At 47.3% G+C, this 121,211-nt stretch overlaps 5 protein-coding genes across 18 annotated transcripts in view; 2 read left to right on the top strand and 3 right to left on the bottom strand.

Moving 5' to 3' along the window:
* The window catches only part of LOC144328363 (methylenetetrahydrofolate reductase (NADPH)-like), a 16,511-nt gene extending 1,062 nt beyond the window's left edge, over positions 1-15,449 (top strand). The window contains exons 2-5 of one of the 2 annotated variants that reach the window (XM_077931110.1): positions 2,463-2,645; positions 5,026-5,127; positions 12,406-12,525; positions 14,598-15,449. In XM_077931110.1, the coding sequence (XP_077787236.1) occupies positions 2,463-2,645; positions 5,026-5,127; positions 12,406-12,525; positions 14,598-14,795 (603 nt within the window). In that variant the 3' untranslated portion in view covers positions 14,796-15,449. The remainder of the gene's footprint in view (positions 1-2,462; positions 2,646-5,025; positions 5,128-12,405; positions 12,526-14,597) is intronic. The other variant, XM_077931111.1, reaches the window with a different exon arrangement.
* Positions 5,680-56,660, bottom strand: LOC114602807 (uncharacterized). 7 transcript variants are annotated; one of them, XM_028741466.2, is made up of 18 exons: positions 56,421-56,658; positions 55,280-55,432; positions 49,287-51,025; positions 48,228-48,259; positions 46,658-46,877; positions 42,609-42,778; positions 41,537-41,634; positions 40,453-40,639; positions 38,863-39,044; positions 36,739-36,895; positions 36,028-36,241; positions 33,076-33,359; positions 31,488-31,740; positions 28,570-28,678; positions 27,194-27,425; positions 25,132-25,267; positions 21,430-21,540; positions 20,019-20,332 (listed from the first exon to the last, which is right to left on the bottom strand). In XM_028741466.2, exons 2-18 carry the CDS (start codon positions 55,338-55,340, stop codon positions 20,273-20,275), a joined length of 4,245 nt encoding a protein of 1,414 aa, XP_028597299.2. In that variant the 5' UTR covers positions 55,341-55,432; positions 56,421-56,658; the 3' UTR covers positions 20,019-20,272. The 7 variants fall into 7 exon arrangements, with proteins under 7 accessions (XP_077787233.1, XP_028597299.2, XP_028597298.2 ...); XM_028741465.2 differs by having other exon boundaries at positions 55,280-55,391; positions 56,421-56,657; XM_028741469.2 differs by having other exon boundaries at positions 40,453-40,636; positions 55,280-55,391; positions 56,421-56,657.
* A 1,337-nt stretch (positions 56,661-57,997) lies between these two features.
* Positions 57,998-78,743, bottom strand: AGTRAP (angiotensin II receptor associated protein). 2 transcript variants are annotated; one of them, XM_077931102.1, is made up of 5 exons: positions 78,585-78,742; positions 65,659-65,693; positions 65,078-65,189; positions 63,497-63,695; positions 57,998-58,867 (listed from the first exon to the last, which is right to left on the bottom strand). In XM_077931102.1, the coding sequence occupies exons 1-5, from the start codon at positions 78,609-78,611 to the stop codon at positions 58,743-58,745; spliced, it is 498 nt and encodes a 165-aa protein (XP_077787228.1). In that variant the 5' UTR covers positions 78,612-78,742; the 3' UTR covers positions 57,998-58,742. The 2 variants fall into 2 exon arrangements, with proteins under 2 accessions (XP_077787228.1, XP_077787229.1); XM_077931103.1 differs by lacking the exon at positions 57,998-58,867 and adding an exon at positions 62,493-63,276 and having other exon boundaries at positions 78,585-78,743.
* Positions 78,744-83,987: 5,244 nt separating this feature from the next.
* Positions 83,988-108,490, bottom strand: DRAXIN (dorsal inhibitory axon guidance protein). 2 transcript variants are annotated; one of them, XM_028741482.2, is made up of 7 exons: positions 107,790-108,490; positions 94,401-94,753; positions 90,918-91,400; positions 90,059-90,358; positions 88,319-88,402; positions 87,047-87,136; positions 83,988-85,419 (listed from the first exon to the last, which is right to left on the bottom strand). In XM_028741482.2, exons 3-7 carry the CDS (start codon positions 91,381-91,383, stop codon positions 85,307-85,309), a joined length of 1,053 nt encoding a protein of 350 aa, XP_028597315.2. In that variant the 5' UTR covers positions 91,384-91,400; positions 94,401-94,753; positions 107,790-108,490; the 3' UTR covers positions 83,988-85,306. The 2 variants fall into 2 exon arrangements, with proteins under 2 accessions (XP_028597315.2, XP_028597314.2); XM_028741481.2 differs by lacking the exon at positions 94,401-94,753 and having other exon boundaries at positions 107,790-108,489.
* Positions 108,491-110,227: 1,737 nt separating this feature from the next.
* MAD2L2 (mitotic arrest deficient 2 like 2) lies at positions 110,228-121,002 on the top strand. Of its 5 annotated transcripts, none has more exons than XM_028741483.2 (9): positions 110,229-110,386; positions 111,419-111,512; positions 111,841-111,959; positions 112,845-112,916; positions 113,134-113,234; positions 114,996-115,090; positions 117,285-117,358; positions 118,286-118,378; positions 120,474-121,002. In XM_028741483.2, the coding sequence occupies exons 2-9, from the start codon at positions 111,473-111,475 to the stop codon at positions 120,513-120,515; spliced, it is 636 nt and encodes a 211-aa protein (XP_028597316.1). In that variant the 5' UTR covers positions 110,229-110,386; positions 111,419-111,472; the 3' UTR covers positions 120,516-121,002. The 5 variants fall into 5 exon arrangements, with proteins under 5 accessions (XP_077787225.1, XP_028597316.1, XP_028597317.1 ...); XM_028741484.2 differs by lacking the exon at positions 110,229-110,386 and adding an exon at positions 110,393-110,557; XM_028741485.2 differs by lacking the exon at positions 110,229-110,386 and adding an exon at positions 110,552-110,685.
* Positions 121,003-121,211: the final 209 nt, after the last annotated feature.

The following is a 121,211-nucleotide window of genomic DNA, read 5'->3' as shown; positions in this document are numbered from 1 at the left end:
AAAGTACTGGAGCCTCAGCTTCACGATCTGTCCTTCCAGTGAGTACTCAGGGCTGATTTCCTTCAGAATGGATGCGTTTGATCTTCTTGCAGTCCATGGGACTCTCAAGAGTCTTCTCCAGCACCATAATTCAAAAGCATCAATTCTTCGGCGATCAGCCTTCTTTATGGTCCAGCTCTCACTTCCATACATCACTACTGGGAAAACCATGGCTTTAACAGTGGTACCTCGGGTTAAGTACTTAATTCGTTCTGGATGTCCGTTCTTAACCTGAAACTGTTCTCAACCTGAAGCACCAATTTAGCTAATGGGGCCTCCTGCTGCTGCCGCGCCACTGCTGCACAATTTCTGTTCTCATCCTGAAGCAAAGTTCTTAACCCGAGGTACTATTTCTGGGTTAGCGGAGTCTGTAACCTGAAGTGTATGTAACCTGAAGCGTCTGTAACCTGAGGTACCACTGTATTACATCCCTCAAAACTTATTTACACTGTTGAATTTATTTTAATGCTGTCAACGTTTTCAAGTGTACACAATACCACCGCCCCCATATATTCAATAAACATTTTCCAATCTTCTTTAAATGTGTGTTTTTCTTGTTCTCTTATTCTATACGTTAGGTCTGCAAGCTGCGCGTATTCCATCAGTTTTAAACTTGAACTGATAAAATATTTTAAAAACTTCCCTCTACAGGGCTGCCTTCGGATGTCTTCCAAAGGTCGCGTAGTTACTTATCTCCTTGGCTTGGGGGAGAGGGTCGCATAACTCCATACCCTCCAACATTTCTCTGATGAAAATTTTGTTGTTTAGTCGTGTCTGACTCTTCGTGACCCCATGGACCAGAGCACGCCAAGCACTCCTGTCCTCCACTGCCTCCTGCAGTTTGGTCAAACTCATTCTGGTAGCTTTGAGAACACTGTCCCAACCATCTTGTCCTCTGTCATCCCCTTCTCCTTGTGCCCTCCATCTTTCCCAACATCAGGGTCTTTTCCAGGAAGTCTTCTCTTCTCATGAGGTGGCCAAAGTATTGGAGTCTCAGCTTCACGATCTGTTCTTCCAGTGAGTACTCAGGGCTGATTTCCTTCAGAATGGATGTGTTTGATCTTCTTGCAGTCCATGGGACTCTCAAGAGTCTCCTCCAGCACCATAATTCAGAAGCATCAGTTCTTCAGTAATCAGCCTTCTTCTGATGAAAATAGGGACTCTCTAAAAGGGGGACATTCTGGAATCAAATCAGAAACCAGGGCGGCTTCTGTAGATCCATAAATGCCCCTGGAAAATAGGGACACTTGGATGGTCTTGTTTCAGGCATTGCTTTCTGCTCCTCGGCTGTGATTTGTAGGAACCAACTGCTTTATACCAAGTCTGAACTTTGGTCCCATCTAGCTCAGTATTGCCTACACTGACTGGCAGCAATGGCTCTCCTAGTCCCAGCCCTACCTGGAGATGCCAGGAATTGAACCCAGGGCCCTTATGGATGCTGAGCAGGCCCTTCTCTACTGCTGAACTGCAGCCCCACAGTAAAAGGTGCTTGAAGGAACTTTGAAAATGTCAAGGAGATGAGTAACTAGACACCTGAAGGCAGCCCCGTATGGAGAAGCTTTTTAATGTTTTATTTTGTCCTCTTTTGTGTGCCTCCTCCTCGAGAGGTCCAGAGGGTGGCAACACGAGAACAGGGCCTTCTCTGCAGTGGCTCCCCGTCTATGGAATGCTCTCCCCAGGGAAGTTCGCCTGGCGCCTTCATTACACACCTTTAGGTGCCAGGCAAAAAAGTTCCTTTTAAACCAGGCCTTTGGTTGATTTGATTTACATCCTATGCCCTTTTAAAAGGTGTGGGGTTTTTGTTTTTTGGAGGGGAGGACTATTGGGTGGTTGTTTTTATTTTTAATTTTGTGGTTTTATATCTTGATTTTTTTCTGTGAATCGCCCTGAGACCCCTGGGTATAGGGCGGTATATAAATTCAATAAATAATAATAATGCTTTTAATATATGTTGGAAGCTGCTCAGAGTGGCTGGGGCAACACAGTCAGATGGGCAGAGTACAGTGGTACCTCGGGTTACAGACGCTTCAGGTTACGGACGCTTCAGGTTACAGACTCCGCTAACCCAGAAATAGTACCTCAGGTTAAGAACTTTGCTTCAGGAGGAGAACAGAAATCGCACGGAGGCAGTGGGAGTCCCCATTAGCTAAAGTGGTACCTCAGGTTAAGAACAGTTTCAGGTTAAGAACGGACCTCCAGAACAAATTAAGTACTTAACCTGAGGTATCACTGTACAAATAAATTATTGTTGTGGTTAACACATGTGTGTGTCTGCTTGAGGTATAACAGGGGGAAGGAATTTTAAAATTTAAGGGGATTTGGAAACATGGGAGAAAGCTGTGCATTTGTGTGCACACCCAACCTGCCCTCTCCCCTTTCCAAAATATTGATAGTTTTTTTCTCTCTCCCCCCCCCCCCCATAGGTGACCTGCCTGCCTTGGAACGATGAACCTCTGGCGCCCGAGACCAACCTTATGAAAGAAGAGCTGGCCAAGGTGAACAGGAGAGGGATCCTGACCATCAATTCCCAGCCGAACATCAACGGCAAGCCCTCCACCGACCCGATTGTGGGCTGGGGTCCCGACGGAGGCTACGTCTTCCAAAAGGTAACATGGCTGGGGACATTATGCTCTTCTCTGCTTCCCTTCCATCTCTCAGTCCAAGCAGTTCTGTCCTCTTGCATAAGATCAATTTTTGTGTGAAAGGAAGAACCACACTGCCTTTCGTGGCAAAGCTTTAGGCACTTCCAGGGGTCAGGCTGGATGACCTCTGGGGTCCCTTCCACTCCACAGTTCTGCGATTCCAAGTCGTGTGCTATGGCAAATTAGGAAGATAGATTTGTTTGACATGTTTATAGGCTGCTGTTCAGGGTCCGGTTTCAGAAAATGCTATACATCGCTCAGTAGGGATAGGAACACAGGAAGTTAGTTGTCTTTTAACATGAAGTCATATACAGTGGTACCTTGGTTCTCAAACACCTTGGTTCTCAAACACCGAAAACTTGGAAGTGTTCAGGCAGCTAGTCCTAGTCTTTATAACCCTGTACCTTCTTCCAGAAGGCAGAAGCTAAAAGAGATCATTTCCGGGTAGCGCACTATCCTGCGCTATCTCTGCCGCTTTCTTATGGCACCTGGAAGAATAGAATTGATCCAAGGTGGGAAGAGTGCACCCAGTTATTCTCCCCGCAGTCTTTACAACCCTGGACAGCATTGTTTTTCGCCTGACCGTGCAGCTCCCAAACCACACACACAGACCATAATACACTCTCCACAGTGCAATGGTAAAATGCCATCAACAGGTCCTTTCAACCCTTCTCTTTAGACACAGGAACATAGGAAACTGTGTTCTGCTTAGTCAAGCCATTGCTCTGTCCAGCTCGGTCTCATCCATACGGACTGGTAGCAGCTCTCTGACGTTTCAGACCAGACTCTCTCCCAGGCAGACCTGGAAATGCGGAGGGTTCAACCTGGTCCCCGAGGCCTTCTGCATGCCAGGCAGGTGTTCTGCCACTGGGCTGTGGCTCGTCCCCTCGTCCTTTAGCTTGAAAAGTTGATCTGTAGCTGTAACTTGGCCCAAGCAATTCTCAAGTGGCAGGGCGTAGCCAAGGCCGGCTAAATCAAAGAAGGCTGGCCGCTCAGTGCCGGCAGGTGTCAGAAGCAGTAGAGGGAAAGAAAGATTCCCTGCCTCAGAAATATTGAAGTGTGGGGACAGGGCGGGGTGTGTGTGTGACAAGCCCCTTAGAATGAGCGAGTATATAGTGGGGGGAGCTGTGACCCTCAGCGCCAGCTGGCTACAAAGCAAGCGGTGGGGTCATTAAGCAATGCTAGCAGGGGGCTAGCAGATCTGCCACTTGCGAGACAAAAGGATGCAGGGCTGCAGATTTCAAAAGCTCTCATTATGAGCCCATGGGGCGCTGTGTCACCGGCCCCCATTAAACGGGGACCTCCCCTGCGAAATTGCTCCCCTCCCAGTGAGCCCCCAGAGCACTTGTATTATTTGTCTTGCTTTTGAAAGCAGCCTCTTGATCTTCGCCACACACCCCTTTCCCCCCCTTTTTAAAACTCTGACCACAATATCCAGGTTTTGGATCAACCTCTTCAATTTATTATTATTTTTTGGTACCGTCTCCCTTCTCTCTTAATCCAAATAAGATTAAGGTCAAGTGAGACTTTTGCTCAGTGCCCCAAAGCTAATCCCAATGTGAACTGGGGGGTGGGGTGGGGAGGAGGGTCTTTTTCTTCAGAGAGGCAACTGGCGTTGCTGTTTCTAAGCTGCTCTGCTCCACATGGTAGCAGAAACACTGAAGTAGAGCAAAATTGATTTAACACAATCACAGACCAATAAAGGGACAGCCAAGCAGTACTATTGTAATAGTAAAATTTAAGGTCTTATATATATAAGAAATGTTCATAAATGTACCAACCAAGCACATACATAGATCAGCACAGGAAGACCGACCTGAAACCATTTTGACTCCCAAACTGACCAAATGTTTTCTCTGCAAGGAGGGAGGGGGTGAGGGAGCCTTCCCATTGTCTCAGGAATTGGGTAATCACCATCTCAAAGGAATGGCCAGACTACCAGGAAAGGCAATCAGATAAGGCATTATCAGATAAGCTGGCAAACAGGAAAAACAACAGCATTCAAATTTCTGTTGTAGACCGCCTTTTCTGTGATGTAGGTATGATGTATGTAGTCTTGAGTGACAGGGCAGGGAATTTAAAATGTCTATATAAGGCCTTGCGCACCATTGTTCTGGGTTCCCTATTAGGGACTTTGTCTTCTTTCCATCTCTGGGCCAGTAAGAACCGGGTGGCTGTCGTCGCATACATAAAAAGTATTTTCTGCTCCCTGGGAATATCGGCACCTACAATTCCTAATAGAAAAACCTCTGCTCCCCCCCCCCCCCAAGTTAATTTAAACATTTAAATTGTGCCATTGCTGGGATTCTTTGGTGTCAAGATCTCCTCTCTCGACTCCTTCCAGGCTTACCTGGAGTTCTTCACCTCCAGCGAGAACGTCAGAGCCCTCCAAACAGTGTTGAAGAACTACGGCCAGCGAGTGAATTACCACATTGTCAATGTCAAGGTGCGTCCTTCCTCAGTGCCAGATTACCAAACAGACAGACTGGGCACTGGCCTACGAGCCTAGGGGCCCCTCAACAACGGATCAAAATGATATTGATTTGATCTTGAAAGAAAATTGGGAGATTCTAACTGCCTAGGAGCCTCCACAGGGTTTAATCCGACACTGGTCCTTCCAGTAGGCTGGCAGTGAAGACGTTTCCGTGGAAACTTGGGATGCTTGGACTGAGAGCGGATGTGGGGAGCAAACCCTCTGCTTGTGATCTCTGGAGAATATTTTGAGAACTGTTCAGCCTCTGCTAGGACAATTGGCATTGGCTTCATGGCTCCTCCTTGTGGCCCAGTTTCAATGCCTCCTGTTTAGCCAGAGAATCTGATCAGCTGAGCATATCGTTCCCTGGAGGAGTTTTCTGGATGCAGGGAGGAATAATAATAATAATAATAATAATAATAATAATAAATAATTAATAATAATAAATTTATTATTTATACGCCACCCATCTGGCTGGGTTTCCCCAGCCACTCCGGGCAGCTTCCAACAGAACACTACAATAACCTATTAAACATTAAAAGCTTCCCTAAACAGGGCTGCCTTCAGATGTCTTCTAAAAGTTTGGTAGTTTTTTTTCTCTTTGACATCTGGCGGGAGGGCGTTCCACAGGGCAGGCGCCACTACCGAGAAGGCCCTCTGCCTGGTTCCCTGTAACTTGGCTTCTCATTGCAAGGGAACCGCCAGAAGGCCCTTGGCGCTGGACCTCAGTGTCCAGGCAGAACAATGGAGGTGGAGATGCTCCTTCAGGTATACTGGACCCATGCCTGTTCAGTTGGGCCTGAGATCTGTAAAAAAGAAAAAGAAAAAAGGTAAAGGACCCGTGGATGGTTAAGTCCAGTCGAAGGCGACTATGGGGTTGCGGAGCTCATCTCGCTTTCAGGCTGAGGGAGCCGGTATTTGTCCGCAGACAGATTTCCGGGTCATGTGGCCTGCAGGACTAAACCGCTATTGGCGCAACGGGACACTGTGACGGAAACCAGAGCGCACAGAAACGCCGTTTACCTTCCCACCGCAGCAGTACCTCTTTATCTACTTGCACTAGGGTGCTTTCGAACTGCTAGGTTGGCAGGAGCTGGGTCCAAGCAACGGGAGCTCACCCCGTGGTGGGGATTCGAACCGCTGACCTTCTGATCGGCAAGCCCAAGAGGCTCAATGGTTTAGACCACAGGGCCACCCGTGTCCTGAGATCTGTACAGGCCTGGACTTCCGGTCGGTGCCAGCGCTTAATGGCGGTCCTACCTCCGGGCTCCGGAGAAGGACTGCTCCGCAAGTTCGGGTCTTACCCGCTACGGCGAGCGGGGGACCCCTAAAATCCCAGGCGCTGAAGCCTGAGAACAAGGAGACTCGGTGGGCACCTTTGCGCCCCCCGGTACTGTGAAAGAGCCTTTTTAAAGGCTCCGGAGCGGCATCGGGAGTGAGCGCGGTGCTGAGAGTCGCAACCCAGCCTGCGGAGTGAAGCCGCGTCGCCATCAGCGGAGAGCGCCGATTCCTTCCTGAAAAGAAAATACGGACTGGATTCCCGTGAGTAAGAAGGGAAAAAATTAGGAACCTTTAAAATTGGAAAATTTGGCTGAAAACGGGAGGGCATAAAATAAGGAAGTCTGCCCCCCCCCGGACTGCAGAAATTTAAAGCAACGAAAGATCTCGCTGCAGTTATAAGAAACTTAGTTGCGAACTGTCAACCCTGAGCTGTCAAAAGTATCTCTTCCCTCCCGATTGGCAGGAGAAGAGGGAAAAAAAGACAGTCTTGTGAAGATACTTTTAATCTAAAGGGAAACAAAGTTTTTCACTACCCTGATCCCCGGGGACGATCTGCCAGGACTTAACACCGGGAAAACTGTTCTTTAAAATAATTTTGAATTGGATATAGACTATACATTAAATGGTCAAAAAGTTTTAAGACTTTTAAGATTTGAATGGGACTCTGTTACTGATATTGGACTATCTAATTTAAACTGGAGAAAAAGTTTTACAACTTTAATGGCGGACTTGAGATTTCTTACATCCGGCTTTCTGTTTCTTTGTTGTCTCCAACTTGGAAACTTTTAATTGCTCCCTCTTGAGGGCCAAGAGGGAAAAACTGCAAAGTAACTGACTAACAGTGGGATTTTCCATTGCAAGTTTTTCCTGTGAGAACGGCCTTGGGATATGAGTGGCACGGCAGAGGAGATAAGAACTAGATCTAAAGCTAAACTAACACAAAAGAAAAGAGGTTCAGTCTCTGGCAACACAGTGCCTCCACCGGACAGTGCGACAGCAGCATCAATGGAATCTATGACACAGGCACTGCTTAAAATAAATCAATCCCTAGAGGCCTTAACAAAGCAATCCACAGAAAATTCAAAGAAATTGACAGAACTCACAGCAAGATTGGACTTGAACACCACATCAGTGGCGACAAATACAGAATCTATAAATAGACTGATTCAGGAATCTTCAGAAACGAGGAAAATTGCAGAGAGTGCGAAATCTGTTGCAGGGGAGACACAGGAAAGACTTGTGCCGATTGAGAAAAAGGTGAATGAGCATGAAGCGGCCCTCTCCTTACTGGAATTACAACGGAAAGAACGGAATCTGAAATTAAGACAGGTTCCAGAGAACGAAGAGGACAATCTGACGGAATTTCTCACAGAGGCAATTCTGGAAAATTGGCAAGGAGATCTGGAGGAAGACGAAGTAGAGATAACAACTGCTTTCAGACTTGGTAGAAAGCAAAGCAAGAAGTCAAGGGATTGTCTGATCACCTTCAGAACCAAAGAGGAAAGAGACAAGATACTGAACCTCCATTATCAAAAAGCTTTGGTGATTGGAAACATTCAAGTTCAAATCTTTAAGGACATCCCTAAATACATCTTGGAAGTGAGGACTTTTTACAGAGACCTTGCCAATTTGCTGAGGAAGAACTTTATACCCTTCAGGTGGGAATTTCCACAGGGGTTGTCCTTCAACTACAAAGGGAAGAAAGTAAGAATAAGAACAGTACAGGAAAAAGAGCACTTTTTGGAGAGAAACCTAGAGGACCTACAGAAAGGGACGGTGGACCCGGCAAAAGAAGGACATGGATTAACACCAGAAGGACGAGGGCTAACGGACATCGCAAATCTATCATTTGGACTACCACAACCGCCAACTGAAGAGGAAGAAAAGCTTGGAGCAGTCGGAGGGTCAAACATCTAACAAACAAAATGTCTCTGCAACTTCTTAGCTGGAATTGCAACGGTTTGAACCATCCCAGAAAAAACGACAAGTTTTTCACATCTTGAAAAGGGAACAACTGGATCTGATATGTCTACAGGAAACTCATATAACCAGAGCACACAGGAAATTGTTGGTGAACAAAAGATTAGGACAAGAATTTATATCTTCTGATAAAGTAAAAAAGAGAGGAGTAGTGATTTATGCAAAAGAAAAATTGGACCCAAAAATGAAATTTAAGGATGAAGAAGGAAGATATCTGGCAATTGAAGTACAGATCCAAGGGGAAAAATATTTGATAATTGGAATATATGCGCCAAATGATGGGAAGGCAGAATTTTTTAAGAAGTTGCATGAGACTTTACTAGACTATCTCGACTGCAAAATAATAATGATGGGGGACATGAACGGAGTGGTTTCTACAAACATGGATAAGGCACAAAGACAGACAATATCTAAAGAAGGAAGACTACCAAAGACTTTCTTCGAGATGACGGAAAATATGGACTTGATTGACATCTGGAGAACAAGGAACCCTCTCGAGAGAGAGGGAACTTTTTTCTCGGAATCTAAAATGACATGGACAAGAATTGACCAAATCTGGGTATCTAGTGTGATGGCTACAAAGATTAAGAAAGTAGAAATCTGCCCAAAAACCTGCTCCGACCATAATGCTGTAAAGATGGAAATGAAAATGACAACAACTGGATCCTTTAGATGGAGAATGAATGACTCCTTATTTAGAGATGAACAATTTTGTAAAAAGGCCCTAAAGACATTGAAAGATTACTTTGAGATAAATCTGAGAACAGAAGTTGAAAAAAGGACAATTTGGGACGCGAGTAAAGCCGTGATGAGAGGCTTCCTGATACAACAGAATTCAATCAAGAGGAAAAAGCAAAATGAAAGGAAAGAAAGAATTTTAGAAAAAATGAAGGAAGGAGAAAAGAAACTGAGGTCAAAACCAAAGTCTCAAGAAATTTTGAGAGAGATAAAATATTACCAGACGCAATACATGGAATTGACAAATCAAGAGATAGAATGGAAAATCAAACAAATGAGACAAAGGACTTTTGAGTCAGCAGACAAATGTGGGAAGCTCCTTGCATGGCAATTGAAAAAGAGGCAAAAATTGAATACAGTCACTTGTTTGGAGATAGAGGGAAAGAATATCCATAAGCCAAATGAGATAAGTAATTGTTTCCAAAGCTTTTTTAGGAAATTATACACACAAGGGCCAGTGAATGAACAAGAAATAGATGAATTCCTTAAAAATCACGGACTGCCTAAAATTTCAGAACAGGGTAAGCTGACTTTGAATGAGAAAATAACAGAACAAGAAATAGAGGAGGCCATTCAAAAGGCACAACTGGGAAAGTCTCCAGGACCAGATGGACTGACGGCCAGATATTATAAAGCTTTGAGAGAATGTTTAGTACAACCATTGAAAGAAGTCTGCAACGAAATACTGGAGGGGAAAAAGGCACCTGAAACGTGGAAAGAGGCTTTTATCTCACTTATACCAAAGACTGAGACTGAAAAGACTCAGGTTAAGAACTACCGCCCGATATCATTACTAAATGTGGATTACAAAATTTTTGCAGACATTTTAGCAAAAAGACTGAAGAAAGTATTGATAGGTGAGATTCATAAGGATCAAACTGGCTTTCTCCCGGGAAGACACATGTCTGATAATGTGAGGAACATAATAGACATTGTGGAATTGCTGGAAATGAACATTAATAGAAAAGCGGTCTTGATTTTTGTGGACGCGGAGAAAGCTTTTGACAATATTTGCTGGAGTTTTATGAAAAAGAATCTCCAAGGGATGGGGGTAGGCCAAGGTTTTGAAAATGGTATAGGTGCAATATATTCTGAGCAGAAGGCAAAGCTAATTGTGAATAATGTGGTAACGGAAGAGATAGCTATAGAGAAAGGAACACGACAGGGATGCCCTATTTCCCCTCTACTTTTTATACTGGTCCTGGAGGTCTTGTTAAATATGATAAGAAAGGACCAGTTGGTCAAAGGAATTCAGGTCGGAGTGAGAGAGTATAAACTAAGGGCATTTGCAGATGACCTAGTTTTGACTCTGCAGCAGCCAAACACTAGTACAAAAAGAGTTTTAGAACTGATTGAGGTATTTGGTCAAGTTGCAGGATTTAAATTGAACAAACAAAAAACTAAAGTCTTGGAGAAAAATCTAACAAATGAAGAAAAAGAGACATTCCAGAATGAAACAGGTTTGGAGATAGCAAAAAAAGTGAAGTACTTGGGGGTGAATTTGACAGCGAAAAATGTGAATCTTTTTAAAGACAATTATGATAAATGTTGGACAGAAGTTAAGAAAGATCTAGACATATGGTCAAGGCTGAAACTTTCCTTGTTAGGCAGAATTGCTGTTATCAAAATGAATGTATTGCCTAGAATGTTATTTTTGTTTCAGACATTACAAATAATAGACAAGATGGACTGTTTCAAGAGGTGGCAGAAAGACATATCAAAGTTTGTTTGGCAGGGCAAAAAGCCAAGAATAAAATTTAAGACATTAACAGATGCAAAAGATAGAGGGGGTTTTGCCCTGCCGGACTTAAGACTTTACTATGAATCAGCAGCGTTTTGCTGGTTGAAAGACTGGCTGCTCCTCGAGAATACAGACATTTTGGATCTTGAAGGATTTGATAACAGATTTGGTTGGCATGCATATATATGGTATGACAAGGTAAAATTGCATAAAGGTTTTAAGAACCATATGGTGAGGAAAGCTTTGTTTAATGTTTGGATAAGGTATAAAGATCTGTTTGAAAGTAGAACCCCCAGGTGGTTGTCACCAATGGAAGCAAAAGAGGTGAAAAAATTGAATATGGGTTCTAATTGGCCTAAATATTCTGAAATTATAGAACAAGATGGTGAAACTGAAGTTAAAGGTGAGAGATTGGTTACATTATCGACAGATAAATGAAGTATTCAAACAGGACAGAAAGAAAGGCTTCCAAGTGGAGAAGTCAAAGCTAGAAACAGAACTGCTAGAACCCAATACTAAAAACTTGTCAAGAATGTACAACTTGCTGTTGAAATGGAATACTCAAGATGAAATGGTGAAATCCAGTATGATCAAATGGGCACAGGATATTGGGCATGACATTGAGCTTGCTGACTGGGAGCAGTTATGGACCACTGGTGTTAAATTTACGGTATGTAATGCCTTAAGAGAAAACATTATGAAAATGATCTACAGGTGGTACATGACTCCTGCTAAGTTAGCAAAGATCTATCATTTGCCCAACAATAAGTGTTGGAAGTGTAATGAAACGGAGGGAACCTTCTATCACCTTTGGTGGACCTGCCCGAAGATTAAGGCCTTCTGGGAAATGATCTATAATGAAATAAAAAAAGTTCTGAAGAGAACCTTTGTTAAAAAACCAGAAGCCTTTCTCTTGGGCATGGTGGGCCAAGTGGTGTCAAAGAAGGATAGGACATTTTTTATGTACGCCACTACAGCAGCAAGAATTCTTCTAGCAAAGTATTGGAAGACGCAAGATCTACCCACGTTGGAAGAATGGCAGGCGAAGGTGATTGACTATATGGGACTGGCGGAGATGACTGGCAGAATTCGAGACCGGGGGAAAGAGGCGGTGGATGAAGATTGGAACAAATTCAAAGTTTATCTTAAAAACTGCTGTAAATTGGAAAATTAGGGGCTCAGAGTAATAAGAGATAAAGAACTACAGTTGTATTAATAACTAATAGAAGTTAAATTTATGAAATATAATCAAGTTTATTAAGAAAGGGTTGCTGAAAAATCTTGGAACTAGAATGCAGAAAAGGGGTGGTACGGGGAAGTCGATTTTGTGTTTGTTTATGTTTATGTTTTTGCATTGTTACTTTTTTATTTATGGAAAACTAATAAAAATTCATTATAAAAAAAAAAGAGATCTGTACAGGCCTGGCAGCAAGCTAACAGGTGTATACAAAACCGTGGTGCAGCTGTTTCCCTCTCTTCCTTCTAAACAACCTCCTGTTTCCCGTCGGTAGGGTGAGAACATCACCAACGCGCATGAAATGCAACCCAATGCTGTAACGTGGGGCATCTTCCCCGGCAGAGAGATCATTCAGGCGACGGTTGTAGACCCGGTTAGCTTCATGTACTGGAAGGTAAGAGGGTTATTCTTCCCTGCCCTGCCCCAAACACCCAGGAAACTCTTAGCCTGTTGGTACAGATCTGGGGCTTTGGTAAATTTCCATGGAAAATGTATGTGAACAGAAGTACAAGGTGCCAATTACTATTCCCTAGAACTTGTGGTACCGGGGTACCTCTGCTCCTCTAATAACAACTTGGGGGTAGAACCCCCACTTTTGCCTGCACAGGTTCAGTGAACTCATAGGTCTGTATCAAGTCATAAGAACATAAGAACCCGCTGGATCAGAGCAGTGGCCCATCGATGATGATGGTGGTGGTGGATAGGCAAACTAAGGCTCGGGGGCCAGATCCGGCCCAATTCCCTTCTAAATCCGGCCCATGGATGGTCCAGGAATCAGTGTGTTTTTACATGAGTAGAATGTGTCCTTTTCTTTAAAATGCATCTAGGTTATTTGTGGGGCATAGAAATTCGTTCATTCCCCCTAAAAAAATATAGTCCAGCCCCCCAAAAAAGTTTCAGGGACAGTAGACCGGCCCCCTGCTGAAAAAGTTTGCTGACCCCTGATAATGATGATTGATTGATTGATTGATTGAGTGAGTGAGTGAGTGTATATACCGCCCTATACCCGGAGGTCTCAGGGTGGTTCACAGACAAATATAATCAGAATAAAAACAACAACCCAATAATACCCTACTCAGAAAAGAGCCACATTTTAAAAGGGTATAGGATAAGGTTACCAGACGTCCCCGTTTTCCTGTGGACAGTCCCTAGATTCACAAATCAGTCCCCTGACAAAATCGTATCATTCCTATTGAAATTGAAAAGTGTCCCCAGATTCATTGAAAAAAATCTGGTAACCTTAGTATAGGATATTAAACAGATCAGCCAAAGGCCTGGTTAAAAAGGAACATTTTTGCCTGGCACTGGAAGGTGTGTAATGAAGGCGCCAGGCGAACCTCCCTGGGGAGAGCATTCCACAGACGGGGAGCCACTGCAGAGAAGGCCCCGTTCTCGTGTTGCCACCCTCTGGACCTTTCAAGGAGGAGGCGCACAAAGGAGAGCCTCAGAAGATGACCTCAGGGTCAGGGTAGGTTCATAGGGTCACATCTAGTCACATTGGCTAAGCAGGTGCCTTTTCTGAATGCTAAGGGCCATAGCTCAGGGGTAGAGCATATGCTTTGGATGCAGGAGGGGCTCAGGTTCATTTCTCAGCACCTCCAGGTAGAGCTGGCAAATGTCCCTGTTTATGCAACACTGGAGAGCTGCTGCCAGTTAGTAGAGGCAGTGCTGAGCGTGACAGACCAAATAGTCTGGCTCTGTCTAAGGCAGCTTCTTCTGCCTGTAGCTCAGCGCAAGGGGATCTGCTTTGCACGCAGAATGCCCCGAGTTCAGTCTCTGGCATCTCCGGGGAGAACTGGGGGAGAACCCAGCCTGAAACCCTGGAGAGCCACTGCTGGCCAGAGCAGGCAACACTGAGCGAGTTGCGCCGATAAGTCTGAGTCTGCATAATGCAGCCTCTTCCAGACGCTCATTCCCTGAGATCATCCTCCGAGACCCTCCTTCGTGTGCCTCCTCCTTGAGAGGTCTGGAGGGTCGCAACACGAGAACGGGGCCTTTACTGCAGTGGCTCCCCATCCATGGAATGCTCTCCCCAGGCAAGTTCGCCTGGTGCCTTCATTTAAAAAAAAAAAAATTATTTATTTTTCATTTTTGTTCATTACATACACCTCAAATTCTCAAAGACTTCCCCCAACTTTTTTTGGTTTGTTTCTATTTTTACCCACTTTGCTATAATTATCCACCTTTAGGTGCCAAGCAGAAACGTTCCTTTTTAGTGCAGGCCTTTGGTTGATCCGATTTGCATCCTAGGCCCTTTTAAAATGTTTTTGTTTTTTATTATGTGTTTTGTGATTTTATTCTGTGGACCACCCTGAGACCCCCGGGTATAGGGCGGTATATAAATTATAAATTCAATAAATAATAATAATAATAATTCGTTTCCCATAGTTCCTCCTGCACTCCCACCCCCACCTCAAATTGTTTTTAAGTGTGACCTGCTTCTCTCTCTCTGCCCCCCTCGGACAGGATGAGGCCTTTGCCCTGTGGATTGAGCAGTGGGCCAAGCTGTACGAAGAGGAGTCCCCCTCTCGCATGATCCTCCAGTACATGCACGACAACTATTACCTGGTCAACTTGGTGGACAACGACTTCCCCCTGGACAGCTGCCTCTGGCAGGTCTTGGAAGACGTGCACACGCTCTTGAACTGTCCGGCGGAACCTTGAAAGTTGAGAAAAGGCACGCAGCCTCCCAGATTTGGCTGGCAGCATAGTCAAAAACCTTAGGGATGCGAGGTTGGAACCACAGTGGCCCAGACACTCCTCTAGGGGGCGCCGTTGGCTGAATTTCCCCCCATTGCCTTCAAAGCGGGAGGCCGGTTAAGACAGGCACATCTCCCTTCTGATCCAAAAGACTCTGAGGATGTTTTCGAGCCCTTCTTGGGTTATTACAATCCCTTTTCCCCTTATACTAATGGCAGCTAGAAATCCTTATCCCCACCCCAACCCCAAATCTCTGTCTGGCCCACCCCCATGTTTCTGGGTTGCACTCTAAAAAAGAAAGCTTTCAGCTGCTGCTTCAGTGCGCACCCTCTGATCAATGGGACTGATGGCTTCACAAGCCTCTAGTTCAGAACGGGAGTTGCAGAAAATCAGGATGAGCACAGCCGCCTGCGACGCAACTGCCCTCCTCTGGGGAGCCGCAGTGTGTGGCCGGCTATTTATTTTGTTTTTATTTTATTTTATTATATAGTCGCAGGATCGTGGTCTTCTTCCTGCGTCTTCTCGTTTTCTCTTGGGGGGAGGGGGAAGTATTTAAAATGCTTGTAAAGGGAAGGAGAGAAGTGAAATCGAAATGAAATAAAATGTAGTTGATGCCTACGTTGACTTGCCTTTTAAAAAAGAACGAGAGGAAGAGCTTGGGACTTACTAGGGACTCACGTTGTAGCAGTGTGGCTGGGCACAGCATAGTGAATGCAGGGAGTTATGGTAACGTGGTCCCCCCAAAAAAATCACCCATGGCTGGTGTCCATTGGGACTTGTGGGGCAGAAACACATGGGCGCCGGGCGCCATTTTGAATCAAGATGGCGGAACAAAGCATGACACCGGCATGACTCTACCCATTTGGGGGCATAGTTTCTTGTGATATTGTTGCCAAACTCTACATTAGGGGTTCCTGGAGGGAGTGGGGGCACACTTTTTTAAGCTGTTGGAAAGCTGGGCACCATTCTGCAACAAGATGGTGGACAGAAGAATCACTTTTGCATGGCTTAGGCCTGTTCGGGGGCACAGGTTCAGCGGCATCTTGAGATAATACAAGAGTTCCTGAGGATTGACGTCAATGTTTGGGTGCCTTTTTGAACCAACATGCCAGATGGAAGCGTGACTTCAGCACGACTTTGCCTGATTTTTGGGGTGGCTGGTCCAAACTCACAAATGATGCTATCCGTTTATAAACACATCTCTTTTTGTTTGTTTTTTAAAAATTCCAAGCACTTCGTGCTAGTCTGTAATAATCCGTTTTGAGGCTTAGGGTATATAAACTTCATGAAATATAAATAAAATAAGAAGGGCTATAAACTTTTTTTAAAAAAAATGTTTTATTTTCAGTTTTTAAACATTCTTATACATTCACATCATTTTCAATTTCTACACTTCTGTGATCGCTTAGATCCCTTGGACTCTGCCCCCCCCCCATCTAATTACATTTTTCTAATCCATTTTTTACCTTTTTTTATAAAAAAAGGTAAAGAATCCCTGACAGTTAAGTCCAGTCGCAGACGACTCGGGGGTTGCGATGCTCATCTCGCTTTACTGGCCGAGGGAGCCGATCTTTGTCCGCAGACAGTTTTTCCGGGTCATGTGGCCAGCATGACTAAGCAGCTTCTGGCGAAACCAGAGCAGCACACGGAAATGCCGTTTACCTTCCCGCCGGAGCGGTACCTATTTATCTACTTGCACTTTTGGGTGTGCTTTCGAACCACTAGGTTGGCAGGAGCTGGGACCAAACAACGGGAGCTCACCCCGTGGTGGGAATTCGAACCACCGACCTGATCGGCAAGCCCAAAAGGCTCAGTGGTTTAGACCACAGCACCACCCGCCTTAGCTTGGCTATAAACTTTTTCTTTCAACCTGAATGGAAGCCGAAAGTCTCAGCGCCCTCAAAATACGTGATGTCTGTTACATTGCATTATTGAGTATTAACCCAAATTTTGCACAATCCTTTGTCTTCCAGGTGCAGTCTCCCTCTGGCCCCTCTTTTAAGGTCCTTTTGGGATTTGTCCACCTTTCTGGTCCGGTATAGAGCGAGCATGAATTTATCTGGTACTTTTCCTTTCTCCTTCTGCTCAGTATCTCTCCCCACTTGAACCCTAGAGTCCAGGAGCAAACGGCTGATGACACAAGTTAATCCCAACCCGATCGATTACAGGCGGCAGCTAATGAGACGAGAAGCATGTCCCTGAAGACGTAGAAGGAAGCTTCACTTTTTGGGGGTGGCGAAGGCTCAGCTGTTCCCAGCAGGCTCCTTCATCATCAGCCTAATCAGCGGAAAAAGGAACCCAGGGGTGTGAGGAAGAGGAGGCGGAGAGGTCGCCTGCCTATCCCAGCATTTAATGAAGAGGTGATGGATGTCACAAAGAGAAGGGAGTTGGGGGTGAGGATTTCCAGCTGAGAGGCAGGCCCTGCAAAAAGTACACACATACACCCACCATCTCCCTTTGTGCTTGCTGCAGGCCGGGACGGCTTCCTGCTAAATGGAGAAAAGCAGCAAGCAGGCCTTAAGCGAGAGGTTGGTGCATGTGTGAGAGAGATAAAGTCTCGTTTTGTTCGATGCCGAGTTCTTTTCCAAGGCTGTGTGGGGACATGGCTGGCGCTGTGGTCTAAACCACTGAGCCCCTTGGGCTTGCCAAGCGGAAGGTTGGCGGTTTGAATCCCCACGACGGGGTGAGCTCCCATTGCTCTCTCCCAGCTCCTGCCAACCTAGCAGTTCGAAAGCATGCCAGTGCAAGTAGATAAATAGGTACAGCTCCAGCAGGAAGATAAATGGCATTTCCGTGCGCTCTGGCTTCTGTCATGGTGTCTGGTGCACCACAAGCGGTTTAGTCCTATCATTCTTGTGAAAATCAATTGATGTGAATTTTCCCTAATAGATGCAAGTTGTTTTTGCAAAGCAGTTCTCCCTAGAATAATGCATTCTCATGTGCTACTTTGACCAAAACACATGCATTTTTATGCACAGTTTACCTAGATATAATTTAATTCTGTAGGCATTGCTTGGCTGGAGACTTGCATTGCAAAATTGGGGAAAGTGCACATTTCAAATATGGCGGGGGGCTTGTATTTTGCTTCATGTAATAATTAATACTTTATCTAGACCCCAACCATGTGGCTGGGTTTCCCCAGCCACCCTGGGCAGCTATTGTTTATGTATTGTATCAAGTAGGGATGCGGGTGGCGCTGTGGTCTAAACCACTGAGCCTCTTGGCTTGCCGATCGGAAGGTTGGCGGTTCGAATCCCTGTGACGGGTGAGCTCCTGTTCCTCTGTCCCTGCTCCTGCCAACCCAACAGTTCAAAAGCACGCCAGCGCAAGTAGATAAATAGGTACCGCTCCGGCGGGAAGGTAAACGGCGGTTCCGTGCACTCTGGTTTCCATCACGGTGTCCTGTTGCACCAGAAGCAGTTTATCTTGTGCTGTATTCACCACCCTCTGTAGGCTCCTCCTATCAGTTGATGTCAAACCAGCGTACCACACCATGTTGCAGTATGAAAGGACAATCAAATGTTGATTGACATCGTTCTTTCGCAATGCACTGAGGAGATGGAGTCTCCGTTGGGCCTTCTTAACCAGCTGGGTTATATTGATTTTCCAAGTAAGGTCTTCACTGAGATAAACTCCCAGGAATTTAAAGGAAGAGACTCTCTCCATACAGCCCTCCCCAATGTACAGCGGGGCTAGTTCTCTCTTCCTCCGAAAGTCCAACACTATCTCCTTTGTCTTGCTTAAGACCACATCCTTCCTCTAGTTCCCAGTGACCGGCATTGAGAAGCATGACTGACTGCCTTTGACCGTGGAAGCAAAGCATTGCCAGAATGGTGGTTAAGTCATCAATAGCTTTCTCCTCCATGTACCTGTCTGGTCCTCTCTTAAAGCCATCCAAGTTGGTGGCCGTCACTGCCTCCTGTGGCAGTGAGTTCCAGAGTTTAACGGTTCCACAGCTGTGTGAAAAAGCATTTCTTTATCTCTGCCCTGACTCTTCCCACATTCAGCTTCGCTAGATGACCATGATGTTGTGAGAGGAGGAGAAAAACCTCTTTCCACCTCCTCCGAACTGTGCATCGTTTTATAAGCTTCTATCAATGTGGCCTCTCTTCCTCACTTTTCCTCTGAACAAAAAAGTCCCAAAAGCTACCCCAAAAGAATCCCCAAAACAGAAGTTTACCCCACATGCAACTATAATTCCTTGCACCCTTAAACTACTGTTCCCAGAATTTTTTGGGTGAAGCCCATGCTTTAAATGTAGGCTGCCATCACAGCCATGGGTTAAGTATTTAGGTGTATGGGCAACAGCAAACAATATAAATTTGTTTAAAGATAATTATTTGAAAACCTGGGAAGATATTGTTGTTGTTTAGTCATGTCTGACTCTTTGTGACCCCATGGACCAGAACACGCCAGGCACTCCTGTCTTCCACTGCCTCCCGCAGCTTGGTCAAACTCATGTTCATAGCTTCAAGAACACTGTCCAACCATCTCGTCCTCTGTCGTCCCCTTCTCCTTGTGCCCTCCATCTTTCCCAACATCAGGGTCTTTTCGGGAAGATATTAAATTTGCAAATTTGGAGCAGAATGGATCTTTCACTACTAGGTAGAGTGTCGACTATAAAGATAACTGTATTGCCAAGAATGTTATTCTGTTTCAATTGATTCTGGTGATTGGCTAGACAGGTTGTTTCAACACATGGCTAAAAGGTATTTCTAAATATATTTGGCAAGGGAAAAAACCGAGAATAAAATATAAAAGATTGATAGATGCAAAAGAAAGAGGTTTTTCCCTGCCAGATATGAGACTATACTATGAGGCATCCTGTCATTGTTGGTTGAAGGAATGGATGACATTAGAGAATTCACATTCTAGACTTAGAAGGTCATGACAATATTTTTGATTGGCATAATTATTTATGGTATGAAAAGGTGAAAGTTCATAAAGGATTTACAAAGGCCTGACAAAGTAGGGATGCACCGGGTGGCTCTGGGCATCATGTCCTCGGTTTGCTACCTATAAAATGGGCACAGGAGTGCAGGGGAGACAAACAGCATTGAATTCCAGCCATCGAGAGAGGGGAATGCGCTTTAATGTATAGCAGCCTATGACTCAGTTGCCCAGCTGTGATTTGAAGGCAAGCCGATTGGCACAGTTCCTTTGCAAGGAAGGAAGAAAAAAAAGACATTGAGGCTGCTAGTGTTTATTGAGCAATAAAAAATTGACAAGTGCTCATTCCACCAGAGAGAGAAGAGATTTGTGATGGGAAGCTCATGCTTCCTATAAAGGTTCTGGGCTTTTCCAAGTGGTAATCTTTTAGGCTGGAGAATGTTCAGTTGCCAAGGCTTTTGCAGGCAAAATGTGGGTGGAAAGCTGCCGTTTCCTTTTGCCTGCAGACTCGCTCGCTGCCCCGGAAATCTTAAAAAACATGTTTAGGCCTGTTAGAAGTCACCTCTGCCCTCTGAACGGGAGGCCGTCAGCTGCCGCCACCTTCCAAAAGCCTGAGGGGGAAAGAGGATGGAAAGGGTCAGAGATAGCAGGTACTCTCACTGCGGAGTTTGGGGAAAGCAGCTGACTGTGACCCCAATAGGGGCCCACATTCCAAGCCCTATTGTCAAATATGCTCCACTGAGACACAAACAGGTGATCCTTTTCTTTCCTCTTGGCCAGCTAGATGGGACAAAATAGCCTGACCTCGTGGAATAAGTTTTTCTTAACATTTCTGTTAACACTTCCCTGCTTTGGTATCTAGAAATTGAAACACTAAAATTGCCCCAGCTTGAATAATGGGGTCTTTCTCTGCGTCCGATTTACATTTATATGCTGCCTGATTGTTTAGCTGTGATTAATAGCAATATTTATACCCCGCCCATGTTGGCTGGGTCCCTTCCAGGATGCTAGGATTTTAAGACTCAAAGCGGTTTACAAAAAGAATACAAGGGAATTTTCAAACAATTCTTTGCAACGGTCAAAAAATAAACGATAAGCTAAACCAGGGTTTCCCAAACTTTGGTTTTCAACTATTTTTGGACTACAACTCCCATCGTCCCTAGCTAGCAGGACCAGTGGCCATGGATGATGGGAATGGTAGTCCAACAACAGCTGAAAACACAAATTTGGGAAACCCTGAGCTAAACGGATTAAAACACACATCAACATTCTGCATATCTGGGTAGGCCTGCCTAAGCAAAAATGTCAATAGGCAGGGAGTTCCATAGTATATGTATACAAGGCTGAAAAAGAACTGTGCTTCTGTCCAAGTCACCGAATGGCAAGAGTCTGGGCCCAGAACAGTGACTCACTACAGAGATGCAACAGCCAACCTCCAGGGGGGATTGCTTTGGGAGCTAACGGAAGACTCCTTGGCAGAGACAGGAAGAGAATCAGCCAAAACCATAGTGGGATGCAATGTTGGAGGAGCGTCGTGAAGCATGCAGAGGCACAGCGGGCAACCTCTTCTGAGGGAAGTTGTGCTTTAGGTGCCTGGGAGGGAAGCTTTTGCTTGCTGGACTCCTGTCCCGCAGCACACCACCGGTGGTTTTTGGGTGAAACCCTAGCACTCCCCCAGCGCCCAGTTTGGGAAATCGCTGGCCCTTACCTGCTCAAGAAGCTGCCTCTCTTCGCCCGCCAGGAAACGCTCAGCCACCCAGCTCTGCAGGCAGCGCCGCCTCCAGACTGCCCAGCTCCACTGCGCCAGCCTCTGCCTCACCTGTGGGGAGATTTCAGAAGGGGCTTGGACTCCACAGCAATGGGGCCTTGGAGTCCAAGGCATCTTGCAGCCGGCCTCCCCAAGATGGATCCCAATCTTTCTTCTTCCCAGCTCTTCTTGCTCAAAAAATCTTTTCTCCTGCAACCTCAAACACACAGCCCATCTTGGCAGCATCTGTCAAAAGGATTCCTCTGGGATGGCCCCATCAACTCCTTTTGTTGTATTAACAAGATTCACTCTTTGTTAGGCCAGCCAGGGTTTTTTGCCTAAGCTAGCCTAGGGATGCGGGTGGCGCTGTGGGTTAAACCACAGAGCCCAGGACTTGCTGATCAGAAGGTCGGCGGTTGCTCAGTCCCTGCTCCTGCCAACCTAGCAGTTTGAAAGCACCTCAAAGTGCAAGTAGATAAATAGGTACTGCTCCGGCAGGAAGGTCAACGGCGTTTCTGTGCACTGCTCTGGTTCGCCAGAAGTGGCTTAGTCATACTGGCCACATGACCCGGAAGCTGTACACCGGCTCCCTCGGCCAATAAACCGAGATGAGCGCTGCAAACCCAGAGTCGGCCACAACTGGACCTAATGGTCAGGGGTCCCTTTACCTTTACCTAGCCTAGGGATTCCCTGTCCGGCACAGCTCTGCAGTTTGTACTTTCATCATCCACATCCCAATTAAATCAAAACCCTACCATTTATCAATTTCTAGAGTTTGGGCTCCATGATCACTGCAGATGGTGACAGCAACCACGAAATTAAAAGATGCCTGCTTCTTGGGAGAAAAGGAATGACAAACCTAGACAGCATCTTAAAAAGTAGAGACATCACCTTGCCAACAAAGGTCCATATAGTTAAAGCCATGGTTTCCCCAGTAGTGATGTATGGAAGTGAAAGCTGGACTATAAAGAAGGCTGATCGCCGAAGAATTGATGCTTTTGAATTATGGTGCTGGAGGAGACTCTTGAGAGTCCCATGGACTGCAAGAAGATCAAACCTCTCCATTCTGAAGGAAATGAGCCCTGAGTGCTCACTGGAAGGACAGATCCTGAAGCTAAGGCTCCAGTACTTTGGGCACCTCATGAGAAGAGAAGACTCCTCGGAAAAAGACCCTGATGTTGGGAAAGATGGAGGGCACAAGGAGAAGGGGAAGACAGAGGACGAGTTGGTTGGATAGTGTTCTCGAAGCTACCAGCATGAGTTTGGCCAAACTGCGGGAAGCAGTGGAAGACAGGAGTGCCTGGCATGCTCTGGTCCATGGGGTCACGAAGAGGCGGACACGACTAAACAACTAAACAACAAGAACAACAACAACAGAGTTTGGTGGTGGTGGCGGGAATCCTCCCCAAATCTATAACAATACTTAAGGCTTGGGGACGTTGGTCCTGCAGGCCAGATGTGGGAAGATGGACTCGCCTTCTAGTCCATCCCTCCCCAAAGCCACCCCCTTTGCACCCTCCTCAGGTGATGTTGCCTGACTGCAAATGTGTTCTCAAACTCTGATCGTGCCCCTCAGTTGCCTGGATGGAGCTTAGAGGGGTGTGTAAGGCAGAAAACAGCCTACTGTTCAGAGGTAAAATTATATATTCATTGCTCTGGCACCCAGCCCCATGGAAGGGAATGTAGCCCCAGGGCTGGGAAAGGTTAATCTGTAAACAGTGTTCAAAACTCAAATATCCTTTATTAGGCATAGCAAACCACACATTATCAAACAGACACCGTAAACAAATTGTGCAAAATAAGAGCTCAGCATAACAAGGTTTGTCCCAATCAGATCTTTAACTCCAGAGAAAATCAATTTGCATAAATAATACAAGACAACACTACCACATCACCGATCAATTAAGAAGCACTAAATCTCTTTATAATGGCCCAGTCTTTACATGGACAGCACTCAAAAATTCAGCCACTATTAAAGTAATTTGATCATTCCTGTCCGAAAGCAGGTCCTGAACTGTTGGTAGCATAGAAATCAGCCTATTGAGTTGTAAGGCCTCTAATAATTATCTTCTGGCATAAATGCCAAAATCACAAGAAAAGAAAATATGCTCCAAAGTATCAGGTTCCTAATGACAGCAGCCATGAAATTAAGAGACGCCTGCTTCTCGGGAGGAAAGCAATGACAAACCCAGACAGCATCTTAAAAAGCAGAGACATCACCTTGCCAACAAAGGTCCATATAGTTAAAGCTATGGTTTTCCCAGTAGTGATGTACAGAAGTGAGAGCTGGACCATCAAAAAGGCTGATCGCCGAAGAATTAATGCTTTTGAATTATGGTGCTGGAGGAGACTCTTGAGAGTCCCATGGACTGCAAGAAGATCAAACCTCTCCATTCTGAAGGAAATCAGCCCTGAGTGCTCACTGGAAGGACAGATCCTGAAGCTGAGGCTCCAATACTTTGGCCACCTCATGAGAAGAGAAGACTCCCTGGAAAAGACCCTGATGTTGGGAAAGATGGAGGGCACAAGGAGAAGGGGACGACAGAGGACGAGATGGTTGGATAGTGTCTTCGAAGCTACAAACATGAGTCTGACCAAACTGCGGGAGACAGTGGAAGACAGGAGTGCCTTGGCGTGCTCTGGCCCATGGGGTCACGAAGAGTCGGACACAACTAAACGACTAAACAACAACAACATCCGGTTCCTGTTTACTACATTTGCAGAGATGCTCTGATTCTGGGAGAGCTAAATATCTTCCTCTCACTATCATCGAGGGAAACATATTAAATCTGGCTGTAAACAGAGATTTGCCAGGGGCATTTTGCAACCGAGTGAAGGTGCCCGAGCGCCAGGATAGTGCCCGATGTCGCCTCCATCTGGAGGTGTATGCCTAGGGGTCCCCAAATCTTGCCTGTTTTCACACAGCAGCAACACATCCTGTAGAATTCTATCTGCGATATTTTATCCGAACAAATTTCAGGAACCAAAAAAAAAGCACTCAATAACACAACTTTCGAGCTGCCTGCTCAAAAAAGGCTACTGGGCATTCCGTTTCGGCCACTAACCCTGGTTTAAGGAGCCTAGCTTATATATCTGAGTTTCTAACTCTGTTGCCGACTCCCAGCACATAAGCTGCAATGACTGCTCAGCGGACAGCAGATGTTGTATAACCTTCCCACGAAAAGAATAATCTTCCCATCTGAACGCAACCCTGGGCCTAAAAAAATAATAGTGCTAATTACTTTTCCACCATAAGAAAGAGGCTGCAGGTGCTTATAAACACCTCACCTGCATCGTCGCAGCAAGTATTGACAACAAAGGCAAACCAGTATTACCTGCGCCCATTCTACAGATGGAAACCTGGAGAAAGGCAGTGGGGGGAATGATTTGCTGTGTGGTGGTGGGGGGGGGGGAGGCAGAGATTTGGACTGGGAGACAGCAGCCCAGCTCGTTATCCTGACCACTGCACCACCCATGATTTATCAAGCTTCTTATATCCCTTATGGACTAGAAACTTAAAAACAGTGGGTTTTTAAAAACAACAACAACACACCACTGAGGTTCCTTTTACTGCAGATTGCTTCCCAGGAACAGAGTGGAGGTTGAACAAAAGCGACAGGGTTATTCACTTCATCCTGCCTTGAGTTTCTCATACACACTCACCAAAGCTTGCACTGCCAGCTCTGTCTGGCAGCTGTCCTTCCAAACCACCCATGCCCTTGCCAGGCGCCACTTCTCCTTTCTGTGCTGGAACCGGCGCAGGAGGACGTGGTGTCTCCACCGTGCCAAATACTTCCTCCTGCAGCAGAGAGGGAAACAGCTTATTCTCAACATTTATAACTGTGTATTATTATTCCATAACCTATATTTTCTATCAATCCGTATTATCCATGGTTACATTACAATTGAGATTAAAATCCTGCAAATGTTTCCATCTGCTTGCAGGCGGTCTCCTAAATAACTTATACATTTTTCCCATTCTTTTTTTAAAGTTTTTGTCCTCTTGGTTCCTGAGTTTTCCAGTCAGTTTTGCCATCTCGGCATAGTCCATCAGCTTAGCTTGCCGTTCCTCTCTGGTAGGGACTTTGTCTTCTTTCCATCTCTAGGCTAGTATCATCTGAGTGGCTGTTGTCACGTACATAAAAAGTCTTTTCTGATCTTTTAGGATGTAGGGACCTATTATTCCTAATAAAAAGGCTTCTGTTTTTTTAACAAAGGTAATAATTTTAAAAGTTTTTTTCCCATTTCATTATATATCATCTCCCAGAAAGCTTTTACCTTACACGTCCCCCACATATGATAAAAGGTACCTTCTTTTCCTTTACATTTCCAGCAGGTACAGTGGTGCCCCGCAAGACGAATGCCTCGCAAGACAGAAAACCCGCTAGACGAAAGGGTTTTCCGTTTTGGAGGTGCTTCGCAAAACGAATTTCCTATGGGCTTGCTTCGCAAGACGAAAATGTCTTGTGAGTTCCTGCAGGGTTCCCCCCCCCCCTTTTTCCCAAGCCACTAAGCCGCTTATCAGTTAAGCCGCTAATCCGCTAAACAGCTGATCGCTAAGCCGCTTATCAGCTGATCCGCTAAGCCGCTTAGCAGCTGATACGCTAATCCACTTATCAGCTGATCCGCTAAGCCGCTTATCAGCTGATCCGCTAAGCCCGCTAAATCGCTAATAGCGCTAATCCGCTAATGGGCTTGCTTCGCAAGACGAAAAAACCGCAAGACGAAGAGACTCGCGGAACGGATTCTTTTCGTCTTGCGAGGCAACACTGTATTTGTACCTGTTCTAAACATTTTTGCTAACTTACTAGGAGTCAAACACCACCAGTACATCATTTTCATATAATTTTCTTTCAGCGTACAACAACATGCCGTGAATTTCAGGGTGCCAGAATTCATATATCAACCCAGCCTTGCAGATCTAAATGTCCATTTCCTCCAGCCTCTCAGCAGCGGGAGGCTAGCAGCCTGCGTTTCCATGATCCTAGTCCTCATGGTTCTGAACCAAGGGCAGGTCCATCTGGCCCAGTATTGTGTACACCAGTTGGCAGCAGCTCTTAAGAATTTCAGATTGGGAGATGCCAGGAATCAAACCTGTGACCTTCGGTATGCAAGGCAGGAAATTTTCCACTTTGCTAGAGTTCTTTCTCCACTGAGGCCAGCACAGAAACGAGGGCCTTCTGGCAGTTCCCTCACTACGAGAAGCAGAGGTTACAGGGAACCAGGCAGAGGGCCTTCTTGGTGGTGGCGCCCACCTTGTGGAACGCCCTCCTGTCAGATGTTAAGGAAATAAACACCTACCTGACTTTTAGAAGACATCTGAAGGCAGCCCTGTTTAGGGAAGTTTTTAATGTTTGATGTTTTATTGTATTTTTAATATTTTGTTGGAAGCTGCCCAGAGTGGCTGGGGAAACCCAGCCAGATGGGCAGGGTATAAATAAAAATTTTTTTATTATTTTTATTTTTCTTCTCCTTCTTCAGATCAGATGGAAACCAAAGGAGCAGGTGAGGGAGGAGTGGCAAGATCCCTTCCACCTCCCCTGCCTGCTTACTCACCTGCACAGAAATTCCTGATCACCCCTGGCGACCAGGCAAGATTTCAAATGCGAGGCTACGTTGACCCAGCTGAGGGGCGCGCTCTCTCTCTCTCTCTCTCTCTCTCTCTCTCTCTCTCTCTCTCTCCTGCCTCTTTGCACACTACAGACTTGACAGCTCACAGCCTTACCCAAGCCACCTCCTGCCCACCGCGGATGGGGTTGTTTCGGGCCTTGTCTCCTGGTTCCACCCATGTATGCTGACTTGTCCTACTGCCTCCGGATGCATGGGGGTCAGCTGTGGCCCCAGGGTTTTGCTTTGGCATCTATAGAGCGTCAGCCAGATGCGGAAAGAGCTGGAGGTCAGCCTGGAACGGATGGCTAAGCCTGGCCAAGGAGCCTCATCGCTCGTCCACCTGCACCCTTAAAAGAGGAGAAACCAGGTTAATGCACAATGGATGAGCCGGGTTCAGCCGGTGAAAGGGTGGCGGAAACAGAGGGGCGGGGAGAGAGGATGCCCTGCCCACTTTCTGCCCTGCCCCTGCTCACCGCTGACATAAATTCAAAGTGCTGGTTTTGAGCTATAAAGCCTTAAACGGCACAGGACCATAATACCTCAAGGTATCGCCTCTTTCCATATGAACTTACCTGAACCCTGAGATCATCCTCTTAGGCCCTCCTTCGTGTGCCTCCTTGAGAGGTTTGGAGGGTGGCAACACGAGAACGGGGCCTTCTCTGCAGTGGCTCCCCATCTGTGGAAGTTCGCCTGGCGAACTGTTTCCTGTTCTGGCTCCTTAATAAAACTACTAACTGAAAGCTAGCTGATGTAGCCCTGTCTCTCTCCCTCTGATCTGCGCCGAACTGTGCTACATGTCAATACTCCCAGGGGGGTCACATTTCCTTTTGCACTTTTTTTTTTTTGCAAATAAGTTTTTATTATTTTTCCAAAATTCCCCAAATAATAGCCAACTTCTAACAATATCAATTATTAATTTGCAAATAAGTTTTTATTATTTTTCCAATATTCCCCCAATAGTCAAATTCTAACAATATCAATTGTCATCATGATGATTTTACAAATAAGCTTTTATTTTCCCCAAATTCCCCCAATAACAGCCAAATTATGACAATATCTATTATTAGTAATAATATGCAAACAAGTCCCCCCCCCAAAAAATTCCCCCAATAATAGCCAAATTATAACAATATCATTAATTTTTTTTTGGGGGGGTCCCATTTCCTGCCCACAGTTGCTTGGATAAGCAGCAAAAGCAGGCAGAGCAGGAAATCCCAATTTTTAATTTCCCACGGCATGCTAGTTTCCACAGAGACTTGCACGCTCTCCTCTAGCCCTGTCCTCCCTCTGGGCAGGTAGGAGGCAGGCCCAAAATTTAAGGACCTGTTTCCAGCCAAACAAAAAAACCTCAAGGAAGGACACAAAGGGAGGTAGGCTGGGAATGTCTGAGAGAGGCCCAAAGGGCCGCATTTGGCATTGCCCCAGCGACAAAAAAACTTTCTGTGCACCTGCAAATTCCCCAAGAAAACAACAGACGGGGGAGTTCCTTACTGCTTGGCCAAAGAAGGGGCGCTTTCAGGAATTTCCGGGCTCCGATGAAGCCGCTCTGCCGCCGGACACACTGGCGGAAGGTGGCCGCTCTTGTCCAGTAGTTGCTGGCCTAGAAAGAAGGAAGGGATAAAGCCAAACTTGTTCTCCTTCCAAGAAAACAGGGTTAGGATCAGGGTGGATTTGATTTACCGTATTTTTCACTCTATAAGACGCACCAGACCACAAGACGCACCTAGTTTTTGGAGGAGGAAAACAAGAAAAAAATATTCTGAATCTCAGAAGCCAGAACAGCAAGAGGGATCGCTGCGCAGTGAAAGCAGCAATCCCTCTTGCTGTTCTGGCTTCTGGGATAGCAGCGCAGCCTGCATTCGCTCCATAAGATGCACACACATTTCCCCTTACTTTTTGGGAGGGGAAAAGTGAGTCTTATACAGCAAAAAATATGGTAAATCATATCAATTTAAATCACGATTTAAATCACTAGTCAGTAAGACTTGATTTAAATCACTAGTCAGTAAGACTTGATTTAAATAATTTTTTTTACAGAAAGACTCGTTCTTGCTGGTATAATCTTAATATTTACAACCAGATGAAGGTTTCATTTTTGGAAGAATAAATTTTCAGAGTAGCTTTTAAAGTTATATCAAAAATTACTGATTTGGTTACACTATTAGAAATACATAGACAGATAATTATGAAATTCTTGTAAGGTTTAATAAGTTATGGTAATATTTGGACAGCTTTTCTGCTGTACTGTGTTGGAAGGAGAAAAACAACCATTTCCTTAATAACAATTTAAACAATTTATTTAACTAAAACAATAACATTATAGCATATGTATCCATGTTTGTTAACTGATGTGGTTAAACGGTTTCTTTAAATAAAAAAACTCCAACTGAGTTGTGGCACACATGAAAAACTTTAATGTAACTTAAATAGAAAACTATCTTTAGAAATATTTTTCCTCCAAAAGCATTTTATTTTAAAAATCAGATTTAAATTTTAAAAACTCTGATTTTTTTGCTTAATTTTTTTTTAAATTGTTGATTTTTATCCACCCTGGTTAGAATCCACCCCGGGGTCAAGAGGTCATGGCAGGATTTGCACAGGGAGCCAAATCGGCAGAGGCTCTCTGGGATTTTGGGCCCGGGGTCTTCCCCATCCCTGTCACAAGATGCTGCAGGAGATGGAAGAAAGAACCTTCTGCATGCCAAGCAGGGTCCCTGCCCCTGAGCTTCCTAGGGGATAAACTCTCTATCGGAAACATCGTTGCCTCCAGCTGTGGCTCTGCTCTCCTTCCACAGCTGGAAACTGATAGCGGGGAGAGGGCTTTTGTGCTCAGATCCCGCTTGACTACTGCAACACGCTCTACGTGGAGCTACCTTTGAAAGTGACCTGAAAACTACAACTACAGTGGTACCTCGGGTTACATATGCTTCAGGTTACATATGCTTCAGGTTACAGACTCCGCTAACGCAGAAATAGTACCTCGGGTTAAGAACTTTTCTTCAGGATGAGGACAGAAATCGTGCTCCGGCGGCAGCGGGAGGCCCCATTAGCTAAAGTGGTGCTTCAGGTTAAGAACAGTTTCAGGTTAAGAACGGACCTCAGGAACGAATTACGTACTTAACCTGAGGTACAACTGTAATCCAGAATGCGGCGGCTAGACTGGTGACTGGGAGCGGCCGCTAAGAGCATATAATAACGGTCTTGAAAGACCTACGTGGGATTGCTATGAGGAATTATGGAAAATGAAGCACGCCATGCTGTCAGCGATAATAAGAATAAGAAGAATAATAATAAGAATAATAACAGCAAGAGAAATGGGCAGTAGAGAAAATGGGGCAGACATGCAGAGGCTTGTGGGATTTAATCAGAAATTATTGTCAATGACTCAAGCCCAGTCAAGCAATGCTTTCATCTCTCACTTGGACTACTGCAATGCACTCTACGTGGGGCTACCTTTGAAGGTGACCCAGAAACTACAACTAATCCAGAATGCGGCAGCTAGACTGGTGACTGGGGGCGGCCGCCGAGACCATATAACACCGGTCTTGAAAGACCTACATTGGCTCCCTGTATGTTTCCGAGCACAATTCAAAGTGTTGGTGCTGACCTTTAAAGCCCTAAACGGCCTCGGCCCAGCATACCTGAAGGAGCATCTCCACCTCCATCTTTCTCCCCGGATACTGAGGTCCAGCGCCGAGGGCCTTCTGGAGGCTCCCTCACTGCGAGAAGTGAGGCTACAGGGAACCAGGCAGAGGGCCTTCTTGGTAGTGGTGCCTGCCCTGTGGAACGCCCTCCCATCAGATGTGTAGTGTACACAACTAGCTGACTTTTAGAAGACATCTGAAGGCAGCCCTATTTAGGGAAGTTTTTAATGTCTGATGTTTTATTGCATTTTTAGTATTCTGTTGGAAGCCGCCCAGAGTGGCTTGGGAAACCCAGTCAGATGGGTGGGGTATAAATAATATATTACAGTGGTACCTCAGGTTAAGAACTTAATTCATTCCGGAGGTCCGTTCTTAACCTGAAACCATTCTTAACCTGAAGCACCACTTTAGCTAATGGGGCCTCCCGCTGCTGCCGCGCGATTTCTGTTCTCATCCTGAAGCAAAGTTCTTAACCTGAAGCACTATTTCTGGGTTAGCGGAGTCTGTAACCTACAGCATCTGTAACCTGAAGCGCATGTAACCTGAAGCGTGTGTAACCCGAGGTACCACTGTATTATTATTATTATTATTATTATTATTATTATTATTATTATTATTCCCATAAGGGGCATCTGGTCATTCACTGCGGGAACAGGATGCTAGGCGAGATGGGCCTCATCCAGCAGGCTCCTCTTACGTTCTTGTTCAAGCCCTGGAACCCCAGATAGCAGCCACCTGCGAAACTCACCACCACCCCCAGCTCACCTGGCTGACGGAGCTAAAACGCAGAGCCCAGGACCCCCTGATCGCTTTCCTCCATCGCCACATCGCCCCGTACCCCGCCAGTCTCCGCCGTGGGCGTCCGTCTTTCCGTCGCCGCTCAGCTCTCTGGAACTCCGCCTTCCACCTCCCGAAGTAGGACGCCAGAAGACGCTGCCCCCTGGCACTCTCCAAGCATGCTAGAGTCGTGCGCCATGAAGGAAAACGGGTGGCTGCTGCGGACCAGGAAGTGAAGGCCCTGGTGAATTTCATATAGAAAAAGGGATGAAAGAGCCTATCCACTTCCATTCTCCGTCTTCCCAATCTTAACTATCCACATCTGTAATTTAAACAGGCCATCAACAACCGAGTGTAAATTTCTCCTTACAAGTGCATTTTTTGCAATTTTGCCCATTTTTTAATACAAAGCAATGTTCCCTAATGTTGTTGGAAGTTTAGATGCAACTCAGGGGTTTGCATGGGGCTTAAGCAGATAGAGTGAGAGACCTCCAGATTCCCAGACTATCCCTTTACCTTCAACCTCTATGCTGACTACTCTCTATCCTTTGAAGTTTTGACTGATACATTTTACGTCGCTCCCTGTCTAAATTTCTTCCTCCCCTCTCACCCTTCCTCCGGACCTCAATGTACTTCTGGGTGGTTTCTTGGTTTCTCCAACTAGACAGCTAGGACTACAGAACTTTCCCCCGTAAACAATGTACAGTGGTATCTCGGAAGTCAAACAGAATCCGTTCCGGAAGTCCGTTCAACTTCCAAAACGTTCAGAAACCAAGGCGCGGCTTCTAATTGGCTGCAGGAAGCTCCTGCAGCCAATCAGAAGCCCCGTCAGACATTTGGCTTCCAAAGAACGTTCACAAACCGGAACACTCACTTTTGGGATTGTGGCGTTCGGGAGCCAAAATGTTTGACTCGCAAGGCGTTCGGGATCCAAGGTACGACTGTACTTCCCTAAGCAAACACAAATTTCTGTATTTTATACCGAGTCTCAGCCTGAATGCCTTCCAATAAACGGAATCCCTGCTTGCTCAAAGCAAGGATTCAGCTCACTAAAGGTGATTTCTGCGGTTGAATGCAAAATCTATACATTAACAAATATAATACATCTTTGGATGCCTTTTTTTAAAAAAAACTAATAAATGCATTTTAATGCGTTTCTCTAGCCCGACATCTGCATTTCTTTTACATTGCAAAATTCAGAGAAAGGCAAATGTCACAGGAAGGCTGGATTTTGATCCCCGTATCGTTTGAAAAATTGTTAATTAGGTAGATTCGCCTTCAAAGGTGAGCAGTATCAGATTTCGCCCCCATCCTTCATTGCCCAAGACCAGGGGTCAGTAAGGTTTACCTCGCCTGGGCTGGTCCACTCCAGCGGAGATTCCTCCCTGGGCCAGATCATGGACGCACATGTGATTTCCGGTGTCTGCACAGATTGGATTTCCGGTGCTGCGGAAGTGAGTCCCTGCGTTGTGCTGCTTTAGTGCAGCACACGGGGACTCGCCGAGCGGGCGGCTCGGTGGCCAGTTAACCGACCCCCATGGGCCTTAGGTTGCTGACCCCTGCGCAAGACTCTTACCTGGAGAGGAGAGCCCGCTTGCGGTGTTGTTCTGCCTTCAGGTTTTGCACAGTCCTGGCCGACCAAAACGCAAAGCATTTCGCCAGCAGCTGCCTCCGATTCTGGGTGTGGCCATAACCCAGAGGGAACGGCGCTTGCATGTTGAGAGCTGTGGCAGCGAGATCTTGTGAGGCACTGGGGAAATGACTGGGAGATGGGGAGCCGTGAGGAGGAAGGTGCCTCGAGTCTTCAATCGTCAACGATGAGGAGATGCTAGCCTGGCTACTTTCCTCCGAGCTGCTTTCCTATTCGCAGTCATGAAATGACAGAAGTATTAATTTTGTGCTTCTAAATGCTGGTTTATTTAAGATTATATACAGAGAGAGCGAGTCTCTACTGCTAGTCCTACCCAGAAGAGACCCACTGAATAATAATAATAATAATAATAATAATAATAATAATAATAATAATTTATTTATACCCCGCCCATCTGGCTGAGTTTCCCCAGCCACTCTGGGCGGCTCCCAATCAAGTGTTAAAAACAGTACAGCGCTAAATATTAAAAACTTCCCTGAACAGGGCTGCCTTCAGATGTCTTTTAAAGATAGGATAGCTGCTTATTTCCTTCACATCTGAAGGGAGGGTGTTCCACAGGGTGGGCGCCACTACCGAGAAGGCCCTCTGCCTGGTTTCCTGTAACCTCACTTCTCGCAATGAGAGAACTGCCAGAAGGCCCTCAGCACTGGATCTCAGTGTCCAGGCTGAACGATGGGGGTGGAGATGCTCCTTCAGGTATACAGGACTGAGGCCGTTTAGGGCTTTAAATGTCAGCACCAACACTTTAAATGAACTGAAGTTAATGGACATGACTAACATAGGTTCAGTCATGTCAATCGGTCTACACTATAGTACATATGGGGGGGGGGGCTGATCCTAGGTCCCACCCAAAGATGTAATAATGGATTAAAGGAATGGTGTAGTTTAAGTAAAATATGCAGGGATTTATTATATGAAAAGGGACGCGGGTGGCGCTGTGGGTTAAACCACAGAGCCTAGAACTTGCCGATCAGAAGGTCAGCAGTTCGAATCCCCACGATGGGGTGAGCTCCCGTTGCTCGGTCCCTGCTCCTGCCAACCTAGCAGTTCGAAACCACAAAGTACAAGTAGATAAATAGATACCGCTCCGGCCAGAAGGTAAACGGCGTTTCCGTGCGCTGCTCTGGTTTGCCAGAAGCGGTTTAGTCATGCTGACCACATGACCCGGAAGCTGTACACCGGCTCCCTCGGCCAATAAACCGAGATGAGCGCCACAACCCCAGAGTCCTCCACGACTGGACCTAAACGTCAGGGGTCCCTTTATCTTTATTATATGTAAAATGAACCATGGAAAGAGAAGAAGGGAAGTCATTGATATTTTAAGGTTGTTTGAATGAATATTCTAAAACGTAAAACAGAAAAACGTAATAAAAATTATTTTTTTAAAAAGGAAAAAAAACCTGATCCTAAGCTTCTGCTGCCTCGAGGCTAATATTCATTTGGGAGAAAGGCTGCAGGAGTAAACCCTGGGGGTACGGGTGGGGATCCAAACCTTCTGCCTTGCAGGACATCTTCGGGAGAAGAAAAGGCTCAGGAGTAAACCCTACAGAAATCCGGAGTGCAGTCCCTAAAACGGTTGATGGCGCTTTGTACGCCTCTTTCCGGCAACTCCAGCAGCCAAGCTGGTGCCAAAAGTATTGATCTGCTTTCCTTTGGACCAGATCAGCGATGCCGGGGGGGGGGGTGTCTTTTCATCTAGGCAGCCCAGGACCCCCAGACATGCTACCCAGGCTGGCACCACAGAGGTCATTTCCGTGCTGCTAATGCAGGAAAACAGCACAGGAGGCGGCAGTTATGAGTTGCTAGCCTCTGCAACCACAGCAGGCATTGTGATTCTCCAGCTGTTTGACACACACCATTGCCTCTCAAGAAAGACGGATGCCAAGAACTATATACATATATGTAGATACCGCAGTACCTCAAGGAACACCTCTTTCCATATGAACCCGCCCAGACCCTGAGATCATCTTCTGAGGCCATCCTTCGTGTGCCTCCTCCTCGAGAGGTCCGGAGGGTGGCAACACGAGAACGGGGCCTTCTCTGCAGTGGCTCCCCGTCTGTGGAATGCTCTCCCCAGGGAAGTTCGCCTGGCACCTTCATTAGACACTTCATTAGGCAAAAATATTCCTTTTTAACCAGGCCTTTAGTCGACCTGATCGACATCCTATACTCTTTTAAAATGCGGCTCTTTTTTTGGAGGGTGTGTGTGTATTATTGTTAGAATTCCTGCTCCATGATTGCAGTCATGGGATTGTTGTCTATCACATGACAGTATATGTTTTGACTCCACAGAGTGGGAAGCGACGGAGACAGGATGTCTGTGCTACTGTGTTCCGTGAAGTGGGACTATTGTCCTTTCTCTTTGCTCTCTGATGCTAAAGAGAGAGGGAGCCATGTTGCAGTGCTCCGTGTGTGTTTATATGTAAATAAAGTAGATTAGCCAAAATGCTGAGTCGCTGAGGTCTGTTACGCAACTGTGAAGACTCTGCGGATCCCTAAGTGTGCCAATGTCTGTTGGCATCAGTTGCTGTGATGTTCGGGCAGAAGAAAGCTTTTGAAGCTCTCGAGCAAACGACCAGGAGGGAGAGAACATGACAGTCGAGTATGTGTCTCTACCAGGGTCCTACTCAAGTGTAGGCAAAGCTCCTGACAGTTATTGGGTTATTGTTATTGTTTTTATTTCGCCCTGAGACCTCCGGGGTTAGTGCGGTATATAAATTCAATCAATCAATCAATCAATCAATCAATCAATCAATCGTGTGTGGGTAGATGTGTGTATATCTATCTATCTGCTGCCCCTGCTTGTTCCGCTCCCACCTATGCACCAAAGCATTGGCCCCGGGGTCAGAGGGAAGCCTGTCAGCGAGTTGTCCTCACCTTGTCCAGCGAACCGCTGGAGAGAGGCGGGGCAGGCACGTTGCTATGGAAACCAGAGGACAGGGAAGACTCCTCGGAATCCGGCGATGCAAGGAGAAGGTCCTCAGTGAGGTCCCCGGGGCCGAGTCCAAGAGGATGCGGGCAGAGGGTCTTCCGGCGCCAGAGCCCAAGAGCTTCTCTCAGCTGCTGCCTTTCCGAGACTCGGCGGAAAGCGCTGTAAGGGAAAGACCTTTGTGAGCTTTCGGAGAAAAGTACAGTGGTACCTCGGGTTAAGTACTTAATTCGTTCCGGAGGTCCTTTCTTAACCGGAAACTGTTCTTAACCTGAAGCACCACTTTAGCTAATGGTGCCTCCTGCTGCCGCTGCGCCACCGGAGCACAATATGTCCCAAAAATAACTGGTATGGGAAGGAGGAAGATCCTGCCAGGGCTTTTTGCCTACTCCAGAAAGAAGAAGTAAACAAAAAATTTCTGCAACCAGAATTCTGCAACTTCCCATACGGCTAGGCATGGGAGGGGGAAACCAGTCCCTCGCAAACCGGATTCAGCCACCTCTCTCTGGCTTCCAAAATTTCGCCCTCTATCAATGAGGACTATAAGCTTGCCTTTTCAAAACAATGAAACGTGAAAGCTGTGGTTTGGATACAAAAAGACCTCTCTGTGCCCGTTACCCCCGATTGCTTTGCTCTTAGGTCAGGGTCTGAGCACTTACGTCGCCCGCTGGGATTCCCGCCACCTCAGTTCCCAAGTCCGGAACGCCTGCTGCAACGTCAATGCGCGGTAGAAGTCGTCCAGGGCATCGGAGCCACTCTTTTGGGACCACCTCGCGTGGGCTGCAGGAACCTTTTCAGCTGCATCCATGTTCTCTGCTTATTTAAGTGCGGGAGGGAGAGGGAGGGGGGGGGGAAGCATTTAGAAGGAATTTCAAGCATAGCTGTCAACCGTCCCTTATTTGGCAGGAAAGTCCCTTATCCCAGCACCGTGTCCCGCTGCTGTCCCTTATTGATGATGTCCCTTAAATTTCCCGGGTTTCAAGGGAAGCAGCTCCTCTCCCTCCCTCTCTGCCGGTCAGGGAGGAGGGAGGCTCCAACAGTGTTGCTTGGCTGCCCGCCCCCCCCCCCCCGGCCTCCTCTCACCAGCCTTGGCCCCTGGAAGCCTCTCCCTGCCAGGACTGAGGAGCCTTGAGAGGAGAGCGAGGGCAACCATAGGGAAAGCAGTTCAGAGAGAGGAGGAGGAGGTGGAGGTGCGGGCAGGTGTTCCAAGGGCTAACCATAGAGGGGGAAAGCGGAGGAAGGACCGCAAGCGCTTCTCCCATAGATTTGTAGTGGTAGACTAGCATAGGCGGTCTGATCTGTGGGTTTACTTCAGGCGCTATTCCCCCCTCTCTTCCTCCTGCCCCGCCTGATGGAACTGAGAGCTGCAGATGGAGCACGAGAGAAAAGATACAGAACTGCAGCAACATCTTCGTAGCTTGGACTTCGTTTTGCGCGAAAAGTGGTTGCTGCTTGTATTTAATTGCAATATTTCATCAGTTGGAAATGAAGGGCTAAAAACCGGCACTGCTCTCCAAAATTATCTGGTCCCTTTTAACTTCGTATTTCAGCTGGCTGACTAAAATCCCTTATTTTGGCTGCCGATCCCTTATTTTCGAGGCTGCTAGTCCCTTATTTTCAAATCTGTAAGTTGACAGCTATGATTTCAAGTACAGGGATGCTCGGGTTGCGAACATGATCCGTGCAGGAGGCATGTTCGCGACCCACAGCGCAGCACACGGGTCGCGATTCGGCGCTTCTGCGCATGCACAAAGTGCGATTTAGTGCTTTGCGCATGCACCGGAACCCGGAAGTAACCCGTTCCGGTATTTCCGGGTTCAGCGTGGTGCGTAACCCGAAAACGCACAACCTGAAGCATCTGTAACCCGGGGTATGACTGTACACAAATGATGAGGTTTTTCTAAACTTCCAGAAAGCTGCACTGGGAGCAGCTCAGTGGTAGAGAACCTGCTTTGCATGCAGAAGGTGGCAGGTTCAATCCCAGCATCTCCAAGGAAACCTGGAAACCCTGCGGAGCTGCTGCCAGCCAGTGTGGGCAACGCTCAGCTAGATCATAGCTGTCAACCGTCCCTTATTTGGCGGGAAAGTCCCTTATCCCAGCGCTGTGTCCCACAGCTGTCCCTTATTGATGATGTCCCTTAAATTTCCCGGGTTTCAAAGGAAGCAGCTCCTCTCCCTCCCTCTCTGCCGGTCAGGGAGGAGGGAGGCTCCAACTGTGTTGCTTGGCTGCGTTTATCACCCAATAAGGAGTCTAAGAACGACTGGGGGGTGGAGCTTGCATGCCTTGTGCCGATCAAATCGGCCGTGTTGCCTGGGGACTCGCCTTTGCTCAGCGCTTCCCAGCGGAGAGGTGATGATGGTTTTCCTTGCTGCATCCCCTTTGCTGGGTTGCTGCGCTGTGGGAACCACCGTTTGAGGCTTCGTTTGGCTGCTGGCTGGGCTTTCTGCCTTTGGCTTGGAGGGGCTCAGAAGCTGAACATACCTGTGCTCTGAAAATCCCTTATTTTGGCTGCTGATCCCTTATTTCCGAGGCCTTATTTTCAAATCTGTAAGTTGACAGCTATGAGCTAGATGGAACAAGGACCTTTCCTTGTAGCTTTCCTAATGAAAGCCAGCCCTTTATTCAAAACCATGAGGACTAGAATCTCAGTTCCTTTTTTCAGGGGGAGGCTGCAGCTCAGAAAGAGGAACCTCTCTCTGAAACCCCAAAGAGATGCTGCCAGTCCGTGCAGGCAACCCCGAGCAAGTTGGACCCGATGCCTTAACTTTGCTACAGTTCTCACCGTGGGCTCTCTTCCGCTTCAAGTCCCACAGCTCCAGCAGAGTCTTCCTGGCCTTTTCCCGAACTTGCAACATCAGGGCCCATTGATGGAAATGCACCCTCAGGGATTCGAGTCGCAGGCGTTCCCTGCTGTGTCTGCACAGCGCCTCCCGGTCTGCCACGGACTTCCAGGCATGGAAACAGCTTGAGGGGTGGGGGGGGGGGGAAGGAACAGAATGGCTTAGGAAGAGCCTGGCAGCAGGATCCTGTTTAGGGAAGCTTTTAATGTTTGATGTACAGTGGTACCTCGGGTTAAGTACTTAATGCGTTCTGGAGGTCCTTCCTTAACCTGAAGCACCACTTTAGCTAATGGGGCCTCCTGCTGCTGCCGCCGCGCCGCTGGAGCACGATTTCTGTTCTCATCCTGAAGCAAATTTCTTAACCCAAGGTATTATTTCAGGGTTAGAGGAGTCTGTCACCTGAAGCGTATGTAACCTGATGCGTATGTAACCCGAGGTACCACTGTATTACAGTATTTTAATATTTTGTTGGAAGCCACTCAGAGTGGCTGGGGAGGCCCAGCCAGATGGGCGGTGTGTGTGTGTGTGTGTGTGTGTGTGTGTGTGTGTGTATATATATATATATATATATATATATATATATATATATACACCCCGTATTTTTCGCTCTATAACACGCACCAGACCATAACACGCACGTAGTTTTTAGAGGAGGAAAACAAGAAAAAAATATTCTAAATGAAATAGTGGATATATGCTGTGGCCACAGACATGTGATCTGACAGTGAGTTTGGAGTAGCCCAATGCAAAAATCCTGAAGATCCATGTGGATCCATGCTTTGTAACCACGGAGGAGGGAAGGAAGGGGAACCATGGATCCTCTGCTCACGACTGCAGCAGATCCCCCCCCCCCCCGCCACCAGCAGGCATTCGCTCCATAACACGCACAGACATTTCCCCTTACTTTCTAGGAGGAAAAAAGTGAGTGTTATGGTGCAAAAAATACGGTATGTATGTATGTATGTGTGTATGTGTGTGTGTATATATATATATATATATATATATATATATATATATATATATATATAAAATTATTGTTGTGAAAACTGCAGGACAGCAAATACTGGCCTTCCTTGCAAGGCTCTTGTGAAGAATGCAGAACTGCATCATGCAGGGCTAACATTTTTTTTTTTTAATTTTAATCTGTAGCAATAATACAAAACAGAGACACTGGCCTCCCTTGCAAGGTTGCTGTGAAAGCTGCAGAGCAGCAAACCCTGGCCTCCCATGCAAGGCTCTTGTGAGGGCTGCAGAGCACCCTCTGGCAAACTAATCATGCAAAGACGTAGAGCGGCATTGCATGATGCTAATGCCTTGTTTCAGAAACTTGGGTCTCCAGGTTGTTTCGGGACTACAATTCCTGCTAGCTAGGGATGATGGGAGTTGTAGTCCAAAAACAGCCAGAGACCTGAGGTTGGGAAACACTGTGCTAATGGAAACCTACCCCAGAAAGTTGTCGCAAAAAGGTTAAGAACGTAAGGTGCGACCAAGAAGCCCACATATAAAAATTATCATCACTGTGCTCAGCTCACCGGCTTAGCAGCCCTCTCTGCACCTGAGCCACCAATGGCAGGATCCGCCGGGCTGCCCTGTAGCGGGAACGCCAGGCCTCAAACGCGCTCACCAGCCTCTTTTTCTCCAGGAGGGCGAGAGCTTCCTGGGCGCGAATCTCCTCTTTCTCCAGACGCTCCTTCTGAAGGCGCCACAATCTGAAAGCTGCTGCGTTGCAGGGGGAAAGAGGGGGGGAGACATCGGGGGTGAGGAGAGCGCCAGGCGGGTAGATTTTCGTTTCCGAGCACAATTCAAAGTGTTGGTGCTGACCTTTAAGGCCCTAAATGGCCTCTGTCCAGTATACCTGAAGGAGCGTCTCCACCCCCATCGTTGAGCCCAGACACTGAGGTCCAGCTCCGAGGGCCTTCTGGCGGTTTCCTTGCTGTGAGGAGCCAAGTTACAGGGAACCAGGCAGAGGGCCTTCTCGGTAGTGGTGCCTGCCCTGTGGAACGCCCTCCCACCAATGTCAAAGAGAAAAACAACTACCTGACTTTCAGAAGACATCTGAAGGCAGCCCTGTTTAAGGAAGTTTTTAATGTCTGATGTTTTAATGTGGTTTTAATACTCTGTTGGGAGCCGCCCAGAGTGGCTGGGGAAAAAATAATAATTTGTTGTTGTTGTTGTTGTTGTTGTTATTTATTAACTATTCCAAGCCTGGTTCTTTGTTAGTGGCAGGATGCTTTGGCGAAGCAGTGGAAGGCACAACCTTCCCCGCAACTCTGCCTTCTCTCTCTCTCTCTCTCTCTCCTTCCTTCTCTCTCTCTCTTTCTTCTCTCTCTCTCCCCCTTCTTTATATATACGGAGAGAGAGAGAGATATAAGGAAGGGGGGGAGAGAGAGAAGGAAGGGATAGAGTGATATGGAAGGGAGAGAGAAAGTAGGGAGAGAGACAGAAGAAAGGGAGAGGGAGAGAGAAAGAGAGAGAAGAAAGGGAGAGGGAGAGAGAAAGAGAAGGGGGGGAGAGAGAGAGAGAGAGGCTTGTCTGCAGGTGGAAATGTGGCGGTCACTCCTTCCCAACTTATCGTGAGCCACTATATAAGCAGCTGCTCAGGGGCAACAGCCTTACCAGCCAAGCGCCTCACATCCCGTAGAGCCACGGCCTTTCTGCAGCTCTCGCCCCCTCCCTGCCGGCGACGAAGCTGCATCCAGAGATTTCCCTCTGCCCTGAAAAAAAGCCGAGATGGAAAGAAGATAAAAGTCCCTACCAGAGAAAAATGGCAGATCAAGTTGATTGATTATGCCGAAATGGCCAAAATGACTGGAAGAATCAGAAATCAGGAAGACCTAAATTTTAATACGGAGTTAAAATCATTAGTAGGATTGGGATATCACTTGTAGTTTAATGGTGAATTTTGGACACAATGGAGAGGTAAAAGATTTTGGATGATCATAAAAGATGCAGGAGGAAATGATTAACAATAGGACCCACAAAGGGGAGGAGGGAAGTCCAGGAGATTCCTTGGAATCTTGTTTTTATGTTGTATGTTGGATAAAAGGTAAAGGGACCCCTGACCATTAGGTCCAGTCGTCACCGACTCTGGGGTTGCAGTGCTCATCTCGCTTTATTGGCCGAGGGAGCCGGCGTACAGCTTCTGGGTCATGTGGCCAGCATAACTAAGCCGCTTCTGGCGAACCAGAGCAGCGCACGGAAACGCCGTTTACCTTCTCGCCGGAGCGGTACCCATTTATCTACTTGCATTTTGATGTGCTTTCGAACTGCTAGGTTGGCAGGAGCAGGGACCGAGCAATGGGAGCTCACCCCGTTGCAGAGATTTGAACCGCCGACCTTCTGATCGGCAAGACCTAGGCTCTGTGGTTTAACCCACAGCATCACCCACGTCCCTCTGTATGTTGGATATGTGACTGTAAAACTTTAATCTGAAAAACCAAATAAATAAATTCAAAAAAGAAAAAAGGCACTGTGGTTCTGTTTATCCTCCCAAAGTGCGTGTCTGTGTGCAGCGGCCAGTTTCAGACTGAGGAGGCCGGGATGCAGATTCCCGCTCACCTACAGAGATTAGATTGGCGCCATCTCTCAGAGCCAGCCTACCTCAAAGGGGTGTTGCGGTCTATTTAATGCTACTATCCTGAGCAAACTATCCGAATCGGGATTCCTGTCTTTCTCCTCTTTTACGTACCTGCTATACCGGGCAGCGTCTTCCAGGTGTTCCGCAGGTAGGTGGCATAGGTTGGGGGACATCCTTACGCCCCCTGCTTCTGGGGTTGTCGGAGGGCCTCTGCTGGGGCTCGCTGCCTCCAGTTGCGGGGAAGGTTGTGCCTTCCGCTGCTTCGCCAAAGCATCCTGCCACTAACAAAGAACCAGGCTTGGAATAATTAATAAATAACAAGAACAACAACTTATTATTATTTATACCCCACCCATCTGGCTAGGTTTCCCCAGCCACTCTGGGCGGCTCCCAACAGAATATTAAAACATCAGTCATTAAAAACTTCCCTAAACAGGGCTGCCTTCAGATGTCTTCTAAAAGTCAGATAGTTGTTTATTTCCTTGACATCTGACGGGAGGGCGTTCCAAAGGGCGGGTGCCACTACCAAGAAGGCCCTCTGCCTGGTTCCCTGTAACCTCACTTCTCGAAGGGAAGGAATCACCAGAAGGCCCTCGGTGCTTGACCTCAGTGTCTGGGTAGAATGATGGGGGTGGAGGCGCTCCTTCAGGTATACAGGACTGAGGCCGTTTAGGGCTTTAAAGGTCAGCACCAACACTTTGAATTGTGCTCAGAAACGTACTGGGAGCCAATGTAGGTCTTTCAGGACCAGCGTTACAGTAGTGCCCCGCAAGACGAATGCCTCGCAAGACGGAAAACCCGCTAGACGAAAGGGTTTTCCGTTTTTGAGTTGCTTCGCAAGACGATTTTCCCTATGGGCTTGCTTCGCAAGATGAAACGTCTTGCTAGTCTTGCAAAAAAAAATTCCGCTTTCCCACCCTTTTTCTAAGCCGCTAAGCCACTAATAGCCTTTTAGCAACTAAGCCGCTAAACCTTTAATAGCCGCTAAGCCGCTAATAGCGCTAATCCGTTAATAGGGTTGCTTTGCAAGACGAAAAAACCGCTAGACGAAGAGACTTGCGGAACGGATCCTTTTCGTCTTGCGAGGCACCACTGTATATGGTCTCGGTGGCCGCTCCCAGTCAACAGTCTAGATGCCGCATTCTGGATTACAGTAGTTACATTTTCCGGGTCCCCTGCAAAAAGCGCATTGCAGTAGTCCAAGCGGGAGATAACCAGAGCATGCACCACTCTGGCGAGGCAGTTCGCAGGCAGATAGGGTCTCAGCCTACGTACCAGATGGAGCTGGTAGACAGCTGCCCTGGACACAGAATTGACCTGCGCCTCCATGGACAGCTGTGAGTCCAAAATGACTCCCAGGCTGCGCACCTGGTCATTCAGGGGCACAGTTACCCCATTCAGGACCAGGGAGTCCTCCACACCTGCCCACCCCCTGTCCCCCAAGAACAGTACTTCTGTCTTGTCAGGATTCAACCTTAATCTGTTAGCTGCCATCCGCCCTTCAACCGCCTCCAGACATAGAATCATCAAATTGCAGAGTCGGAAGGTACCCATGGGGGTCATCTAGTCCATCCCCCCTCCCACCCGCAATGCAGGAATCACAGCTTCAATTTCACGCGCCATAATTTTTTCACATAGTTCTAGCCTTCAATAAAAAATATATATCTGAAAAAATAACCCTCTATCACCCAGGAAGGACTGAGGTGTGGTCCGTTCTAAAGCAGGAGCAGCGAAGCAAATGAGTAAATGTCAACTAAGTGATTGGTTCATCTGAATACAACCCACAAGGGACCTGCAACTAATTAGGAACACCCAATTTCCCCCTTGGTATCCTCTCTTGAAACACAGATTTAGGACCATAAAGAAGGCTGATCGCCGAAGAATTGATGCTTTTGAATTCTGGTGCTGGAGGAGACTCTTGAGAGTCCCATGGACTGCAAGAAGATCAAACCTCTCCATTCTGAAGGAAATCAGCCCTGAGTGCTCACTGGAAGGACAGATCCTGAAGCTGAGGCTCCAAGACTTTGGCCACCTCATGAGAAGAGAAGACTCCCTGGAAAAGACCCTGAGGTTGGGAAAGATGGAGGGCGCAAGGAGAAGGGGATGACAGAGGACAAGATGGTGGGACAGTGTTCTCGAAGCTACCAGCATGAGTTTGACCTGTCAGTGGAAGACAGGAATGCCTGGCGTGCTCTGGTCCATAGGGTCACGAAGAGTCGGACACGACTAAACGACTAAACAAGAACAAATCTGACCAATCTCTTGCCAGCTTCCTTACGAAATGCCTGAATTGTGCTGAATTTCCAGATGAAGCTCACTGCAGTTTGGCTGGCTGCTACAAGAATATTCGGGTACGTAGACGGACTTTTGCATTTGTGGTCAACCTCAGGTGGAAGACATCACTCATTACCTGCTAGCCTGCCTCTTATACAGAGACCCAAGAGATCGCTTTCTGAAGCCTTTGTTCACACAAGCAAGCAGGCACACCCCAGCAGAAATGCTTTGGTTTCTTTGAGCGACAACAATAGCTTTGTAAAACATGGAGCGTCCCTCTATGCACTGGCTTGTGGGGGAGGGGGATCCTGAAAAATGAGTTAATTAAAATCACTATAAAATTGTTGCAGTGATTCGGTGGTTTCATTTGAAAGCAAGTTGGGTTTGAGTTTGTAGGTGTCTCTGGTTATCTTCTCTCTCTTTCAGAATGGATGCTGGCAAACTGGATTTTAAAAATGATGTTATAATTGGAGCTGTCAGAGATGCACAATAATAATAATAATTTTTTATTTGTACACTGTGTTCAAATGCTCAGGAACTTGGCAAACTCTGCATTTATAGTATGCATTTTTATATTAAGGATGTATGTTCTGTATTATTTTATGAATGCTATTGCCTTCTTCTTTTTCTTTGGCAATCACTCGTAACTGAGTAAGATTGTCTTCCATAAACACGGTTTTAGCAGTGACTGTGGAGGCCAATTCTGGATCCACACGTCCTTCCACAGTGCGGACATAGGTTTCCGGGTGGGAGTTGATCACGGTGAGCGTTTGCCAAGTGTGCCTTCCTCTTAGCACATTTCTCCCTTGCGTCCTGAGTTCGAGTGTCTTCAAAGCCCATTACACCTTTGGTAAAGGCTGTTCTCCATTTGGGTCGCTAGCAGGCCAGTGTTTCTCAGTTGTCAGTGTTTATACTACATTTTAAAATATTTGTCTTGAGAGTCTTTAAGTTTCTTTTATTGACCACCAGCATTACGCTTTCCATTTTTAAGTTCAGAATAGAGTAGTTGCTTTGGAATACAATACAGTGGTACCTTGGGTTACAGACGGTTACATACACTTCAGGTTACAGACTCGGCTAACCCAGAAATAGTACCTCAGGTTAAGAACTTTGTTTCAGGATGAGAACAGAAATCGCACAGCAGCGGCGCGGCAGCAGCAGAAGGCCCCATTAGCTAAAGTGGTGCTTCAGGTTAAGAACAGTTTCCAGTTAAGAATGGACCTCCAGAACGAATTAAGTTCTTAACCCGAGGTACCAATGTAATCAGGCATCCGCACAACATGACCAGTCCAATGAAATTGATGTTGCTTCGAATCATTGCTTCAACACTGGTGATCTTTGCTTCTTCCAGTACACTGGCATAAGTTTGTCTGTCTTCCCAAGTGATGTGTAAATTTTTTTGGAGACACCATTGATGGAATCTTTCAAGGAGTTGGAGATGGTGTTTATAAGTGGTCCATATTTCACAAGCTATTGCCTTAATGGGACATGGGTAGCGCTGTGGGTTCTGCTGACCACGTGACCCGGAAGCTGTACGCCGGCTCCCTCGGCCAATAAAGCGAGCTGAGCACCGCAACCCCAGAGTCGGCCATGACTGGACCTAATGGTCAGGGGTCCCTTTACCTTTACCTTATTGCCTTTACCTTATTGCCTTAATACATCTCTGACATGGCCTTTGGCTAGAACAAAAAACTGGCAAACTTGGAAACTTGAGGAACTTACCACCTGCAGACTGGCATATTCGTGCATCTAACTGATGATCGGCTGCTGTGACTGGCAGCAGCTCTCCAAATTTAATTATTTTTCAAAAAACCAGAGAGGGCGTGTGCTCTAGGGCCCGTCTTGGCTGCACCCTGCTCTCTTAACGCACCCCCAAGCCCTCTTACCTTGCGGAAGCTGGCAGCCAGCACCACCAGAATGTGGTTCCTCTGGGCAATGCCTGCTTGAACCTTCCTTAACTGCACGGCCCACCGCAGGGCAGCAAGCCCCTTGCGCAACAGCTGGTGCTCATAGAGAGCCCGGGCAGCGGCCGCCTTCCCAGAGACGTGGTTGCGCCAGGCCACAAAGCATTTCTCCAGCTGGGGCTCCACCCTCTGGGGCAAAGGCCTGGGAGAGAGGGGAAGAAAGGAAACAAGAGCTAGCCTTCCATTTAACCGATTAACCCCCACAAATTTAAGTTGATTAAGTGATCAGCTCGAGTTGATTAATCTAATCTGATCTCTTTAAGGGAATAGGCGATACTTCGAAAGAGAAAGCAGGTTTTGGAGACAATGCACACATCGCTTGGGATGGACAGGCGTTCACCCCACCTACAGCTTTTTAAAATACATGCTGCTATTAAAAATATTTATTTACTACAGCGGTACCTTGGTTCTCAAACGCCTTGGTTCTCAAGCGCCTTGGTTCCCAAACGCCGAAAACCTGGAAGTGTTCCGGTTTTTGAACATATTTCAGAAGCCAAACGTCCGATATGGCTGTATGCTATTGTTTCTGGGGCGCCTGCACCAATCAGAAGTGCGCCTTGGTTTTCAAACATTTCAGAAGTCAAACAGACTTCCGGAACGGATTAAGTTTGGTGCTTTTGCTATTTGTTTTGTGTTTTTGCGGCTTTTTCAGTTCATTTGTTTTTGTGACTGTGTGGAACCCAGTTCAGCTACTGATTGACTGAGTGAGTGAGTGACTGCAGAAATGCATTAAAGCCCCCCATCCAAACAATGACTATCATCAGTGCAGGTAAGAAAAAAATTAATTTTAATTTTTAATCATCTACAAAACTGTCTTATTTATTTTATCCTACAGTACATTGATTATTAGGGATGTGGGTGGCGCTGTGGGTTAAACCACAGAACCTAGGGCTTGCCGATCAGAAGGTCGGCAGTTCAAATCTCCGTGACGGGATGAGCTCCCATTGCTCAGTCCCTGCTCCTGCCAACCTAGCAGTTCGAAAGCACGTCAAAGTGCAAGTAGATAAATAGGTACCTCTCCGGCAGGAAGGTAAACGGCATTTCCGTGCACTGCTCTGGTTCGCCAGAAGCGGCTTAGTCATGCTGGCCACATGACCCAGAAGCTGTACGCCGGCTCCCTCGGCCAATAAAGTGAGATGAGCGCCACAACCCCAGAGTCATCTGCGACTAGACTTAACTGTCAGGGGTCCCTTTACCTTTCTTTACTTTTACATTGATTATTGCTTTATGGCTCAATGGTCTCATTAGATAGTAAAATTCATGTTACAAGTGGTTGCTTTTAAAAGTCTGGAACGGAAGAATCCATTTTGCATTACTTTCTATGGAAAAGCTCACCTTGGTTTTGGAACGGACTTCCAGAACGGATTAAGTTTGAGAACCAAGGTACTACTGTATTTGATTTAAACGGGGGAGGGGTTTCTTTAAAAAAATGTAAACACATTTTCTAACATTTACAGCACCAAAAGCGTTTAAAGACAGGTAAAAGCATTACCTGTTTCTCTTCTTCTCCATCGATTCCAGGTCCTGTAAGAAAAGAAAGAAAAATCAAGACAATATGTTGGAAGAAGCTCATCCCTCCTCTTACGGAATCTCTGGGCACAAGGCTTGGGACATTCCGCACCCACAAGATTCTAAATTCTGTGCCATGGTAACCTGAATTGGGCTGAAAAAACTCGAGGAAAGCAGAAATCTACCACCTGAATCCACAGCGCAGATCGAAATAAAATAACATACACACCCTGGCATACATCAGCTTATCTCACACAATTTAGTTTTGCTTCCAACTAACTTGTGGAACTCACCGCCACAAGCTGGGAGCGAAGGCCACGAGCCACAAAACTCAATGTACATCCAACATACCGCTCTGTTAGCTGGTAAGCAGAATGGCTGTATCAATTTGGACTTCAGGTGGTTGGCAGGAGCGGGAGAAGGGGGGATCTCTACGTTTAGGGCATTGCTCCTGAATCCAATAATAATAATAATAATAACAATAATAACAACTTATTATTTATACCCCGCCTATCTGGCTGGGTTTCCCCAGCCACTCTGGGCGGCTTCCAACAAAACACTAAAATACAATAACCTATTAATCCAAACTTTATTTTTTTTTAAACTAAGATTTTATTAAGACTTTTCATAATACTTGACAATAAAAAATGAAGTAATCTAGACAAAAAGAAAAAAACAGAAAAAGAAAGAAAAAGAAGAATACAAAGTCTTCTCTCACAGGTAAATCTTAACTCTTACCCCACCCAGAAAGAGGTGGATTCTCCCAGTTCTCACCTGGGAGCTTCTCCTTACCCCAGAGGACAAAACAACAGGAAAAGAAAAACAGAGGGAAACAAAGCAAGGAATGAAACGAAAAAATCCAAGCTTTAGTTTCAGGCATGGGCAAATTCCGGCTCTCCAGAGGTTTTGGAACTACAATTCCCATCATCCCTAGCTAACAGGACCAGCGGTCAGGGATGATGGGAGCTGTAGTCTCAAAACATCGGGAGGGCCGGAGTTTGCCTATGCCTGCTTTAGTCAGTAACAGACAGACTGAGCTCACCTCCTTTTGCTTATCACCCATCCGGTTGTTGCTCTCTTCGTCGCACAAGGCTGTGGTCCTTTTCCCAGTCTGTTCCGCTGAAAGCCCTCCTCCCTGACTATTTTCCGCATCAGGCCAACAGTCGGCGGGCACAGAATTTGGGGAGCCGTTGCCACTTCTCCCAACAACGGCTGCACCTATACTATCGGCAGCCTGCCAATGTTCTCCAAAGCGGCCGAGCTTCCAGTGGGCCAGATCCGCAGCGTGCTCCCCTGCGGAGAGCGTGGGGGCCCCGCCGTCCTCTCCTAGTTCGCCCCCAGCTTCACGGACGTCAGAATCCTGGGCGCCATTCCTAAACCGGCACGCAGGAGAATGCACCGCCAGGCTGACGCACACAGGAGACCCCAGGTTCGCCGGAGAATCGGCGCACAACGTCTTCAGGGAGACCTCCAAGCTGTCGAAGGAAAGGAGACTCAAGGCATGGTCTGAGAGACTCAACTCCGAGCGACGCAACGCTCCGGAGGCGAGCTCTTCCGGATCAGCCGCCTTTCGGTGGCAATGGGTTTTGGAACAGCCGCAGGCACCCGTTCTTTCCGGAGTCTGCCACACGCCGCATGAGCAACATTCGAGGTAGCGAATGGAGGTTTTGGAGCAGAGGTCTTCTCCCTGAAGTGCCAGCGAGGTCAGATCAACGAGGCCACGGAAACCTGACTGGTCCAAGGCCTCCGTACGGCATGTCTGCAATCCAGCGTTGTCGCACCTGTAGACAACGGAGGTGGGTTTGCCCACGGTGGAAGTGATGCCCCAGTCCCTGGGAAAAGGGGCTCGCCATTTGACGCTAGCCTGCCTGGCGTAGCTCTCTCCCACCGCAAGATGCTCGACGGCATTCAGCACAGTCGAGGCAGAGACCTGAGGATTGCGGAGCGGGTGGCAAGGGAAAAGAGGACGTTTGGATTCCCAGGGGGAGGAGCCCAACGCCCCCATTGAGGCGACGGCTTCTTGCTTGAGCTGCCGGATGGAGCGGTGCAGGTCAGCAGACGTCCGGGAAGACTTCAAGAGGGTCTGGAGCGCTGCAGAAGACCCAGCGCTCTCCACCAAAGTCGAAGAGTTCAAATGGTCCAAGGTAAGGCCTGGCCCACGATGGAAAGAGTCGGCGCTTCTGCTGGGGCTCGTAGGAGGACACCGGCAGGAAACGGAGCCAGGAGGCGATGTCACGGGCAATTCGGCCGGAGAGAAGCACGCTCCGCAGTCCCTGAGATGCCCGCAGATTCTTCTCGACGCACAAACGTGGCTTGGTTCTGACCCATACTGAGCCTCACTTCCCATCCTGTTCTTTGAGAGGGTGCCGCAGTCATGAGAGGCATCGCGGCTTCTACTTGAGAGGTGGCTGGGAGGGTTGCCCTTTAAACCGAGCTGCTCTGAGCATGAGCAGAGAGAGGGGCAGGAAATCGGTGCATCTCTGGTAAACTCTGAGTCTCCAGATGCACCCCTCTGCAGTTTCGACGCAAGGTTGCTTGGCCGTTTGGGTAAAGAGCCGCCGGTGGCGTCCTGGAAAGGCCAATAAGGGCAAGAGAGGTTGGTTTGAACCGCACGGTGTTGCTGCAGGTCATTGCTTCCCTTTCCCGCGAACACAGCCCGTTTTCCCCCCTGGGCACTCGCTCCTCCGCAGTCTGGCCTGCGGACAACAGAGTCGGCTGTTACATTCCTTTCCGTGGACAGGTACAGATTGATGTTGATGTTTCTCTGGACGTTTGTTTGCTCTGCAGAGGAAGAAAGCTGTTTATGTTAGGACTCAGCATGCATGTCAAATACCTTTCCATTCCTTCCAGCTGCTGACGTTTAACAGTGACCCCACGTCAGATCCTTCAACTTTGCAAGTTGGGATGTGCGTGAACATTCCGTGACTTCACCAAAGCAAACAAGGATTACCGACGTGCCGCAATGTCTAAAAACAGGGAATCTGAGCAGAAGGAGGAAGAACGTGTGGAAAACTGACATACATTTACTGAATGCCACATCCGTACTGCACATTTAAATCGCATGGCTTCTTCCAAAGAATCCTGGGCACTGTCATTTCTCCCTCACAGAGCCACAATTCCCAACATCTTTAACAAACTACAGTTCCCAAGATTCCTGCGGGCAGCCACGTACTTTAAATGTGTGGTGCAGGTGCATTGTGGGAAAGCAAAGCACGCTGTTACAGCCGTGCCTTGGAAGCTGAACGTAATCCATTCCGGAAGTCAGTTCGATTTCCAAAATGTTTGGAAACCAAAGCGCGGCTTCTGATTGGCTGCAGGAAGCTGCTGCAGCCAATCGGAAGCCACGAAAGCCCCGTCGGATGTTTGGCTTCTGAAAATCGTTCGAAAACCAGAACACTTGTTCAGGAGCCAAGGTGTTCGAGATCCAAGGTACAACTGTATTCTAATAATAATAATAATAATAATAATAATAATAATAACAATAATAATACACTTACAATGAACACTGTAAATTGACGCAACAATCGAGGAACATTTAAGTTTCTAAAAACGGCGAGAAAGTGAAACATTACAGAGGTTTGTAAAATTACGCTGTGTTTGCAGAAAGTGAATAAGGTTTCCTCCTTCTCTCATAGTACTGGAACCTAACGGGGCCAATTTAACGAAGCTGAAAACTGCAAGATTCAGGGAAGACATTAGGAAGGACTTATTCACGCCGTCAACCCCTGGGCTTCAAATGCACGCCGTGATTCTCTAGGTGTTGCACGGGGCTGACTCTGTCCTAGAACAGTCCGTCCCTGGATTTCAGATTAGCGAGCGATACACAGCCAATCCCCAGAGAGGCTGTGACCAACCCTCTCCTTCTCACAGGCTCCGCCACAAATAAGAGTTTTCGACTATGGTCCGCCCCTCCCTTTAATAGCAAACTCAGGTGCTCGGTGCCAACCGAAATGGAGCAAAACAAGGCTAAGTATAAACCTGAGCAGGAAACTCCCCAAATATAGGTCGATAGAAAGATGGGGAAGATATATACAGTGGTACCTCGGGTTACATACGCTTCAGGTTACAGACTCAGCTAACCCAGAAATAGTACCTGGGGTTAAGAACTTTGTTTCAGGATGAGAACAGAAATCGTGCTCCGGCGGTGCGGCAGCAGCAGGAGGAGGCCCCATTAGCTAAAGTGGTACCTCAGGTTAAGAACAATTTCAGGTTAAGAATGGACCTCCGGAACGAATTAAGTACTTAACCCAAGGCACCACTGTACGCGGGTGGTGCTGTGGGTTAAACCACAGAGCCTAAGACTTGCCGATCAGAAGGTCAGCGGTTCGAATCCCCGCGATGGGGTGAGCTCCCATTGCTCGGTCCCTGCTCCTGCCAACCTAGCACTTTGAAAGCATGTCAAAGTGCAAGTACATAAATAGGTACCACTCCGGTGGGAAGGTAGACGGCGTTTCCGTGCGCTGCTCTGGTTTGCCAGAAGCGGCTTAGTCCTGCTGGCCACATGACCTGGAAGCTGTACGCCAGCTCCCTTGGCCAATAAAGCGAGATGAGTGTGGCAACCCCAGAGTCAGCCACGACTGGGCCTAATGGTCAGGGGTCCCTTTACCTTTACCACTGTACAGTGGTACCTCAGGTTAAGTACTTAATTCGTTCCGGAGGTCCGTTTTTAACCTGAAACTGTTCTTAACCTGAAGCACCACTTTAGCTAATGTTCCGCCGGAGCACGATTTCTGTTCTCATCCTGAAGCAAAGTTCTTAACCTGAAGCATTATTTCTGGGTTAGCGGAGTCTGTAACCTGAAGCATATGTAACCTGAAGCGTATGTAACCTGAGGTACCACTGTATATTCATAGAGAATAAGGCAACCTCAGTAGCTGTAGGACTCTGAGCGCTGGCTAGGACACCAAGATACACTGCCACATTTTGCTGCAGTTGCCACCTGTCTCATCCCTCTGAACGGATGCTAAACTGAGCAGAGGCTGCCCACCACCCCAGCCAAACGCTATTTGCCTGTGCCTGAGCTAAGCTGCCAAATGCCTCTCTCAGCACATCGTAAGAGTGCGGCTTTACGACGCACCTCCTGCAGCAAAACCGCCTCTCTTCCCGCAGCGGCCTTACTCACTCCGATCGGCACCGTGGGACATGCTCCCGGCTCCGTCCACATCTGTGGGGTAGGGTGTGGGGCAGAGGCAGATGCCCCTTTGTGTTTGCTTCTCTGACCTTGATGGGTTGGGGCAGCGGAACAACGACAACACCCCACCGTGCTGGGTTCTCCCCGGCAGCTGACGGCACGCTTAATGCTCGAAAGCCGAAGTGTGCTAGCCAGCTGAGTCGCTCTAAGCAGCTTACAGCCCACGATTTAAGATCCCAGTTAGTCATTGTGGAACCAGATGTCCAGCATGCAGGGCGGTGGAAAAGAGGAGCAAGGAGGCTTTGATCCACTTCTAATTAGAGCTCCGTCCTCAAGACGAGCCAGGCAAATTAGCTCCAGAACAACCCAGTCTGTTTGGCCGGCGGCGGCAGCAGAACCACATGCTGACGTCTTGCCCGTAGAAAAATATCTTCTGTGAATTATTTCAAGCAATTCTCTAATGCCTGCAATAATCATCGCTCAAGAGCAAAGACATACGACTTCAGGGATCCGCACGCTGCCTCTTTAGCCAAACATGGCTCCCACCAGAGCGACTTAGGAAAATCAACGCTAAGCGGGTCCCTGCCCTCAAGTTTTACAGTCTAAAAGGACATAACGTACAAGGGAAAAGGGAGGAGGAGGGAGGAGGGGAAGCAAGCTCAGGTAACACCCTTACACAAATATTTTTTCTGATTCTAAGACAATGCACTCCTCAGGACACACCATAATCGTGCATCTTACCCCATGTCAAGACGTAGAAAGACAAAGAACGTATTTAATTTCTAATTCTCATTACTTCCTCAATATTCGAACCAATTCCTAATAATTTAACCTCCCCTTTCGCAAACGTGAGCACATCTATTTCCTACCTGAGTTGCCAATGACTTTGCTCCCAATACAATTTCATTTATTTATTTACTTATTCAATCAATCTTTGTCTGAAGATCCCAGCATAAAAACGCAAGATATATATTTACATATGCAAATATACACACACATATATAAAACAGGAACAAAAACAAAACAATGGGCCCCCCTCCCCTGTATCTCTTACTCTATCTCTTTCCTTTTTTATAATTTTTATTAAATTTTCTGTTATACAATTTAAAGTACTCATTTTTACATCCTTAAAATATCAATGACCTTCCTTCTTTTTCCATGGTTCATTTTACATATCATAAATCCCTGCATATTTTACAAAAACTATACCAATCGGTTTTCCATTATTGCACCCATCCAAACTTATTTACACTGTTGAAATTATCTTAATGCTGCCAGCGTATTCAGCTGTACACAATTATTTCCCATATATTCAATAAACATTCTCCAATCTTCTCTAAATGTATGTTCTCCTTGTTCTCTTTTTCTATATGTTAAGTCTATGAGTTGTGCATATTCTGTCAACTTAAGTTGCCATTCTTCTTTGGTTGGGACCTCGCTCGTTTTCTATTTTGGGGCTAACAAAACAAGGGCATACATAAATAATCTTTTTTGACACCTGGGAATTTCAGTCTGAATTATCCCCAACAGAAAAGACTTTGGGTTTTTGGGAAAGTACTTTAAAACATTTTTTTCCCCCAATTCATTATGGATCATTTCCCACTGTCTCTTTCCTAAACCTTTCGGAAAACATAATAAAAAAAATTAATAGGATCACTTGAGCTTGATTGACACACCAGCCACAGTCCAGGGGGGCAGTGGTTGGCTGGTACCCATTCACACCGGTGGAGGCCAACAGCAGGGGGCGCCAGAGCCAATGGCAGGTGGAGACAACTTATTCCAGATTTGCCTCCACCTCCTGCCTGCTGGGCTCTACAAGGGGCAACGCTGAGACTAAACAAGGAGGGAGCCACCCCAGTTAAGGCCACCCCACCCTAGTGGACTCCAGGGAAGCCTCAGTTTACCAGACGCCACATAGCCGCTCAGAAAAGGAGGGATGTTTTCTTTCTTCCTGCCTCTCGGCATCCTGTCCAGGTCCTCCACACCTGCGTCGTCCCTTTAAACCCAAGACCAAGCCTGCAACAGAAAACCCCGGGTGACGCCACAGCACCAACTGCCTGGAAGATCAAAGCAACAGGAGGTAAACAAAGCGATCTTCTTCGCTGCTATTCGTGCATCCCAGCGGGGTTGGACTAGATGACCGCACTGGGTCCCTTCCAACTCCATGCTGCTATGATTCTAAGGCAAGTAACGGCTCTGAAAGTCAGTATGGGCTACTGAGCGGCCATACATTTAAAGCACACCCCCCCCCAAAGAATCTTGGGAGCTGTAGTGCTTACTGTTAAGTTGTGGGTGAACATATCAGAGGACACAGCAATTCTTCAAACAGCTCTTGTTTTTTCACAGGCCAGAAATAGTACCTTGGGTTAAGAACTTTGCTTCAGGATGAGAACAGAAATCGTGCTCCAGCGGCGCGGCAGCAGCAGGAGGCCCCATTAGCTAAAGTGGTGCTTCAGGTTAAGAACAGTTTCAGGTTAAGAACGGACCTCCAGAACGAATTAAGTACTTAACCCAAAGTACCAATGTACTCCTAATCACGTTCCTTTTTAACCAAGCCTTTGGTTGATCTGATTTGCATTCTATGCCCTTTTTAAGTGGGGTTTTTTTTTGGGGGGGTGCTATTGGGTTTTTGTTTTTATTATGTATTTTGTGGTTTTATATCTTGATTTTATTCTGTGAATCGCCCTGAGACTCCCCAGGTATAGGGTGATATATAAATTCAATTAATAATAATAACCAGCACCGATCTGTTTGGGGCTTGGTGGCCCCAATCCTGCATCCTGCACTGGATAACCTCCCTGCTCCCAGATCCGCATTTGTCTTCAGGGGGTTGTTTATTCCTGATTCACCCCCTTCCGATTTGCATGATGCGAGTGGTTTTCTGGTGGCCCTAGGCCATTGCATGCAGGCCTGCTCTGCACTCCTTCTACCTAAGAACGGAAGAGGAGCCCCGCTGGAGCAAATCGGGAAAGCCTCTCCTCCTAACCCAGTATCCTGTTCCCGACGGCGGACAGCCTTGACACCGCTCGGGTGGGGAAATCTCACCTGTGTCCCTGCCAAAGAAATAACCGAGCCAAGCGACTGTCCCTCAGTGAGGAGGGAGGACAGGGGAGAAGCCCCCGAGACGAGGCGGAGGAAGAGACTCCCTTTCCGTTGCAAACCCAGCTCCCGCGCCTTCCTTTCAACCGAGGGAAATGCAACGGGGGGAAGCCAAGGGGGGCTCGGACAGCCCACAGCCGCCGCAGCCTCTCCGATGGGGCCGCGGCAGGGATCTCGAGAGGGGCGCGCAAGGGCGCCGCTTTGCTGCACGCTTCGCGGGGCTGACTTGCCCCATATTTATTCACTTACTACTTACTACACCCCCTAATGCAAACACGCTCCTTTGTTGGTATGCCTCTGTGTCTCCCATCGCTAGGAAAATTAGAGCGAATTATATAGCCAAGATAGCCACCAACTGTAAAGGAGATGAATTTATTTGACCCTATCTAAATCTCTATGTGGGACAAGGAGCTACAGTTAGAACTGGATATGGAACAACTGCCAGCTTTGTCACGCTGGCCACGTGACCCGGAAGTGTCTGCAGACAGCACTGGCCCCCGGCCTCTTGAGTGAGATGGGCGCACAACCCCAGAGTCTGTCAAGACTGGCCCGTACGGGCAGGGGTACCTTTACCTTTACCTTTTTAAAATGAGGCTGCATTTTAAATTGCATTTTAACCTGTATTTTAACCTGTAGCCAGTGTGGTGTAGTGGTTAAGAGCGGTGGACTCGTAATCTGGGGAACTGGGTTCGATTCCCCTCTCCTCCACCTGCAGCTGCTGGGTGACCTTGGGCCAGTCACACTTCTTTGAAGTCTCTCAGCCCCACTCACCTCACAGAGTGTTTGTTGTGGGGGAGGAAGGGAAAGGAGAATGTGAGCCGCTTTGAGACTCCTGAAGGGGAGTGAAAGGCAGGATATCAAATCCAAACTCTTCTTCTTCTTCTTCTTCTTCTTCTTCTTCTTCTTCTATTTTAAATTGCCTCCCCATCTCTTTCCCCCCTATTATGTTTTTACAGTGATTTTATTGGTGTTAGCCACCCTGAGCCCGGCTCTGGCCAGGGAGGGTGGGGTATAAATAATTTTTATTATTATTATTATTATTATTATTATTATTATTATTATTATTATTATTGCAGTGCACAAACTATGCAACTCACTCCTGGTCAACTTGGATGGCTTTAGAAGAGGATTGGACAAATTCACGCGGGACAACTGGCTATTGTGGTTTATTATTACGGGGCGAGTGCTTTGGAGCTTGAGTTCTGCTTGTGGGTTTTTCCTTGCTGCATCTGGTTTGCAACCATGGGATGCTGGACTAGATGGGCCTTTGAGCAGCTCAGTTGGTTAGAGCATGGTGCTGATAATGCCAAGGTTGCAGGTTCAATCCCCGTATGGGACAACTGCGTATTCTTGCGTTGCAAGGGGTTGGACTAGATGATCCCCAGGGTCCTCTATGATTCTTCCATGACTTCTGTTTCCCCCCCCCCATCCCTCCCCATTTAGCAACCACCCAGCTCCGTTCACCTGTTACAGCTCAAACCAACAAGTGAGCCTAGCAAAAGAAGCCAGCGCCATTATCAAACTCAAGACTGGAATGTTTTATTAAAAAGGTTCTTTAATTTTCTTCAGGAAAACAATCATACATACAAAGATCATGGGAAGAAAGGAAGGCTGTGTGTTTTCTCTAAGGCACAAAAGTGTTTTTGAGAGAGAAAAACGATCAGCACACCTACAGCAGTCATCAGAAGGTGTGTTCCTGCAGCAAATCATCGGCAGAAAAATGGCACAGTTGCAGCAACGGGCGAGGGCATGGATTGCTCTTTGGAAATAATGTTAGCTGGAGGATCTGTCTGCTTACAGGAGCCAGCTAATAACTCTCTTACTGAGTCTTTTAGTGAGGGGGGGGGACTATTTTATGGGGGGGGGGCTACTCTTCCCAGGGTAGCCTTGAGAGGCTCAATCGATCAGCATCAATGTGGCTGGAAAAAAATACAGAGAACTTTGCTATTGCAGAAGGAAATTGCAGAGAGTTGTACATATGACATTTCTGGGATCGGGGGGGGGGGGGACGACGGACTTTAAAACATCGTTGTCCAAGGTGCGCTCTGGATTTGCAGCAGAAACTATGACAAAACCCTCAAGTCATTCAGGAGGAACGAGAAGCCACAGGTTGCTTTGTTTGCAAAGTTTTTTTCCTCCCCTCCTAGACTGGTTTTTAGACACCACGCTTCCTCTGGTGGGGAGGAAGAAGTGGGGTTGGGGCTAAGTGGCGAAGACGGTTTTGTTCCCCAGCGCAGAAAGGAAAGGGCCCAGTGTTCTTTGGACGGTTCAGGGGACGCCTCCATAAGGAGGAGGTGGGGAGGCCTTGGTAGCCACGTCTGGGTAGGGGCGCGGCGGCTCCGGGTGGTCGATGGGCTGGTACGAGCTGCGGTCCTGCCCGACGTTGAGGACACCTGTGCAGAAGGAAAGGGGAAAGCGACAGCTTTTAGCCTTCGGATGCAGCACCCAGGGTTCAAGGTGTTCCCAGCAAGAATCTAAGTGCTGGGATGAGCTGCAACTGGAGAGCTAGCTGTAATTTTCTGAGCCGTGAATTAGACTATCACTTGGCTTTACAGCCCCCAATACCTTGCATCAATGGGACGCGGGTGGCGCTGCGGGTTAAACCACAGAGCCTAGGACTTGCCGATCAGAAGGTCGGCGGTTCGAATCCCCGTGACGGGGTGAGCTCCTGTTGCTCAGTCCCTGCTCCTGCCAACCTAGCAGTTCAAAAGCACGTCAAAGTGCAAGTAGATAAATACCGGTAGGTACTGCTCCGGCGGGAAGGTAAACGGCGTTTCCGTGCACTGCTCTGGTTCGCCAGAAGCAGCTTAGTCATGCTGGCCACATGACCCGGAAGCTGTACGCCGGCTCCCTCGGCCAATAAAGCGAGATGAGCGCTGCAACCCCAGAGTCGGTCACGACTGGACCTAATGGTCAGGAGTCCTTTTACCTTTTATACCTTGCATCACAGCTCTGACCGCTGGCCATGTTGGCTGGAGGGCTACTGTTTCTCCATCTCTGAACTAGACCATCACTTATCTTCACTACCCCTAAGGACCACTGACCATGGCAGCTGCGGCTGATGGGAAGTAGAATCTCATCTCAAATGCTGCAGGTTCCCCATCAATGAACCAGACCATCACTTGCCTTTACTGCCCCTGTTCCTTCTCAGTTCTGCCATCTTTTTTTCTATGCATGGCCAGGCAGCCTGGTTGATGGACAACAAATCCCATCCTTGTCCCTATTGGCCATGCTGGCTGATGGGAGTTGGCAATCCAACCATGTTTGGAGAGTCACAAGTTTCCTTAGCCATTGCACTTTGTTGTCCATTGCCAGTGATCAATTTCCAAAATGAGGGATAGGTGCTTTGTGTCCAGGAAACCTCGCCTCTCAGGTGGCACTTTTGGTTGCTGTGAGCGACTAGGTGGGGAAGCATTCTGCACATGCTCTACGGTACCTTCTTTATGCAAACACTCTAGACTCCATTGGCCCAGTCTTAGATGACTTTAAAAATACTTGGGTCTACCTATGGTAAGATAAAAGGTCAAGGCCCCCTTGACTGTTAAGTCCAGTCAAAGGCGACTATGGGGTGCGGCGCTCATCTTGCTTTCAGGCCGAGGGAGCCGGCATTTGTCCGCAGACAACTTTCCAGGTCATGTGGCCAGCATGACTAAACCGCTTCTGGCGCAACAGGACACCGTGACGGAAACCAGAGCGCACGGAAACGCCGTTTACCTTCCCGCCGGAGCAGTACCTATTTATCTACTTGCACTTTGATGTGCTTTAGAACTGCTAGGTTGGCAGGAGCTGGGACAGAGCAACGGGAGCTCACCCCGTCGCGGGGATTCGAACCGCCAACCTTCTGATCAGCAAGCCCAAGAAACTCAGTGGTTGAGACCACAGCGCCACCCCCGTCCCTAGGGTCTATCTATGATGGAGCTGTTGACCACCAAAGCTAAACTGAGCCTCCCAAACCAGAGACAGTCTACCTCTAAAGGCCAGCTTTTAGAACAGGGGCAGGCACCTGTGACCTTCTGAATGTTGCTGAACTTCCAACAGCCATCAGCCAGAATGGTGCTGGAATTCAGCAAAATCTGGAGGGCTACAGGTTCTTCACCCATTAAAGGAGAGCAGAGTTGTGATGGAGGCAGCCGGGACCTAGAAAGGCACATGGCAGTAATAGAGTTACAACAGAGGCAGCTAGGGGGAAGGGAAGGCAAGTGATGATCTTTGGGCCTGAGGAAGAATCTGTAGCCCTCCAGCCTCCATTAACCCTCAGGCAGGGATGGTGGGAGTTGTAGTTCATGTGTAGTCCAGCAACCATGAGGGGCAAGTGTTCACCACCCCTGAAATGAGGGGGGGACACACACCATTACAGACATATGCCCCACTTGTGTGATTTCTAGTCATTGATAGCAACAGGACACTGGATTAGGTAGGCCTTTAATAAGATTTCTGTTTTCGTTAGGTTTCAATTCAAGTGTTGCTTTGTTTAAATGTGTAAAATATCACAGTGTTTCCTAGGACTTAAATCATTCCAAAGAAAATTAAGTTATTCTGGTCAATGAAAGTTGAGCCTCCATGTTCAGAGGCAATCTATCCCTGGATAACAGGTGCTGTTGACAAACAAAATGGCATTGAATGCAGCCCCCCCCCCCAAAAAAAAAAATACCGCATCTGGTTCACTGTTGGGGGAAGGATTCAGCCCTCAATAGTGACTTGGTCCAAAGCCGTCAGAGCTCACTTCACATTAAAGTAAAATCTCTCAGAAGCACACTTTGGACATTCATTATTATTATTTTTTACTAAAGAGTTGCTTGGCAAGAGATGGAGGAGTCAGCAATTCAGTGGGAGTAAGGCCCACTGAACACAGTGGAACTGGTTTGTGAGTAGACAAATTGCCAGCCCATGCATTTTGTTCAGAAGTAAGCACCACTGAGTTCAGCTTACATTCAGGTAAATGTACATAGGACCACCGAGCCTTCCTCAGGAGATATATATAGAAAGCACGCTGTCCAAATACAAGAACTCATTTTTACATGAGATGGGTTGTAGCCAACATTAGTTGAATTCAGAGTAGACCCACTGAAATTAATGAATACAACTTAGGCCCATTAATATGAATGTGTGTCCTCTTAGCAGAACTAAGTAGAGATCTGCACCATATATTCAAAGCACATAACTTTCACACAAAGAATCCCGGGAACTGTAGTTTAAGGGTGCTGGGAACTATAGTTCTGTGAGGGGGGGGGAAGTTCCCAGGATTCTCCGGGGAAATTTGTGTGCTTATTTAATTGCATTTATATCCCACATTTACCTGAGGAACTCAAGGTGCCACACATGGTTCACCTCCCCACCCTCATTTAATCATGAAACTCGTTTTTTTTAAATTTTTTTATTAAAAAAACAATTCATAATACAATAACCACTGCACTACACTGGCTCTCACAAGTGTGCAATGGATGTGTTTAAAATTTGTGGTGTACCTATGACTTTAGTTTGATATTATATATGTGTGTATGATTCTTTCAGGCGGTCGTGGTTAAGACTCCTCCTAATATACCCACTGACCTCATTCTCTGCAGTTTGCAAAACAGGCCCAGAAGCAGAAGGGTCCAAATATGGCTCAGAAAGGACACTGCTATCAACAAAATGATGGTTGAAAATGATGAATTGGCACTAATAAGCTGCCATCAACACTCCTTGCTTCTTTGAAGAGACAATGTGCTCTGGTCTATAGGACCGACACCTTTATTTGAGTCCCAAAAGGTCCCCCCATCAAAAAAAACAGAAACACCCAAAAAACACAGAGAAATTTCATCATAAAAGGTGAACCAGTCTTTACAGATCCCCAAAATGTTCTTACAAATCAGGAGCAGGAAACCAAAGAGCTAAAGGTACCCCATATCTGTTTTAAATAAATTCCTCTTTTTTGCAGAATACAGATATGGAGGGCACCTTTCTGAAAAGGAGGGTATCACGGATACCCTCCTTTTCAGAACCAGGGGACAAGGACATAAAATAAAAAGGCTGCACAGAGTAAGTTGACAGGATTTTATTCCCTTCTCCGCTGAATACTGTGATCATTGAAGCTTAATTCTCTCATTGCAGCTGGGGGATCCCTGAATCCAACCAGTGCAAGTAAAAACAGCCATTGTTGCAAGAACCTCGGCCCTAAGCTGATTCCGGAGAGATGTATGGCTTCCCTCTTGGAATTGTAGCTTGCTAAAGGGAATCAAAGAAGACTTAAAAAAAAAAAAATTAAGAACCTCAAAAGCCACGACAGTTTCTACACTAGGAGTACCTGGCAGGTGATGTCAGGACTCCCAAATCCCATCAGCCCCAGCCAGCATGGCTGGCGGTCAAGGGATGATGGGAGTTGTAGTCCAACATCTAGAAAACACCACATGGGCTACCCCTGTGCTTACACTTCTGTTGCCAAGGCTACACACCCTCATATCAAAGGGCCTATTTGACAGAGCAATTCTTCATATCAACAGACCTCTACTGCCTTAAGGGCAGCCATCTTGCTCTCAGACAAATTCCTCATGTCAAAAGGCCTCTATTGCCTCAAGGTCGGCCATCTTGCTCTCAGAGACCTTTTCTCCTCACTTTTGTTGACCTTCATTAAAAAGTGTTTTTAAAAAGCTTTCAGGAGGAAGGTGGAGGCTAACGCTTGTCTCCAAATGAGCAGGAATGCATACAAAGGCAAGAAAACTTGATAAACAAAAGAGAAAGGCATTTCAGTAATGGCAAACGAGGGATAAAGCAGTGGAGTCAATACCATCCTGGGCAGAATATCGCTCCGACGAAGCCTCCCAGTCTGCAAGGGAAAAGAAATCAAACAGAGGGAGAAAAGGATGCACGACTTAAGAAGGAAGATGAACGGGAAGCTGACAAGAGAGAAAAAAGAAGGGGGCGGTAGTTTGGCTAAGATCGGCAGGGCCAAAGAACATGGTGGGCCATATGGGAGAGAACATGAGGGCCGGGACCGTCCACAGAGGACCAAAACCCAGGCCGCCGATTGAGCGATGGCCGCCTACCTAGGTTGAAGGCATACTCTCCTCCACGTTCCCGGTACATCTGGTAGGCAAAGAAGCAAGACAAGGGCTTGAGGAGGAGGCTGAAGATGGCCATGCCGGCGCTGAAGCGGGTAGTGTCAGGCAGCGAAGACGACTGAGGGTAATACAGGCTGAAGTGGATTATGTCCGTCAGGATCGTCAGCAGAAGTCCAGTGAGGAACTGGAAGGAGAGAAAGGGGTACAAGACACTGCTCACCCTTCCCTTCATTCAACTATAGCCTATAAAGCCAAGGACGTGGATTGTCTATGGCCTCTCCGGTTGTGATGGAGGCAGATGGGGGCAGTGAACTACCACTCCCATCAGTCCCAGCCAGCATGGCCGACCATCAGGGATGATGGGAAGCATGAGTTCAACCATGGACAGAGGACCACAGGTTGCCCAACTCTCCATGAACAAAGATGGAGGTCACCGGGGGCAGTGAAGGCAAGTGATGGTTGCCTTTCTGAACTGCCACTCCCATCAGTCCCAGCCAGCATGGTCAACAGTCCAGGATGATGGGAAGCGGAGTTCAGCCATGGACGGAGGGCCACAGGTTGCCCAGCTCTCCATGAATAAAAGGCATTGTTGTGACGGAAGTCGCCAGGGGCAGTAAAGGCAAGAAAGGGTCTATTTCAGGGACAGAGGACCAACCAATATAGCCTATAAACCAGGGAACCTGCAGTTCTCCAGATGTCGTTCCACTCTTGTCAGCCCCAGCTGACGTGGTTCAACAGCCAGGGATGATGGCGGTTTGTGGTTCAACAACAACTAGAGGACAACCGGTTTCCCATCTCCGGTATACAGTGGTACCTCTGGTTACATACTTAATTCGTTCTGGAGGTCTACTCTTAACTTGAAACTGTTCTTAACCTGAAGCACCACTTTAGTTAATGGGGCCTCCCGCTGCTGCCGCGCCGCCGCACGATTTCTGTTCTCATCCTGAAGCAAAGTTCTTAACCCGAGATACTATTTCTGGGTTAGAGGAGTCTGTAACCTGAAGTGCATGTAACCTAAAGCGTATGTAACCCGAGGTACCACTGTATACCAATAGCGGACTCATTCTTTTGAGTGCCAAAAAAACAATCGCGCATGCATGCACATCAGCAGGCATGGAGATGTTCAACGGTTTGCAGAAGCACAACCCGCGTATCAAAATCCCCTTGTGCAACATTTCCAAGCACTGCAAAGCCAGGGCACCTGGGAACAGGCAGCACCTCCAGAGCCCTTTTGCTGTAAAAGGGGGGGGGGGGAGATGTGAAACTGGAAGGAGTGGAATGGAGTCTCCTGAAACGAGGGTACAGCTGGCTGGCTGGCTGGCTGGCTGGCTGGCTGGCTGGCTGGCTGGCTGGCAGGCAGCCTGAATAAAAAGATTCCAGGCAGCAAGGCTTTGTTACAAGTCCTAATTGTACCATGGTGACCAGCCCACCTCTCATAGGCATGTTAAAACGAGGGACAACCACCTTGAAATTAAAAAATCGACCAAAATCCTTTTTCATCAGGCAAATGTATTCGTAAAACGGTGATTTGGGTGAGTTTTTTAAACAACAGCAACAACAACTTACCATGAGGATTGCATCAATAGAATCCCTTTGGGCCACTGCCCAGACGCCCAGGGCGAGAATGGTGAAGTTGCCCCACGGGTAGGAAATTGGCAGCCAGTATGCCATACAGCCCCTGTCCAGAGCAGAAGAGGATGAAGAGCAAAAGAAAGAAAGTAAAAGAATGTAAGAAGCGCCTGCTGGATCTGGCCAATGGCCCATCTAGTCCAGCATCCTGTTTACACAATGGCCAACCGGATGTCTCAACAGGAAACCCAGAATCAGGATTCGAACACAAGAGCAGCTCCTGCCTCCTGCCCTTTCCAGCAACTGGTATTCAGAAGCACTGCTGCCTCCAACTGTGGAGGCAGAGCAAAGCCACCCTGGCTAGTAGCCAGTGACAGCATGATTGAATCATTCCAAAAGCACTTAAAAACAACAACAGTATTCTTCAGCCAGCAAATGCACCTGGGTTACAAGGAGCATTTTCAAATTCTTCCTGAAAGTTAATAGGGACGGAAACAGGCACCCCTCACTAGGGAGGGTGTGCCACAAATGAATTAATCAACAGATTATCATAATTAAACGCGGTATTACTAACTTACCATGTCGTCAGCAGCCAGTGTACCAGGATGATAGCCTGCAAGTGGAAAGGAGAAAATTATGTAGCCCGATTATTAATCTCCCAAAATATCTAGATAGCGCTGTGCCATAGGAATTTATCGCAACAGTTTACAGCAGTATAAAATAAAACCATAAAAAGTTAGAAACAAGTTAAAAGCAAAAGAGTTAAAAGCTAATATCAGTAGAACATTGTGGGGGAAGTACTCTTAATTGCCTACATCAGCCTGGAATAACAGAAAGGTTTTCAGCAGGTGTTGGAAAGCTGGCACAGAAAGCGCACCTGGCTGAATCTCTAGTGGCAGAGAGTTCCACAGGACTGGGCCGATGGCACTAAAGGCTCAGTTACTCATTGTTGTCAAATGAGCCCCCCCAACTTGCAGAATAACAGCGACACTCCTGCAGACGATCTTAGTGAGGGTTCAGGCGATCCTTGCGTTATCGTGGACCTAAGTTGTTCAGAGCTTTGCAAATTACTGGAAGAATCTTGAGCCTGGCTTGGTAGTAGATGGGCAGCCAGTGCTTTTACAAAGGCGTCCCAAATTCTTGACGAGAAGCTCCTGTCAGCAATCTGGACGCAGCGTTCTGAACCAGACCCAAGGGCAGCCCCACACAGAGCGCACTGCAGTAATCTAGCCCCAAAGTCACCAGTGCAGAGACTACAGTGGTCAGGCTATGTGAGGTGGAATAAAAACTTGCCTGCAATATCTTTGCTTATCTTTTATTTTTAAACAATTATCAAACAGCTGCAACTCACCAGCCAGCACCATACAAAGCATTTGGTCAACTTAAATACAGTTTTCAAAATAATCAATTACCCTATCACATCGCTGCATTTGGTGCAGCAGGTAAACTCCCCCTGCTAATTAGTTAAATTGTTAAGATACCTCAGGTGTACTGTATTGTCAAGAGCTCACAGATGTGCTGCCAAGCAGGTTATAAAACACCATCGCTCACAACAAAATCTCAAGCATGCTGAAAGGAGGGCCATAGACAATCTCAGGAACAGCCCAGACATTATAATTAAGAAGGCAGACTAGGGTGGAGCTGTTGCCATCATGAACAAAACTGATTAATCCAGGAGGCTCACAGGCAACTCTCCAGTGCCGCCTTTTACAAAAAACTGGACTCAGACCCCACACAGGAATACAAAAAAGAACTGAATAAGATTGTTAAAGAGCTAGCCCCCACCCACATCCAAGAACAGATCCACTCAAACACACCAACAGAACCTGGACCAGGTACCTTCTATCTTCTTCCCAAAATACACAAAGCAGAAAATCCAGGACGCCCCATCATCTCAGGTATTGGCACTATCACAGTAGGTGTTTCTGGGTATAATTACAAACACACACCTCTGAGTAGCACCAGTGACCACCTCAATATTAAGAAAACCCAACAGGCTGTCCCATCTAGGAACAGCTGTAGTTGGTGAACCAGATGAAGCTGGTGAAAGGCAACTTAGCCACACACTTGGGCCTTTCGTGACACTGATGTATTCAGGAGTACCCTCAGGCTATGCACCTGCTCCTTCAGAGGGAATACAACCCCATCCAGAACAGGTAACTTGCCAATTTCCTAAACATGGGAAGCCACCCACCCCAAAGGAGCCTCTGCCTTCCCAGGGTTCAAAGGCAGATAAGGGATCACAATGGGAATTTCAGCAGTGGCTGGGAAGTGGGGGTGAAGAGAGAAAAAAGAGCTACCGGAAGGTAATAAAGGGAAGGATTTGAGGAAATGCAGGTAGTATTTCGGTTGGGTTTCATCTGAGGCAACACCTGCAGAGCCACAGATGCCCCGCCACAGCTTTAAGGAACTACAGTAGTACCTTGGAAGTCAAACGGAATCCATTCCGGAAGTCCGTTCGACTTCCAAAACTTTCGGAAACCAAAGCGCGGCTTCTGATTGGCTGCAGGGAGGTCCTGCAGCCAATCGAAAGCTGCAGAAGCCCAGCCGGACATTCAGCTTCCAAAAAGCATTCACAAACCGGAACAGTCACTTCCAGGTTTGCGGTGTTCAGGAGCCAAAACATTTGAGAAATAAGTTGTTTGAAAACCAGCCACTCTGAGAGCCACAGCTGAAGAGCAGCTACCATACACTTTAATAAACTAATTGTATTTTATTTGGGGCTCTATGCAAGTTCTAAACAAGACCTGTTTTCTCAGTGATTTTGCAATGTTTGAAAGCAGCGCCGAATGCACTCATAACCCATTTCCTTCTTCCTGGTATGAGGCAGCATTAAATAAAATTGCTAAGAAATAATTGAGAAACTGGAAGCAGAAAACGTACAAGGGTGCTTGTGTTTTAGGAGCAATGTGTCCTTTCTGACCTGCGATGACAAGAGAATGTAGATTTGTTGTTATTGACGCAATTGGGCAAACATCCCAGTCCAGAAATTTGTGCCAAGCATCCGTTTTCCACAGCTTCCTTCCTATAGGATTCAGGCTAGAGTTTAAGACAATCCTGGGGGACAGCCCCTGTGGTGCAAAAGCAACACAAAAGTACCCCCAAGCTGATTAAACCAGCTTGAATGGCTTTCTAAAATTTGTTTTATGGGGGACAGATGGAGAGACCCAGGGTTGGTGTAGTGGTTAAGAGTTCTGGACTAGGACCTGGGAGTCTGGGGTTCAAATCCCCCACTCGGCCACATGACATTCACTGAGTGATCCTGGGAGGCTTGCTGCCTGTCATAGCATAACCAACCTCACAGGGTTGTTGTGAGCTTTATAAAATAAGGAGGGGAGCAGGTGGAGAAAACCACACATGCCTTTCCTGAGCTCCTTGGAGGAACAGTGGGATAGAAATTCATTAAATTTGTTTCTTTCATTGAACAAAATTTATACACGGCACTTGATGGCGCAGCAAAACCTCTAAGCAGGTTACAAAGACATATTAAAACCATCAATAAAGAAACAGGTAAAGACAATGAAAAGCAGCTACAAATAATTGAAAAGGATTGAAACATGTCAGCATCTATGTGTCTGGATGCAATAACATTTAACATGTTTTAACGGACACATAAATAAAATGTAATAATAGATAAACAAATCTTTCACCAGCTATGAGCCCAACAAAACCTCCATTGACAGGTGCAGTATACCTCTGAATGCCAGATGTTATGGGCATAGCCCCCCCCCCATTTGTGAGCTCTTCAGAGGCATTTGGTTAGCTGCAGTCACAAAACAGGATGCTGGATTTTTGGGGTGGTCCAGCAAAATAATCCTTAATATTCTTAGAAGTGCCTCTGAGCATGTGAGAAGGACCCTTCCCTCCCTACCAAGCCTCTACCACAACATGCTTAAGATATTCAGTTGTCTCCCACGTTAGTCTTACTTAGGTCGATTAACTTCAATGGGTCTACTTTTGAGTAGAGCTTAGTTATATCCACCTAAATTGGCTACAGCCCAATGTCTTGGCATATTAAAATAATGTACATGCAAATAATAAAATCCTTGAAAGTTTCTGGTCCAGTGTAAGATTTGGCAAGAGCCAATCTTGATTGAAAAATGGAATAAAACATCATCTGTCAAAGGAATGGAAAAACAACAACAGACCACATATATAAGATATATACAAAGGCCAGTGAAATGCCACTGGAGATTTGTCAATTTCCTGAACCAGTAACATGTCGCAATGCCATTATCACTACGGTAATTCTCTTTAAGAAGCCCTAAGCAAACAGGGAAAATATAATTTTGTATATTAATCATTGAAGCCGACAGCGTTTAATATATTCAACGTCTAAGCTGACAGCTTTTTAAAAAATGTCCTATTATATTAAGCAGCAACGCTTCTGGGGACGGGGGTGTTTAGCCAATATGCAACAATCATTAAAAAAGACTTGGCTAATTAAAAATCTGCCCCCCCAGCCATCCACTCAATATGCAACATTCATTAAAAAGAACCTCAGCTAATTAAAAAAAATTTGCTCCTCCCCAAGCTCTGTAAATGCCCTCGAGACCACCACACGATTAACACAGAGACCCTCTGCAAACACAGCTGGACTTTTGACAAAATTAATTGCCCCCTTATGGCTTACAGAATGAAAAACTGGAAGGGAGTGGTGGTCTCTGCCCGCAGGAACCTGGTAAACATTTTATAACCTTTGATGCATAATTGCTTGCGGGTCTGGGGGGTGTTTTTTGGTGCGAGGGGAGGGAAAGAAACTCTCACAACAGCCAAGGATGGTTCGCAAGGAGTCAGGAATAGCTGGGAGTTTTAGAATCCCTCAAGGCCTTCTTGATTTTTTTCCCCTCCCCAAAACTCACAGAGTAGGATTTTGACAGCCTATTTGCAGACTGATCCATAAGCACACAGTGCCCCATACAACCCCTCCCTAGGGGGGGGGCACTGATGAGATGCCAAAAAATGGAGATCAACTTTCAAGGCCACCACAAAGGCCTCTGTTTTATTCATTATTGGCCGCAGACCAAAGAAAACAGACCCATAAAAATCTCCAGAGCTAAGACTCTTATGATCTCCCAGGAGCTGCCTTGTCTCTCTCTGACATCACAGCAGCTAAGCCAATAGCAGCTAGCTAGGGAACATCCTCACTTTTGACTTTCAGGTGTCTCTTGAAAAAAAATTTTTTTATGACAACAGCCCTGTGAATTTTTCTTTTAAAAAAATAGTGAGTAGCAAGTCATTTTAATGGTTGTTTTGTGCTTCTCGTAATGCTTTAAAAACACACTGATATTGCTGCAAGCTGTTCTAATATTTTGTGAGAGGGTGGTACAGAAATACTTTTGTAAATAAATAAACACCTGCTTGCCACTTCTCACCCTAGTGAGACCAGCAAATGAAGCTGACCAATAGAACTTCAGGACCTTGATGCAGTACCATGAATCTAAAAGAACAGGTATTTCACACTGCACGCAAGGAACAATAAAATAAGATAAAAACCAGTGTTTGAGGAAAGTTACTACTTTCATGAGTTATGCATCAGCAGATATGTTTTGCATTCTTTAGGGCAGTGTTCCCCAACCTTGGGCCTCCAGCTGTTTTTGGACTACAAGCAAGACCAGTGGTCAAGGATGATGGGAATTGTAGTCCAAAAACAGCTGGAGGCCCAAGGTTGGGGAACACTGCTTTAGGGGAGCTCTTAAAAAGGCAGGTTTGCAAAACAATCTGGATTACACTTTTAGTTTCATTTTTAAGAAAACCCCAGAATGACAAGACCAGTGACTGGTCATGATTGGGCAAATCTGTGGAGCACTGCGACATCAGAGAGGACACACAGAGAGAAGTGAATGAATGATGTTTCCTTCCCAGCTCAGGAAATAGTGAAGTAATCACTGGTCATCATGTAAAAGGAATCCAACCTGAAACATCTGTTCTCTTTTTGGTTCTCTGTTTGCTCAGTCGTTGCCATTTCCTTGTTCTCTTTGCCTAGGTGATTGTTGTGAAATTCAAGAAAGGACACCACCACTAACTCTCAAAAATGTGCCAAGTGGTCAGGACAAGGATAGCCTAACTTCTGTTGTCTATGCTCTGGTAACCTCTAAATTAGATTACTATAACATGTTATATGCGAGGCGGCCTCTGAAGATGGTTTGGAAGTATCAGCTGGTGCAGAATTCAGCAGCCAAGTTGCTCACCGGGGCAAGACGGTTTGAGCACATAATGCCAATCGTGGCCTGACTGCACTGGCTGCCAATTAGTTTCTGGGTCCAGTTCAAAGTGTTTTGACTTATAAAGCCTTAAACAGCTCAGGACCACAATACCTCAAAGGCCGCCTCTCCCCATATAAACTGACCTGGACCCTGTGATCATCATCTGAGGCCCTCCTTCCTCTGTGAGAGGTCCAGAGGGTGGCAACACGAGAACGGGGCCTTTTCTGCAGTGGCCCCAGTTTGTGGAATGCTCTCCTCAGGGAGGCTCACCTGGTGCCTTCATTACATCTCTTTAGGCGCCAGGCGAAAATGTTTCTCTGGCCTTTTCTATGTGTCTATGGGAGGAGAGTTATTGATTTTGATTTTGTTTATTATGTATTCTGTGTTTTCATTTTGTATTTTTATACTGGGAACTGTCCTGGGATCTTTGGATAAAGGGCAGTATACAAACGTAATAAATAAGAACAAAATCAGAACAACTATTTAATAAGAGCCCAAGTTTGATTTTCTCCTCTTCCCTCCCTATCCCTGTTTCCTTTTATGCTGTTTGTTTGTTTATTTCTATATGTAGATTACAAGCCTGCCTTGTCTTGACTGATTGTATGCAAGTCAGGCTGGAAGCCTTTCTGGCTGGAAATGCTGTAAATAAACAAATGTGAGGATAATGACATGTTAAAGAAGAACTTGGTTCCCTCTCATAATACTAGCACTTGGGACCATCCGCTGAAGTTGAATGTTGGAAGACTCAGGGCAGATAACAGAAAGGCCTTATCTGCACAGCACAGAGTTAATCTATGGATCTCACTCCCACAGGAGGCAGCAACAGCTTTAAAAGGACTGCTTTAAAAGAGGATCGGACAAATTCATGATAAAGGTAAAAAAAGTAAAGGACCCCTGGATGATTACATCCAGTCAAAGGCAACCATGGGGTTACGGCGCTCATCTCGCTTTCAGGCCACAGACAGCTTTCCGGGTCATGTGGCCAGAGGACTAAACCACTTCTGGCGCAACGGGACACCGTGATGGAAGCCAGAGCACACAGAAATGCCGTTAACCTTCTTGCCACAGTGGTACCTATTTATCTACTTGCACCGGTGTGATTTTGAACTGCTAGGTTGGCAGAAGCTGAGACAGAGCACCCTGTCGCAGGGATTCAAACCATCGACCTTCCATTCGGCAAGCCCAGGAGACGGCTATTGATGGCTACTGGTCCTGATGTCTACGCTCTGCCTCCTAGGGCTGCCACCTTTGGTCAGGCAAAATACAGGATGGGTCAGAGGGTGGGGATTGGGGGGCACACACACACTCGTAATACCAAATGTTCCACTTTCCTGCCTCCCTCACCACCCTGGCCCCGCTTTCCCTCTTGACTCACGAGGATGGGCAGGGGCCAGAGGTAGACGGCCGGTTCCCACGGGTGACTTGAACCGCAGCTCCAGCCTCTCGCCCATGCTGGGGTCGGAAGAGACTCAAGCGCAGAGGGAGGAGGAGAGGTCAGGTCAGGTCAGGGCGGTGGAGAGGGCCCAACAGGGGCAGACTTTTGTCCCAAAACAGGGCGACCCCGTCTTTCTAGGGACAGGTGGCAACCTTAGCCTCCAACGTCGGTACTGTAAATCTTCTGAAATTTCTGAATCCCAATTGCTGGAGAACAGGATGCTGGACTAGGTGGGCCACTGGTCTGATCCAGCAGGACTCTCAGTCTTCTGTTATCAGTAAGTCCTTGCCTAGGGGTCAGCAAGGTTTGTCTTGCCTGGGCCAGATTGGACCCACGGAGATCCCTCCGTGGGCCAGATCGAGAGAGAGAGAGCACGCCCATGATTTTCAGCGTCTGCACAGATGCGATTTTCGGCACCGCGAAAACGAGTCCCCATGCCGCGCTGCGGCAGTTTAGCGCAGCACCAGACTGGGCAACTTGGTTCGGGGGTGGCTCTTGGGCCGGTCAAATGACCTCTGTGGGCTGCTTCCGGCCCATGGGCCTTAGGTTGCTGACCCCTGTCCTTGCTTATTTAACATTGCACACACACACAGACTTCCCCAAAGAAAATATACAGTAACCCATTTTATCTAGCCTTGAGACAGAAAAAAATCAGCTGCTTGGGAGTTTGCTGGCAGCCCTAGAAGAATGTAGCGGGCAGGCATGGATTTACGTAAAAGATAAGTTAAGAATTCCCTTGTTGGATCGAGCCAAAAAGCCCTGTAGACCAGCTTCCAGTTGTCAGCCAGAAATCATAAACAGGGCACAGAGATAAAAGCTCCTGTGTTGCTTTTTTTTCCTGAAGCAACTGCTAATTCTGAGGTATACTGTCCGTGAAGAAGGAGGCTCCCTCAGTTCAGCTTTGTTTCCTGGAGACAGAGGCACAACGCTAGCAAGCACCTCTGCAAACGCATGTCCACTTTGCTCATTGTCAGTCCCAACGACTCATCAGGGTCTTTAATCTGCAGTTTAAAGCTGCAGTTGTACACAGAACTCACTTTTATGGGAGCAAGCCCCGCCGAATTTACTTCTGAGTACATATTACAGGGCTACTGCACCTTTAATGGAAGCAGGAAACTACTATTAAGGGTGCACGAGCTCCATCCTCTGGCATAGCTCAACATCCAAGTTTCATTCCCTGATTCATGCAAAAAGGGTTGCCTCTTCGGGAGCAGACTTTGGATCTCGGGAAGCACAGCTTTCTTGCTTCTCTCAAAATCTCCTAAAAAGAATGCTGCGGGGATTTTAGGATTCGCCATGTAAGAAAATCACATCAACCCCACTCTCTTGGGGGTCTCCCCATAAAAGGAGAAGATATATAAGCAAACTCTGCTTAGACATGTGGGGGGGGGGTTGGGAGAGAGGGAAAGAAAACCTGTTTTTAGTAGCACTTACGTTTTAATAATTAACCAACCCGATCATAGCACAGAACCTTTGATTTGCAAGGCTGCTAAAAAACAAAGCAGTTTTAAATTCCGTCTCACAATGATTGCCCTCCCCAAGTTAAGAGCCATGCTGTCGCTCTCTAAATTTCAACAGGCACTATCCACTTAGAAACTTTATCTGCACATTTGTGAGACACGGAGAAACAAAGCCCACTCTCCCTGCAGCTAGGAAGTTAACACATCAAGGAAGAGGACCCGTGCTCAGAAATCATCCTGATGAGCTAGGTTTCTACGGAAGGGGGGGGCATTAATAAAGGACATCTCCCATTATGTGCATTTTGCTAACCAGATAAATCAGCTCAGCAGGCAGGCACGCTGAGAGGCCTAGGGACGCATCTGATATTGGTGCTGTGTAATAAGATCACCTTCAGCATGACCCTGCAAGGTAGGCCACCGTCACCTCCATTTGACAGAAAGAAAAAACCAGGCTCAGAAGCTACTCAAAGCCAAATATCAAGTCTGCAGCAAATTAAGACAGCATTCAAACTCATGCCTGACAACTTCAGCTTCTTATATCACACCAAACTACAGTTTGGAAATTTAAATGATGGTACAGCACACATGTCAGCAACACAGACCTGGCATGTGGCCCTCGGGGGGGGGGGGTTCAGAGCAGCCCCCCGGGGGCTCAAGTGGTACTTTCTGTGTGCCCTTGCATATGAGAGCGCGCTACAATCACCAGCCACAGCCTCTACCCCTGGCATGCGGCCCTCAACTGCCCATCCATCATTGCAAGTGGCCCTCGAGGGAGGTTGCCCGCCCCCAATATAGCATAATGTACAAACTGCTCAACCCAAGCCTACAATTAACTGTTACACCAGAACAACCACCTGTGGTCTGAAGTTGGTTTTGCAAACCATAGTTCATGCTAACTGTGGTTTGCTGCAACCCAATTGTGTGCAGGGGGGTAGTTTTTGCAGCGGCTGCTCTGCCTCGTAAGGCCACTGCACCTTAGAACTGGCAGAGCCAAGCAGACAGAAGAGGAGAGCTAACTGGTGCCTGTAAACAATGGTTTGTTTATAATATTATAATAATAATATTTTATTATTTATACCCTGCCCATCCGGCTGGGTTTCCCCAACCACTCTGGGTGGCTTCCAACAAAATACTAAAAATACAATAAAACATCAGACATTAAAAACTTCCTTAAACAGGGCTGCCTTCAGATGTCTTCTAAAAGTCAGATAGTTGTTTATTTCCTTGACATCTGATGGGGGGCGTTCCACAGGGCGGGCACCACCACCAAGAAGGCCCTCTGCCTGGTTCCCTTTAACTTGGCCTCTCACAGCGAGGGAACCACCAGAAGGCCCTCAGAGCTGGACCTCAGTGTCTGGGCAGAAAGATGGGGTGGAGACGCTCCTTCAGGTATACTGGGCTGAGGCCATTTAGAGCTTTCAAGGTCAGCACTAACACTTTGAATTGTGCTCGGAAACGTACTGGGAGTTTTTCCAGACCGGTGTTATGTGGTCTCGGCGGCCACTCCCAGTCACCAGTCTAGCTGTTGCATTCTGGATTAATTGCAGTTTCCGGGTCACCTTCAAAGGTAGCCCCATGTAGAGTGCACTGCAGTAGTGCAAGTGGGAGATAAACAGAGCATGCACCACTTGGGCGAGACACTCTTGTTTGTATCTCTGGAAGTGCAAACCATGATGGGGGGGGCGGTATAGTTCCAGTCTACCGTTAGATAGATACCATTTTAGATACCAGATATCATTTGAGATACCAGGCAAAAGGACAGAAGGAGGATAATTTTTGATATTGTGGCAAAAACGTATTGAATGTGAATGAAAATATGAATGCGAATGGAATTGGAGGATGTGCTGCTTTTACTAGAAAGATTTCTACCTCGTTATTTCGAGGATGTACTCAGTATCTACAAAAACCCCGGGACATAAAGCAAAAACAAGGCAGCGTTAGAACCTTGCAGGCCTTTTCCCAACTGCCCTGCGAGACCGGGCCCCTGACTGACTCCAGCTACAAAAACTGAGGCTGCTGAACAGACTCTTGGGCTGGGGTATTGCTTGGGGGCAGTTTGTTGCTGTTATTTGTATTAATTTTTTGTCTCTTTGTTTTAGATCTTATTATGATTTATGTGGAAATTGTTCAATTTTGTTGTGTATTTTTTACGTTTATTGTTTATGACTACTTCTGTTATGGGACACGGGTGGAGCTGTGGGTTAAACCACAGAGCCTAGGACTTGCCGATCGGAAGGTCGGCGGTTCGAATCCCCACAATGGGGTGAGCTCCCGTTGCTCAGTCCCTGCTCCTGCCCACCTAGCAGTTCGAAAGCACATCAAAGTGCAAGTAGATAAATAGGTACCGCTCCGGCAGGAAGGTAAACGGTGTTTCTGTGTGCTGCTCTGGTTCGCCAGAAGCAGCTTAGTCATGCTGGCCACATGACCCGGAAGCTGTACGCCGGCTCCCTTGGCCAATAAAGTGAGATGAGCGCCGCAACCCCAGGGTCAGCCACAACTGGACTTAATGGTCAGGGGTCCGTTTACCTTTACTTCTGTTACGTCTGTAATGATGTATTTTTTCATGCTGTAAGCCGCCTTGAGCATGGTTTGAACTATGGAAAGGCGACATACAAATAAAATGATGTATGTATGTATGTATGTATGTATGTTAGCCCAAACTAAGAACAGAACCTTAAACGTGATCAGATCGTCATGTGATGACCTCCAAACTTAACCACAAGCATCGCAGGTTTTGGTTTCCCCTAGAGCTGACAATCTAGGCCAGAGACAGCAATAAAAACTGCCACTAACAGGAATTTTGTGGGTCATGGCCGAGTGTGGATTTCGACATATTGGAGGACAGTGTTTTGCATCACATGGGGTGTCGGGGTGGGGAGGAGTTCCTTGGGGGAGGCTGAAATATCTGAACGGTTGTCACATGGACGGTGGAGGAAGCTCATTTTCTGCTGCTCCAGAGGCTAGGACGTGAACCGATGGATTCAAATGGCAAGCAAGGCAATCCCAACTAAATATCTGGAAGAGCTTTCTGGTGGTGAGAGCTGTTTGAAAGTGGAAGGGACTCCCTCAGAAGGTGGTAGTAGACTCTCCTTCCTCGGAGGTTTTTAAGCAGAGGTTGGGTGGCCATCTGTCAGGGATTCTTCAGCTAAGATTCCTGCATTGCAGGGGGTTGGACTAGATGGCCCTTGGGGTTCCCTTCACACTCTACCACTCTTTGATGCTATAAAGCTGTCCGAGTACATCAGCCCGGGTGAAGGGGCAGAGAAAAATTCAAAGGGGAACAAGAGTCATGGAGCTGCCCAGAGCAGCTGAGGCAACCCAGTCAGATGGGCGGGGTACAAATAGATGATGATGATTATTATGGAGTGCATGTTTAGAGAGCCAGTGCACAAACATTGCACATGGATGGACATTCAGGACCCAGAACCCAGATGCAATGGAAAAGCAGGGAACGATCCTCTCGATCCCAGGCACACCCTCCCCCTCTCAGAAACGCACCAGCCATTCCTCGCTTACTTATCTTTCACAAGGAATAGAATACAGTGGTACCTCGGGTTAAGTACTTAATTCGTTCCGGAGGTCCGTTCTTCACCTGAAACTGTTCTTAACCTGAAGCACCACTTTAGTTAATGGAGCCTCCTGCTGCCGCCGCGCCTCCGGAGCACAATTTCTGTTCTCATCCTGAAGCAAAGTTCTTAACCTGAAGCACTATTTCTGGGTTAGCAGAGCCTGTAACCTGAAGCGTATGTAACCCGAGATACCACTGTAGAAGAAGAGGTTCAATGCGTATTTTACAAACCATTGCCCGTAACAAAGAATATGCGTCCTAAGCATCAACTCCTCTAGGAAATTTCCCAGGCTGCCAAATATACAAGTTGCCCCGGGTGCTTCTCCTTACTAGCGTTGCCAACTTACTAAAACCGTGTTCTCAGGTTCACACGCCCGGTCTGCAGGGCAGCGTGGTGCAGGAGTTAGAATGTCAGTCTCGGCCCAGGGTTCGAATGACAAGTTGGCCATGAAGTTCACTGGGTGACGTTGGGCCAGTCACTTACTCTCAACCTAGGCCTACCTCGCAGGCTTGTTGTGGGGATGAACTGATGAAACCATGCCAACCACCTTGCGCTCCATGGCTCAGAAGGTGGGCTATAAATGCAAGCAAGCAGTGCATCCCCCAACTTCGTACCTGGACACCAGCCCATCTTTGACACACCCACTGCCTCCCACCCAGCCCCCCAGTCCTATCTCTTGCGCCCCCGGACACACCTGCCTCCTACTCAGTTGCCAACTGCACCCAGGTATCAGGCCTTGCGCCCTCCCTTGCGCACGAGCCCCTCTGCCAAGGGAAAGCCCCTTGCGCCATCGCGCCTCCTCCTACCCCGCTCGCTTTCCTCTCCTGCGCCTACCTTCAGGTTCACCGCCGGCACTTCCATGACGCCCCGCCAGCCGCCCCAGCGCAGCGTTCGCGCCGCGCCGCTTCTGGCTCCCAAATTCGACTTGGCATCACTTCCTCGCCTTCCGTTTTTCCCTTCCCGGCCGGGCTCCGCCCCGTCCAGCCCTGCCGAGGACCCGTGACTCCCTCCAGGCGGAGAGGGAGGGAGGGAGAGGCTCCTCCTTCGGCAAGAGGGCAGCGCCAAAGCCCGGCCAGCTCCAGGAACCGGAGCCGCTCCGGAGTGGCGCCCCTTTTGGCCACCGCCGCTCTCTGGCTCAGAGCAAAGCCACCTCGTGGTATGCGACAGTGCCGGATTTAGTACAGTGGTACCTTGCCAACAAGGCTGTATATTGTCTCCCTGCTTATTTAACTTATACAGTATGCAGAATTCATCATGCGAAAGGCTGGGCTAGATTAATCCCTAGCCGGAATTAAGATTGCCGGAAGAAATATCAACAAGCTCAGATATGCAGATGACACAACCTTGATGGCAGAAAGTGAGGAGGAATTAAGGAACCTTTTAATGAGGGTGAAAGAGGAGAGCGCAAAATATGATCTGAAGCTCAGCATCAAAAAAACGAAGATCATGGCCACTGGTCCCATCACCTCCTGGCAAATAGAAGGGGAAGAAATGGAGGCAGTGAGAGATTTCACTTTCTTGGGCTCCATGATCACTGCAGATGGTGACAGCAGTCACGAAATTAAAAGACGCCTGCTTCTTGGGAGAAGGGCAATGACAGGCCTAGACAGCATCTAATAAAGCAGAGACATCACCTTCCCAACAAAGGTCCGTATAGTTCAAGCTATGGTTTTCCCAGTAGTGATGTATGGAAGTGAGAGCTGGACCATAAAGAAGGCTGATCGCCGAAGAGTTTATGCTTTTGAATTATGGTGCTGGAGGAGACTCTTGAGAGTCCCATGGACTGCAAGAAGATCAAACACATCCATTCTGAAGGAAATCAGCCCTGAGTGCTCACTGGAAGGACAGATCCTGAAGCTGAGGCTCCAATACTTTGGCCACCTCATGAGAAGAGAAGACTCCCTGGAAAAGACCCTGATGTTGGGAAAGATGGAGGGCACAAGGAGAAGGGGACGAGAGAGGACGAGATGGTTGGACAGTGTTCTTGAAGCTACCAGCATGAGTTTGACCAAACTGCGGGAGGCAGTGGAGGACAGGAGTGCCTGGCGTGCTCTGGTCCATGGGGTCACAAGAGTCGGACATGACTAAACGACTAAACAACAACAACAACCTCGGGTTAAGAACTTAATTCGCTCTGGAGGTCCGTTCTTAACCTGAAACTGTTCTTAACCTGAAGCACCACTTTAGCTAATGGGGCCTCCCGCTGCCGCCACCGCGTGATTTCTGTTCTCATCCTGAAGCAAAGTTCTTAACCCGAGGTACTACAGTGGTACCTTGGGTTACAGACGCTTCAAGTTACAGATTCTGCTAACCCAGAAATAGTACCTCGGCTTAAGAACTTTGCTTCAGGATGAGAACAAAAATCGTGCAGCAGCGGCAGCAGGAGGCCCCAATAACTAAAGTGGTGCTTCAGGTTAAGAACAGTTTCAGGTTAAGAATGGACCTCTGGAACGAATTAAGTTCTTAACCTGAGGTACTACTGTATTTCAGGCTTAGCGGAGTCTGCAACCTGAAGCGTATGTAACCCGAGGTACCACTGTACAGTCATACCTCAAGTTGAATGTGCTTCAGGTTGAGTGTGTTCAAGTTGCGCTCCGCGGTGACCCGGAAGTAATGGAACGCGTTACTTCCGGGTTTCGCCACTCACGCATGCGCAGACGTTCAAAATGATGTCATACGCATGCTTGGAAGCGGTGACACGCGCAGACGCACCATCGCGTCTTGCGTTCCGTTCGGGATGCGAACGGGGCTCCAGAACAGATTCCGTTCGCATCCTGAGGTATCCCTGCATAAGATAAACAAGCTATAGCTTAGGCCCCCACTCTCTCGCCCCCCCCTCCAGGGGAAAGAAAACTGAATGTACATTTCCAAAATATAAGATAAAAAACAAATAAAATAAAACCTACATACAGCAACAGTGTTTTGTTTTGTGTTGTGTAGGCTCCTATGATGTAAGTAATGGGCCCACCTGCTAGCTTGTTCCCTAAAATATCACTGCTTTCCTCATTTCTATATATAGGGTACCTACATTCTGCATGGCAACATGTAGCATGCCTATATTATTATTTACTAGTACAGTTCCCTGTTACCCCCACTTGCTACTATAATACTACCTTCAGTAGCTTAGGGCCTCATCAAACCCAAATCCGGCCCTGGATACGAAGGGGCCTCTCTGAGCATGTACGGAGAGCGTTTCCCACTTCCTCCAAGTTAGCATTTCAGTGCTGGCACTCCGAGAAACACACACAAAAGCCGCAGTTTATAAAACCAAACTGTCAAATCTGAATTATTTCCTGCCTTGTGTGAAGGCGGAGGGTTGTATTCACAGAATTAATTGATGTTGTCGCCTTCTGCCGGCCAAAAGAATGCAACAATTATTGGTGCCACTAGCTGTGAGGTGTCTCTGACCATGGGCAGAGTGCCATCCCACCTACAACTTGAAACAAAAGGCTTTTTTTGCCTTTTAAAAGACTTTTAAGGTCTGTGTTCCACTGAGCACATGCAGAGTAACTCCCCTCCCCCAGGGACTAAAACCCAAAGGGGTTTAAGGTAAAGGTAAAGGGAACCCTGACCATTAGGTCCAGTCGTGGCCGACTCTGGGGTTGCGACGCTCATCTCGCTTTACTGGCCGAGGGAGCCGGCGTACAGCTTCCGGGTCATGTGGCCAGCATGACTAAGCCGCTTCTGGCGAACCAGAGCAGCGCACGGAAACGCCATTTACCTTCCCGCTGGAGCGACATCTATTTATCTACTTGCACTTTGACGCGCTTTCGAACTGCTAGGTTGGCAGGAGCAGGGACAGAACAATGGGAGCTCACCCCATTGCGGGGATTCGAACCACCAACCTTCTGATCAGCAAGTCCTAGGCTCTGTGGTTTAACCCACAGCACCACCCGCGTCCCTCCAAAGGTGTTTATGGGGGGAAATAGAGTGTGTACAGAGAACCTCTGCTGCGGCCCATCCTACTCAAAACCCCACTTTCCTAGGCTAGCAAAATTCCCCCCTCCTCCTCCAATGCCAACCGAAGCAATGTAGCAATTTTAATCTGTTTGTGCCCTGGGTATCATTTCTTTGCGGCCTTGCAGAGTTTTCGCACCCAGTTTTCTTCTGCAGGAGTGATAAAGCAGGACAGTGAGAATCCTTGCAGGAAAGATAAGGGGCAGAGAGTTACAAAAAGGGGTTTGCACCAGGAGTTCTTTGCGAAAGGAGAGGTCGCCGGTCCGTGGCAGAGCATCTCCTTTGCCCGCCCAGGCTCCCAGCTTCATTCCCCAGTTTCTCCAGCAAGGACTGGCCGTGTCCCCTGCCTGACACCCTGGAGAGCTGCTGCCAGTCAGTGCAGGCTCTACTAAGCTCTTTCCTGTTACAAAGCAGTTTCCTAGGAGAGGTGGAGTGTCTGTTTTTCATGAAGATGGTCCTGAGTTCAGACTCCAGGAATGGCTGGGAGAGACTCTTGCCTGAAATCCCAGAGTGCCCTTGCTGCCTGCCTGTCAGTCATCATCATCATCATCATTTATTACTTCTACCCCACCCATCTGGCTAGGTTTCCCCAGCCACTCTGGGCTGCTCCTAACAGAATATTAAAAATACAATAAAACATCAGACACTAAAAACTTCCCTAAACAGGGCTGCCTTCAGATGTCTTCAACCACCTGTGGTCTGAAGTTGGTTTTGCAAACCATAGTTCATGCTAACTGTGGTTTGCTGCAACCCAATTGTGTGCAGGGGGAGTAATTTTTGCAGCCACTGCTCTGCTTCGTAAGGCCACTGCACCTTAGAACTGGGAGAGCCACGCGGACAGAAGACAAGAGTTAACTAGTGCCTGTAAACGATGGTTTGTTTATAATATAATAAAAAATTATTATTTATACCCTGCCCATCTGGATGGGTTTCCCCAACCACTCTGGGTGACTTCCAACAAAATATTAAAAATATAATAAAACATCAGACATTAAAAACTTCCTTAAACAGGGCTGCCTTCAGATGTCTTCTAAAAGTCAGGTAGTTGTTTATTTCCTTGACATCTGACGGGAGGGCGTTCCACAGGGCAGGTGCCACTACCGAGAAGGCCCTCTGCCTGGTTCCCTGTAGCCTCACTTCTCACAGGGAGGGAACCACCAGAAGGCCCTCGGTGCTGGACCTCAGTGTCCGGGCTGAACGATGGGGGTGGAGACGCTCCTTCAGGTATACTGGGCTGAGGCCATTTAGGGCTTTCAAGGTCAGGATCAACACTTTGAATTGTGCCCGGAAACGTACTGGGAGCCAATGTAGGTCTTTCAGGACCAGTGTTATGTGGTCTTGGTGGCCGCTCCCAGTCACCAGTCTAACTGCCGCGTTCTGGATTAATTGCAGTTTCCGGGTCACCTTCAAAGGTAGCCCCACATAGAGCTCATTGAAGTAGTCCAAGCGGGAGATAACTAGAGCAGTCTGTGTACGCAATACTAAACCAGCTAAAGCAATGGCCTGATTCTGCATAAGACACCGTCTTATGTTCCTATTTAAATCAACCCATGCTTTCAAAGCCACGAGGACTAGAATCTTGCTTTATTTATTGGGAAAGGGGCTAAGTTCATTTGGGGTGGGGAAACCCTCTGAAACCCCAGAGACTGCCAGACAGTGCAGACAGGACTGAGCTAGATGGACTGATGATTTAACACAAAAACATAACCCTGGCCATCTGTTGGCTCAGCATGCAATGATCTTGGATGCTGTTATGGTCTGAGTTGAATAGGATCCAAAAGGCAGCAGTCTGATTGGTCCTAGAACAATAGGATTCAGAATGCAGCAGTCAGATTGGTCCTAGAACAATGCAGCAGTATGATTTGTCCGCAGGAGCCCTCCAATCCAGCTCCAGATGGAAGTGAATCCACAACCTGATTGGCCTACAGGAGAATCCCGGAATTAGCCAATCACGTGGGGCCCATTGTGTAAATAATGTATATAAAGCAGATATTGTGGGGGAACTTCCATTCCTCCTCACCACTATGAGCTGAATAAAGAGCATGAAATCCACTCTCGAGTATATTTCAGGTGCTCTGCTGGCACAGGGAGGGAGAAAGGACTGGTCACAGAATGTTGAAGGGCAGCGCAGGTTCCGAAAGCAAAGTGCGAGGTCAGTTTGGCTGGGTGGGAGAGGGTGGCAGGAGGGCACTTGTGAAACAGCCCAGATCTTAGGGGGTGGGTGAGTCTGCTTGCAGCCAGCTCATCTGATTGTTCAAAGAAAAAGGAGCCCGGATGCGGTTGTGTGAAGGATAACTATCTCTTTATTTACATCTCATCAAAATAGGAACATGCAAGCACATCACGGCATTGACTAAAGGGATAACAGGAGGCGATCCACTCCCTGCAACCAGAAACGTTCTTATGCTCTTCACGTGGCAAATATCCCCCCCTTCCCCCACCAAAGGACCCCCCCCCCAACTCCTCCTAAAATAATGATAAATAACTGAGATTGGAGGGTGCTAACCAAATGAATTAGACGCTGAAAGCCGGCAGGGAATGATTCATTGATTTTAAAAAAGAGACAATGTCCTGGATGAGAAGGAGGGAGGAAGTTAAGACCCAGGTGCTCATAAGCCATGCCATGGCTGCTGGGATTCAAGTTTCTAGACCTGATGGAGGTAAGCTTGGCAATGAACAGGAACCTCTGGGTGAAGAGATGGGGCAGGACTTTGCAGACCTTCTCTCAACTGACAGGAAGCAGAAGCAAATTGATGTGTGCAGACGAATGGATAATAAGCAAAAGTACTAGGAATTGGCTTGATCAAATGCACGAGGTGTGAAATTCAGATTCTCGTGGTGCTTCGTTTGAGTGATGTCTGTGTCCTTCTGAATTTGGGGCCCTTCGCACAGATTGGTGCAGTTATAACAGTGCCTGGCTTGGATTGGGTCCCTGCACATGTATATGAGGTGTCTCTTTGTTCTGGTACATACACCCCAGTCAGTACGCCCAACTGTATACAAGCCAAAGTCTCAAAGCAGCAGACCTGCAGCAGACTGCTCAGGCTGCAGGATTTACTCCTCGCTCCAGACTTCCCAGTTGACACGAGAGGGGGGCAACCCTTGCTGATTCCTCGCTCTAGCTTCCAACAAAAGTTTATCCTTCTGCCCCATGGCTCACTGAGTGTGTATGTGTGTGTGCTTATAGTAGTCAATCGCTCCCGATACAGACACTCCCAGAGGAGTCTGCCTCCAATAAAGAGGGGACTCTCCACCAGGAACAGCGACTCAGAAAGAGCAGCAACAGGCATACTCCAGCAAGCTCCTCTTGGGAGTGTTTAATTCTTAATTTTAGCAGACCAAATCTGCTAAATCCTTTGGGGAGATGTAGAATTGTGCCTCCGGATTTCATAGCAGCGTAGAATCGATGAGTTGGAAGGGCTGTGTGCCCCCAGCCCCCTCCAACTGAATTTTGAAAACCTGCCCCTGTTACGCGCTTGTCTCAATCCCAGCTTAACCTACAGCGTCTGAGTCATTTGGTCCGTGTCCCTCCCGGGTGACACTAGTTATAAATTAATCCCTCCTGCTTTCAGGCCCAGAGAAAGCAGCCTGGTACCCTTCTAGACATTAATAAAGGATCCTTGATCTCCATCAGCGGACTCCGGCTCCACACAGCGGCCTTTTCGCCGGGTCACCCTGCGGTTGCGGTGAAATTTGGCGTAGCAGCGTAGGCCTAAATTGGGAGAGAGGGGGAGGCCTTGAGTGAGGAGAACGGCAAATTTGTGATGAGGAAAATTCAACGTTCCCTCACCCCAAGGAGAAATCAACTTTCTCCCGAGGAAAACAAAAACAGATTTTTACCCCTGATATTGAATATTTAAAAGGTCTAACTGGATATCTAATTTCCAGTCAATAAATCAAATGCATCATTCCCTCCCCTCCACACATTTTTTATCCTCACAACCCCCCTGCAAGGTAGACCAGTCTGAAAGTGAGGCTGACAGGCCTAAGCAGGTGCCTCTGTGGCTGCGCTGGCCCTGCCTTGTTCTCGGTCTCTGATGGCAACTCCTCACTCATCTGAGCACCCCATAGGAGAGGCTTGCTCCCCAGTGCTCCCCCCTTCTTGTTATTATTTTATTTTGACTAATAATAATAATAATAATAATTTATTATTTATACCCCACCCATCTGGCTGGGCCTCCCCAGCCACTCTGGGTGGCTTCCAACAAAATATTGAAATACAGTAATGCATCAAACATTAAAAGCTTCCCTAAACAGGGCTGCCTTCAGATGTCTTCTAAAAGTTTGGTAGTTATTTTTCTCTTTGACATCTGAAGGGAGGGCATTCCACACGGTGGGCGCCACTACCAAGAAGGCCCTCTGCCTGGTTCCCTGTAACTTGGCTTCTTGCAGCGAGGGAACCACCAGAAGGCCCTTGGAGCTGGACCTCAGTGTCCGGGCAGAAAGGTAGTATTAATCATAAATAAATGAGAATAAAAATGTGCGCCCCACCACTGAGACCATTCCATTGTAACTAGCCAACCTCCCAAAATTTCAACACCTCTTGCGATGGTTTGATCCCTTCCCGTTTTAACAGTATGAATTCGACAAACACCTTCCACATCTCCTCGAAATAATTTCTCCTGCATATTCCCCGTCTTACCTTAATGACACATGTTATTTTATCATTCATAGCTACATCCCACACCTCTTTATACAGTGGAACCTCGTGTTGTGGACGTAATCCGTGACGGAGGCACGTCCGCAACCCCGGTGCGATTTGGCGCTTTTGCGCATGCATGAATGGCAAAACCCAGAAGTAACCCGTTCCAGTACTTCCAGGTTTCCCGCGGTCCGCAACCCGAAAACACATAACCTGAAGCGTCCGTAAAATGAGGTATGACTGTACCATCATTCCATTTTATATTCTGCTTGCCCCTTCCGCTTCCTAGCTATCATAATGCATGCAGCTGTCAATAAATTTGTGAGCAAGTCCTTCATAGCATGCGAACCTTCGATCCCATCGTAAATTGATAATAATGCTACCTCTAGACCAGGCAAAGGCAAACTCGGCCCTCTAGATGTTTTGGGACTACAATTCCCATCATCCCTGAACACTGGTCCTGTTAGCTAGGGATGATGGGAGTCGTAGTCCTAAAAGATCTGGAGGGCCGAGTTTGCCTATGCCTGCTCTAGAACACAGTGATTTCTGTTATCTCCTTAAACACCCTATGCCAGAAAAATTTACACCCCCACCACACTTAAACATAATTCCCGGTTTCCTGGCGCTCCCCAGTGCTGTGTCACTGGGGAGGGGGACAGCTTCAACCCTCTCCCACCAGGCAAGCGTCAGCCCTCACCTTCTGTGCACATACAGTCATCGTAGCATTTGTTGTTAAGGCCGCGGTTGTGGGGTTTGCAAAGGTGCTCCCGTAGATCACAGCAACATCCTGCCAATGCAAGAAGGGAAGAAGTTAAGAAGCATCCAAACTCTCTTCTCTAGCGGACCACAGTGTTATGGGTTTTTTTGGGGGGGAGGGGGTCAGTCTGGATGACCTCTGAGGATCCCTGCCAAAGGGATCTCTGGCCTCAACCAGAGCCAGGGCATTTTTGGCTGTGGCCCCGATCTGGTGGAGCGCTCTGTCACAAGAGACTAGGGCCCTGCAGGGCCTGCAAGACAGAGTTGTTCCACCAGGCCTTTGGCTGAAGGAGGATATCCTTCAGTAATCCTCACAGAACTCTAGCCCAATGGTTGCCATTTGATTTTGAATTGATTTTAGAATATCGATTTTAGAATGCTGTGTTACTTTTATTGCTGTTAGCTGCTCTGGGCCCGGCTTCGGCTGGGGAGGCTGGGATATAAATACAATTATTATTACTACTACTATTATTATTATTATTATTATTATTATTATTATTATTATTATTATCAAAGTTGTGATCCTGCGTATGGGAGACTACAATCTACAGGAGAATTGGTCCAGGTCTGGTCAAGATAATGAATAGCTTTAGCAGCTCAGCTAAGTACCCACCACTTGCATCTCAAAAGAGTGGGCTCTGTTGCCATGGAGACAAATAGCTGGGCCTTTCCCTACCTCACCTGTATCCTAAGATGGAGAACAACAGGCCAAGGGGGACTGTGATTCGCGTAAGAGTTTTTTTGGCCAGTGCTGGAAGCTGGAGACACAGAAATGTCTTGCTCCATGCCGTACTTGGGGTGCTCCCCTGGAAACCTAACGGGGAAGCAAGAATCTTTTGGGCTTGTTAATGCCATTAGCTCTTCCATCCCAAGCCCAGGTTGCAGGTGTAAATAAAGCCATATATCTCAAGACACCACAGTCTCCGTCAACAAGGAACCCCCTCAATGCCTGAAGTTTGGGATCATCCACAACGATATAGTCACAGACTCCTGGGTACTATCGTTTGTTAAGAGTGCTGGGAACCTCTATGAGGGGTAAACTACAGTTCCCAGGGTGCTTTGGGGGGAGTCATGTGCTTCAAATGAGCCATGGTGTGGATGTCTTTGCTCTTCTGGATTGGTTGAGGAGGGGCAGGGCCTGCACTGCTCAAGACACCACATACAATTCTGCTTGCCTCCACCGGCGCTAGTCCTCATGAAAGCTGCTGCTCACCTGGGAGGCAGTCGAGGTGATGGTCGCAGGACTCTCCCTCGGCGGGGGTGGTTTCGTTGCCCCCGTTCTTACCACGCTGTTTGTCTAGCGGGGGAGAAAGCGAGAAAGGATGAGAAGGGGGGGGGTAAAGGTAAAGGTAAAGGGACCCCTGACCATTAGGTCCAGTCATGACCGACTCTGGGGTTGCGGCGCTCATCTCGCTTTACTGGCCGAGGGAGCTGGCGTACAGCTTCCAGGTCATATGGCCAGCATGACTAAGCCGCTTCTGACGAACCAGAGCAGCGCATTGTAACACCGTTTACCTTCCCGCTGGAGCGGTACCTATTTATCTACTTGCACTGGTGTGCTTTCGAACTGCTAGGTGGGCAGGAGCAGGGACCGAGCAACGGGAGCTCACCCCATCACAGGGATTCGAACCGCTGACCTTCTGATCGGCAAGTCCTAGGCTCTGTGGTTTAACCCACAGCGCCACCCGCGTCCCAAGGGGGGGGGTAGTGGAGTATAAAGACCTGCGTTTTACATGGGTAGGATTCCCATCCATTGCCCCACCCACTTTTGCCTCTTGCCACACCCACTTTTCATTCTGGCCCCACCCACTGCCGGGAAATGAGCCCAGGAAGGTTGTTCACAAACGTATGAGACCCTCAGGCCTGGTTGCAATTCCGCAAAAAACTAATCTTTTAGCATCGATAGTATACTTTGGAACTCCCTGCCTATTGATGTTAGGCAGGTGCCTCCACTGTACGTCTGGCCAGCTGGTGTGTGTTTTAATCCGGTTTTTAGCTTATTGTCGAGTTTAATTATTTTTGGGAAGGTTTCCCATAGTTGTTTTTGAGTACAGTGGTACCTTGGTTCTCAAACGCCTTGGTTCTCAAATGCCTTGGTACTCAAACGCCTTGGTTCCCAAACGCCGAAAACCTGGAAGTAAGTATTCCGGTTTTCGAATGTTTTTCAGAAGCCGAATGTCCGATGCGGTTGTCAGCTATTGTTTCTGGGGCGCCTGCACCAATCAGAAGCCATGCCTTGGTTTTCGAACATTTTGGAAGTCAAACGGACTTCCGGAACGGATTAAGTTTGAGAACCAAGGTACCATTGTATTTGGCACTTTTGTTTTTGCTATTTATTTTGCTTTTTTTAAAAAAAGGCTTTTTCGGTTCATTTGTTTTTGTGACTGTGTGGAACCCAGTTCAGCTACTGATTGATTGATTGACTGACTGACTGACTGACTGACTGACTGCGGAAATGGATAAAAGCCCCCCATCCAAACAATGACTATCATCAGTGCAGGTAAGGAAAAAAAACTAATTTTAAATTTTATCACCTACAATACTGTCTCATTTATTTTATAGTACATTGATTATGGCTTTCATTTTATGGATCAATGGTCTCGTTAAATAGTAAAATTCATGTTAAAACTGCTGTTTTATGGGTTGTTTTTAAAAGTCTGGAAAAGATGAATCCGTTTTGCATTACTTTCTATGGGAAAGCACCCCTTGGTTTTGGAACAGACTTCCGGAACGGATTAAGTTTGAGAACCAAGGTACCACCATATGGGTGTTTATTGTTTTATTCTTTCCGTAAACTGCTTCGAGGGTGTTTTTGGTGTGTGTGTTTTTTAAAAGCAATCAAGCGGCATAAAAATTTTGTGAAATAAATAACCTGGAGTCCCCTAGGGATCGGGACCTTCTGAGCTACACCCCCACCCACCCCGCCAAAAGGAGATGATAAAACAGGACACACCTTTCTTCCGGATTGAAGGCCACATATCCGGCCGGAGATCTTCGTAGTCAGTCCAGTCAAAGAGCGTCATGTCCAGGGTGGGCATAACGTCGCCTTCCTGCCTGACTCGCACCCGAGGCCGGGCGGACGTTGCGTGGAGGGCAGGGGGCTCCTCGGTGGATGTCTTTACCGTGGAGCCCAGGAAGGAGGTGGGAGGCAAGCCGGCCGAAGACCCCTCCCCGCCGTGAAGGGTCTGAAGCTGCTCCTCAAAGCTTTCGGGTTTCTTGTACAGGGCGCTTGGACCCGGGTCAGAAGCTTTTCCTGCAGGGGGTTGAGAGTGCGAAATCAGAGCGAAAAGAACAATTGGACGGAGAAAAGGTTATTCTCTCTCTCTCGTAGCGCAAGAACCCGATGGCATCCCGTTATTCTTTTTATTACTTGATAAATTTCTATTCCACCCTCCATCCGAGCATCACAGGGCAGTTTACAATATAAATGCACAAAAATACATAACGCCGTAATGAGAGAAAATAATAAGGCCCTTCCTGCGTTGAAGTTGAATGTTGGAAGGTTCAGGACAGGAGGGGGGGGAATACTTTTCCAGTTAAACTGTGGAACTCCCTCCTGCAGGAGGCAGCAATGGCCATCCGCTTGGATGGCTTTAAAATAATAATAATAACAATAATAATAACAATAATTTATTTGTATCTCGCCCTCCCCGGCCAAAGCCGGGCTCAGAACAGCTAACATCATATTAGCAGAGTCTGTAACCTGAAGCATATGTAACCTGAAGTGTATGTAACCTGAGGTACCACTGTACAGCATTAAATATTAAAAACTTCCCTAAAGAGGCAACCCTCCATCACCCCTCGAAGGATACCTCTGTGCTGCCTCAACCTGTCTCTCCGGCTGTGTCGCCTGTGGTCACGGTTCTGCTTCTTCACCCGTTCGGACCCAGGGGCATGGTTTTCCTGCTCAGGATACGGAAACTCAAAGCCCAGGAAAACGTCCTTTTGCCGGAGGCCCGCCGGCCGGTCCGTCCGCCCCGGGTCGTCGACCGATGCCGGCCGGCTCAGCACCCGCAGGCCGGGCCCCTCCCTGCCCCCTCTGGGCGCCGGCATGCCATAATGGGCCCGGTCGTGTTTGCCCAGGCCGCCATGCCCGCGGTGGTGCGCCGTGGTCCTTATCATCGGGTGCGGCCAGGCCTCCCGGCTCGGGAAGCTGTTGCCGACCTCAGGGAGGCTGGGAGGTGCGGCGGGCCCGGGGTCGAGGGAGTCCGTGGGGCAGACGGTCAGGAGGCAGAAGGCAAAGATGGTGGAGGCAGAGGAGGAGGCGGTGCAGGCCATGCTTCCAGGTGCCTCACCTGTAACGGAAGAAGCAGGGTGTCAATTTGCGGTTCCCCAATTGCATTTATTTCCCACCGGTACACCTGTTCAACATCAACTTCATTGGACTGGTCATGTTGTGCGGGTGCCTGATGATCGTCTTCCAAAGCAACTGCTCTATTCCGAATTTCAAATGGAAAGCATAATGCCAGGAGAAGAAACAGACGCAGGTATAGCAAGAGAAGATCAGAAAATATTCCTCTATGCCACAGGAGCGGCAAGGATCTTAATTGCTAAAAACTGGAAAAAAGAGACTGTGCCAACAAAAAAGGAATGGCAAGACAAACTGTTAGAGTATATTGAACTGGCTAGATTAACAGAGGCAATTAGAGATCATACTAGACAAGAATTTCAAAAAGCATGGGGAAAATGCAGAAAATACTTCACAAAACAGTGCCCTAAAATTCATACCTGGACTTGTTTCGATTAATGTCTGCAGGAGACTTTGCGGATATTTAAGTTATAATTAGAAAAATCTTAATAAAAGGAAACAGCTTATAAGAAGTAAATAAGGATGCCAGAAACAAGATAAAGGAAGTCTTTTATTTGGTTGTTTGTATTGTTGTAAATTATGCTTGTTGTTTGTTAGGTTTGTGTCTGATGGGGGTGGATTTCTGTGTTGGGGGGTGGGGGGTTTGTGTTATGTTGTAAATAAAATTTCCAATAAAAAATTATTTAAAAAGGGAAAGCATAATGCCAATGGATACAAAAGAGGTTTAAAGACTCTCTCAAGGCAATTCTTTAAAAATGTAGTATGAACACCGACAACTGGGGAACACTGGCCTGCGAGTGCTCCACTTGGAGAACAGCCTTTACCAAAGGTGTCATGGGCTTTGAAGACACTCGAACTCAGAGAAATGTGCTAGGAGGAAGGCACACTTGGCAAACCCTCACTGTGATCAACCTACGTCCCCACTGTGGAAGGACAAGTGGATCCAGAATCGGCCTCCACGGTCACTTACGGACTCACTGTTAAAACCGTGTTCATGGAAGACAATCTGACTTGGCTACGAGGGATCGCCAAAGAAGAAGACACCCGTCAGCTCAGGACACACAAGCCTTCTGGAGCACGATTTCTGTTCTCATCCTGAAGCAAAATTCTTAACCTGAAGCACTATTTCTGGGTTAGCAGACTGCGGGAGGCAGTGGAAGACAGAAGTGCCTGGCATGCTCTGGTCCATGGGGTCACGAAGAGTCGGACACGACTAAACGACTAAACAACAACAACAACAGTTCCCATAATTATTTTCCTGGTGGAAAAAATTGGACACAGACACAAGCAGAAACACACACACTTGGAATGCTGCGTCTGCTTTCCTGCACCCAAGAATCAGGGGCAAAGGCGACCCCAGAATGCTTTCATGTGCAAATGAAGGCCATTAATCAACCCAGCGTCTCCCTGTCATAGAAGAGTGACCCTGTGTGCGCAGGGGTGCCTTCCAATAATGCACTGCCGCACGCCAGCTGTTGCGCCCTGCCACATCAGGGCTGTCCTGCCAGATCTGGTTGGCACTCCCGGCCTGCCTGTGCTGCACAGCTGGCTTGCCTTCAGTGGAAAAAAGTCAGGAAGTTGAAGATGCTGAAGCAGATGGCGAACAGGTGGCCACCCGACTTGTCACTCACGCATCCAACCTTGGAGCGAAAAATAAAACTCCAGAGGGAAAATCCCTGGCCTTCCCAAAATCGAAAGCCTAGCGATAATCAACCTGTGCCTGGACACGCTGATGGAATGAGCCTCCAAATGACGACAAATGCCTTGCATTTAGAAATCTGGTATAAATGCATTGCACTTAAAAATCTAACGTAAATGCCTCACATTTAGAAATCTAATATTTCAGGGAGAAGGGTTCAAACTTAGCAGAATCCCTCCGCTGCTATTTACAGTGGTACCTTGGGTTACATGCGCTTCAGGTTACAGACTCCGCTAACCCAGAAATATTACCTCGGGTTAAGAACTTTGCTTCAGGATGAGAACAGAAATCGTGCTCCGGCAGCGCGGCAGCAGCAGGAGGCCCCATTAGCTAAAGTGGTGCTTCAGGTTAAGAACAGTTTCAGGTTAAAAATGGACCTCCAGAACAAATTAAGTACGTAACCAGAGATACCACTGTATTTACTTACGGTGTTGATATACTGTTTCATCATTGGCATTTGCAAGCAGTGTGCATCAGAAAAACCATACAGAGTAACACAAGAAGATCACCATGAAACAAACGTTACCTTCAAACACCTACTGGAATACAAAAGCCTTTGTTGTATGCCTGGTGTGCAGATAGGAAGTTGCCTGCCTAATCTCATGGGGGTGGGAGTTCCGCAGGCTTTGGGCATAAAACAATGAATGCCCAGCTTCTGGTCATTACGAGCCATGCAACCAAGCCATATGGGACCGCCTGTAGACTTCCCCCAGGATTTCAGTGATAGGGTAGGGATATAAGTTGTTAAAGGTAAAGGTAAAGGGACCCCTGATCATTAGGTCCAGTCGTGGCCGACTCTGGGGTTGCGGCGCTCATCTCGCTTTATTGGCCGAGGGAGCCGGCATACAGCTTCCGAGTCATGTGGCCAGCATGACTAACCCGCTTCTGGTGAACCAGAGCAGCGCACGGAAACGCCGTTTACCTTCCCGCTAGAGCGGTACCTATTTATCTACTTGCACTTTGATGTGCTTTCAAACTGCTAGGTTGGCAGGAGCAGGGACCGAGCAACGGGAGCTCACCCCGGTCGGATTCGAACAGCCGACCTTCTGATCAGCAAGTCCTAGGCTCTGTGGTTTAAACCACAGCACTACCCGCATCCCTATAAGTTGTTAAGGGCCTCATAAATTAATGCGAGCATTAGCTTTGGAGCCCTGGAGTTATATGCTCTCAATAGCTTACCCTATCTACAGTCTAGCTGCAGAATTTTGCACAAGCTGCGGCTTCCAGTCTAAGTCCAAGGGCAGCCCCACACAGAACACATTGCAGTAGTCAAGCCTATGTACCTACCTGAACCTTAAGGAGGCCTTTCTCTGTGTTGATCTCCATCACTCTGAAGTCCAGAGCGAGTTTTGGGTGGCGGCGTCCCTAGCTATGGAATGCCCCACCTAGCAGAGCCCACAGAGACACGAGCGCTGCCAGTTTTAAGACTTTTCTGTCCTCCCAGACCTATTTTTTAAAACGTTAGCCTCTGTTGTACTTCTGGTGGTTTTTCATTCCTGTATTTGATGGTGATTTTTCTCCCGCCTGGTTGCCTAGAGAGGCGTTCTAGTGCACCATAGGCGACCAGCCAAGTTGCAATTTCCCTCGGCTCGAGTTTTTCTGTGAAAATTGACAGATCACAGTGGAAGCAACGCCTTGCCCTGAAAGGAAATTGGGGGGGGGGGGGGCGTTGTCAGCCAACACGTTAATGGCAGCCAAGTAAATGTTCCAGGATTTCTCCTCCACCAGAAACGACGTGTTAAAAAAAAGAAAGAAAGAATCGAAAATGACGGAAACCAGATTGGCATCTGTTACTTCACCAAGGCCAAAGAAACAGAGGAACATTATCAACAGCAAAAAACAAGTTGTATCAGCACACACACACCCCGCACGTTCTTCCACAAAGCCCCTTTTCTACAAAGATATATCCGAAGGAAGAATTAGATTCTGTGATGGGCGATCACAGTGGCTGGCTCCATGCCGTTGTCTTCCCTGATCATCTCACATGCCTGCAGCAGAAAACTTTGGTGGAATAGCAGCAGGGGCTGGTGCAGGTGCAGATTTGGCCCTCCAGGCCTAACTGCTTGGCCCTTCTCACTCCAGGCCACACCACTTTCCAGTCCGGTTTTGAAACCTCCTAGAGCAGAGGTTTTCAACCTTTTTGGGCCCACAGCTCCCTTAACCAACTACATTATTTCTGCGGCACCCTTGTGGTGCTTCAGAAGCCTAGTTATGTCACACCTTGCCTGTTTTTAATTCTGAAAGTTAAATTGTTGTAAGCTGGCCCAGGACCTTTTGGTGAAGCACAGGTAAAAAGGTAAAGGACCCCTGGATGGTTAAGTCCAGTCAAAGGCGACTATGGGGTAGCGGCACTCATCTCACTTTCAGGCCAAGGGAGCTGGTGTTTGTCCACAAACAGCTTTCTGGGTCATGTGGTCAGCAGGATTAAACTGCTTCTGGCGCAACAGAACACCATGACGGAAACCAGAGTGCACAGAAATGCCATTTTCCACTGAGCCTCTTGGGCTTGTGGATCAGATGGTCGGTGGTTCGAATCTCCCCGATGGGGTGAGCTACCGTTGCTCTGTCCCAGCTCCTCCTAACCTAGCAGTTCAAAAGCACACCAGTGCAAGTAGATAAATAGGTACTGCTGCAGCGGAAAGGTAAATGGCAGATAAAAATGTATTATTAATATTAATAATTTTATTATTTATACCCTGCCCATCTTGTTGGGTTGCCCCAGCCACTCTGGGCAGTTTCCAACACATATTAAAAATATAATAAAACACCAAACATTAAAAGCTTCCCTATACAGGGCCGCCTTCAGATATCTTTTAAAAGTCAAATAGTTGTTTCTCTCCTTGATGAATCTGATCAGAGGACTTTCCTCAGGGACGGTGCCACTGCTGAGAAGGCCCTGTGCCTGGTTCCCTATAACCTCACTTCTCACAACGAGGGAACCGCCAGAAGGCCCTTGGAGCTGGATCTCAGTGTCCGGGCCGAACGAGGGGGGTGGAGATGCTCCTTTAGTACTAACACTAATTATAATTAATTCCAATCATAATATAATCTCTAAACTCATCTGCTCTTTTCCCAAGCCACATCTGAAAACAATAAAATGTTTTAGAATTCATCTATAATCGGGGAAATTATGCCTAATTCGAGATTTTGACAAACGCTAGAACTTCCAGGCACTTTTAATATGATTTGGCTCCTTTTCTTACATATACAACGGAACCATCTTTATGAAGCATCCCATGCCTGTGGCAAATCTGGAGCTATACTGTACTTGATAATCCAATAACACCGATAGTCTTTCCTTGGACTTTTGTTACTTTAGCCCATGTGAAACTGCTTAATCATAGAATTATTGAATCACAGAATTGTAAAGTTGGAAGGGGACCCTAAGGATCATCTAGTCCAACCCCTTGCAATGCAGGAATAAGCAGCTGCCCCATACGGGGATCGAACCTGCAACCTTGGAGTTCTCAGCACCATACTCTGACCAACTGAGCTACCCAGCCTCTATTTTATACTTTGGGTTTTTTCGTCTTTTACTTTTCAGCTGTTCTCTCGGTTCTATATACATTCCATAATGAAAAATTTAAAAAAATCTTTGAGCGCCACCCACAAATAAAACATAATAATGAATAGTGCAACCTCTGGGTCCACCCGCCCTTTCCCCAAGCCGGATCATCAAAGAACCAAGCATGCTTAAAAACTGGGCCAGTTGCACCAGCCAAGACTTATTATCCTCCCCACCCCCACCCCTTAAAAATATCCCACTGTGGCGTATATATATTTGCACAAAGCCGCTTGGCAATCCATCAAGCGAGTTGGCATTTTCGCCGGGCCGGAGGAACAGGTGCGGCGTCGTGCTGGCTGCGCTTTCTCCACGGCGCCCGGGCGAGGGAAGCTTGCGCGCGTCCTTGGGGAAGCGCATTTGAAAGGGGAGAGAGAGAAAGAGCCAGAGCTTGTGCTGAAAAGACGGAGGGAGCCCTCCCCATTTTTATATTTTCCAAAGCGATGAGAGGAAGGAGTCCACCTCCCTCCCTCCCTCCCAGTCCCCCGGGTCCCCCCATTGCGCGTCCGAGGCGACTCCCCAATGCGCCACCAGCGGCCGCGCCGTCCGTGCCAAAAACTCCAGGCGCGTCAATGGGACTTGGCAGGGGCGCGCCGGATGATGGACGAGCGTCTCGGAAGCGCCCGTCGGGCCCCGCGCGCACCAGCAGCCGGGCGGCGAGGAGGTTCCCGCAGGAAGGCGGCAAGAGCAGGCGAGACGGGGTCCCATTGTGCCGGGCTCAATGCGGCGAGCCTGCCCCGCTGCGCCGGCCTCCATCTGCTCGCTGCGCTCCCGGGCCTGGGAGAGACGGGACATGTTTGGAGAGCTCCCGGGACCCCGCCGAGCGCGCGAGGCCTCGGCGCCCCCAGTCCGCTGGCTTTGCAAACTTCCCAAGAGCAGAGAAGAAAAGCGCCCCCTAAGGATCCATTGGAAGCCCCTCTTCTTCTTCTTCTTCTTCTTCTTTTCTGGGGACTGGTCTATTATATCCCACCCCCGACCGTTTCCTGCGCATTCAGCCTGCTCTGAAAGCCGAGGTCGCCCCCTTTGCTTCAACCAGCCTCTCTGTCTTTTAAATTCCTTGCCAACTCCGGCAATTCGTTCTTCACAAACGGCCCACCAAGGACTCCGGACAAGCGCGTATCCTTTCCAACTTGGGGGGCGTCCCCAACTTCCCTTTCAAGAACAGAAGAAAAACGCGACTGGATCAGGCCCACCGCCCATCTAGTCCGGCGTCCTGTTCTCACAGTGGCCAACCTATTTATAATAATATTTTATTATTTATACCCCGCCCTTCTGGCTGGGTTTCCCCAGCCACTCTGGGTGGCTATTTCTCCCAATCTGGTCATGAATGTACGGCTGATTCTCCTTTTGTCTTATGTTTTTTATTTCATTCCAACTCTTCGCATACCACTTAACACTGCCGTTCTCTTTTGCTTGTATACGGTAATTTTTTCTCTTTTGCCTGTATAATTTTTTATTAATTTTTTCAAGCATTTTCACAATAATCTTCATACCCAATGGTTCCATAAATTGACTTTCCACCCCTACTTCTGCAGAGTTTTTCCTGAAACCTTTTCTACTGCATTATATCTCGATCTATTACACAAAGTTTCCCCCAGATAAAGGAAAACAATAGAAATACTTAACTGACCAATCACATCGGTTCTGCCCCCCCCCCAACAAAAACCCTGGCTACGCCCATATTTATTTTTATATTTTACTTTTTATTTCATGTGATTGATATAACTTCCAAGCGGTTTTCAAAGAATACAAAAATTAACTAGTAAAAATACCAGTTTAACAGTAAAAAAATTAATTAAAACCAACAGTAAAAAAGAAGAAGAGAAAAACACATTGGCAGCTATGTGTCTGGATAAATGTAAAGGGACCCCTGACCATTAGGTCCAGTCGTGACCGACTCTGGGGTTGCAGCGCTCATCTTGCTTTATTGGCCGAGGGAGCCGGCGTACAGCTTCCGGGTCATGTGGCCAGCAGGACTAAGCCGCTTCTGGCGAACCAGAGCAGCGCACGGAAACGTTTACCTTCCTGCTGGAGCAGTACCTATTTATCTACTTACACTTTGATGTGCTTTCGAACTGCTAGGTTGGCAGGAGCAGGGACCAAGCAATGGGAGCTCACCCCGTCGTGAGGATTCGAACCGCCGACCTTCTGATCGGCAAGCCCTAGGCTGTGTGGTTTAACCCACAGTGCCATAGGTGTTCCTAAAGGAAAATATTTTAAGCGTACAGCAAAAGGATCTGCCTGGTGTCAACAGGCAGGGAGTTCTACAATTGCCACACTGAAATATCTATTTCTTATAATAGCCGAATGAGTATTATGTGGTACCTTTAAAAGTTCCGGTACTGCAAATCAAAGTGGTCGAGTGCGCAACAGATATAGGGCAACGCATGAAAGTAAACCAGCCCCAATATGTTAAGGGCTTTGTCTACTAATAGGAAGACATTGAACTTGGCCGAGTGCATATCTCTGAGCTGAAAGAGCCTCACTCCTGTCAGCAACTGGGCGGGGGTGTCCTGCACCAACTGCAGTTTCCCAGCATTGGAATTTAATATCAACCTACTGGAGAGACGAAGGGACGTGGTTGGCGCTGTGAGTTAAACCACAGAGCCTAGGACTTGCCGATCAGAAGGTGGGCGGTTCGAATCCCCGCCACGGGGTGAGCACCCGTTGCTCGTTCCCAGCTTCTGCCAACCTAGCAGTTTGAAAGCACATCAAAGCGCAAGTAGATAAATAGGTACCTCTCCGACGGGAAGGTAAACGGCGTTTCCGTCGGCTGCTCTGGTTCGCCAGAAGCGGCTTAGTCATGCTGGCCACATGACCCGGAAGCTGTACGCCGGCTCCCTTGGCCAATAAAGCGAGATGAGCGCCGCAACCCCAGAGTCGGCCACGACTGGACCTAATGGTCAGGGGTCCCTTTACCTTTTACTGGAGAGACAAAGTGACTTTGATACGATGACTTCTTCTGGAGAACAAGATTGTGGGTAGATTCAGCTTGAAATGCAATGAAATTGACAAGCTGAACTCCGGTGGATCATGCAAGTCAATTCAAATGAGATAATGTGCAAATGAGAAGAGAAGACTCCCTGGAAAAGACCCTGATGTTGGGAAAGATGGAGGGCACAAGGAGAAGGGGACGACAGAGGATGAGATGGTTGGACAGTGTTCTCGAAGCTACCAGCATGAGTTTGACCGAGGCTGCGGGAGGCAGTGGAAGACAGGAGTGCCTGGCGTGCTCTGGTCCAGGGGGTCATGAAGAGTCGGAGACGACTAAATGACTAAACAACAAATGTTCAAATGCGGGAAACCAAGAGGCTGTGTTGCCTGCAATCACACCTGTTTTCCTATTTTAATAGATCTGTATTATCCACATGTATTTGATGTGCCAATGTCAGGGTGCGGTCATTCATCGTTTGCTCTTCTGCAACATTTGGGGCTGCATTACACACCACACATTTAAAGAACACCCAAACACCCAAGAGTGAATCCTGGGAGATGTAGATTATCCCTTACAGAACTACATATGCAGCACACTAAATAAACTAGAGTTTCCCAGGTGGGAGAAGGAATATGCTTTGAGAACATAAGACGAGCCTGTTGGATCAGGCTAGTGGCCCATTGAATCCAGCATTCTATTCTCACAGAGGCCAACCAGGTGCCTTTAGGAAACTTTCCCAGGCACAACACAACAATTGGCGAGCCACAGTGCATTATAGGAAGGCACACCCCAGCCGCCCCTATAAGCAGGGCTGCTCTTCTACGGCAGGAAGATGCTGAGTTGATTAATGGCCTTCATCTGCACATTAAAGCATTCTGGGGCTGCCTTTGCACATTCTTCTTGGGTGCAGAAAAGCAGACTCGGCATTCCGCTCCCAGAAAAAGAATTAGGGGAATAATAACAATAACAATAAGAGCAACAATAACTCTGGGCGGCTCCCAACAGAATATTAAAAACATGATAAAACATCAAACTTTAAAAACTTCTCTAAACAGGGCTGCTTTCAGATGTCTTCTAAAAATCAGATAGTGGATTATTTCCTTGACATCTGATGGGAGGGTGTTCCCATAGGCGCCGACTCCATGGGGCCTGAGGGGGCTCGAGCCCCCTCAAAAAAATTTTGGGGGGGGCTCAGCCCCCCCAATAATCTCGGGCGCCCTTCCAGCAGAGCGCCGCCGCCGTCCCCCGCCTCCTCCCCACCTGCTCCCTCGCCAGCCAGCCAGCCAGCCGCGCGCCCTAGTCGGAGAGCCCCGGCCGTCCCCCGCAAGATTAGGGAATCCCCGGGGGCGGGGGCTCCTGCCTCGCTGCTTCGCAGCACCACCGCCACTGCCAAGGCACTGCCGGGGGGAATTTCCTTCCTCCTGGCCCCCGCGAGAACAGGGGAATCCCGACTGGCCACACCTCCCAGCCAGCCGATTGGCTGGCTGGGGGGCGTGGCTTGCCCTATTTAGGGCCGGAGCCACTTTATTTGCATATTCATGAGCTTATTTATTATTCATGAGCTTTCCCGGGCCCCCCCAATATTTTTTATAAGTCCGCGTCCCTGGGTGTTCCACAAGGAGGGCACCACTACCGAGAAGGCCCTCTGCCTGCTTCCCTGTAGCTTCACTTCTCGCAGGGAGGGAACCGCCAGAAGGCCCTCGGAGCTGGATCACAGTGTCCGGGCAGAAGGATGGAGTTGGAGACGCTCCTTTGGGTATACTGGGCTGAGGCCGTTTAGGGCTTTAAAGGTCAGCACCAACACTTTGAATTGTGCTTGGAAACACACTTTACCCACCCACCCCTCCACAGAGCTACAATGCACAGAACCTTGAACAATCTATGGTTCCCAGTTGGGGGAAGGAATGTGATTTTAGAAGCTAAGTATCGGCTGCTGGATCAGGCCAATGGCCCATCTAGTCCAGCATCCTGTTCTCAGTGTGGCCCGATGGGAAAGCCACAAGCAAGAGCCGAGCACAAGAGTTGTCTCCCTTCCTGTGGCTTCCAGCAATTGGTATTCAGAAGCATTACTGCCTCCGACCATGGTAAGGTAAAGATCAAGGACCCCTGGATGGTTAAGTCCAGTCAAAGGCGACTATGGGGTTGTGGCGCTCATCTCGCTTTCAGGGCGAGGGGGCCGGCATTTGTCCACAGACAGCTTTCTGGGTCATGTGGCCAGCAGGACTAAACCGTTTCTGGTGCAACAGGACACCGTGACAGAAGCCAGCGCGCACGGAAATGCTGTTTACCTTCCCGTCACAGCTGTACCTATTTATCTACTTGCACTGGTGTGCTTTCGAACTGCTTGATTGGCAGGAGCTGGGACAGAGCAATGGGAGCTCAACCCATCGCGGGGATTCGAACCGCCGACCTTCTGATGGGCAAGCCCAAGAGGCTCAGTGGTTTACATAGCGCCACCCATGGAGACCCAGCATAGCCATTGTGGCTAGTAGACATATTGTCCTCCAATAATTTGTCCAGTCCTCTTTTGTAGCCATCCACGTTGGTGGCCATCACGGCCTCTTGGGGGAGCAAGTTGCAATGGGTGAACAAGTCCCTCCACATATGGGAGATGATCAGCCTGGCACCTGAATCTTATCTCAACCCTGGCAATGGAACGAAACCCTTCACCACACCCAAAGGCAAACAGGCTAGCTTAGGGGCCACAGGCCAGGTTGTATCACACAACACACAGAGCGCTCTGTCCTCCTACAAAGGGGAACAGTTGGCTGGGGGGCCCTTAGGAGTAGGGCTGGGCGATAATCCAGTTTTCAACATTGTGATATATCACCCAGTTAAACATCACAATATACCAAAATACAGTGGTACCTTGGTTATTGCCTGTTGTCTTTGTCCAGCTGGACCATAAAGAAGGCTGATCGCCGAAGAATTGATGTTTTGAATTATGGTGCTGGAGGAGACTCTTAAGAGTCCCATGGACTGCAAGAAGATCAAACCTCTCCATTCTGAAGGAAATCAGCCCTGAGTGCTCACTGGAAGGACAGATCCTGAAGCTGAGGCTCCAATACTTTGGCTACCTCATGAGAAGAGAAGACTCCCTGGAAAAGACCCTGATGTTGGGAAAGATGGAGGGCACAAGGAGAAGGGGACAACAGAGGACGAGATGGTTGGACAGTGTTCGCGAAGCTACAAACATGAGTTTCACCACAATGTGGGAGACAATGGAAGACAGGAGTGCCTGGCGTGCTCTGGTCCATGGGGTCACAAAGAGTCAGACACGACTAAACAACAACAACCTTGGTTATTGAACTTAATCTGTTCTGGAAGTCCGTTCGACTTCCAAAACCATTTGAAAACCGAGGTGCGGCTTCTGATTGACTGCAGGAACTTCCTGCACTCAAGCGGAAGCTGTGTTGGATGTTTGGCTTCCGAAAAACGTTCAAAAACTGGAACACTTACTTCTGGGTTTTCGGTGTTTGGAAGCCGATTTGTTCGACAACTAAGCCGTTCAAGAACCAAAGTACCACTGTACGTCTAAAATAAGGATGGAGCTCTGAAGAGGCATATGCTGGCTTCATGGTTTTCCCCGCATTGTGATTTTTTGCCATTGTCCGCTCTTATGATTTGCAGGAGGCAAGGGAGAGCTGAGCCAGCAGAGTTAACAAGGGCTGCGGGAATCAAGAGAAGATTTGGTTTTCCCCCACATTTGCATAGCATGCACGTCATGCTTCGCAATACATTGCCAGGCCAAAAATTATGAAACTGATATCATGATATGGACTTCAAACCTCATTCACATCTGATGTCAGGACTCCATGACAATGGAGTTGGGGAACAATGATGGGGAACGGCACACAGAGTCAAATGTGGGTGGGGCGGCAGGGCAGGGCAAGGCGGCAACCCTGGTTCACTTTGAGCAGCAAAATGGGACACGCTAGCCCAGATCTGGAGGTTCCCCATCCCTCTCTAGGACAAGAATGGGAAGGCTGCATCCCTCCAGGACTTACTGTACTGCAACTCCCATCAGCCCTGCCCGTTGGTCGTGCTGGCTGCGTCTGATGGGAGTTGGAGTCCACCGAGTCCTGGAGGGCACCAGGTTGGGGAAGCCTGAGTTGAAGAATGGAAAGTTGGTTTGGTATGGCTGGCTGGGCTCTGAAATGTTTGATGCTCACCATCCCTAGACCACACAGTACACTTCCAGTACAGTGTACTAATGCCAGTGTCCTGGAAGATCATCAGATCATCAGTGACGAAGCAATGGTTCTTCAACATCAACTTCGTTGGACTGGTCATGTTGTGTGCCTGATTATCGTCTTCCAAAGCTACTACTCTACTCTGAACTTCAAAATGAAAAGCGTAATACTGGTGGTCAACAAAAGAGGTTTAAGGCTCTCTCAAGACAAATCTTAAGAAGTGTAGTATAAACACTGACAACTGGGAAACCCTGGACTGCGAGCGCTCCAGTTGGAGAACAGCCTTTATCAAAGATGTCATGGGCTTTGAAGACGCTCAAACTCAGGACGGAAGTGAGAAACATGCTAAGAGGAAGGCACGCTTGGCAAACCCTCACTGTGATCAACTCCCACCCAGAAACCTATGTCCCCACTGTGGAAGGACGTGTGGATCCAGAATTGGCGCCCGCAGTCACTTACAGACTCACTGTTAAAAATGTGTTTATGGAAGACAATCTTACTTGGCTACGAGGGATACCAAAGAAGAAGAAGACCAGACAGCAGACCACAGTTAAGCCCCTGGGCCAGGGGTAGGGAACCTTTGGTCCTTTGACTGTTGCTGAACTATAGGCAGGGCTGTCCTAATGTCCTAAGACATTTTGGCACCCGAGGCTAACCACAGAATACTGCCCACCCACCCCTGCCAGGGAAGAAGTGGTGAGTGAAGATGTACATCAGGACCAAGGAGATAATTAAAATCTACATCAGGGCCAATTGGGAACTAGGGTTGAAGGAGACCAGTAGCGCCCCCTATTTGCCAAGAGGCTGTAGAGGCTGCATTGCGGGGGCAGATCTCACCTCCAAGGATTGTGTTTCAGTTGTCAGCTGAGGAATGGCCCCAGAGGCCAAATTTTCTGCCTCTGTGGATCCTGCCCCCCAAGGCAGTCGCCTCTCCTTGTCTCATGAGTGACTCTCATAATCCCTGGGCATTGGCCATGCTAGCTGAGGCTGATGGGAGTTGTAGTTCAGCCACATCTGAAGGACCCAAGATTCCCCACACCTGCTCTGAACCATGAATTAATAAACCATGGTTAAGCATTCTGTGTGAACCAATCCGTTAAGCAGAAATCCGTTAAGCCTTAACTATTAAGAATTCCAGAATCTCTGCCGTCTTTCTTTGCAAATTTAATCCGCACCAGTGGAGCACCATGATTCTTTTCTCTCCCTCTTTTTAGTATATCATGCAAGACTGATGTATGCCCAACACAAGATCTCCTCTGGTGGATTTTGCTATCGGTTTCTGACTCCCACTCGTTTTAACAGCTACAGGAAAATGACTTTTCCCACCTCAATTAGGCTGCTGAGATGAAGACAGCTCACCAGGAGGGGGTCTGTGTCTGAAAGGATTGCAAGTTCAGTCCTGAAAATAAATCCCTAGGCTCTGAGTGTGCTCAGAAGTACTCTGATTTGTTTATTTTTTTAATTAAGAGTATGTCTCTTGCACCCAGCTCCAGTTGGTAGGTTTTGGGGGGTCCCAATATAAACTAGAGTAGATCTGACAAGCCTGAAATCTTACCGTTCCTGACCTAAGGAATCCCCATTGACATTTCTTCTTGCATTTCAAATGTCCCTTGTGGCAAAACATTGGGAACATTAATTTTGAATGGTGCATCTTAGTTTTTTTATATTTTTAAATCCTAATAGGATTCATGCCTAGGTCCAAAGTGTGGGATTCCCTGATGCCTTTCATTTTATAATTTGGACAATTTTGTACCACTTAATGACAGCTGTCTCTATGTACAGGACACTCAGTGAAACAAACAAAATGAGTTATAACTCTCATATCTACATTCAATTAAAAAGCCGTATTAGAAGGAGAATCTTGCATTTTTAAGTACTCACCCCTAATATTTTATTTTGTGCAGAGAAAAGTCAACATTTAAAGAAGTGTACTGCGCTGACGATATTTATGATTGGTTTCAACTGGATGTGTGTGTGCATGTAATCTTCTGGATTTTGAAATGTATGGGAGTTAATGAGCAAATTTTTACTCCTTATAGCCCCCTTTTCCTCCAGCCCCCACCCAAAAATAATCCAACAAGCCCCCAAAAAAGTCTCATCACAAAGATGCAATCATATTTCTAATCAAACCATCTCAACTGGAGATTCTGTGATGAAAGGACTCTTAAACGGAAGAGGCAAGACTCTCGATACGTATAACAGCCACTTCATGTCCGTATCATTAAAAAAAAGGGGGGGGGCATCTTCCAAAGATGGGGTCGCTAATACTTCCCTCCTCTGAAACTGACCTATTGCCACTTTTACAAGTTCCCGTCTGCAGCATGAAACATTTCATAAACACACACATTTTACTCTCTTTCAAACTGCAGCCGCGCTCAATCTAGGAAACCTTTTTGGCACAAACTCCAGAGATCCAGAATTATCCCTTGGAGACAAATTGGCTCAGCTGAGCAGAAAATAGGGCTGGGGGGGAGAGAGAAAAAGAGAGTGAAACAGACCCCCTCCCCATGCAAAAGCTCTGAAATGTGTCTTTGTCTCAGTTCTCCAAGGAAATGGGGTGTCCCTGTTCAGGGGGGGGGGGGGGGTGGAGCTATTCCAAAAGAAAGGGACTGGATCTTTGCTATTTCATTTTATTTGACTTGAAAAGTGTCCAGGGTTGGGGATTTGTGGGTGAAGGCGTTTGGCCACAGTCCAGGGAGGAACGGAGGCAACTTCCACCTCGTGCCTTAATTGCTTTATGAAATTATGGGTTGGTAACGGATCCAAGATAAGCAGCCTGTAACCCTGAATTTAAGACTACTATTGGTAACGAGGGTCTTATTCCCCACCAACTCCCGAGGCTCCCCATCTAAAGCAAACCTCAGCAAGTTACTTCATATGTCAAGATTTGTTCACCGTCTGTCGTTTTTAAAAATACACACGCGTCCCAGGGAGCTGCACAATAGCAAGAAGTGTGTGTTAAAACCTCGTTCACATCCCACACAACATATACGTATGTGCAGTTTGAAGCCAACACAGAAAAAAGTCGAATTTAAATTACATGAAAACTGGAGCGACTCAAGAGCAAACTGATATGTACAAGGATCTAGGCTGCTAGAATTATAACGTGCAAATGGGAAGCTGGAGACTTGCTCTGCCTCCGGGGGGGGGGGGGGCTGTTAGTTCCTACTCAGAGTAGACCCACTGAACTCCATCAAGATGACGAGCTTGAGTCCATTCATGGGTCTGCTCAAAGTGCAACTTGGTTGGCTTACGATCTGTTGGACCTAAGGCAGCGATGCCCATTAATTTCTGTCTACTCTGAGTAGGGCATCTGCACCATTCACATGCCCTAGATACACATCCTACCGTGGATTGGGAGCGGGGAGGGGAGAAATTGATACGGATAAATAGGTTATATATAGGTTATATATATATAACACCTCACTTCCGTGGTACCTTCTGGATTTCTCATTCTCAAAAAGCCCCAAATCTCCTATCATCTATCTATCTACTGTATCTATCTATATCTATCTATCTATCTATCTATCTATCTATCTATCTATCTATCATCTATCTCTATCATCTATCATCTATCATCTATCTATCCCTATCTATCATCTATCTATCTATCTATCTATCTATCTATCTATCTATCTATCTATCTATCTATCATCTAAGCGACTTACGAAAACATTTATTTCATAAAATTTATATACCGCTTGCTCGCTTTAAAAATCCCCGACGACTCCTCACATGTCTAAAATGACTACCTTATGGGGAGATAATCCGAACATTATTTAAAATTCTATGCCAGAACCCTCACCTTTTTAAGAATAAAGAACCCAAGGGCAGCTTAGGAAAGGCATCCAGCCACCAAATATTCCCCCTGTTCAAAAATTTAAAAAATCTTTTGCTCGGAGCGAAGTCTGGGGAGATAAAGAGTTCCCAGCACGCGCCAGGCTGCCGCGCAGATGCCGCGGTAGATGCGCGCGTGCGGAGCTTACCTGCTTGCTGCTAAGCCAGCGCTGGGAGGCAGCTCGGCTGGTCCAACGCGGCGCTGCTTTCTCCTGAAACCCGAAGTGCTGAACGGGAGGGAGAGGGGAAAATAGAGGGGAGGGGAGAGAGGGGTTGGGCTTAGGAATATTCCCCCCCCCCTTCTTAAAAAAAAGTGAGGTGCGGGGGGTTTTCAAGAGCAGGGGGAAAACTGGGAGGACTTTTTCTAAAGCTCCCAGACTTAGAAAGAAACAGTGTTTGAGAAGGCGCATGCTTTGCTGGGGAGAGGGGTGTGGTTGTGTGTGTGTGTGTGTGTGTGTGTGTGTGTACGATTAGGAGGGGAAGTGATGGATTTCTATGAATTGCAAAGAGGAGAAGGCGCGCTCCCGTCGCCAGGCGCGCCCACCCCCCCACCCCCCCCGGAGCAGTGCCGGGGAGCCGCTGCTCGGTCTACAGACAAATGCACACTGACACAAAGGAGACAAAGGGAACTGGTACCCAGTAGCCTAGATGTTTTAAAAAGGCGACAGTCCAGCAATTATATGTAATATTCTCTCTCCCAGGGAGATGACGGGAGTGGGGGAGAATTGGCTTGCTGTGGGGTGGGAGAGAGAGGGGGAGTCTAGCCTGGCGCTCCTTTCCCCCTGGGTGGTGGTAGGGGGTCGTTTTCTCTCCCCCTCTGCACCTCCATCATCTTCATCCCGCCTTCCTCCTAGAGGATTGTGGGAAACTCCCAAAGAGTAAATTGATGCCTTTGAGGCGGGGAGAGGGGTAATGACAGCGAGACCCAGACTCCTGCTGAGTTGGTTAAAACGATTCTCTTTCCTCTTTCCACGCACACTCCCCTACCTCTGCCCAGGAGAATAGAGGGGAGGGGTCTCCACCTGGGTCTCCCGCCTCTAGATCGACTTTATTCATTGTGAAAACTGATGACACCCTTGCTACCAGTTATGTGCATCGGGGTTTTTTTCCTTCGCTGTTCCGTGGTTTTTCAGCTTTGCTAAATCAATTCTAAACCCGCTTAGCATTCAAAAAATAAAATAAAAACTAAGCGAGGTGCAATAGGCAACAAAAAGAAAATATAAATGGTGTTCGCTTTTCCCTGTTCAGCTTTATGACCCCCCCCCCACTTTTGTTATAACTAACAATACCCCCCGCAAAAACATAACACTTCTAAACTGCTCCACATTAAAAAATATATAGATTAATCAATATACTGTGTACGATATTCAGCCAGGAGAAACCCCAACACCTGCTATGACAACGCTGATACCAGCTGTGCGTTTTAAATTCGCAGTTTTGTGCAACTGAAATCTGCGGGTGACGAGCAGCTGTTAAAAGCAGAGGTGCGGGCGAAGAGAAGAAAAGTTGGCAACCTTTCTCCGTTCAAAACCATTGCGTGCCAAATTACTCATCTGCCTAGGTTTGCACCATGAGCAGCAGAGGGTCGTAGCCATGGGCTGCCCCCCTAAATAAATAAAAATTATTAAAAATACGTAGCAAACTGAGGTTCTGCACCCCCCAAAAAGGCCTGCCCACCTAACAAAAGGCCTGCCCCCTCCAAATCCTGACTATGCCGATATTCTCGGAGCCCACCATCAGAAATGGACATGACTTACTTAGGCCCGTTAAACTCAAAAGGTCTACTCTGAGTAGGAACTGGAGACCACCCAGGGTGTGGGATCTGGATGCAAACTGGGGCACCCTAAGAATCTCATTTCTAGTCGAACCGAAAGTTGCTACTAGTCCTCAGGGCTAATTTAGGTCCATTGATTTCAATGCGCCTACTCTGAGTAGGACTTAAGTTGGATGCCACCTGTTAGATAGTGGGTAGACATAGCAGACGACGCAGCGTTTTCTACAAAGCAGCTCTTTATTTGTAAGCTGGAACAGAACTGAACTGAAGGGTTCAGCCAGCCTGCTTATATAGAGCTCCAGTACAACGTAACTGTAACAATTTTCTAAAACTATCCAATCACTGAACGTCACTTTCGATCCCTTATTTGCATAACTATCTACAGTATCCCCCTGCTGGCCCAGGGTGAGAACTTCAGTACATAACACCACCCATCCGGAATCGTCTCTCTCCCCTTCCTCATCCCAAATATCCAGGGGGTGTGCAAGCGAGTGAGTGAGACAGGGAGATTCATCTGCGAAATTCTTCGGCTCAGGTTTTTTCCCAAAGGCATAGGAGCAGGGCAGGGGGGAGAAGTTGGCAACCTTTAAGCCATGAGCAATTGAGAGGCGGACGAGGAGAGTAAAATAAAATAAAATAAAATAAAATAAAATAAAATAAAATAAAATAAAATAAAATAAAATAGCCCCACTGTTGGAGAGGTGCGCTTAAGTCTCCGCTGGACAGACGGCGCGCCAACGCCACGGAGATGGGCGGCGCGCACGGGTGCCAAAAGCGCCCCGGCGCTAAGACCTGCGAGGCGAAGAGAGGAGCGCGGCGAGGACGTCAGGCGGCCGCGTCGTTGGGTCGGCAGCTCCTCCTCCGGCTGCTCCGCCGTCAGCAGCTTTCCCGGCGGGGCGGAGGCGCCGTTGTTCCCCGCCGCCGCGAGCTCGGGGTCGGGCGAGAGGGATCCGCGCTGCGCCCTGGAGAGAGGTACGGTGGAACCGGTGGAGAGGCGTTTCGGGGTGCGCTCGTGGCGCATGGAGTGCGCGCGGCTTCGCGGCCCGATCCGGAAGCTCTTTACTCTGGAGTAAACCCAAAGGGTCTCCAGTGAGAGGCTGGCTCCCGAGCAGATGCCTGCCTTGCGTTTTGCAGGGGCTGAAGGTGTGTTTTTTTTTGGGGGGGGGGCAGCCTTTAATGGTGCGTTTCGATCAGGCATGTTTACGCAGAGAGAAGCCCCACTGGACTTACTCCCGTGTACGCCCACCGGATTCAAGGAGTCTTTGTTCCAGGTAGAATAAGATGCACAGGAACCAACTCCTAAGGGCCAAGGTCCTTTTGGCCCCCCTAAAATATTTGAGGGGGCTGGCTGGGACCCCACCTCTAAAGTTGATGGGCATTGTCGTTCAAATTGTGTATGCCCGCCACGTCTGGGCGGGGCTTACTTGAGCCCCCCCCCCCCACATATTTTATTCAAATTGGCCCCTCTGAAAGGCAATCCTATCTATGGAGGAGGAAAGCATGGGCTGGCGGCGGGGGGGGGGGGGCAAAGCAAAGCGGCTTGAGGGCCCCGGTCTCAGTTGGTTACTTCTGAGCAAAACTTTATATACCGCCCTATACCCAGGGGTTGCAGGGTGGTTCACAAAATAAAATCAAGATATAAAATCACAAAATACATAATAAAAATAAAAAGAACAACCCAATACCCCCCCCTATTTACATTGCACTGTAAATCCCACTTGCATGCCTAGTGTTGCAGTCTCTAAATTGGGTTCCTTTCAGGTTAACCTTAGGGGGTGCATCCAATTTAAGTTATGCTCAGAGTAGACCCATTGAAATGAATGGACGTCAGTTATACCTATCTACTGTGACTAGGACTAGCTTTGCATGCGACCCCACCTGCTTTCAAAAAGAAAGTTACTAGTCCTCATGGCTAATTTAAGACTGGGTCTACTCTGAGTAATACTTGGTTGAATACAAACCAGAATCTTCTCCCTTCCCCTCCTCATATCTCCATGCTATCAGTCTTTCAGGTACCGAGACTCCCTTTGTAACCATCTTTAAAAAGTTGCTGCCGTGATGACCACTTTAACCCGACAGGATCTCAACTTCGGACAAGGTACTGGCACGGTTTTTCTCCAAAATTTTCAGAACAGAAACCTACTTTGACTCCCAGCTCTATTAAAAACCAAGGGGAGGGGAAGCCATGTATCAGGGCTGTGCAACATCCTGTGTTGGTCATCTTCCAGTGACCAACCTTCACCAGTATTTTCGGTAGTGCCTTCCAATTGCACCAAAACAAACACCACCCACTTCATTTTTTATTTAATAATTTTATTTAATAATTATATTTTGTCCATCTGAGGACAGTATAAAACCACTAAAGTACATAATATAATAACAAACAATAACCCTCCACCTGTTACATCCATACCCTTCCTTTCCAGTTGTAGCTGATGTCCTTTCTGAGTTCCTGGAAGTAGCCATTCACCTCATCCTTTATGTCCGAGAAGTCTACCCCACCGGGATCTTTCAGAAAAGGAAAAAATACAATGTACCTGTCCAGGTGAGTGATGTGACTGTCTTTCGGGTGGACCACGCAAACATACCTTTTAAGGTTGGCCAGTTACTCATCATATCACTTTACCGTCATCTGATCCCCAATTGTTATTAAACCGCTTTGCTGAAATAATTAATTTTTTTTTTAAAAAAAATACTTTTCAGGTTTATACATTTCATTAATTTTACAATCATTTTAACATTTCAAAACTTGACTTCCTTCCCCCTCTTTCTGTGGTTCCTTAAAGTTATTTTCTAATAACTTCTGCATATCCAAATTCATTTAATTTGCTCATTTATTTATTTACTTTAAATATATACTCTTATGGAACTGCAGGTTATTACAGAAATCCTGGCAATGTTTTTATCTGTGTGCAATTTGTAGATATTCAAGAAACCATTTTCATTCTTTTATAAAAAGTTTGTTATCTTGATTTCTTATTCTTCCGGTAAGTTTCGCCATTTCTGCATACAGTCAAACCTTGGTTCCTGAATGGCTTAGTTGCCAAACAAATCGGCTCCCGAACGCTGCAAACATGTGTTCCAGTTTGCGGACGTTTTTCAGAAGCCGGACGTCCAACGCAGCTTCTACTTGATGCAGGAAGCTCCTGCAGCCAATCGGAAGCTGCACCTTGGTGTTCGAACAGTTTCGGAAGTGGAATGAACTCCCGGAACAGATTAAGTTCAAGAACCAAGGTACCACTGTATTCCATAAGTTTTTGTATCCATTCTTCCTAATGCTTTGCTGAAATCAAGTTAAATTATGTCACTCGCATTCCCCCAATCTGCTAATTTGTAACATTTCTTTTAAAAATCAGTCTGGCAGGATTTCCACCCCCCCTTGACAAATCCATGCATATTTATATGCAACTTGAGATATTTGTTTGAACAGATGTCCTGCCACCCGGAGCTGAATCAGTACATCCAAGACACACTCCATTGCATCAAACCTTTGCTGGAGAAGGTAAGTTTTTGACGGTCAGCACAAGATCAGGGAATTACTGGAACTCGGTGGTTCATTTTATCCAGCCCCAAGACGTTTTGGTGATGGTAGGTATAATAATATTGGACCAATGTAACTGGGTATAGGTGTACGCAGACTTTGGTGTTGCACAGAGCTCTTCCACAAACAGACTCGAAGTAAGAAAAAAAACAAGTTCTTGTGCTCTGTTGCTTTTCAGAATGACGTGGAAAAAGTGGTGGTGGTCATTCTGGACAAGGAGCACCATCCTGTGGAGAGATTTGTCTTTGAAATCACGCAGCCACCCCTGCTGTCTATCAGGTGAGGCCTTTCTGCCCCCAAAAGGCTGTACCAAACTTTGCAGAGGCAGTGTGGTGTAGTGGGTAGAGCTTTGTGGCTTAGTGGTGATTTGAACCTGGATCTCCCCGGCGCTGATCCAGTGCTCTAACCACTGCAGCATGTTGTCTCTCATCACATGCCTGTATTGAACTAACCACACACTCTTCCAACATCCTGGTTGTGGACAAAGCACCTAAAGGAAAACCTGAATGGAGCAGTCTTATTAATCTGCCTTTCAGAACACGGGTAACTCCAACTCCCATCCCCACTGGCCATGTTGGAAGAGGCTGAGGGGGCTTTTGAACCAAACAATGTTCTCCCCACTCCTGCCTTTACTGCCCCTGGCCGCCCCCATCGCATCTCTGCTTCCTCTTAATGTAGAGATGGGGCAGCTGTGGCCCTCTAGATATTGCAAAACTCCAACTCCCATCATCCCCCATCTTTGGCCATGTTGGCGGAAGCTGTTGAGAGCTTCAGTCCAGCAACGTCCTTGACTTAAGAATTTCCACTGTAGAGCTGTTTCCAGAGTGGAGGCTTCCCCACTGCGGGGGGCAGCACGTGTGGAAACTTAAAGAGCTGTTACGCACATTTCACCTGCTCTCCCAATAGGCAAAACATCTCCATCTCCAAAAACCAAAACACAGATAAACAACAAAACAACAAAAACAGGCAGTGCTGCTCTGGAAAAAAAACAACCCAAAGACCCCCTCCCCAAAGGGAGCTGAATGGCTGGTGCCAAGGTTGTGTGTTTCTGACAGTTTTGAGATGCCCACAAGAGTTATTTTGAGGACCCCACCTTTTTTCAGATTCCCTGTGGTTTAGTTAATCAAAGTGTCATATTTTTTGCTCCATAAGACACACCTGACGATAAGACGCACCTAGTTTTTAGAGGAGGAAAACAAGGAAAAAAATATTCTGATCGAAACAGTGGATGTATGATCTTTGTGGTTCATGCTGTGGCCACAGACATGATATGTGATTTGACGGTGAGTTTGGGGTAGCCCAATGCAAAAATCCTGAGAATCCATGTGGATCCGTGCTTTGTAACCACGTTTTTGCGCCATTGCACCCCCACGAAACAGTGGGTGCGTGATTTTTTTGGTGCAGGCTGTAGCCATGGATATGCTATGCAATCTGATGGTGAATTTGGGGTGACCCAATGCAAAAATCCTGAGGATCTACGTGCTTTTACCTTCCCCCTCCCAGGCAGCCTCCTTTATCGCTAGCCTCCCTTATCTCCCTCCTGATCACTTGCCGATCAGCTGCTCAGCGGCTTCGTTTCAACACCCCCTTCCTTCTTGTTTGCCTTAGCGTCTTTTCCTTAGCTGGCACAGTTTTTTGTTCCTCCTTTTCTTCCAATTTCTCTCCTCATTGTTTGTTTTAGTATTCCTGTCTCCTCTCCTTGCAAGTTTGCTGTCTTTAGCTCCCCCCTCCCAGGCAGCCTCCTTTATCGCTAGCGTCCCTTATCTCCCTCCCAATCGCTTGCCAACCATCTGCTCATCAGCTTCGTTTCAACACCCCCTTCCCTCTTTCTTTAAAAAAAAGCAAAAAAGCATGATCATCTTTTTGCCCCTAGGCAGGGACCACGCATTCGCTCCATAAGACGCACAGACACTTCCCCTTACTTTTTAGGAGGAAAAAAGTACGTCTTATGGAGTGAAAAATACGGTAGCTTTTTTTATCTATATAACTACATTTCCACCATGTGATTGAGTTCTGCCCCGCCACCTCTTCCTTCCCCAGCTCCGACTCCCTCCTGAACCACGTGGAACAGCTTCTGCGCGCCTTCATTTTGAAAATTAGTGTCTGCGATGCAGTTCTGAACAACAACCCTCCAGGTAGGCCAGCCAACCATGCTTGTGTTTCCAAGTTAGCTTGTTTAGATGTTTTGAGCCTGTTTTCCTCCTCATCAAATGCAAGACACAAACCATAGGCATGATTTAAATTCCATAAAACCAGCTGGTGTTGTTTTCTTTCTTGTTACTTACCTGCCCTGCAAGCTGTCTCAACCGTTGGCTGGAGCTGCTGTGATGTCACAGCCATTCAAAGCCAAACGATCTTGAGATGGTGAAATATTCTGCTAGGTGAATATTTATTAGAACTAAGCAGTCTGAACATTCTGGTGTGTGCTACCCCAAATTAAACTTTCCTTTTAAAGCAGAGAGATCAAGACAAGAAAATGCCCATTATCTCCCAGCAATCTTGTTCCAACCCAGAAATTACCCTCAGGTTTTGCTCTTTTAAAGCCGTCAAACAAATCTCTTTTGCGTCACACAAATAAGCAGATGTTCTTAGAATCATAGAATCATAGAATCATAGAGTTGGAAGAGACCACAAGGGCCATCGAGTCCAACCCCCTGCCAAGCAGGAAACACCATCAGAGTACTCCTGACATATGGTTGTCAAGCCTCTGCTTAAAGACCTCCAAAGAAGGAGACTCCACCACACTCCTTGGCAGCAAATTCCACTGTCGAACAGCTCTTACTGTCAGGAAGTTCTTCCTAATGTTTAGGTGGAATCTTCTTTCTTGTAGTTTGGATCCATTGCTCCGTGTCCGCTTCTCTGGAGCAGCAGAAAACAGCCTTTCTCCCTCCTCTATGTGACATCCTTTTATATATTTGAACATGGCTATCATATCACCCCTTAACCTCCTCTTCTTCTGCAGAACCTATTTAATTCCTTAAGGACTAGAATGTTATAGCTTCTTTCCTCCAGTGTGTGCTGAGATAGTCATTATTCCTGAACCCAATTCTAATTTCCATTTTTTATTTTTTTAAAAACCCAACCTGATCAGATCTATCGCCTTTCTGTACTATGATCCCCACTTTAATTGGGGGTAGATGCTCTCCCTCTTCAACAAATATGCCAGAACCTACGATTCTCTGAAGGAGGGAGAGAAAGAGAGAGAATACTTTGGAGATTGCCTAGCAATCGTGCACAATGCTCCCTCGCTAATTATGATTTAGTGCAGCAGGACAGCAGCTACGGCTCCTGCAGTTTCTTTCTCCCCTCTCTTCCCAGCTTTTCACGCTCCCACTACAGAACTGGGGGAAAAGCAGCCGTTTAATATGGACCGACGGCTAACACTGAGCTGGCTGAGTTCCCACCCACAGTTCACAGGGTATTGGCACAGCTTTCAGCATTGCTCTGTTGGCGTCCCAGGACTGTGGGCCTGCTGTAGCCTTGGAGGATGGAGCAAGCTTGTGTTCTCCTGCTCTGGAGGGTAGGACTCGAACCCATGGCTTCTAGTTCCCAGAAAGGAGATTCTCGCTAAACACCAGAAAGAACATTCTGGCTGTCAGAGCTGTTTTGACAGTGGAACGGACTCCCATGAGAGGTGGTGGGCTCTCCTTCCTTGGAGGTTTCTAAGCAGAGGCTGGATGGCCATCTGTCAGGGATGCTTTAGTTGAGATTCCTGCATTGCAGGGGGTTGGACTAGATGACCCTTGGGGGTACCTTCCAATTCTACAATTCCCCAGACTTCTAAAGAGAAACCCCTGTCTCTCCTTCCCTTCTTTCTGGTTTCTAAAAATTCCACCCCATCTTCCTTCCTTCCTTCCTTCCTTCCTTCCTTCCTTCCTTCCTTCCTTCCTTTCTCTCTCTCTCTCTCCCCCCCTTTCTCTCCCTTCCTCCCTCTCTTTCTTTCTCTTTCTTTCTTTCTCTTTCTTTCTTTCTTTCTTTCTTTCTCTCTCTCTCTCTCTCTCTCTCTCTCTCTCTCTCTCTCCTTGCCTGCCTCTTTCTTTCTTTCTTTCTTTCTTTCTTTCTTTCTTTCTTTCTTTCTTTCTTTCCTTCCTTCCTTCCTTCCTTCCTTCCTTCCTTCCTTCCTTCCTTCCTTCCTTCTTTCTCTCCATCTCCCCCTCTCTTTATCTCTCTCTACCTCTTTCTTTCTTTCTTTCTTTCTTTCTTTCTTTCTTTCTTTCTTTCTTTCTCTCTCCCCCCATCTCTCTCCCTCCCTCCCTCCCTCCCTCCCCCCTCCCTTCCTCCTGGATTCTAAAGCGACATCCCTCCCATCCCGTCTTCCCTTTCTTGCAGGCTGTACTTTCACCGTCTTGGTGCACACCCGAGAAGCTGCCACTCGCAACATGGAGAAGATCCAAGTGATCAGGGTAGGAGGCGATAGAAATCGCGCGTTCTGCAACAGGGAGGGTGCCGTGAATCACGGGAGCCCCTCTCTTCTGCCACGAAGCTTCTTGGAACTCCTGAATGCCTCAGATATATTTGGCGAGTCTTCCCATCATTTAAATCTGTGATGGGGAACCCTGGACAGCTTTCTGTTTTGTTTCCCCCCCATTCTTACAATAAATCTTTATTGCGCTGTTTTTTAAAGTTACAAAACAAAAGAATAAATTATTTGTTTCATCCAAATATATGAAAAGAAAAAGGGAAAATGCAAAAGAAAAGAAAAAACTGAGTGGTTTCTTATTAATTCCGTCATTTTGGGCAGCTTTCTGGCTGTTGATGGGACTCCAGCTCCCATCACCACCGGCCAGCATGCCCAATGGTCAGGGCTGATGGGAGTTGGGAGCCCCTGCCTCATTATCTGATTTTTAGAAGACATCTGAAGGCAGCCCTGTTTAGGGAAGTTTCTAATGTCTGTTTGATCGCTTTTTAATCATTATTCTCATTAATTCTGGTGGGAGCCGCCCAGAGTGGCTGGGGAAACCCAGCCAGATGAGTGGGGTATAAATAATAAAATTATTATTATTATTATTATTATTATTATTATTATTATTATTATTATTATTATTATCATTATTCACTAGTTATTAGCTAAATCGTTTCAGTCCCAGCTCCTTACCCTACTTTTAAGGCCCCACCAGCACCCTTTAATACCACTTTAGAAAGCTGTAGCTCTTCCCAAAGAATCCTGGGAGTTGTAGTTTGAAGGTCTCTATGTTTCTGTCCTGATGAGGCCTTTTTTGTTAACCGTTTTGAGGTTTTTCTCTACATTCTTGTGGTATAGAAATTTAGTGAAGCGAAATAAAAATATGAAATAAACAAATAAAGCAAATTATTTGCATCTTTAACCCAAGGATTTCCCCTGGATTCTCGCCGATGAGCAAGATGTCCATATGCGTGACCCTCGACTAATCCCGCTGAAGACGATGACGTCGGACCTTTTAAAGGCGAGTTCAGCAGGGTGCTGTTTCTTAAAATGAAATTTGTTTGAAGAGCAATTCCTTTTCCCCCTCTGGGACTGTCAGGCTCCTAGATCTGCCAACAAGGCTCACCATCTCAGGGACGTGTGTGTGCAACAAGCTTCTGAGACCATCTACACTCAGCAAACAGCTGCCCCATCTTTTATAGCACATGGTTTCTTGGGATTGGCTCTCTGGCCTCAGCTAATCTCTGTTGCGTATGTTATGTACTGAAGTTCTCACCCTGGGCCAGCAGGGGGATACTATAGATAGTTCAGGTCCACATATGCAAATAAGGGATCGAAAGTGATGTTCAGTGATTGGATAGTTACAGAAAGTTGTTACAGTAACGTGGTACTGGAGCTCTATATAAGCAGTCTGGCTGAACCCTTCAGTTCAGTTCTGTTCTGGCCTGTGAATAAGCAAGAGTTGTTTGAAGAATCGCTGTGTCGTCTGATATGTTCACCCACAACTTAACACTGGCGACGAGGATGGGATCAATGGACATCAGAGCACAGCCAGACGCGGCCACCCTCTGAGATGAGCTGATACACTGAGCGAAATCACTGAACGTCACCTTCAATCCCTTATTTGCATATGTGGACCTGAACTATCTACAGTATCCCCCTGCTGGCCCAGGGTAAGAACTTCTTAACAGCGTATTTAGCAGATTAATTGCACTGCAGAAAGCGTGCTGGGGAGACCACACGTTCAGGAAACAATGAAGAAACGCAAAAATATCTTTTGCTTGGCTTTAATTACAAAAACAAAAACTCCTCTTACATTAAATCTGTAAGTATGACCCATTCACCAGGGTACTGAGAGAGGTACACACTGCTCTTTATGTACTATGCCCAATTGCTGACACAGCTTAATTAACACAACTTAACTGCACCTCCTATTCTGCTTCACAGCTGTAAAACTAGGTCATGATATTTACTCTGGACTTTAAAGAGATACACATCTTGTGAAACAATAATGAACCTTAATATTTAAATAAACCATGCAACAATCTCAAGACCAGATAGGTAATGTTCGCAGCTGTTTCTAATAGAGTGGTACCTCGGGTTACATACGCTTCAGGTTACAGACTCCGCTAACCCAGAAATAGTACCTTGGGTTAATAACTTTGCTTCAGGATGAGAACAGAAATCGTGCTCCGGTGGCGCGGCAGCAGCGGGAGGCCCCATTAGCTAAAGTGGTGCTTCAGGTTAAGAACAGTTTCAGGTTAAGAACGGACCTCTGGAACGAATTAAGTACTTAACCCGAGGTACCACTGTATATTGGCTCGAACTTCCTGCAGTTCCCCCTTTTGGCCAGTAGGGGCAGGGTAAGGGACTACAGGACTCCGCATTCTTACCTGCAATATGTGGGTGGAGCTTTGGCATTTGTGGCCACACCCATCTGCAAGGCGATTGGGTGGCAGAACGGGCGAGGCTTAGCTGAACCAAAGTTCTCATATAATACATGCTGCTCAGTTGTCAACCAGAAGTGGGCAGGGCCTGAGCCAGAGGTGGGCGGGGCAAAAGGTTCTAATTGTAGTATTTTATATTACTAGACCGGTTTCTGCATATAAGATTCTCCCCATCCTCTGTCCAGGCAATTAAGAGGCATGTGGTTTACTCTCCACAAATTTTCCAACTTTTAAACGTTTCTTAAGCTCAATTAAGATTCTCCCCTTTTTTCTCCTGCATGATGTTTGCTCTAAGGCTGTGTCAGTGTGGACTTCATCCCTTTTTAGTTGTTGAGTAGACCTTAGTTTGTCAATATTAAATAAAATATATAAAAATTAAAATATTAAAAATTTAATGAAAGTGCTTTAGAGAGAATGAGTTTTATTATTGCACCCCTGTCTCATCTTCTCCTCCAAGGAGTTCATGGTGGCGTTTATGGCTCCTCCCACCCTGACTTACCCTCCCAACAACCCTGTGAGGGAGGCCTAGAGGCAGGGACAGGCCCAAGGAGACATTTGGCTGAGTGGACAGTCGAACCCTGGTCTCTTCCAGGCCCTCATCCACGACCCTAACCACTACGCAACGCTGCCTTCTGTTTAAAAGCTTTTCTCGTCTGCCTCCATTTACAGATGCAGCTCTATGTGGAAGAGAGAGCCCAAAAAGGCACCTGACTCCCAGCACTTCCTCACCGTACCTTGGGACCTCAAATCCTCTCAGGCACAAGGCACCTCTGAGCTGTCGCTCGCTCTGCTGCTGTTAACACTGGTGCTATAAACAGGCGGTCCTTGGTGACTTGGCACACTCTGCCAACCATTCTTCCACAAAATGTGTGCGAGCAAGTTTTTGGTTTTTTTAAAAGCGTTCTTTCTCTTATGTAAGGAGAGAATAGATCCTGGAGGAGCAAACTTTTACCTCCTCTGGCAGGTTTTGTGTGCCTGGGTGCGCACTCAGACCTGAGTGAGGCCTGCCTTTCCAATTTATTGTGCAGAAGGGGGGCTATGTTTGGAGCTTCGAGAGGGGGCTTGCGGTGACTCTGTGTTGTCGTTTGTTTGGGAGCCCGTATGTGTGATTTCTGAAGGTGTCCTGAGAGGACCTCTTGTGACTGTCCACTGTGATATATATATTTTCTTCTGTTGATCAATAAATAGGAAGCACTTACGTTGTTTGCCAGCTTCTTGTGGGACTCCTGCAAGGAAACTTGAAGTGGGGTACCCCAAAACGACAACAGCTTGACCCCGGGGCTGGGGGGAAACTTTGACCCTCTAGATGTTGCTGGACTCATCCCCTCCTGCGGCTGGGGGCTCTGGGGTCTTGGAAGTCCTTCTCCTATAAAAGCATCCTCCTGCCTCCGCTATCACAAAAACAGT

This window comes from Podarcis muralis, chromosome 7 (genome assembly GCF_964188315.1).
Source record: "Podarcis muralis chromosome 7, rPodMur119.hap1.1, whole genome shotgun sequence".
Taxonomy (NCBI): Eukaryota; Metazoa; Chordata; class Lepidosauria; order Squamata; family Lacertidae; genus Podarcis; species Podarcis muralis.
Note: the sequence above shows the minus strand (reverse complement) of the source record. Positions and strands in the feature narration are given on the sequence as shown.

What these genes read in the sequence shown, in the direction of transcription:
- LOC114602807 (XM_028741466.2), bottom strand. Translation starts at nt 55,340, where the DNA reads ATGCCGAGAGGCAGGAAGAAAGAAAACATCCCTCCTTTTCTGAGCGGC. An exon ending in CAGAGAGGGCTGCTAAGCCG is followed by an intron (nt 39,045 to 40,452) that starts GTGAGCTGAGCA and finishes CCACCCCTCAAG; the next exon opens with CTGTTTCCATGCCTGGAAGT. An exon ending in GTTTTAGCTCCGTCAGCCAG is followed by an intron (nt 28,679 to 31,487) that starts GTGAGCTGGGGG and finishes CCTTCTTTCTAG; the next exon opens with GCCAGCAACTACTGGACAAG.
- AGTRAP (XM_077931102.1), bottom strand. Translation starts at nt 78,611, where the DNA reads ATGGAAGTGCCGGCGGTGAACCTGAAG. An exon ending in TGCCGGCGGTGAACCTGAAG is followed by an intron (nt 65,694 to 78,584) that starts GTAGGCGCAGGA and finishes TTCCACTTGCAG; the next exon opens with GCTATCATCCTGGTACACTG. An exon ending in CACTGGCTGCTGACGACATG is followed by an intron (nt 65,190 to 65,658) that starts GTAAGTTAGTAA and finishes TGCTCTGGACAG; the next exon opens with GGGCTGTATGGCATACTGGC.
- DRAXIN (XM_028741482.2), bottom strand. Translation starts at nt 91,383, where the DNA reads ATGGCCTGCACCGCCTCCTCCTCTGCCTCCACCATCTTTGCCTTCTGC. An exon ending in GCCTTCAATCCGGAAGAAAG is followed by an intron (nt 88,403 to 90,058) that starts GTGTGTCCTGTT and finishes CTCCCCCGCTAG; the next exon opens with ACAAACAGCGTGGTAAGAAC. An exon ending in TGACTGTATGTGCACAGAAG is followed by an intron (nt 85,420 to 87,046) that starts GTGAGGGCTGAC and finishes CTCCCAATTTAG; the next exon opens with GCCTACGCTGCTACGCCAAA.
- MAD2L2 (XM_028741483.2), top strand. Translation starts at nt 111,473, where the DNA reads ATGACCACTTTAACCCGACAGGATCTCAACTTCGGACAAG. An exon ending in TCAAACCTTTGCTGGAGAAG is followed by an intron (nt 112,917 to 113,133) that starts GTAAGTTTTTGA and finishes GTTGCTTTTCAG; the next exon opens with AATGACGTGGAAAAAGTGGT. An exon ending in AGAAGATCCAAGTGATCAGG is followed by an intron (nt 117,359 to 118,285) that starts GTAGGAGGCGAT and finishes CTTTAACCCAAG; the next exon opens with GATTTCCCCTGGATTCTCGC.